General features: G+C 36.5%; 2 protein-coding genes across 11 annotated transcripts; one reads left to right on the forward strand and one right to left on the reverse strand.

Moving 5' to 3' along the window:
* The first annotated feature begins 4,510 nt into the window (after positions 1-4,510).
* Positions 4,511-53,530, forward strand: LOC145669550 (protein ABHD18). Of its 3 annotated transcripts, none has more exons than XM_081737744.1 (10): positions 4,511-5,139; positions 11,484-11,584; positions 20,585-20,669; positions 23,365-23,544; positions 27,813-27,925; positions 31,876-32,014; positions 39,532-39,621; positions 45,376-45,480; positions 48,191-48,984; positions 52,980-53,530. In XM_081737744.1, exons 2-10 carry the CDS (start codon positions 11,496-11,498, stop codon positions 53,029-53,031), a joined length of 1,647 nt encoding a protein of 548 aa, XP_081593870.1. In that variant the 5' UTR covers positions 4,511-5,139; positions 11,484-11,495; the 3' UTR covers positions 53,032-53,530. The 3 variants fall into 3 exon arrangements, with proteins under 3 accessions (XP_081593870.1, XP_081593872.1, XP_081593871.1); XM_081737746.1 differs by having other exon boundaries at positions 4,511-4,925; XM_081737745.1 differs by having other exon boundaries at positions 4,512-4,910.
* Positions 53,531-88,657: 35,127 nt separating this feature from the next.
* Positions 88,658-125,504, reverse strand: LOC145669551 (uncharacterized). Of its 8 annotated transcripts, none has more exons than XM_081737752.1 (3): positions 125,265-125,504; positions 119,602-120,242; positions 88,658-90,525 (listed from the first exon to the last, which is right to left on the reverse strand). In XM_081737752.1, the coding sequence occupies exons 2-3, from the start codon at positions 120,135-120,137 to the stop codon at positions 88,890-88,892; spliced, it is 2,172 nt and encodes a 723-aa protein (XP_081593878.1). In that variant the 5' UTR covers positions 120,138-120,242; positions 125,265-125,504; the 3' UTR covers positions 88,658-88,889. The 8 variants fall into 8 exon arrangements, with proteins under 8 accessions (XP_081593878.1, XP_081593879.1, XP_081593876.1 ...); XM_081737753.1 differs by lacking the exon at positions 125,265-125,504 and adding an exon at positions 124,995-125,202; XM_081737750.1 differs by lacking the exon at positions 125,265-125,504 and adding an exon at positions 124,864-125,202.
* Positions 125,505-144,179: the final 18,675 nt, after the last annotated feature.

Here is a 144,179-nt window from a genome sequence, read left to right on the forward strand (position 1 = left end):
TCCCGGGGTGCACAAATGTACCTATGTCTTATGATAGGGAATAGACCCCTATACATAACCATATAAGGTAATAGAACCTCATCCAAGAGGATAAATTGGGCCAAAAGAACAAACACGTGGTACAACGTATTGCTTACGTTTATATTTTGGCAATTTTGTAGCCCTAGAAGGGAACGAGGTGGACCACCCAAATTTATTATAATACATGTTAGGGTCCAATACTATAATACCAAATATATAAAATGAGCAATTTCCAAAATTTAAGGGGTGGGCCAAAGTACACCTCCCAAATTTTTAAAGGAGTGCACCAATATACCCATATCTTATGAAAGGTAATGGACCCCTATACATGACCATATAACTATATAGGATAATAACACCTCATCAAAGGGGATAAAATCGACCAAAAACCAAACACGTGGTACTACGTATTGCTTACGTTTATATTTTGGCAATTTTGTACCCCTAAAAGGGAACAAGGTGGACCATCCAAATTTATTATAATACATGTTAGGGTCCAGTACTATAATACCAAATATATAAAATGAGCAATTTCCAAAATTTAAGGGGTGGGCCAAAGTACACCTCCCAAATTTTTAAAGGAGTGCACAAATATACCCATATCTTATGAAAGGTAATGGACCCCTATACATGACCATATAACTATATAGGATAATAACACCTCATCAAAGGGGATAAAATCGACCAAAAACCAAACACGTGGTACTACGTATTGCTTACGTTTATATTTTGGCAATTTTGTACCCCTAGAAGGGAACGAGGTGGACCACCCAAATTTATCATAATACATATTAGGGTCCTGTACTATAATACCCAATGTTGAAATTGGTCAATTTCCAAAATTGAAGGGGTGGGCCAAGGTACTCCTCCCAAATTTTTCAAGGGGTGCATTAATATACCCATGTCTTATGAAAGGTAATGGACCCCTGTATACGCCTATATAACTATATAAGGTAATAACACCTCATCAAAGAGGATAAATTAGGTCAAAAACCCCCGAAATTTGACTTTTTGGCAATTTTTTACCCATGAAAGGGAACGACATAGACACCCAATACTGATAGAGGTACATACTATGGTCCTAGGCTACCATACCAAATTTTTAGATTTGGCAATTTCCAAAATTTAAGGGGGGTGGTCCTATGTACCCCTGCCAAAATTTAGGGGGTGGGCCATGGTACCCCTGCCAAAATTTAGAGGGGGTGGTCCTAAGTACCCCTAGGTCATTGACCCCGGCCAGGGACCATGGGTCCTGAGGCAGGGACCCAGGGGCCAAAAAGTGTCCTGAAGTGGGGCCAATACTACTAACATGCTTTGCACTTTTTCCGCAGCAGGAGAAATTGTATCCCCGATGGTCGTATATCTGTATGTAAGACATCTTCCAAACTTCCTTTGATCCAAACTATAGCCCAATCAAAAGCACACTCCAGACTGAATGACTTAGTGAGGGATCTAAGTTTGAGTAAGCAACAAGCTGAGTTGCTCGGATCGAGAGTTCAAGAATGGAATTTACTGGCTCCTACAACCAGAATTTCAATTTTCAGAAACCGACATGAACAATTTTTAGGTTACTATATAATGCAAAATTCCCTCTGTGCATGTACAAATATAGATGGTTTAATGGATGCACTAGGTTTCCAACACATCCCTGAAGAATGGAGGTTGTTTATCGACTCCTGTAAAACAAGCCTTAAGGCTGTTTTGCTACATAATGGGAACACTAAACCATCAATTCCAATGGCATATTCCGTAGAGATGAAGGAAACTTATGAAAGTTTGCCTGTGTTGTTAGCTGTGATACATTATAACAAGTACTGTTGGCAAATTTGTGGTGATTTAAAGGTCATTGCTATATTACTGGGGGTGCAGGGCAACGAGAAAGAAACATTAACATGCTTTGCACTTTTTCCGCAGCAGGAGAAATTGTATCCCCGATGGTCGTATATCTGTATGTAAGACATCATTCAAAGGACGTCATCAGTGCAGTTTCTTCAAAGATTTTCATAGGTAGGTCAGGTCAGATAGCGGCTGGATACGAAGTGAAACACTACGAATGGATAGCAAACGGCTTCCTAAAATGGATGAATGATCCCTCTATTAAGAAACCAGTCCTTCTGCTAATCGACGGCCACAAGACTTACTTGACAACGGAAGTCAACGAATTTTGTTCTAGCCATGCTATAGTACTCTACTGCCTTCCACCAAACAGCACATATATTCTTCAACCCTGCGACGTATCAGTGTTCAAATCGTTTTCGAGAGTTCTACATAGAAACTGAGTAAAATATTACACGTGTTATTTCTGCACCACTAATTAAAAGAGTGATATACAAGGTAGCAACACAATTAGAAATTAAAAACAAATTTAGAAGATGGGGTTTACACCCCTTCAACCCAGAGAAGACGAAGCATGTTTGGTGCTGCATTCCACTGAACCTTAAATGAATTTGGTGGTCCCTTTCTTGAAAAAACTATCACAAAATTACTTAATCTCAGCGACTATTGTTCGAAACTGCAAAGTGATACCTGAAAAACTAATGATGTAACATCTACAGATGGTATTAGTTTGGTAAAGTTATGCTTTAGCCTTCATACTGTAATTAAAAGCACATTAACCGAGTAGTGGTCGATGACTAAACAGTAGGCGGTCGAACATTGACAAAAAATGGTCGAACACTAAAAGAAATCAGTTACTGATGTGTCTCCGACTAATATTACATAAATTGTATAAGTTATCTAAGTTTTGGATAAAGTATAGATAAAATATAGTTTTAGGAACACATGTGAGCTACTTGCATCCTCCTAAGTTGTTCCATTGAGTGAAAAACGATTAAGGACCATAAGAAAATGAGTTAGGTGGTCGAGGACTGGCACATTTACCCCATGTGTCTAATGCATCAGATATATTCTATATGCTATTGTGGACCAGGCTCCATGTAGGAAAAAAAAATAGCTACTCTGAATAACTCCTGAGAGTACATACCTAAATTAAACAAGTTATCACTAACAGAAATACACAATTCTACACAGAAACTTTTTACCCTGTGTTAAGGAAATCATTTTATAATATATTAGCTTGAAAGATGCCTTCAACTTGCAACTAAACTCCCAGAGACGAGCCTTCGTACCTTCCCAAAAATGTGTGCAATTCCAACGAAAATAGCTTCGCTCCCTGAGAAGCATAGTCCGTAAACCTGTCTAGCGAACTGGTGAGGCTCAGACGGAACGGACTCCGAGTGTTTCCAATCTACTACTTTGTTACCGAAAAAACCGAAATGTTGAAGTATTATCTTTTTAAATAAGAAACCAAAGATAAAGAAAATATAAGGTAGAAAACAGGGTAAGCCCGGTCTGAGAGCCTCATAGTACGCTTCGCCACTCGTTATCTGTTTGAGAAAAATGCATTAAAAGTAAAAGTAATCCGTTACGCTATTATTATTAAATACCGAAAATATAGGCAGATCTAAACAACCATGGGAGTTTGTAAATTTCTATCATGTAACCCTGCCCCTAAAGAATCTCATGAAAAGCTTACTTTTAAAATTTGGTGCGGATACGTTGAATTATATGGTCTCTAGGCGATTTATATACTTAAGTTGAGTTGATTTTGAGTTTAACATCCCTTTCAGCAGCGAGACTAAATGAGACGGGACCTACTGTTTAACGTGGAATCTGAACCACATGAGCTCTCATCGTGAATCGAACCCGGGTCTCCCACACCAAGCGATGTATATACATCGGAGCGAACGAACGAACGAACGGATATTCAAAAATCATTCGTTCGGTATATGAGGACCATGAGGCGTGTAAATTCGTTGAAATGTCGAATTCGAATTTTTTTTCACGATCATTATACCTTTTTCTCTGACAACATCTACAGAGAGAAAACATATTCAACTTACAAATGATCTGAAGTGGTCTTGCATAGCGTAGTCAATAACACTCCCATCTCTGTCGCGAGCTATTCTGGGTTCGATTCTCGGTGGAGACACTTGATCGTAAAGGTGTAACTTCATCACACCAAATAAATACCAGGAAGATATCTAACATAATGGTCCCAAGTTGCTTTTTCCTTCCCCCTATCCAGAGAGTGCTCACCAAGGGACATCATCTCTCATATGTGAGGCTTAAAAGGCTATAGACGCTGGTAATGCTCAAAAATATGATTTCTTAAAAAAAAAAAAAAAAAAAAAAAAAAAAAAAAAAAAAGATTGAAATTCCAGATGCGCTTTGTTCAGATGGAAATATTTTGCGCAATGTTATTTCATTATTATTACCTCAATTTCCTTCTATTTTTTTCGTTTCATGTATAATTTTGTAACGCACATTCATAATTATCAATTCATAGTGGAAGCCATATCGCATGATCACGTGAGTAATATTTAATAATATAAGAAAATACGTGTCTTTTCACAAAGCTCTGATGGAGTTGCGCTGTAGTGCATTTTGCATGTCAACTGTTACTCTTTACGTCATTCCATGTGGATAGTACGATCGGAAATTCGCCAATTACAACTTCCCATTAAAATAGTAACCAATGGGTGGTTGCACTTCTATGAATGTTAGAATGAACTCGTGGAGAGGCTATTTGCATTCAACAATTGACAAAGTGAGGCAAAGGTCACAAAAATTGCTTGCCCGTGTTGATATTTTGGTAGGAATGCGGCATGGATTGGCGTTAACATGACATGGAAATACAACAACACAGTGTTTTGGAAAATGCTGTTTCTTTCAGTAAAATAGAAGCCGCCAAAATTTGCAGACGACGTACCCATGGATAAATTACGTCTCCGTTCATCATGTGGGCAGCAATACACGCACGACCCGGTGTGGAGTGACTAATTTTTAAACAATCCTAAGCTGTGTTCATTGAAATATATATTAACTAAGTGAGAAGTGTTATAGCAAGTATACCTTTATTTGTAGAGTGTATCTTATGCTCAAAAACAATCTAGCGTATTTGGTCATTGTATAGTTTTAGATTGCTAAGAAGGGTAGAGTAGTGCAAGGTGTATTGCTACAAGAATGACCGACCCTCGTGAATTAATTTTGATGATCTTGTTGTGCTAGACATTGTACAGTACAACAGTTATCAGCTACATCGAAATATTCGTTCAGGTACTGGACAATTTCCTTGATTCACAATTCTCTCGCACAAGTTAAATTATTTTGCATAAACAATGCTTTTTCTTTGATTGATAATTATATTATTCCATCTTGCTTTGTTAAAGTTTGTAGAGAACGGTATACACAGAATTTGGCTTAAGTTTAGAGACGCCCCTCCAGTTTCAAACCTACAAAAAAGCAATTGAAACATTAAACATTGTTAGGTTAGTTTAGTTTTAGGTTTGGTTAGCTTAGGTTACCCGGTAAGACTTTAATTAGACTAGAACGGTAACTGGAACCAGTTCTCATAGAAGCACAGAGGAAATAGAAGCTTCAATTATCACTGAAATTCAGTAATCTGTAGTTTTCAAAAATTTAATAGATTCTCTTCATTGTTATTATTTAATTCGGTAAAACTCAATGCGAAAATCACATCGAACGCACTGGTTAGTCACTCTATACGACTACCATGCTGCTAAATCACCGAAATCTTCCGCGTCTTGCAAATGGTGCCCGCTTCTACATATCTTTTCTCGTATTAAACATAATTTTCCTGCCAAATTTACTCACCTAAACAGCACATGAGAGCTCCAAATCGTCATTTCTTAGGTCATTTCTCCTGTAAATTTTCCTAATTTTTATAAAAAACGGAGGGGCAACTCTCTGCCAGCTCGAAAACGTTAGGTTAGAATAGGCTTTCGGGGCCTTCGTGCCGCAGACTAGGTTCAGTATTTTCAGGGTTAAAAACGTTAAGTATCAGGAAATTCATTGTCGCTACTTCAAAAGTGTTTCTCAAGAATTTCTCGGTGCATATTCAGTTTAAGGGGACTTTGTGTGTAAATACCGCGTCCGGAGATGTGCTATAAAACTACAGTGTAAAAACCACAAACCAGCCTGTGCTACGAAAAGTAGACTGCTATTTAACCGAGTCGGAACAGGAGCCAACTGGAGGGAGGGGGGTCGAGCAATACTGAAGGTATGCGTCCGAAGGGAGTTGGTGCATCAGCGACGGTGGGTATGCGCGTAAACAAGGATGTCGCTAGAAATACAAGGTTAGGTTAATTGTTCATTTAACACATTCACTGCAAATGCTTTCACGGTTTGTACAATTCCGACACTGCCTTGAGGAAACTATGGACCACTGTCTCATTTCTTGTAGAAGAATTTTTAATATAAAAATATTAGTGCCTGCTTTTGCCAATGACATCTCACGTCATCAACACGATGTTCACTTTTGAATGTGTAATTATTTTCCCATTTCTTTATTTTCAGTGTTTTCCTACATTTGCCATACTTTCGGCTCAATTTTAATAATCCTTGCTGTTTCACAAAACCTAATAACTTCTTCTTCATAAACATATGTTCTTATAAAGCTCGAAATCAAAATGTCACATCCATCATATGGAACTGTCGTCTTTCAATACGGAGAACTAATTTCCTCATTACACCCTAATGTCTGATGCCAGCATGCCTCCACTCGGCAAATGATACCAACAGCACGCTGCTCTTCACATCTCAAAATACCACAGTAAACTTGTTTGGTTAGCGTAAACTTGATAAATAATAATAAATTCACCATTTCTTTCCTTCGGTTTTCGGTTTACTATAATATAAGTAGTCGCAGCGGGGCTTAACGGAATTTGACCATAAAGTTTTATCAAAGGGTAAGATATCAAGACCCCAAACTCATATCGTTTAAGGACACGTGTGATTTTTGTGTAAATAAGGTTGTAAGTTTTAAAGGTTGGAAATTAAGGTTGGTTTAATGGGACAAGTTTTGTCGATAAATGGCAGTACAATCTTCGTCTCTCTTCCATGTGTTTTTTACCTTTCACGAAAATTTACAAATTTCAACGTAGAGACTTCAAATTTTTAGAGAAGGAACTTCATAATCTATTAAAGGGAACAATCCGTGCCGATTATTTATTTAAAATTTTTTCATTGTTGAAATGGATATCCAAACATTTAACAATGGAACTGTTTCAACAATGAAGAGAATTCTAAATAAAAAATCGGCACGAATTGTTCTCTTTAATAGGTTATGAAGTTCCTTCTCTCAAAATTTGAAGTCTCTACATTGAAATTTGTAAAAGAAATTGTAAATTTTCGTGAAAGGTAAAAAATACATGGGAGAGATACGAAGACTGTAGTGACATCTATCGGCAAAACTTGTCCCTTTATACTAACCTTAAGTCCCGATCCTCGTTCGCATATGCCAATTTTACTTTTGTACCAGTAGACCTGATTGTCTGTATTGAGGGACGGAAATCTGATGCGTAATGTAATGGTTGGTATTTCGAAATGTTACATTATGCGAATTGTATGTTTCGGGTGTTGTCTTCATCTTGTTGTCGCGCCACCAAAAACGATATGTTAAAAAATTCTGATATTCTCCAAACTTAATTTTTTGGTTAAATCCAGTGGCGCAAGCGGAGTTCGGGGCTTTAACTCCCTACCTTGAACGAGATATTATAGAAACATTTACTTTATTACGTTCTAGTTTATGAGTTTATTTGCTTGGGCTCTTCCGAGCTTAAGATAAGTAAAAACACATTAAGAACAAATAATAAAGAAACTAAGTCTACCTGATGGATAACAATAAGAAATGATATAAAATGCAGTACAGTACTGTATACATACTTTTGAGCCACCCTATATACATCATGCTTGTCTTGAAAGGTTTTGAGATTATGTGCTTGACCCCGGCCCCACCTTGATTAAATTCTTTATGCGCCACTAATTAGATCAGTAATGCCAGCTCCCAGTATACTTTTTATCTTTAGTACTGAAGCGAGGTATTAACGTATAGGCATTATTTCAAAATAGCCATCCAGATGCCTCTTTTGTGCAGGGCGCGTCCGTTACCAAGTAGTGTCTCAGTGTAACCCCACCTCATTCTGAGTTTTTTCTTTGGGGGGGCAACCCAAACCTCTGAAGCGTGTAGTCTTGGGTTCGACCTCCGGCGAAGTAAGTTTGTGGTGGATTTTCTTGGGGTCTTCCCTTTCCTTACACAATTTCATTCTACCAATTTTTCTAACATTCACTTGCCTAATGGGTATAACGTGTGACGTTAAACTGAAAGATTTCATTCTGATTCCCCTCCCCTCCCCCAGACAAAAATTAAGAAAAAAGGCTAATAACATACGTTAACCCATTGCATCATACAAACTTTCATACTCATTCAGTAATCTAGCAGTTCAAAGCTTTCCATTTTTTATATCTTTATTATAGTATTATTTCATTTGGGTTCATTTAAATATTAACACATTAGTATTTGAGTACTCATAGCAGTAATTCGACAATACTTTATGAATATCCGAGTTCCAGGTAACTGATTCCCCGTTTTAAGAGCTACTTCTGCAGCTCCATCAAACATCCGAGTTCCAGGTAACTTGATTCCCCGTTTTAAGAGCTACTTCTGCTGCTCCATCAAACATCCGAGTTCCAGGTAACTTGATTCCCCGTTTTAAGAGCTACTTCTGCAGCTCCATCAAACATCCGAGTTCCAGGTAACTTGATTCCCCGTTTTAAGAGCTACTTCTGCAGCTCCATCAAACATCCGAGTTCCAGGTAACTTGATTCCCCGTTTTAAGAGCTACTTCTGCAGCTCCATCAAACATCCGAGTTCCAGGTAACTTGATTCCCCGTTTTAAGAGCTACTTCTGCAGCTCCATCAAACATCGAGTTCCAGGTAACTTGATTCCCCGTTTTAAGAGCTACTTCTGCAGCTCCATCAAACATCCGAGTTTCAGGTAACTTGATTCCCCGTTTTAAGAGCTACTTCTGCAGCTCCATCAAACATCCGAGTTCCAGGTAACTTGATTCCCCGTTTTAAGAGCTACTTCTGCAGCTCCATCAAACGTATTTCCAAAGGCATTATGCCCACCTAAGATGTCTCTAGACAGGGTAAATCCTCCCTGAAGTAATTTCCCGCAGACTTGTTAAAGAAGGCATATTCCCTCTATATATGGGCTACCGTAGATAACCTAATGTTTTCATGAATTCGTTCATCCGAGCTATCGAAAATATGTCTGGCGCGGACTCATTGTACCCTAATTAAAGATCAAATTCGTGGTTTTCAGTAGCAACCTCTAGAATTGATTGCCACTCAAGGTAGGTAATAATTTTCCGCCTACAGACTGCATTTTATCTGCTACATGAATGCAATTGAATGATGTACACCAAATTAGACGTTAAAAAAAAAAAAATAATAATAAAATAAAATAAAATCGTGTACTAAATACAGGGTGGCCCAAAAGTAAGTATACAGTTCCGTACTGACCAGCTTACTGTATTATGTCATTTCTTATTGTTATCAAACAGGTAGACCTAGTTTCTTTATTATTTGTTCTTAACATCTTTTTACTGCTACTTTACTTATAACATCTCTTTACTTTACTTTACTGTACTTCCTTGGAACAGTCGAACCAAATAAATTCATAAACTAGAATGTTTTACTTAATCAATGCAAGGACCTACTTTCAGGCCACCCTGTGTATTAAACTTAACTTGGGTCTCCCCAAACATATATATAAGATTATTTATAATATATATATATATATATATATATATATATATATATATATATATATATATATATGTGTGTGTGTGTGTGTGTGTGTGTAGGATGAACCACTTAAAGTGACTCCTCCTGCTAAATTCTAAACTAATTGACAAAAATAGCTGAAAATTTATACCAAGTAAATATCAGTGGGAGTTTGACATACTCGACAATATCATCGGGTTAAAAGAGTTGCCATCTTAATGTAGAGTTTGATTTTTTCAAGTAACACTACGTAAGGTTAATACATACTTTAAATCTACATGTAAAACGAAACCTTAAAATACCATACTTTTCATTCAGTTGACAACTAACGATGTTAAAGTATCACAAATATCCAAATTTATGAGGGCTCTACAGCAGCAATAAAGCAACTGAAATAAACAAAGTGGTGCATTCTAAAGTAACTTAGTGTCGGATACTGTGATTATGATGGGGGCCGCGGTGGCTCAGTGGTAGAGCATTCACCTCTGGTGCTTGGGGTCCCGAGTTCGATCCCAGCCCTCGCCAAGTGAACTTTGTGATGGACAAACACCGTGTGCGTGGGTTTTCTCGGGCTTCTCACGTTTTCTTCCACTTTCTTCATTCCACCATTTCATTCATTACTCATCTATCACCGTCTCCTTTAGCCTAACCGGCATAAACGAGGGACGTAAAACTCAAAGATTTCATTTCATTTTTACTGTGATTATGATATGCATTTCGGGCATTTCGAATTTATTTTTTTTTTATACATGCTTTCTTTCGAAAAAAAATACTAAGATAAGTATCGTATCTAAGGAGTTAGATGATTTCCAACGGAAAAAACAATCATAATGACGTTTCCAGCAATTTGATGTCTCAAATCTTTTCGGAGATATATGATAAACATTAGTAGTGTGTGCAACATGGCTTAAAATGACAGATTTTAGGGACTGTTTTAAAATGGTTACCTTCTTTTGTATCAGCGTATAACGTTGCAGCGATAGTATTTAGTAGCTGTAATTACAATAATTTTAAGCAGTGTTGCAAACCTTACCTACCGTTATGAAAAGGTAAACGATAAGTTACATACAGTACATAAATAAGTAACTTATTTCCATCGAAACAAAAACTGTAAATAATGATTGGCAATGAGTAACATTGAAGCGCCACATAAGTTCAATGTTTTTTTTTTTTTTTTTTAATTCATTTATTTATTTTCTCGAGAACTGCTCATAAGAATTTTCCCTCACGTGTGGTATCTTGTTCAGCTCGATATGATGTATATCTTCCATTTGGAAAATATATATGAACACTGTAATTGGGCTGAATTACCTGTTGTGTCCTTAAACAAATAAATAAATAAATAAATAAATACTGCATCATTCCACCATTATCATTCATCTCATCATCATCGTAGAGTTGAGTTGATTTTGAGTTAAGCATCCCTTTCAGCAACGAGGCCATATAAGACATGAAGCTACTGATTAACGTGGAATCCGAACCACATTAGCTCCCGCCGGGAATCGAACCCGAATCTCCCACACCAAAGACCTCATAGTCTCCCTTAGCCTCGGTGCATAATAGTGGGACGTTAAACTAAAAAAAAAAAAAAAAATCACGGTGACATTGTATATTCTCAATACTGTCAATAATTTCCATGCATCGCATTGGAAATAATAAAAGCATAGGGTAAACTGTAAACATTTTCTTATAAGAGAATACCTTTATAAATTACAAGCATGTCTCATTTCATATCCTTAAAATAATTAGATAGTAACGGAAAATCGAGTTATTTTGTATATTAATCTCAGTTTCGCTTTCGTTCTTCCAGGTTTTCATCAAAATGCCCAGTCGTCTGGACCAGGTTTACCACAGCATATTGCTGTCCAAGTTCTTCGCCAAAGGTTGGGGAAAGCCGGATAATTTGAAAAGGTACCTGCTTTTTTCGTTTTTACTGTTTTTCTTTGTCCACATCAATCCTTGGACGTAAAACTGTACTCATTTGTTGAATATACAATATAGAAAGAAAATTACTCCTATCTATTCCACGAAGGTTACGTGAAGATCAATAAATTATAAAATACTTTGAGAAAGTGTTAAGTCACCTACAATTTCAGACTTTCCTGATCATTGTAAAATGTACATATCAGGAAAACGATCTCAGGAATTCGAGATTCAGCATGTTTCTGAAAAAGTACAAGTTTGAAATAGTACAAAAACAACCTAAAACAACTTTTCTTAAGCATTCTGTATTCTTGGAATGAAGCTCACATTAAATTAGGAACAGGTTAGCATAAAGAGAAAATGTCATGACACTATTACGAAATATATTCAGGAATTTAATGCAATGCACTATCTTTAAATATTTGAAAAGGAACAATTCTTGCTTCAGAGAAAGAATGAAAAAATAAGTAATTATCTCAAAAGCACACGGAACCGTCCGATTCTGTACATTTCGACAAGAAATTTATTGCCTTTCTTATCGAAGAGTTTTCTAGAAGACTAACGTTGTCTGTGGAACTACATCCCGTTGCATTATCTTCTTCTGAATATAATTACTTTTGTTTCATAAAATTAACCTTGTATCTAGATATCTTCTTCATGAGGTCGAACTGGTATTCTATATAGTTATCTAATAATAAATAAACACTGATCCCACTTATTTCACTTATGCGGTGCAGGAGATCCGAGTTCGAATCCTGATCCAGCTCGTATGGTTCGATTTACACGTTAAGCTGTAGATCCACATATATAGCCTCGCTACTGAAAGAGGAGGGGCCGCGGTGGCTCAGTGGTAGAGCGTTCACCTCTGGTGCTTGGGATCCCGGGTTCGATCCCAGCCCCCGCCAAGTGAACTTTGTGGTGGACAAACACCGTGTGCGTGGGTTTTCTCGGGGTTCTCCCGTTTCCTCCCACTTTCTTCATTCCACCATTTCATTCATTACTCATCATCACCGTCTCCTTTAGCCTAACCAGCATAACCGTGGGACGTAAAACTGATTTCATTTCATTTTTTTTCTATCCATCACGTCTCTGGAACTCACTAAAGAAACAATAAACACTTCTGACCAGAGTATATATACTTGTTTATTAAAAACTAAATTACAGTGTAACGGTTTCGACAACTTAACGTTGTCTTCATCAGAGTTAGTGTCTGATGAAGACAACGTTAAGTTGTCGAAACCGTTACACTGTAATTTAGTTTTTAATAAACAAGTGTATATACTCTGGTCAGAAGTGTTTATTATTTCTTTATTTCACTTATGCGGTGCAGGAGATCCGAGTTCGAATCCTGATGGAGCTCGTATGGTTCGATTTACACGTTAAGCTGTAGATCCAGATATATAGCCTCGCGACTGAAAGAGACACTAAACTCCACATCAGCGAACGTGTGTTATCGTTTTTATTGCACAGCAGACAAAAACGAAATTTCGTTATACAGCACATGTCCGTGGTATCTGATTTAAGAATTACAATTCGAACAGTCTCTTTATAGAATCTAAAGGTTTTAGCAACAAAAAGGAAATTAAAAGCACAGATAAAAATACTTTGTGTCTCATTAAGTAACACATTTCGAACATAGTTATAGTCGTTCCAACCTAAGTATGATAATCATTGAAGTAAAGGTTCAAATTTGGAATATACAAGTCAATACTCAACCACTCGTTATCAATGGGTGACAGATGGCAGCACCGGACGGCACACAGAACTAGCGGCAGCGGTGAGTGTGATTACCGTTTTTGATACTTATGATACTCATGAAATGGCGACGATACTCATTACAAGAACAGCGTGTAATCATTCGTTTTCTGCATTTCCGTGGTGAGACACCGCTTGAATGTCATCATGTCGAGTGAGACATGTGATGATGATTATGATGTCATGGATGTGTTCGTGGGTGCGACAGTTCAAAGAAGGCAGAACGTCGTATGACAACAAACCAAGACAATCTCGGCCTGACACAAGCCTGTCTGACGACGGTGTGCACATGTCCCAGGGAAATGCCAACTTTGGTGGCGATGTGTTCCACACTTATTCGGCAATCCCCCAAAACAACTTTCTCCACTCATTCGGTCATGTCGTCAGACCGGCTTGTGCGAGGCCGAGATTGTCTCGGTTTGTTATCACAGACGTTCTGCCTTCTTTGAACTGTCGTGCCCACGAACAGACATTAGACATATCCATGACATCATAATCATCATCACGTGTCCCACTCGACTGGCGATGAATTTCAAGCATTGTCATACCACGCGAATGGAGAAACCAAGGAGTATCGTAAGTACCAAAAACAGTCATCACTTTCATTGCTGTCGCTAGAGTTTTGTCTGCCCTACGGTGTTGCCATCTCTGTCACGCATTAACAACGAGTGCTCACGTATTTAAAAACAAACAGCACGTTCCTATCTGTTCCAGGTCCTGAGATAGAGATGTTATAACTTGAATGCACGTCGTTAAGTTGCAATTGTGTCACTTCCTTTCTACCAATTATGTTTATTAATACATTGAAACATTAATGTAACTGAAACAAGTGGAACTAAGAAGCAATGATTCTTTAATTACTATTGTTAGTCAGCTACATAGAAAATCATTTAATACTCATGAAGAGCAGTATATATGTACATTCACGTCCAAAATTATTGTCACATGTCTATAAATATGTTGTTGTAGGAACATAATTTGATAACGAATTCGCCCGGTATTTCTTATAATGTTAGTATGTGTATAATGGACAAAGACATGTATGTGGCAAATTTCATGTCAAAAGAGCAGTAAATAAGAACAATAAAACGAAAATAAAACTTTCTTGTCCATTTAGCAACATTTTGTTTCACTTATTCTAATTTTTATATTTATAATTATTTTCCTATGAAATTTACCAGAAATATACATTTCCCGATTATACACACAGTATCACTACTAAAAGTATCCTGCAAAATCATTATCAAATTATATTCTTACAAGAAGACAGTTATAGATATGCGACAGTCATTTTGGACATGAGTGTACCAAGTTAACTTTATGAAGAACTACTGGAAGTACAAGAAGTAATACTTCACTCGGAAGAAAATAATCAGCGGGGTATAAGTCCACAAAGTTACTTATCTGGAAATATTTGTATTAAGAAAGACAATACTTTCTTTTTAATACCGAAACGTGCATAACTGGACAGTTCTGGATGCTTTCGAGATAATTTCATATGAGTATTAAATACGCGTCCTATTAAATGAAGTGGATATTAATGACAAAATTGATCACAAGAGTGAAAAAACATGCACTGAGAACACTTGACTCAATTGGTTTAGGAAGCAAAAGAAAGTAAGACGCAAGAGGACGTGCTTCTCTTTTAAAAATTGGGTGTTCAGATTAGTAGATGTACTGGAATCGTTCACAAAAAAAACTGTTGTCCCTTACGTTGACACCAGCTTGAAGAGGATACCAGATTAGTGTCAAAAGTTTTCAGGCAACTGAGAGATAATATCAGAAAGGTAAGCAAATAACTATGGAAAATCATGGTATTTATCTAAATGAAGCATCATTATGGAATGAGACATACAATATTTTGACAGAGTGAAAAAAAAAAAAAAAAAAAAAAAAAAACAACGAAATTTATACTTTCATATTTCAAGTGTTTTCAAAATACTATTGCTTTTACTACTGAATATATGTAGCATGTTCCAACAAAAATGACGGATGTAATATAATAAATTAAAGTGCCTTAAAAAAAAAAAAAAAAAAAAAAAAAAAAAAAATTGCATCATTACAACGGGTAAAAATTTCCGATTTAAGAATCCCAAGTTTGATTTATACAAAGGTGTTTTTTGTTGAGTTAATACCGTGTGTGGTGTAGATTTTGGGCCGGCTGAATGATAAAACCGTACTTTTTTCGAGACGAGGATGAGAAATCCGTGACAGTTAATGAAGAATGGTACTGCATTATGGTTACCACTTTTTGTTTGTTTTGTTTGGACGCATTTGAATAGTATTTACATTGAACGCATGTAGTTTCAACAAGATTGTGCCACTATCTACACATTTCACGAAACTATTGCTTTCTGCAAGAGAAAATTTCCGGCCAAGTCCATTCTTGTAATGATAACTAGAATTAGTGAGCTAGGTCATATATTCATGTACCTTGCGATAGATTTTCTTGAGGGCTTCTGGAATTGGAAGTCTAGGCAAACGGAACAGTGTGCGAGAACTGAAGGAGAAAATTGAACCTGTTATCAGTTACATCGATGAAGAAATATGTGCAAATATGATCATAAATTTCCCTCGCGCCAAGTGAACTTTGTGGTGGACAAACACCGTATGCGTGGTTTTTCTCAGGATTCTCCAGTTTCCTCTCACTTTCTTCATTCCTCCATTTTATTCGTTTCTCATCATCACCATCTCCTTTAGCCTACATGACATAACCGTGGTATGTAAAGGTTTCATTTCATTATAATTTTCATTGGGAGAGTAATGTCGTGCTGAGCAAGTCGTAAGGTACAAATGCCGGATGTCATCCTGTTAAATCGAAGCTTTTACCTGCTGTAATGTAAAATATTAAAAATAAGTGCTGACCATGTATCCAGAAAGATTACTTGTTACATGATTTCGATCCTCTGTTGACCTTTACTAAGTAACTCCTCTCTTGCTGCTATTTCTTTTCTTAATTGTTCATCCACGTAGAGGACATTTTTGAAACATAAAAACTCAGAATCTGCCGAAAACCCAATAAATTTTTAGTGTTACTTTTAGATCTTCATACATCTTTACTTATGGGCATCTATCCTTGTAAATGGAATTTTGAGCTACCTGAATAGAACAAGTGTGTAGTTTTCGATACCTGGGTAGTATTATTAGTGATAATATGAAGTGTGAAGATGAAATAAAAGCAAGGATAGGAATAGCAAAAGAAGCCTTTAGAAGGAAGAAAATACTATTTTGTGGAACCTTGAATAAAGAGAAAAAGACTAGTAAAATGCTTCGTATGGAGTATTGTACCGTGTGGATCAGAAACATGGACAGTATGCAAAAAAATGATGAAAAACGACTCGAAGCTTTCGAAATGTGGGAGTGGAGAAGAATGGATAGAATTGGCTTTGTGAAGCGGAAAACGAATGTGAGGGTGTTAGAAGTGGTGGGAGAGAAAAGAACAATTTTAGATATTATTAAGAGGAAGAGAAACTGGTTGGGACATTGGCTAAGAAGAAACTATATTATAAGGGACGTGCTAGAGGGTATGGTGGCAGGAAACAGAGGGAAGGGGCGAAGAAGCTTACAGTTAATGGACGGTATCAAAACAGAAAAATCGTACCGTGAAGAGGTTAGCGGAAGACGAACATGGAAGCTTCTCAGCTGCGGCAAGTGACTTGCCTCCAAGTGGCAGAATACCTAACGATGATGAAATATGGAAAAAGTTACTTATGTTTCTTAGTGGCATACTTCTCTAAATAGGTTCTAAGAAGACTGATTTACCAAAACTAATTTATATATTTACCCTGTCCGTCCTGTAGACAGGAATCCCAAGAAATACTTTATCAATCATCATAAAATTTGGTGAGGAGAGTAACAAACGAAGATGTTTCACAACAGATAGAATTGAAGAGAACACCTTTACCAAGCATCCTTCATACGAAGACCAATTGGATTGGACACATCTTGCGAAGAAATTGTCTTCTTCATACCAACATAGAAGGAAAGATGGAAGGAAAGCGAGGAATAGGAAGAAAAAGAAGACAACTGATCGATGATTTGGAAAAATAGAAGAAAATATAAGGAGTTAAAAGAGGAAGCTGAAGATCGAGAAACATGGAAGAAACCTTTACAGACACAAACCTTAAAAAAAAATTAAAATAAATAATAACACTAATTAGTCCCAGAACGTGCCAACAGGTAGAATATTTAATAATAACAGAAGGTCAAAAGATAAAAATGGGCTCGTTTCTGTACCCCGATCTTCAAACCAGAAGGGACAAAAATTAATCATTCCTGGTTTTAAGGTTGATCGCTGTAGGTCAGAAACTGTAAGAGAGAGAGAGAGAGGGACAGAACCTATTTTCTGCAATGATTGAGTGTCCCAAAAATCTATTACACCTCTACTCTTATCTCTCTAGTAAAACCGGAAATGATACAAATCTACTGTACCTTCCGGTTTTAATATTGATCCGTATAATAAAAGTGATAACAGATAGCGAGAAGCAGTCGTTTGGAATCGATTTAGTGTTCTAAGAATAGGTACCATCAGTGGTGGCTTATTTAGGGGGTGGCTATTGAGATCAAGCCCCTCCCCCAGCCGAAATCAGTTTGTTATAAGCACAACTTCATTAAAATTTGTCGGCACAAAAAAGGAAACATGTAAGTGCTTATTCACATGTTGTGCAAACCCCTCCCCCCCAAAACAAAATCCTAAATACGCCACTGGGTACCATGTTCATTCTTAACAACCTATTCAAAGGATAAGTGATAGTAAGTCAACCACTTTCGTTTTTAACACAGATCGCCATAGAATGAAAACCATAATAGATAGTGAGAAGTGGTTTTCTGTAATGAACTAAGCATCCAAATAATACATTTAAGATCCTAATCTCTATTAAAACCGAAAGTGACAGAAGTAAACCAGAGATAGACAAGAGAAGCAATCTTTCGTAATCAATTAACCATTCCAGGAATATATTCCTTCTCCACTCGTCTCTCTTCTAAAACCGAAAGTGGTATGTATCTACTACCACTTGTGGTTTGATATATATATATATATATATATATATATATATATATATAAAGGTTAATATGTTTGTGACTTCGTGCCGCTTAAACCACCCGATCGATCTCAATCAAATTTTCAACATAGATGAAGTTCATTTCTTTGGTTCCACATTGACACTGCAACTTCGGGGGGGGGGGGGGGGCAGGAGGAGATATTTTAAAATGACCGATATCAGTGTCGAATCCATAGTTTTTGGGGTCGCTGAGATGAATAGTGACATTAACGATGTTGTTTAAATCCAAATTCAGCCCCGCAACTTGGGGGAGGGGGAGATATAAAAAATTATCGAAAATGACCTATATTAATGCCGAATCCACTAGTTTTCGGTATCGCTGAGACGAACAGTGACACTTCCGATGCCGTTTAAATCCAAATTCAGGCCTTTGTGTTCAAAATGAAACTTATTCTTCCCATGCGAAGAACGGGAATTCTGCTAGTAATTGATAAATAACACGCTAGAAACCGACCTCCTTCACATAGTGTGCACGTGACACTGTTACTTGTTCTGTACTATAAGTGACTTGAATCTAATTTTCAAGAATAGACGTCCACAAGTAAAGATGTGTGAGGATCTACAAACAGCATTAAAAATTATTGAGCTTTCAGCAGTTTCTGTGTTCTAATGTTTCAAGAATGTCCTCTATGTGGTTGAGTAATTTAGGAAAGAAATAGTAGCAAGAGGACTTACTGAGGAAGGTCCCAGGGAGTGTCGAAATCATACAAGAAGAAACAATAATCTTTCTGGATACATGGTTAGTGCTTATTTTTAATCTATAAATATGGACCCTATAGCGCTCATTGGTAAATATATATAAAAGAAATATTTGCTATTTTGTATATATATAGGGTGTTACAAAAATGTGTCATAATATTTTGAGAACAGGTTCCTCACATGAAAATAATGGGAAAAAAAGTTCATGTGACTGCTCAAAGATAGATAGTTTCGGAGTTATGAGGTGCGAAAAACGCGAAACAAGTGAACATTAAAAATTCATAGCTCCACTACTATGGGAGCTCTCATAGTCGAGTCAAGATATTACTGAGGAAGAGGTATTATAGGGAGCTAGCTTGTTTACCAGCGGAGGCTGAGGTAGAGGGGGAAATTTCAACATTTTTTTCTGCCTGACTCTTGCAACACTCCCTTACCCTCCTTCTATATGTCAGCGTTGCCAGGGTGTAGATAATTGCCACGTGAATTTATTGTGAAGAATTAGTGTAAGTTGGTTATTTGTTGAGTGTTGTTGTGATTGCGTTTTTTTTTTCTTTCTTTCTTGTTAATCATTTGACAATGGCTTCACAGCGTAAGAGAGGGCAAACTATACACAGCGAAGCTAGAGAAGTAATGCCAGACCGCTCCGCCACGCGGGTGGTTATAAAATATAGATGGTGAGTAATATGCAAAATGTGCCCAAATACGGTAACTGCTGATGCAAATTTGTAGATGACGAGTTAAAGAAAGAAAAAAAAAACTTTCGATAATGATTGCATAATTTGCATAAACTCTTTGAATTAAGTGAGTATTAGGTGAATTTTTTGACAACGCACTGACAACCCTGCACAGGACCGTCGAGTGACCGTTTCTTGCTGACGGGGGTGGGGCACCTGTTAATCAAATCTGAATTCCTCAGCCTCGCATTAAAGCGAGCTCCCTATAATGAGTGCTCCAGTACTTGCACATTATTTTATTAGAGAGGTAGGTGGAGACTGATCAAGTACTCTTAAACAGCCTCTCTAAAAATGATTGTGCAAGTATCGGAGGCTCTGAAAGATGGATATTTGGATAGTTCACATACTAGTTTCTTAGTGATGTTTTGACCCGACTACGATCGGTTCTATAGTAGTGGAATTATGCACCTTTAAAGTTCAATTTTTTTCACGTTTTTGGCACTCTATAACTACGAAACTAGCCTATGGACTTCCGATCAGAGGTCCATATGAACTTTTTTCTTAATTTTTATGTGAAGAATCTGTTCCCAAAAGATTGTGACAAATTTTTGTAACACCCTATACAGTATTTACTTAAGCGACCAAGTCTGTTACTTTTAATGGACGTCCTTTACATAAGCAATCTAAAGATTCACTTCAAAAATTGAGAAAATTACAAAAGATCTAGAAAAATAATATATTACATGTATGAAATGCGACTTGAAATATGCTTCTTTTTTATGTATTTTTTCTTCCAGATTGTTTGAGTTTAGGAAGTTTGTTTCCAATAGAGAGTCTTGCTACAAATTAGTATCGAAAGACCATCCAATTAAAATAGTAAAGGTGAGATTTCTATCTTCGATAATTTCTTTATCTACATACACAAAATCAGAGGCTTTACTTAATAATATTACTTACGTATGTAAAATGGTACACGATCTAATTTTAATTAAATATTTTTGAAGGTAATACTGTAAGGTAACTTTTTTTTTTTTTTTTTTTTTTTAAAGAAACGAAATATTCTAATTTCGTCGATTTAACATTTTAAAGGAAGATAATAGAGCTAATTTCTTCATTATAACAGTGCTGAGTATGGATCACTCCATTTAAAATCAACTAATTTTAGATTCAAACGTTGCTGACAAAATTTGTTATTTTTAAACTTTCGTACTATTAACCTTTGAACGACCATTGACGCAGCTGCTGCGTCGGGGTTTTAAACCTCAATAACCAAGCCCCTAATTAAGGTAGAAAGATGATTTTGGTATCAATATATTTCTTAAGGTGCAACTTTTCCTTCGGTGTGCATTGTATGTATGTAGAGGATATCACGACGGGGGAGGGGGAGGTAAAGACCGTGTTTTTTTAACATGTTTTTTCGGGGCCATTCCCCCCATTGGGGGTACACTCACATTCGTAAAAATTATATGTGAAGCAATGAAGTAGGCCGCCACTGGATAATATCCTGTATTTGTACTTCTTTCTTATATGGGGGAAATAGTGTGGGGATAAAGTTAGCCAATTTTTGGAGTTTCAGTTTTTCGACGTAAATTACATTTATTTTTACGACGAGCATCAATAGCTGAGCCCCTAATTAAGCTAGAAAGATGATTTGCTACCAATGTATTCCTGAGGGATGAAGCTTTCCGCCAGTATGCGTTTTATGTGTGTTGGGGGTTACTAGGACCGATGGGGGAGGGTGAAGTTCGTTTTTTTATTTTTTTCATCAGGTTTTGGAGGCATTCCTTCCCCCTCTGTGGTACACCCATAAAAATTGGTATTATATTGCAGCAGTGGGTACCATTTTTATATATTATTGTCACAAGTGTATGGCCTACACATAAACATCATTTTGTTAGCGTAGGGTAACTGCAAGGGTTGCCATGGCCCTGCAAAGTCAATTTTTCATATTTTTTAAAAATGATTTTTTGTTCCTTCTTCTACGAATATGGCGGGAATTACACGAATGTTACCTCGTTGGAATTTGTGGTCTGTAAGCTTTTCAACGGTGTATGAATTGTGACTGGGATAATTAGGAGGAGTCACCAGGACCCCCAACATGAGAGTCTACGATTTTGTTAAAATCCCTAGCGGGCGTCTGAAGGTTAAACTAACTAACTCTGGCCTATGGAACCCAGAGGTTCAATACCGCGTTCACAAAAGCTCTCCATTGACTTCTGTCCTTAGCCAACTGGATCCAGTTTTCACATTGCTATTTCTGCGAGATCCATCTTAACTGCGCGTAGCTCTTCCTAATGGTCTTTTTACGATTGAATTTCTAGTTCGGCATCCTGCACATACGCGCTCCGTATCGATATCTGTTACTACAGATCTACTATCTGTAAACTACAGATGTCATTACGAAAACATTCGACCGAGTTTACGTTTATTTGTAAGTAGTTAAAATGCCTCCGCCGATTTGCTTTTTCTTAGTGCTAAAGACGTGAAAGCTTCTGAAATTCATCATCAGATTAATGAAGTGTATGGAGAAAATATTATGAGCGATAATAGGTAACAACGAAATCGTAAAGCATCTTCTCATTTTTTTCGTCAACTTTCTGCACCAAGTCTTCAGCAATGATAGAAAGTCGCCCACTTCTTTCCTCATCATAAATATTCATGCGGCCATTTTTAAAAGCTCTAACCCATCCCGTATCAGTTCAATCGAAGCTTTTTTTAAAGGAATTTTTGGGCTGTGGAAACCCTGGTTAAAATTAAATCCTATGCAACTTAATGTCACACCTCCGAGTTACGATGCTGGACAAAATTGCTGGAATCTTCCTTATGAAAACCATTACAAAGCAGAAAGTGTGTTATAATTCATTATAAGTAGAAACCGGATGTTTAGGCATTAAAAAAGGCACGCAAATAGGCACTTAAAATTTAAAAAAATGGCAGTAAAGTATGCACTAAAATGTAACTCTAAATAATGAAGATAAATACTCAATGCAATTAAAATATAATAATTTCAAGTCATGGGTAATGTTCAAGAATATGGAAATATATCTGTTTGTTAATATCGCTTTTTACTGTGTATATATAAAAACAAAGCTTGACATGTATTCCATGTATGTTTCGTAAATACATTCTATACAGCACTTTGTGACTACACGTAAATGTAAAAATGTCATACACTTCATCAGTACACACAGCAGTCCAAAGTTTTAAAGCACTTATATTTCACTACAAACAGCACTTTCCCAATTAAGCCTTATTTTGAAGCAGATGCATAGAATAGGAAACATTAGGCATTAAAGCAATTATTTAAGCACGAATGGGCGAAATAGGCAAAATGAAATTGGCTTAAATTGAAACTATAATCCCCCATTAAAATTTAAAACGTTATTTTTTTATCATATCTTTAATATTAAAGAATAGGCATTTTGCCTAATATCTGGTCTCTAATTATAAGGATATGAGGTAAGACATTGCTGTCTTTTTAAATATAAAAATGTGCATCCTGTTGCGCCAATCTGTAAATTATGTAAATAACTATTTTGCCTTTGTATTTTTATGCTTCTTTTTTCTCTTCTTGTAGGAAGGGTCGTATTCTGATGCAAAAATAATGGAAGGTGAGTTTCTTTCGCCTTTCGCAACTCATCTTCCTGGATTATTACCACGAGAAGCAGAAACTGCCTACTTTCAAGTGCTTGTTCCCAATGAATGGCGCACTAAACTCCGTCCTATGTGTTTACATTTGGCTGGCACAGGCGATCATGTGAGTATCAGGTTTTTATTTCTGACTTTAAAATTTATTTTCACTACACTATGTGGCACAGTGGCAACTATTACATGTGAACTCTTAAAACAAAACCGAGGAGAGGAATTCTAGAAAACGCAGAAACGTGATTTCAGTTATTTTAAATGAGTTTATGTGCCGAGCAGGGATACATGTGATACTCTACTCCTATAAAAATATATATATATATATATATATATATATATATATATATATATATATATATATATATATATATATATATATATATATATATATATATATTCCTCTGTGCTCAGAATAATTACCGGTATTTCAATTTTTTTTTCTTATTCCATACTTTAGTGAAAGAAGGTATTCTGTCAAATTTCACGTTTCTAGCTGTAGTACAGAGTTTGTGCTGGGGATTGATGAGTGAGTGAATTTGTTCCTGTGTATAATCTCTCTCTCTCTCTCTCTCTCTATATATATATATATATATATATATATATATATATATATATATATATATATATATATGTGTTTATATATATATATATATATACAAGGTCTGTTTAATAAATGACTGGAAAAGTTGTATAAAAAATACAAAACTTCGACGAAGTTTGTGCTGCTTTGTTACTTTTTGGTGGAGTCCTAAAACTATTATCGGATGGGCTTGGCACGCCTGCCTTGCGAACGGGATGCTGGGAATCTGAAACAAGATGGCGGCATCCTTGTGGCTTTGTATCAGCGAGGAGCTGCGGAGTGTGGTTAGATTTCTGTTAGCTGGAGGCTTGAAACTAATCGAAACTAAGCTTCGGATGACAGTGCAATATGTTCATTTTTGCTGCAATATCACTCACCGTAATCCAGGGGCGGATCCAGGATGGACTTCTGGGGGGGGGGGTTGTAATATTGCTACTTAGAGATACTTTTAAGACCTCCAAACTCTGGGATGGGTTTTGTTTATATATATATATATATAATAAGAAAGTTTCCTCTTCTGCAGGTCTCCTCCCTGGATCCGCTCCTGCCGTAATCACTCACCGTATCAACTCTCACAATGTTGTTCTCCGTGACTGCACGTAGAGAGCGTTCTGGGCGTTGCGAATCTTCAACACTTGTTACAACCTGTTTGAGCTTAACTGCCCACTCGTACACTTGTTTGATTTAAACAACTTTCATCATATTGCACTGCCATCCGACGGTGAATTTCTATTGGTTTCAACCCTTCAACTAACAGAAATCTAATGACACTCCGCTGCTCAACGTTGGTGCAAACCTGCAAGAGTACCGTCGTGTTGTTTCTCTTGATTCGCGAGGCAGGCGTGCCAGACCCATGTGATTAATAGTTCGACACCACCAAAAAATAACAAAGAAGCATAAACTTTGTCGAAGTTTTGTATTTTTTGTACAATTTTTGCAGTTATTTATTGAATGGACTTTATATTTTTGTATATATATAATAGTAAATCCACTGACTGATTTACTAATTTACTCGTCAAGAGATCTCCGAAACTACTGTACATAGAACCCTGTAATTTTGTGAAAATGTTCCCCTTCCACTCTAGGATGTAAATAAGACGGGGCTTTGCGTAATACATGTCCTAAGGGGAATAGGGGACATGCATGATGTTTTCTTTTCCCGATATATATGAAAATGAAAGTCACTATGTTTGTAACTTAATAATTCTTGAACTGTCCGACCGATCTCGATCAAATTTTCAACATAGATGAGAATCGGGCCTGGGATGGTTTTTATTATTTCACTTTGATGATACAAGTGTAGGGAAGGGAGAGAGGAGAGAGATTTAAAAATGATCAAAAATGACCAATATAAGTGTCGAATCCATAGTATTTGGGGTCGCTGAGACACTTCCGATGCCGTTTAAAGCCAAATTCAGCCCCGCAACTTAGGGCAGGGTAAGATATATATATATATATATAAATGATCGAAAATGACCGATATTGGTGTCAAATCTATAGTTTTCGGAGTCGCTGAGACGAACAGTGACACTTCTGATGCCGTTCAAATCCAAATTCAACCCTTTATGTCTAAAATGAAACGTATTCTTCCCGTGCGATAAACGTGTATTCTGCTAGTTTTGTATAAACCCGGGTGTCTATCGGTCAGGGAAGTCCCCAAAAAGTCACAAAATCAGAAAAAGGTCATGAAAGTCAACGAAAAGTCACGAAATTTAGCTTTTGGGTCACGATATATAGATATATATATATCATCTGTACAGATACAAGTATAGACGGTAAAATTTTATTCTATAAGACGTCAAAATTCATCACCAAAAATATTTATGGTAGGCTTTAGACGCTGCCAAATCGCAAGCAAAGTAAATTTCCATCGCATGCCGGTCGCCACTTTGAGTTACCTCATATTGTTTTGAATTTGGTACATTGTCATGTATGTGTTCATTATCGCCGAAAACTGTTAAAAGTAACTTGTTTACATTTAAAATTTAGGAAACAAGTAAAACCCCACTTTCAGTGTGGTCAGCTTGCTGGAAAAAAGACTATTCGCTCACACACATACGTGTATAATTCTGAAAAGAACAACAAAGGATCCTATACAAAAGCAATCCCTTTTACTGCAGACAGAATAATTCGTTCATTGTTGATTTATCAACAAATGCAACACAGGTACTACGGATTAGTATTTTCAATTGTAATTGCATATCAATATGCAGTTCTCATTAGTTTCATATTATACCTTTTTCATTTAAATTGATTTTTAAACAACTCTGCACCTGTTGAGAATGTTTAGTAGATCTATTTTTTGTTGTTGTTCTTAACAGTATGTATAACTAACTAACTAACTCTATGGCTTATGGAATCCGGAGGTTCTATACCGCCTTTAAAAAAGCTCTTTACTGACTTCTATCCTTAGCCAACTGGGTCCAGTTTCTACTTTGTATTTCTTCTCTGCGAGATCCATCTTAATATTGTCCTCCCATCTGCGCCTACGTCTTCCTAAAAGTCGTTTCCGATTGGTCTTCCAGTCAAGACTTTGAAAGCGTTTCTACTTTCTTCCATCCTAGCTATATGACCTGTCCACCTAAGCCTCCTAGACTTGATGATAGGGCCGTACCGTTGAAAATCAGCGCCCGGGGCGAGAGTATACGACGGCGCCCCCATACATATATTCCAAGCAATTTTTCCCATCTTTTTTCCTTTTTTCTCCCGAATTTTTCGCCGCCCTTACTTCGGCGCACGGGGCCTCGCCCCCTCCCCTACTGCACGGCCCTGCTTGATGACCCTAACAATGTTTGGTAAACCGTGTAGTTCATCGTTATGAAGTTTCCGCCATTCCCCATTCCCGTTCCTCTTGGGTCCGAATATTCGTCTCAGGATCTTGTTCTCAAATGCTTTCAGTCTATGTTCTTCTCTCAGAGTATGCGACCATGTTTCGCAACCATACAGAACAACAGACATGGTTATCGTTTTATATATTTTAAGCTTCAAATTCCTCGACAGAATTCGCGACGACAAGAGATTTTGAACTGACTAATAACACGAATTCCCTGCGTTTAGTCGACATTTAATTTCTTCGTGAATATGATTTTCGTCCGTTAATATTGATCCTAGATATTTGAAAGTATCCACTTTATCAAAAGCATTATTTAATATTTTAACGTATCCATAATTTGCCGTATTACGGTCCTGACGCACTTCCATGTATTTAGTTTTCTCTGCATTTACTTCTAAACCCACGTCCCTGCAAGCGTTTAATAAGATCTCTGCATTTCTTTCTATTGTTCTCCTATCATCCCCTATTAAATATACATCATCAGCATATGCCATAACCTGATGAATACCGTTCAACTCGAGGCCCTGGTTGCTATCTTTGATTTTCCTTATAGCGTATTCCAGAACAAAGTTGAATAATAATGGCGACAACGCATCTCCTTGTTTGAGGCCATTTTCGACGTGAAAGCTCGTAGACAAAAAATTTCGTAGCCTGGCTTTACTTTGGGATTCATTTAAATATATCTTAATTAATCTAATTAGTTTTCTCGGTAACAGTGTGTATAAAAATAAAAATATGCTTATCAGAACAAAATTAAATAATAATTAAAAATATATCGGTATTACATTATAATTGTCTTTATTCCTTCCTCTTATCTTCGCGACCTTCATTGGGAGGGGGGAGCCTTGGCGTCCCCCAGGTTAAGAAACCCTGATCTACTGCATAACTGTTAAGTCTTAATTTTAAGAAGATACAAAATCAAATTTCTTGAAATAGATAACTAAAAGAAGTATGTATTTGTTTCTAGTATTTTTGGAGGAGGCGAACACTTATGGCAAAACCTTTACTTAAAGAGGCAGGAATAGGCTCCATAATTCTTGAAAATCCGTTCTATGGCTTGCGTAAACCAAAGGATCAAGTGTAAGTATTCTAGATACTACTTATCACACTGCTCTTTTGAGAAAAAGGTGTCGGTAGGTAACAAAAATTTGTTATTGCAGTATCGTTTACACTCTTAACGTGTTCTCCAATGTGCTTTCATCGTTACTGGATCTCTCTTCTTTCTTTTGATACCAACTGTAGACGACCGTGAAGTAGCTCTGATTTACATACAGGGTGTTTCAAATTGAATGTCGGGGTTTTAAAATCTTATAGTATTTATTACTTTTAACGTACAATTATAAAACACCAAATGAAGAGCACCTCAAACCGTTTTTGCAGCAAGTGTTCAATGTAAGCACTGTTCGTCACAAGTCATACATCGAGTCGATAGGTGAGTTATTCCCAAACTTTGACCAGTATGTTTGGAGTAATTGTTGCAACAACTGTTTCAATCCGCTTTGTTAAGTCGGGTAAGTGAGCTGGTAGCGAAGGGGCATACAGATGATGCTTTATAAATCTCCAAAAGTAAAACTTGCATGGCGTCAGATCTGATGAACGTGGAGGGACATAAACTTTCTGCCGAGATATGGCACTAAACACATTCAATTTAGGGAAGTCGCGTTGCAAGTGTACAGTCCGCAGCAAAAAAACCCTGCAATATGAGCATGTAAGTTTATTGTGAAACTACGCCTAATAGCGCAGGAAATCAACATAACGTCTAAGTGGCACGAATCACGACAGGAGAAACTTCGGCGTCCTCCTCTGCACACTTATTTTGGAGCAAGGGACTTCGTCGTTTTACAATAAACTTACATGCTCATGTTGCAGGTTTTTTGCTGCGGACTGTACCATTTCGTGGAGATTTGTTGACTTTCAGATGAAAATATTATGAGTGTTCAATCGCCACTCAGGTGAAAATGTCGATTCATCACTGAAGACGACAACACGATCCAGAAAATCTTAATCGTCATGCAGCAACTAGTTGCCATCTTTGCTACTTGCGCTTTCTAACAGCAGACAGAGGGAAGAGTGTATGCACTTGTGTGCGTACAAAACTGTTTGAGTTGCTCTTTCATCTGATGTATTAATTATAATTGTAAGTTAATTGTAATAAATACTACAGAGCCTTAAAACCCTGATGTTCATTTTGAAACACTCTCTATGTGCTAGAGTTAACTGTGTGAGAGGGTTCTACTGTTGTTCATGAGGACAACTGCGCAGACACTGTCTGTACAAGTAGAGGTGACCCAAATGTTACTGTAAGCCGAAAGAGTTGGTAAAATTCCAGTATTTTAAACTGAAAATCACCTATTTGGAACAACTTTTCTCTGTTATCTAATGTTTCGTATCTTGACTCATAATGGAGTTGGCTTATAGATTCGAACTTTTGGTACACCCGGTATATTTCGTCTCCATTCTAATCTCTCTAATTTCCGGCGGGAGCTCATGTGGTTCGGATTCCACGTTAAGCAGTACGTCCACGTCTCATATAGCCTCGCTGCTGAAAGGGACGCTAAACTAAAATCAACTCAACTCAACTAATCTCTCTACTAAAACCAGTAGTGGTAAAGGTTAACTTCCACTTGTGGTTTCAAGTAGTAGAAACTATCACGCCATACAAACAGACTCCTTCCCGTGTTGTACACGTGACACTGCTACTTTGTTTTAAATGTTCACTGATTGTCATTTCAGGAGAAGATGGGTCCACAAGTTGTGGATAATGAAAGATTCCAAAACTGGCATAGCATTGTTCTTATTTGCTATTGTTATTGTATGTGATGGTGAAGGAGGGCAGTTTCTCACAGTGTGCCCTGGGCGCTGTTGATGTCAAACACGGGCCTGCGAACCACCGTAGTAAATCGAACTCGGGCCTACGTGCATCAGAGGCACACGCGTTATACACTAGACCAGCAAAAAGGACTGGAACGTATTGATGGTATAACATCATATCTCGTTGTTATCTGTTTAACCCTTTGACTACCATTTTTTTTAAATGTGAACATTCTTTTATATATACGACTCCTTTAATGTGGGATATTCCTGACATCTGTACACAGTTTTGGAAACTAAACACAGTCTCCTGGTTCATCCGACCCAATGGGAGAACAACATGCATTTTTTTCTAGAATTTTCTAAAAAAAATGCATGTTGGCATTCGCTATTCGCATGGAACACATGTATCCCGTTGGTAATCAAAGGGTTAAACACTACCACTGCCTCTATATTTACTAACTCCCTGGCGTTAACAAATGACGAACGGTGGTAAGATTATTTAATTGATTGATATGTGATCCCACTCCACTTTTTACATTTCCAAACTGTACTATTCATAAGTGTCGGAAGTCTTATAGGACGGCTGTACTCCTTCCGTCTGTCTATCGACAGGTATCAGGTAGCTAAAACGGTGAGAGGTTTTTGTTAATCAGTCGATTCAACGTCCCAAGAGAATGTTGATTTCCTCCGCAAACCTTAAGTCATACCAGAAGTTCCGCTTAAATGCGTGCTGCAATGTATCAACACTACTTGTTTAGGCAAGTTCTAGAACCCTCCAGCTATTTGTTATGGGGTAAAGTCCATTTTCGACGTCACTGTCCTCTAGCTGTCTAAATCTGAACTAGGGATTCTGAAAAGAAAAATATAGAAATATTTTGAGTTAACTGAGTTTCCAACAATTTTTTTTTTTTTCAAAATATCCTTATAAGAATTATTACATGACGTGTTGAAATCAGGGACTGTTTTTGAGCTCACTCTGTATATATATAAACACTAGATTGTCCCAACATTGACATTCATGTGATATGACCACATTAATTTAAAACATGGCTTTTGGGTAGTGATATTCACCTCGTTGTAGGCATACTCACGAACAAGCTAGTGATGGATAAACCTGTAAGAAAAGGAAAGTAAATAAGACATTTGTTAGTACTTACAGTATACAGTAGGATTTTGTACGTACAGTATATTTGTAATTTTTCATGTTGAAATATATAAAAAGAATTAGGCTTCCATGTTAATTGGAGGCATGTAAATATTACGTAGCATTGATAGAATTTGTTATATAATCTCAATAATATCCATTGTGCTGTTGCAGCAAATAATGTGAAGAACTTATTGCAGAGTATGATTAAAGTTGATGATCTTGATGATGTTTACTCATTAAAGTAACCGAAATATTAATACTGTAATGACATTGTCCATACTGGAATACTAAGAAGGTTATGAATCAGGCTCGCAACCAGACAGAGGTTTGGGAGAGCCGTGAATATGTTAGGGAAGGGGCAAGTCATGAAAAATTCTCGTACAAATATCTAAACTGTGTTTTTTGAATTAATAATAGAATTTTGTATTGAGGTCTGGAGGGGACACGAAAAGTTTAGGGGGATCCAGCCTCCCTAACTCCCCTCTGGTTGCGGGCGTGTAATGAATATAATTAAATAACAAATATACCTTGCGTATATTTTTCTTGTTGCATAGAACAATCATTTCGGCATCTATAAGAATTCCTGGTCCTTTTTCAAGTCTACTTTACCTTGAAGACGAAGAACCTAGTTGTCACCTGTATGTCGATTTCTTTTTCCACATATTTTGAATTGTTACTATGTAAGTCAGTGCCAAAGTACTCAGAACATGTGGAAGAACAACTCAAGATATAGGTGACAGCGTGGTTCTTCATCTTGAAGGTAAAGTAGACTTGAAAATGCTATCATGGTAATTGTATAAAACAAAGAAAATACACGCAAGGTATGTCCATTATTTTTATTTTATTCATACATATGCGCGTATTATACAAGGTGAGAACCTTAACATGTTATACTAAGAAGGTTAGTTATTTCAACGTATATTGAATCTTAGTTTGATATAATTTTGAAAAAAATAATAAAATAAAAACTAAATACAATAGAAAAAACAAGCCAAGATTTTATATTTGTTTTCATTTAAAATTGGCTTTTTTTGCGCTTGATTTACATTAAAGATTTTTTTCCCCCAAGGCGTTCGAACTTGAATAATGTGTCCGACATCTTCGTGATGGGAGGATGCCTTATTCTGGAGTCTTTGGCGCTGTTTCATTGGTGCGAACGAATGGGACTGGGCCCTCTAGGCATAACAGGCATCTCAATGGGCGGACACGTAAGTATTTTTATTACATTTAATTAACGATTTTCATAGACTCTGGTTCGCACTTTTTTGTTTCAAGTGATAATTTCTCTGCGTAATTTCCAGACTACTAGTTAATTTTTAAAGATATTCTTCGTAACTTGTTCCTTTCGTCAACCAGATCCATGCCATCATAATTGATTTGAAAATGCAGTATTTGATATAATACCTACATACCTACAATGCAAACCATTTCAGTAAGTACTGTTTTCGAAGTACTAAATAACTAATTTCCTCGCGTACAAATTGCAGCTAGCCTAAGTGCAAGAATTAGTTACAATGCTGGAGCTCTGTTGCCGTTCTTTTAAACAAATTGTAAAATTTACAACTCAATACTAGTATCCTAGTTAATTATTTTGTTTGGCATCCGTGCTTTTTTAGGATCAGAACTGCATCGACTGGTTCCACCTACTTGAATGGATTGAATGGCAAATAATGTTAACCCAGCTACAGCAACAATGACTCATGCTTCAAGTACACATGCATGCAGTCCTTTGTACCGCGGGGTTTTCCTTCTTTGTGCAGTAAGTAACCTCAATATTTGGATCAACTCGATGATTTTGTTCGCGAAGAGTTTTGTCTGCTTCGCTGATGTGACTTCCCCATCCGCTGATGTGACTTATTATACTGTCCTGTTAAAGGAAAATTAGACCCCATAGTATTAAAAAAATAGATCACTGTTTAACACTCACTCAGATTAATTCATATCTGCCCACAACAAGTCGTGTAAAGCACGTCAGTTCACAAATATTAGTTTTTGTATGGTCACTTATGAATCCTGGATGTTATTATTGTGGTATAAGATTGAAATACATCAAAAACATTATTTGCACGAAAACATAATTTGTATGATTTTATTCACGTACAAATGTTTATTGCAATGTTTTGTAAGTAAAGTATAAAATAACATATACAGATTTTTAAGTTGTTACCTTTTTATTATAAAAAGAATGTTTTATATTTTTTTCTACAAAGTTTTTGTATTTTTTTAAATTTTTAAATGTTTTTAATGTAAATAAAGTACAAAGGTTTTTTTTAAAGTATAGGATGTGATCTCGGAATAAAAGGTATGTGGCCTTAGACGGGATTGGTTATACTCCGTAGCTGATAGCAACCTTAGGAGTAGATATTAAAGAATATTTGCGTAGCTCATAGCAGTCTCAGTAGATGGTTTTAAAGATTACACTTCGTAGCTTATAGCAGGCCCTGGAGTAGGTGTTAGAAGTAGTTTCTGTAGCTGATGAAGGCTTCGGGAGAAGGTTATATTAGATGAGCGACCAGAATAGGCTTAACAATTTCTTGGTTTTGTAGTCCTTTTTATAACCATCTTTTTGGAGAAGAACCTATGGTGTTTATGTACTTTTTTTGAATTATTTTTGTTTTTTTCTTGAAAGTATAGTTACTTGTTGTCTACCACTGTTTGTTTATAGTTGGAAATGTAACGTTATTTCTTCTGCTACGTTACATTTGCTGATTCGAAATGTATATATTGAATATTTATATAGTTTACGAGATCATCATGAATCAAACAACACAGTTATGCACTTTTAAATATATATATTACCTTTCTACATATATGGTATTTGTCATATTACAATGTTATACATTCATTCCTTTTAAGATGGCTCTTCGTTCTATCTATCTTTCTACATTATCATAAGAACGACATCAAACAGATAAACAAGTTGTCTTGGCAACGAAATTAAGAAATCTCTCGATATTGATACAAATATTTAAATTATTTCTTTCTATTTTTCTTCTTGTTCTTAAGTGTTTTTACCCTTAAAATGTTAACTTGTTCCCGTAAATGTTAACAATACTTAAAAAGTATATACAAAAATAGACACTATCGTTGTAGAAAAAATAATAAAACGTGTTTGTAGTGAAAATATGTGGCTTGCAGTATGTATGTGTACGTGGATTCTTACATTATATTTAGAATATATACAGTTTGTTCAAAAAATCTTGTCCAATCACCTTGCTTTAAAAGGCAATACTCTTGTAGCATACGCCAGAAATTCTAATACGTTGGTCCTAAATAAAGATCTCAATTGGTTGGAGAAAATCCACATTTGTTTGGTTTAATTCGAACTCTTAGTACGAATACAAGGCTTTGCAAGAAGTGGGTGGCCGGGGATTTTTTCAACAAAAGTGTACTGGTAGAACAAAAGAATTATATATTCTATATATAATCATTTTTACGTGAACAAAGAGTTAGACAAAGGGAAATTAATGTGTTTTATACGTGTTAGATCATAACACTAGGATTCACAAGTGACGATACAAAAACTGTTACTTATAAACTTTTTTTTTCTTCTTTCTTCAACTGTTGTTCTTTTCTGTTAGTAGACAGATATAAAACAGGCTAGGTGATAGTTAAACAATGATGTAATTAAGTTTCCTTTTTTATTTTTATTTTATTTATTTATTTATTTATTTATTTATTTATTTGGAGTTTCATTTTCCAAAAGTATGGAAAATTTTTAATTTTCCTTTTGTAGGACACTACAATAAGTCACATCAATGGATAGAAAAAAAATTAATTAGGTTTCCAGCCAACCAGATAGAACTGATCGCGAACAAGATTAACCTAACTGATGGAAATATTGAGGTTACTTAGTGCAGAGAAAAAAAAATCCGTGGTCCATTGTTCGTATGTAGTATGTATCCTATTGTTTCTAGTAGTAATTATATGCTAATGTGTTTTTGGATATACTTTTTTTTAATTAGCATGTATGAGCAGCGTACTCAATTTTTTAATTTTCCTTGGAGAAGACAATACAGGCTTATGCATGGAACAACATGGTAATTACGCAGAGAAATTTTTGTATTATTCTTAGCTTTGTGCAATATTTAAAAAAAAAAGTGCATGACTGATGAACACTGTTACGTGGTAAAACTTACCAAACTTGCCTTTACGTGGTAAAATTTACCGAACTTGCCTCTACGTAGTAAAACTTTCTAAACCTTCCTTTACAGGATAAAACTTACCAAACCTGCCTCTATAGGGTAAAATTGATCAACCTTACCCTTATGCAATAGAACTTACCAAACTTGCATTTACGTCAAAATTTATCAAACGTGGCTTTTCGTAGTAACACCAAACTTGCCTTTACGTAGTAAAAACTTTCCAAACCTATCTTTACGTAGTAAAAACTTTCCAAACCTGTCTTTACGCAGTAAAACCTTTCCAAATGTGCCTTTACAGGATAAAACCTACCAAACTTACCCTTGTGGGGAAGTACTTACCAAATTTGTTTTCACACCAAAATTTACCAGACCTGGCTTTATGTAGTAGCACTTACCAAACTTGTCTTTATGGGAAAAACTTACTAAACTTGCCCTTGGGGGGTACAACTTACCGAACTTGCCTTTACGTCAAAATTTACCAAACCTGGCTTTACATAGTAGCACTTACCAGACTTGCCTTTATGTAATGAAACTTTCCAAACCTGCCTTTACGTAATAAAAGTTTTCCAAACGTGCCTTTACGTACTAAAACTTTCCAAACTTACCTTTACGGGGAAATTTACCAAACCTGTCTTTACATGGTAACACTTATCAAACCTGCCTTCTTGTAAAAGCCATTTCCAATTTGATGCTCTGTGACGTATTGCTGTGCTTCTTCTTTCTCAGTAAACTACATGAAGAGAAGCAAAAAAGTAGACGAGATACCTGACGTTGATAAAGGCAGTGATGATAGGCGATGAAGAACATCGATGATGAAGTCGATGGTTTCGCAGATCCGTAAGTACTCGTACACTGCCAACCAACAACCCTTCGCCTCCCCGGTCTCTACCTATTTCTGTTTGTTCCGAATGGAAAAACGTCGGGCATCAGCCAGTTGGAAATGACATTCATTCCCACCGTTCAGACAAGAGAAATCAATTATTAGGGGCAGGAGTTTTTCGCAATTTGAAATTAAAAATTTCGTATTTTGTCGCATTTTGAGATATAAAATTTCGCATTTTGTCGCTAAATAAATTATTTTACAAGCTCTAATATACAAACTCTAATATAGGCCCAATATATGATAAACAATACTACTACTTAGGACAATGAAGTTATTATTTATGCAATTACTAACAACAAATTACTTCTTTCTTCTTTTGCAAGTCTTTTATAGGTAGGTACTTCATCAACCACACACGAAATGCAGGGTGGTCAACTTTTTCTATGCTTCAGCAACATATCGGTAGTCTCATTTATGAACTCAATCTTTTCTGCTTTTGCCTTCTGCACATTTGCAAAATCTTCCAATATAATTTGTCGCTCTGCACTGCTTGGTCCACATTCAACTCTGTCTTTGTTACGTTTATGTCCTGCCAACTTTATCTGCCTTATGCAGAGTCGTTTTGGCATATGATTAGCGTCATACTAAAGGCCTGACTACTGCAGGAAACATATGTTAATCGAACTCTTTAATATGCACTAATCATGCTTCAGAACGACTCTGCATAAGGCCGTATGTGTTTCGTAAGTATTTTTCTCCTTACATGGAATGCGTGAATTACAAAATTTTCACATTAAAGTTTGAATATCACTTACGTACGTACAAGCCTTCACTTGCGCGATCTTGTACCCTCCCCTTTTTATTCACCATTTTTAAAATTATAAACTCTTTTAGTGTACGTATTCCACAAAAACATGAAGTGAGGATTTCTGCTATTTTAACAGCATGCTGAATGTTCCACATTCGACAACTACCAGCTATGTACTTGAAACGGAAATAAGTTGTAATTAGCGTTGCAGCTGCAAAAGGAAAACGTTGCTTGGAAAATTGTACCTTTTATTTGTGTATTTCAACAACTTAATTCGACGTTTTGAGAAAATCTCAGTTTGTCGCGTTTTGTGGCATATTTCGCTCAAAATGTCAATTATCGCATTTTGTCGTGACTTCAAAGTACCTATTTTCTTACTCAATCTGATGTAGTTCGTTGAAAATCCAACTCTCCGCTTTGTCGGAAAACTTTCGCGATTTCGCATCTTGCGAAAAACTCCTGCCCCTACCAATTATTTAAAAGTTAGGCAAGTAATTATGTCATCGAAAAGTATCACTAAGGTTAACTCCACATACGCCAAGGGGTTACGCGTAACACTGCACACCAAGGGAGTGTTAAAAAATGTCCACCGAATAAATCATTATTTCCTGTTCCAGAAATCTCTATCTTGTCCCTTCAGTTGTTGTAGTTTATAGTTAGTACAAAATAGAAGAAGAATATTACATTTTCTGGGACAGAAAATAATTATTTATGTGGGGGACATTTTTTTAACCTTCCCTTGGTGTGCGGTGTTACACATAATCCTTTGATGTACGTATGATTCCACTTTTAATATCCTCACTCCGAAACCAGTAGGTGTTTTACGTTTAGATGTATCACGCTTCGCATCAGCTGTACCCGTAGCGACCCCAAGTGTCAGAATCTTCAACTGGAAATAACCTTATGCACATTATGATAACGTTACGCCAAGGAAGAGTACTTTATGTCATATTTCAGTCAAAAATTTTCTTGTACGCCTTATATCTGGAGAACTACATTTAATGTAGCCAAACTCAAACTATCACTTAACTCAGTATGATGTGCTCATTCTGTAGAAAATAACGAAAACTTGATTTAGGGGCCGTTCAAAAATATTGTAGCCCCTAATCCAAAAAGTAATTGTTGGCCAAGATCGCAGTTTTTTGATGGATTTTCTTAATCATTCCTAAAATTCTTGACCAATTCCTAACATTTTTGTTTTTTAAGTTTTTGGTTATTTTCTAAAAACTAAAAGTATTGAATGACAGAAAATAAAATTTACATTATTTTTGAATAAAACCTGAGTTATAACATAATACTAAAGAAAAGCCATAAAAATTCTTATCCTAATAAAAGTGTGGACAGTTTTTAACCTACATTGGTGTTACGTAAGGTTGAGGGGTTTGTTCGTTTGCTTCTTGAAGTTCAGCGTTCCTTTTCAGCAAGGAAGATATAGAAATGATTATCAGAATAGTGGAAACACTTCAGATGTCTTGGTTGGCAACAATCAAACGGCGATCCCAAGTTTGAGCTATTATTGCTGGTATGCTAGAACAAACTCCGTACTGCATGAAAATGTGTAGAACAGCAGTGTACAGAGAAGTGAGCAGACGGTGATAGTGTAAAATGAGTGAACTCTCTGATTTGCAACCAGGGCGAATTGTTGGTGCTGGTTTTTTTTAGTGCGAGTGCGAAGAAAGTAGAAAGTGTGTTGGGTGTGTCGCTAAATGGTAGTGATCAGCATGTAGGGAATCTAAAGTTAGTAATGACGTTCGTTGACGGAAGTATGTTCAAACCGGATATGGTAGAAATCAACCGTTTCCGGTTTTTTACTTGAAAGAGAGAAAGAAAGAAAAGAAAAAAGAAAAACAGAAAATGAGAACGAAAGATCACTATAGGGCACTGATCACCAAACCGTCTTTCGCGAGCTAGTTGGGGACATTTTCCGTAGATCGCGTTAACGCTTCGGTTGGCTAATTTTGATTGCTCTACTGAGCTGACGCTAACGACAGGGGTCGCTGACAACAATAACTACTTGTTTCTCCCGTACAACTGCCATTGTCAGACCCATCTCACAGTTGATTGTCTACGCGTGGGGTTGTGCACGTTAAGTTTATCGTGTGTATATTAGACGTTTGCTAACTTGTAAAGTTTGATTTCGTATTTACTAGAAATGTAAGTGTATAGGCAATAAATAAATGTAAGTGTTTTTAAAGAAGTTGGTAGTTCTGTTGGTTGATAGCTCACAGTAGGATTTAAAAATAATACGATGGCTCTGAAGCTTCATAAGTTTGGCAGGGGGCCGCAGTGGCTCAGTGGTAGAGTCTTCACCTCTGGTGCTTGGCGTCCCGGGTTCGATCCCAGACCCCGCCAAGTAAGCTTTGTGGTGGACAAACACCGCGTGCGTGGGTTTCCTCCCACTTTCTTCATTTCGTTCATTACTCATCATCACCGTCTCCTTTAGCCTAACCGGCATAAGCGTGGGACTTAAAACTCCCCAAAGTTTTCATTTCATTTTCATAAGTTTGGCGACCACTGCCATAGGGCAAGAACGGTAATAATGAGAAGTGGTTAAGCGTCCTAAGAATACATTGTTCTTAACGCTCTTCTAAAATCGGAAGTAATGGAAATTCATTACAATTTCTGGTTGAATCAGCGTTCTAAGAATAGAGTACCATTTCCTCCGTTAACTGTAGACAAACCGAAAGGATCCAATTCTGGTTTTAACACTGATTGCTATAGAGTAAAAATGATAATAGATAACAAGAAACTTTTTTTTTCACTCAATTTTGCATCCTAAGAATATACTCTCTCCCCTCTAATCTCTCTACTGAAGTCGGAAGTGGTTGAAATCTGCCATTTCCGGTTTCAATATTAATCCACAAAGTGTTACACTACAAATTATACTCCATAGTTTTTTTTTTATTAAGGTTTATTATATTTTTTGGAGCTTCTTTGTGAATATTTCAGATGGCGTCTTTGGCTGCTACGAACTGGCCGAAACCTTTAGTCCTTGTTCCTTGTTTATCCTGGACTACTGCTTCTAGTGTTTTTACTCAGGTTAGTACAACTGTGACATTCCACAAAGCTCTTTTCTTCTGCTATATTATTTTTGCTTGTGGTATAATTGTAACTACATACAACGTAATTGGGACTAATCAGTATTTTTTTTATAAATCAATCAAAAGGTTTCCTCGATTTTAAAGACGGTCATAATATTTCATAGTTTAGTGAAGTATGTGGACATAATCAAGCTTAAAATATATCGTAATGTAAGGAGAGAAGCGGTACACAGGTTTTTTCTCACCTTTTTATTATAAAATTTCTATTATATACAATATAACACAGAGTCACTGTGTTTCGAAAACCAATACAAAGTTCTCTGAGCGGTTTGGATAAAATAGATGTCTCAAAACTCAGGCAGCGAAGGGAGGGAAGTGTTTTCGCAGAACACCAGACAAGCTAGGTGGAATAGGTTTAAGATTTTTCAGTGCTCCGGGCAAGCAAAGGGAGATTGGTGTCCCGCAGAGCTCCAGGCAAGCTAAGCGGGTTAGAAAAAACACAAAGCTCCACGCAAACTAGGTGGTTGCAGTTAGGATTCTCTCAGAGCTCCAGGCAAGCTAAGAGAGTGGACCATTTCCCACAAAGCTCCAGGCAAGCTAGGTGGGCAGGAGGTTTCAGAGCTCCAGGCAAGCTAGGTGAGCAGAAGGCCTCAGAGCTCCAGGCAAGCTAGGTGGGCAGGAGGCCTCAGAGCTCCAGGCAAGCTATGTGGGCAGAAGGCCTCAGAGCTTCAGGCAAGATAGGTGGGCAGGAGGCCTCAGGGCTCCAGGCAAGATAGGTGGGCAGGAGGCCTCAGAGCTCCAGGCAAGATAGGTGGGCAGGAGGCCTCAGAGCTCCAGGCAGGCTAAGAAAGCAGGAGTGACCAGCCGAAATTGAAGTCCTTTTTAATAGCCAATTTTGGAAGCGGAGTCTGTGGAGGGGTTGTAGGGGTTCACTTCGTGGCTTTCGTGTCCTCATATTTCTTCGAAGACAGCATCCATCGACTGCTTGGTGACCCTTGTGCAGAACCACGTGGTATTGTTTGTAAATATGAGAGAATATTTCAATATACAAATTCACAAAAATAAATAACTTTCTTGCATAAAATATGCACAAGTAATCGAGTAATCGGTAGTGAGCTTCGTTTTGTCATTTCTAAAATTGCTTATGATGTCAGTGCTGGCAGAAATTCGACGTTAACGTGATAATTAATTTTACTGCAATAAAGCACGCATTTTCCAGATAACGTTAATGAGTACGTCATTACAAACGTCAGATAATTTCGTTTTTCTGAGTTGAATTTAGACAGAGAATGGGATAACGTACGTAATTTCATAAACAAATATTAAGTACTATTCTTGTAGGCATGTAATACTCTTGAGTTTTCTTCGTAATACGAATTTTGTTGCAAATACATATAATGAAGGAAAATTACAGTATTAATAGTGTTACAGTATTAATAGTTTATATCATAATATAAATTTAATTCTTTATTATTGCGAATTTTCTTTATACAGATTTTGGTTTTCTATAAAAAATTACAAAAATCAAATACACACACACACACACACACAGATATATATATATATATATATATATATATGAAAATTACGATTTGACAACTTTGCACACGTTTCGTAATTGTTGTTTGATGAATGTAAAAGATCACTTTTATACCTGCAAAATAACACTGTCATATACCTGCAAAATAAAAATAACGAATTTAGAATTTGGTGGTAATTATTATATTAAGTGCACTTTTCTCTGTAGCATAAATATATGGGGGAAGTATGGAGTTGTGAAGCCTCCACATAATAGGTTTTCAAAATACGTTATTTGTATATTAATTAACAAGTTCTACTGATGTTGATGCTATAAGCGTGCGAAGATCTTACTGCAAAGTATCTAAACTTCTATGTATGACGTTTACTCCATAGGATGGTAATCCAAAGAGAGCAAACATCACATTAGATAGTCGTAAATAGAATGTTTTGCCCGAGCGTTGACGATGAAACAAGCTATTACAAGTGATAGTTCCTTTCACCGCCAACTACACATAGGCAAAGATTCCAAATACAACCTTTAAATATGCTTACACGCTAAAGATTCAGCATCATATATTTCGAAAGATCATAAACACCACAAACAATAAGTAAAAATTATTTTCGGTACCACGCACATAAATTGATTACCACGAGTCATGAGGAGATAACATGCAAATCACAACCAATACGCACAAATGGACTTAAAATTTTAATAATTAACTATACTTACATCACTTGATATTAGGGAATTAAGATTACAATAGCAATATGTATCGATGCTTTTTATCTAGTGGAATATAAACTGATAGACGAATGTTAGAATTATATGATGATGTGATTGAGTTCTGCAGCAATATACGTGAGCTGTTACATCTCCCTCGTTTCGGCGCCAAGTAGTCCTGCCTACCGCCAATTCTCTCTAGTTCTCGCTGTTCGCGTGAGTTTCTCGTGCTGGATGACGTAACAGCGGACAGAGCTGTGATTGGCTAGAGAAGCACTGGCCAAGGTCAAGCCAATCGTCGGTATCCTCTGAGCGAGAAAACGCACAGAGAGAAACATAGTCTGCTTGCAAGTGACAACCCTTTTAAAATAAAAGAGAATTAAACTGCTTGAGCCGCATACAGCCAAAATAATGTACAAATGAGTTTATTACCTATGGTCCTTGTAATTGAATACTCGGTGAAGTATTCGAAATATCGGAAATTATTGCTGCTACCAGAAATACAAAAAACCTAGTAAAATTTTTATTTTGTAATACGTATTCTGTACGTTCCGTTAGTAAGTTCCACAACTTACATATGACCCAATTTAACAGTGAACCGTGTAGTCCATCACTAATTGATGTTACAAACTGTCCGCAGTTAACACCATGTTATATCACGGAGCGAGAGAACAAGCATAGAAGCAAGCTGGAGCGCTAGATATTTGTTGTAACAATGAGCGAAAAATGGGTCTACCTGACGAACTGAAGAAGTTCGGGCCACTACTTAGAGTGGTATTCATGAAAAAGATCACATATAACACTGCGCGTCACTGGAAAGAAATTTCTCGATAGATTTTGTGATGATTACTGACTTTTGCTGTAGAAGGAAGCTTGGAATCCGCAAGATTAAGAGAAAAAAATCAAAATCAGTGCTGCTCATTATCAGGACTATATTCTACCTTCAGTTGACACAGAAGAAAGACCAGCATTGTATAGCGACGACACCCATCGTGTGGATCTGCACCAGAACGAAGCTTCAAATCATATGACTAGAACATCGCTGATCTTGTACTAACGCAATGCAGCTGCAACTAGTATTCGTGCTATTTCGTTCGAGGATATTTCCATTAAGAACCCAAATGTTAGTCCTATGAATTACTGTGCTTTTGGACTTCTCAAACGGAGCCTTTCGTTACGTCGAGTTCGCACGATAAATGACCGTAAGAAAGCTTGTAAACAGAAGTGGGGCAATATACCCGTGGTATAGCTGCAACGAAGTCTGCTGCAGTAGAAATTGCGATGTTGCACAATGGTCCATACGGGTAGCCATCAAATAGCATCTGCAAAAGGCTGAGGGAGACCACAAATTCCTACCTTATTAGGCCCTCGACGAATTTATCGAGCAGAATCGATAGTGGTGGAATGTAAAGTAGTAGAATGTATGTTCCTTTCAACACCGAGGGTGTATGAGACGTGGACCTACTGATTAACGTGGAATCCGAACTACATGAGCTCCCACTGGGAATCGAACCCGGGTCTCCCACGTCAAAGGCGCGGACATTAACTACAAAATTAAAGTAGTAAGTAGTATGATACATGAGAGGACAGGACAATAACAAACACTGCCTATGTTTTCAAAATTACAGACGTTATGTACAGGGTTGGCTGGTTTAAATCAAGGTGGTTTAAACCAAAACACAAAAAATGTTCATAAAAGTGTAAGTGTTTGTAAAATCTTGATGAACACACATTTGTGGGTTATCACGTTTCACTCCCGTATATTATTCGTATTATATTCAGACCTAAATTCCCATTCATTACTCAAAAAGATAATACTACAAAAGCAACTTTTTTTTTTATAAGTTTATAAATGTTTATTTTGTGATTTTTTTGTCCCCCCATACTTATTATGTAATTGCAATCGAAGAAAAATTCTAAATATTGTTTCGTTTCAATGTTTACTATTGATAAAATACATCGAAAATGCCGTACTTTTTGTGTGGGGGGTGGGGGGGTCATACAGACCCCACGAGAGGCATTTAGTGAAATAAGTATCTTTGGTATCTATTTATGTATAAATGAGTCTGAGCCAAAGTGGACTCAAATAATTCGTATCTTTATTCACTTTTCTTATTGATATGCAGATTAAGTCGGTGTATTTCTTTAATTTGGACCAATAAAAGTCATTGTTAACTAACTTGAACTAACTTAGTTCTTCTGTACTCCGTAGTACTTTGAAATTATTCATATGTAATTCTGTGTAATGGTTTCACTTGTGCAACTGTTTATCTTTTTGTCCTTCTGAAATGACTCTTGACAGTTATATTAAGAAGCATGTAAAGATCAGTACAACGTATTTTTTTTTTTTTTTTTATCAGGATTCCTTTGTGAGTGAGTCGGCAGACGTATCGCATTTGTGGCCAATTAGTCCTGGTTCTGAGTTCAAATGGAGGACAATTTCTCTCGGATGTAACTCGAGAAGCGGTTTTTATTCCGCTTTACGCTTATGTGACCCCTTCCAGCATAACCCGGTTGTTGCATAATAACATCAAGGCAAAACAAACTTATTTATGTCCATATATGATATGAATATATAGAGCAAATTATTTAAACCATAAAAACCTGGTTTAAACAAAAAAAAAAAAACCTTTTTCTTTTGTTTTTTTTTTTTAATAAAAACCATGGTTTTTGCCAACCCTGGTTATGTATTCTCCCTTGAATCGTATGCATTTCTGACAATCAACCAACACGTCATCCATAACTTTTGCAAGTATTTCATTTGGTATCAAGTGAATTTCATTTTTTACAACATTTTTTAGATTCTACGATGTTTGATTTATTGACATAGATTTTAGACTTTAAATAGCCCTTAAAAAAAAAAAAAAAAAAAAAAAGGAGCAGTTAAGTTTGGCGAATGGGGAGGCCATTTATTGTCACCAAAGTAAGAAATCAGATGATTGGGAAATGTCTTTTGCAGTAACTGCCTTGTTTCAAGACCTGTGTGGCTTGTTGCAATGTCTTACTGAAAGAACATTCGTCTGCAATAGCAAGTTCTTGTGACAACTTTGGTGTAGATTTCTTTGGGCTGTTTGTGACAGATCTACGCCTACCCTTACGTTTAGCATCCATTACACTGCTTATGTTTCCATGAGATTCAACATATCGCAGAGTTGATTTCCGAGAAGGAGCTGCACGCACACCAAACCTAGCACGAAACCTTCTTTGAGCAGTGGTAACTGAGTAATTACTAGCGAAATAAAATTCCATTATTGCTGCTCGCTCTTCAGTACTCCACCTTTCTATGTTACACACCACTAAATTTTGCAAATGTTGCTTTTTATCTTAACTTAAAAAAAAATAAAATAAAATAATAATAATAATAATAATAATTAGTACCACAAAACTTGCAATGTAAATGTGGTCATTAATTAATTGTCACCCTGTATTTTATGATCAATTGTATTGTTATATGCATATATACGTAATATGGCAACACATTCATTTTATTTTTTTCTTTTAACTTTTCAGGGTGTCCTAAGTGGCTCAATTCAGTGGGATGTCTTAGAACATCAGTATTCCTCGGATGAAGTTTATAGAGATGAAATTCTAAAGATGGTCCATGTACGTGACGGGGTAGGTATGAAATATGATACGATCATATTTTGCTACGTACGTTGGAACATTTTGGATCTGATTCTTACATTGTATGTTAGGGTGTTATTTTTTCGACTTTCACAGCTCTTTGAGTCTCACTTCTAGAGTGGTTCCATATCAGAACAAAGTAACCCTTGGGAAAAATTAGCTGAATTGAATAATTAATTGTGTCCCAAGCGACTTCAGGTTTTGAATTTATTTACAGTATACAATAGGAGGCAAAGGTACCTTCTAAGTTTGGGACGGAAGCCCAACAGCTGCAGCATGCTTATTTGCGGAACGTTCTGGGGACTGCAAAATACTGTCTCACAGCCTCAATATACTCAGGCGTACGAGCATTTTTAGGTCGGCCAGATTTTTTTTTTTGATTTTTTTTTTTTTTTTTTTTTTTTTTTTTTTTTTTTTTTTTTTTCAACGCTGAATCTGTTGTTCGGAAATTCTTGACACGTTGCAAGTTAGTCTTCCGATCAGGAACATTCTCATTCCTTGAAACAGCGAACTTAAAGAGAAAAGCTCTTTGCACTGTAATCACAGAACTGTTTCGTTTGATAAACATTTCGATTGTGTACGCGCGAGGAACTCCTGATCAAACCATAATGACTACTGGAAACTGCAGAAGAGTAGTGAGCAAAATAGACGACTGTCATTTCTCTTGCCTCTCCACTGACAATGTTACAGAGAATCAAAAGTTGGGAAGTTTTATTTGGTATTATTGACAGTTGTACTGTCGATTATGACCTCATTTCAATACGTAACAGAATAAAATAATTCAGATCAAAACAAAGTGAATTATAAACTATTCTCAATACCATTGGGTGCTTTTTGAACAAATAAGTTTCCACCGTCAATACCTTAGCTTGGTTAGCTTTTAAAATTCGGAAGTTTTTATTTGGTCACGATGTACATGCAAGGGCGTAGCTTCAATGTGAGCTATGCAAGGGTGTAGCTTCAATGCGAGCTATGCAAGGGGGTAGCTTCAATGCGAGCTATGCAAGGGCGTAGCTTCAATGTGAGCTATGCAAGGGGGTAGCTTCAATGCGAGCTATGCAAGGGGTAGCTTCAATGCGAGCTATGCAAGGGCGTAGCTTCAATGCGAGCTATGCAAGGGCGTAGCTTCAATGCGAGCTATGCAAGGGTGTAGCTTCAATGCGAGCTATGCAAGGGTGTAGCTTCAATGCGGGCTATGCAAGGGTGTATCTTCAATGCGAGCTATGCAAGGGTGTAGCTTCAATGCGAGCTATGCAAGGGTGTAGCTTCAATGCGAGCTATGTAAGGGTGTAGCTTCAATGCGAGCTGCTTCAATTGCTTTTAATTTTTAATGATGTTTAGATGTTCAACATCAAGTTCATAAAGAAATGAAGACAGCGTAGCGTGTCTGGATTCTGAAACAACAGGCTATTCAACTCGAAAATCCTCTGCACACATTGACGTTGTGACTTTTTTTTTTTTTTTTTTTTTTCATTCATTTTCACGAACTAATGACTGTTGGCACATTCACTGGGGACTCAGCTGTTGATTGTTATGTTAACATATTACAAGCGACAGCTCCAGTCAATCTTTAGGGTTTACATTCGTGTGCACTCACTTCCCAGGGTTAACGAAGATTGGAATTATCAAAACCTTGACGGGATACTTGACTGTGATGTCGTACTTCATCTAAACTGTGAGGGCGCGATGTAAGGTCATTGGTATTTAGCCGCCTGCGACAAAAGAACAAATATAATACTAAGACGTATTGATTCAGGAGAATGTTAAGTTCATTCTACAGTGAAAGAAAAAATTGTTATTGATTTCTGTAATGTGTTTAAGCTTATTTTCGTTGACTGTAACACTGTCACAAAGTTACAGTCACAACTGTTGTGTTTTCGGGAGTCATTCTTATCTTAAAACTTGTCTGTTTACAAAATTGCCGTCATGGTTTAAGACTTTTCTGAGATCCGTGCTTTGTTACCTCAAAAAATAATATCTGTAAATAATTTCGTAATATCTGAGCTTAAGGGGTTGATGCGTATTGAGTAAAGTTTTTTTTTTATTACACAGATGCTCTTCAGTGGAATATAAGTTTTCATATAATTTCTTGGAAATCCATAATTCGCATACGAGTAATAAATTTTAATTTTTGCCTAATTGTACCCAAGTTTTTCAATTTCATGTCTCACTTTCCTGTCATTATTCTCACAAACCGTGTAATTAAATGAGCGTGTTACGAGCGTATTGCCAAGGACTTTCGTTGTGGAAACACAGCCGAATTTCAGCCAACGGAATACGTCCTTGGGTGACTTGTTCCTCGATCATAGTATAGTATAGACTTTTTGACCGTAAAATTGAAACATTTTGAACCGTGAAAACTTGAAAAAAGCCGCAGATTCGAATATTTAGTTTGAATAGGAACTCTGGTGTTATTGTTCAGTGTATTGTAACTTTAGAATCGTGCTTAGTTGTCCTGCTATTATTTGTTATTATGAAGTATTGCAATGTAGTATTAACGACAAATGAGAGGTGAAGTTGTAGGATTTCGGTGTTCTTCGTTCATCGAATGACTGAGAAAGGGGGACTTGAAAATATTTTTACAACATTGAACACTCAGTTACAGTATATCCAGTTACTTCTTAAAGCTAAGACTAATGTGTCAAACGTTTTCTCTATAATATCTGTAATTTTAAATATTTATGTATTGTTTCTGTTGTAGGATGCATTTCGAGCCGGACAGCATTTTGCAAAGACTTTCCCCCATAGTTTACAGAGAATATACGAAATCAATGCAAGTCGAAAACCGCAAGCATCTTTAATAGCAGAACCAAGTATTCAGTTGGGACCACCTTCGTCGTCACCGTCCAAAGCTGACGAAGCAAAAACTCTGGTGCCAACTCAGGACACAGGGCTCAGTGTGAAAGCTACTAATTTAGAAATAGATCTATATTCTTCTGTTCCTCCACACCAAAAGCGAGATTCGAAGGATAAGCGACTGCCATTTAGTCACACGAAATTCCCGTCAGTCGTAAATGAGTCATCAGTGCCTCAACAAACAGTGCAACAATTTGGCAAACAAGAAATAGGTAGTAGTTCCGTTGCATCTGTAATGTCAAACAATCAGGATACGGTGATGCAGGAAGAAAAGTCAATTCATGCTACTCCTAATAAAAAAAGGTCATTTTCCTTGGTTCACCTTAAAAACTCCAGTCTGTTGAACTTTACAAGGTCCAAACCGAAAGTGAAAGTCGAGAAAGAAACAGCCGAGGCACACGCTATTGCTCAGCGAGAGGCGATTCAGTTTATGCGGGGCATTATGGATGAATGTACCCATTTGCGTAACTTCTCTAAGCCAGTGGACACAAGTCTCGTTATTGCCGTTGCCGCAAAGGATGATGGATATGTTCCTCGTGAAGGTATTGATGATCTGCGGGACATTTGGCCAGGATCGGAGGTCAGATACTTGGATGGAGGACACGTTAGTGCTTATCTCTTGTATCATGGAACATTCAGGTAAGAGTATTAGTTCAGAATGCAAAGAACAAGGTGTCGTAATAAAAGACGTAAATTTAATGATCTTTTTACTAAAAGTTTCGAATGTTGATTTTTAGTTGATTACTTCGAACGGGTTACGTTTTAGGAAAAGGATAGGAAAGATATGGAAAGTAGAGAGATGAACAAATTTAGCCGTTTATATGAAAAATGTATATTAATCCTCTTGAAACCACGGAATTTTAAAAGTAAGTCACTGAATTCCCTTTATTACCTATAACAGGGCTTATAGCTAGTAACTTTTTTTTTAAAACTATGTTACTTTTTTTCAAGTTGGTCACTAAAAGGTACTTTTTCGTGTGATTTATGTTTTGCATTGGCAGTTTTCTAAGAAAAATATTATATAAATAAATGGAAAAAGGCAGAAACTTGTTATTCATTATTCTTCTGAAAGCTTCAGTACTTGCTACCACATGTGAAACAGTCAGCTTTATTCTCACTTCAGCTTTTATTCTTTCTAAACCACAGTGGATGATTGGTGGGTGCTTAAGCTCTCAAAGTGGGGTTGAGAACCCTTCTGTGTCTATGCTTTCTTCTATCATAATAGTCTCTTAGTTTTCTCTCGTAATAGTTAAGGCTCCGCTCAACGTTGTGTGGTTTATCATGTTCATCTTGTGTTATGCTTCTTGTATGTTCGTCTTAAGAGTAGGTGATGAATTTGAATATTTCATGGCTTTGAGAACTCTCAATGCTAAGTTAAATATAATGCCTGGGATAAAGAAATTCGGAAATACGCCAGAACTAGTTCCACTTACTCAGAAGCTTCTTACATCTGCTAAGTCTGCTTACCGTAACTACTAAAGCATACTTAGAAAACTTAAGAAAGGAGGAAGCTCAAAAAGAAGTAAAGAAGAAAAGATGAAACAAAACAACAAACAGAGAAAGAGGTGATGGAGAAATTGAGGAAGGAAAAAAGGGGCAAGATGAGATTTTGGTCAGTTTTTCGTGTGCTTTTGGTCACTTGTAGTCCCAGACACTATTCCTAATGAGAGTGCACAAAATTTAATTTCACAATCGTTCATTTTCATTAATCAGCCGTCTCTTTTAACCTGAAGAGGATAACCGTGGCACGATAAGCTAAATTTCATTCCAGTTTTCTATACAGTTCTTTTGAAATTGTAAGAATCATATGTAAGCGCGACACAGTTCTGTGAAATGAGTGAAATTTGCTGGTGTATCCGTATGTAGGAGTTTTGTGTAGTTCAAACGTGTAAGTTCCGTTCATCCTGTTATTCTTTTCAATCATTCTCCTCCCTCCTTTTCCTTATATAACTCATTGGATTGAAGTGATCAATGAAAAATCAGGTGTTGAAATCGTCAGGAGAAAGAGCAGATACTTCATTTAATTAAGAAGTTCTTATTATATGTAGTCAAGGTTGTTAAAATTACAACACCAATACCACATGAGTTTTGACAGCTAATGTTCACTTTTCATTCCCCAAGTGTTCAACATATACAGCACTTTCATGTGTAAAATGATGCAAAACTTAGCAGTACTTAACTGTGACTTTGTCATTCGAAATTCTAATACATACATCTAACATGAAGCAGTTATTTTCTGCTTTCAAAATCCAAGTAGAACAAAAATGAAATGTTGTTATGCGCTGCTGTAACACATTGATGATACTATTTGGTTAAAAAGTAATCTCGTACAAAAGGTTGTTTGATTTATCTGTGATCGAATTTAGAACGTTACTGCTATCTGGGAAATGACGTTAACAGTACGTCTACTGTCACAAACAGTAGTGTGTCTGAAGTTGTAGGTGGATGAGTGTCAGCAAGTGGCGCCTATATCAAACTGTTACTGGCGAGGATACACATTGTCCCTGTTGCATGCTTGTTTGTCCTACACACCCATAGTGAAGCCGTTGAGAAAGTAAGTTCACACTAATGCGCAAACTATTATGGTCTGTTACACGATCAGGAGTCCGTAATGAAAGAGTCGTCTACGAGAAGCAGTAGCAAGAGGGCTTCAAGGAAAATGACACTCACAGTACTGCCGGGAAAATACATCAAACAAACTTCCAAGCACTAGCAGTTCAATTTGGCGGTACTTTCAACAATAAACACTGCCATTCGTAAGCGACTGCGACTGAGTTTCGTTCGTAGGACCCGTGTAGTCCATCACATTGCGTGCGTGACATTGCAGAATGGAAAACGAATGGCAGGAAACTGTACGAAAAGCACCTGGCGCGGTTCAAATGGCAGACCGTAATAAACGAAGCATATATTTATGTTACTTCTGGTGATCACATTCAGGCGCTGACATACTGTGACAGCAATGCTAAGGGCCACTATAACTTAGTTCGCAATTGCCGGGGAAGTTTTCTGCGTCAGTTATTATTGTTTATTATTATTGTTATTATTGTTTATTATTATTATTATTGTCGGTTATTATTGTTTAAATAATGCGGCAATATAGTGGCGAGATTTTATTGAGAGGATGAATGTTACCACCTATTATTAACTTAATAAGTTATTGGATGGTATTTAAAAAACAAAAGACAAGTGTTTCTATTTTCCCTTTGCCAAAATGTAATGTTTTATTTACAGGTAATTACAGAAATTACCAAAAGTAACAGCGTTTTGTGAATGAAAAATACAACTTACATTAAACAGGATTTTAATTTAGTTCTCCGTCGTCCACCCATTCTTCGAGTTACAATTATTAGGAGTTTTTGTTCTGAGTCGTAATGTGAACTTTAATCTCCTCTGTTCTCTCGTGTGTCTTTGTATATTTGATAAATTGCATCATTTTGAACCCTGAGGTCCACTATAATTACTTTGATTTTTTTTCCTAATGGTAGTAAATGACACGAGAGGATACGTGATCATCCGAGACTAAAAATTCTTTTGTTACATTTAGATTGCCATTACCTAATATTCACATTTTTAAATTGCCACAAAATAACAATACAAAAATGATATTTGCAATTTCAGAATTTTTTTTCCTTTAACAGAGTAAAATTTTTCATTTTTCTAAAATAAAATATATACATGTATTTTTTTTAACTCTGTTCTTAGATTTTCATTACATTATGGAATTCAGTTATGCATGCAGGGAAATGGCTGATACGCAGGATTGATAAAAACGTGAAAGTAAACAGATGACACTTCAGGATTTCATTATGATACCTGGCTTTCGAATCGACATCCCTGAATTATATGGTCGGACGCCAACCGCGTGAAAATCCATATGGATAAGCTTTAAGTCATACTGCCAGACTCTGCATTACTTTTATCAGGATATGGAACGGGAATTAGGAAAAATGAGAAAATGAAATATTTCAGTTTTACGTCCGACGGATATGCTAAATAGGCTAAAGGAGACGATGATGAGAAATGAATGCAATGGTGGAATGAATAAATTGGGAGAAAACGGGAGAACCCCGAGAAAACCCACGAATATGGTGTTTGTCCACCACAAAGCCCACTTGGCGCGAGCTGGGGTCGAACCAGAGACCCCACGCACCAGAGGTAGACGCTTTACCACTGAGCCACCGTTTCCCCACGGGAATTAGAAATTTATGTCATTCCGTTTCAAGGCATTTTCCTAAAGAGCACTGATCCAAGTCCAATAGATTTTTGTGGCTTTGACCTTTAAAATAAGATCTTTAGAATCGGCGTTCGCTCTGGTCTTTGGAAAAACAGGAGGAGATGTGGGACCTAATTCTCACGCCAGAATTTGCTCCAGTGAAAACTTCGATGTCGGATGATAATCCATATTGCTGAAGAACACTATCAGTGTTGGCGGCGAGGTTTCTCGTAAGGTTGAGTATCCTTCAAAATTGATCCGATATAACCCGAACAACCTTCTGTATCTTTAAGAAAATTTCGATTTTTCTTTGTTGTGGTTGTAGTGTAAACTTGGTGGAATCTGGAATGGCTTTAATAAATTTTGAAATGACAGCTCAGTATGTATTAGAAACTAATCTCTGTTCTTGGAATTATTTCAGAACTGCTATTGTTGATGCCTTCAACAGGTTGACAACCAAATATCCCAGTTGATTGATAGAGAGGCCTCTAGACTACAGATTATACGGCGAACTTTCTGCAGACAATAGATAGTCAACACTATAGGGTAATTCATATCAGGATGTTATGTATAACTAATTCTGTGAGGGTCAATCAGAAAATAAACAAGAAAGCGCTGTAAATACATACATATATATGTGTATATATCAATACAATCTGTAACATAATCAGCCACCATTTAACTATTTTATATGTGCTGGTTCTCAGTTTTTTTGCTGTGATTATTACCCAGGGTACAGAAAAATAAACTTAAATGATTTTGTAAGTACAAAAAATATAATGAATTTCAGATGTTATATACAATATTTTATAGTCATTCTTTAGCGTATCATAGATTTTTGTGTACTAATTAATCAGTCTGATGAAGATAGATCAAATTGAGATATTTTTACTAATACAATTAAGGCCTGTTTGTATCATGAACTATGAAGTAATCTATCGACGTACTTTGTCGTAGACTTTTTTTTTAAAACGGAAAGTAATATTGATAATAATTTAAAACAAATAATAGATGCAACTCAGTTATGATTATGGGCGCTCATGTACGGAAAAAGATGGAGCCTAAATTTCCTCCCTACAACTTGCTTAGTACACACTTTGAACTGAAAGAATATCATTTTTACTTCCTATTGTGAATCAGCAGTTGTGCTTCTTTCCAGGATCGTGAAAAATCAGCGCACATGGTTGCAGTATTGTCGAAAAATTAGTGTGTTAGATTAAAAAAAGGAAAAGAATGAAAATTGGTCCAAAACAAAACATTTGAATGTACTAATTGTAGTGATGTAGTCTGGGTTTTGTAGATATGTAAATGTGTATTTTAAGAGTAATATTTATTTTGTAAACTCAGAGTTTTAGTGTGTTATAGAACCTTTTTTTGTAGATGGGCGCAAAAGATGTTTATAGATAATCATACTTTATGGCGAAAGATCCCTTTTTTGCCATGTGATTTTTCTATGTAATATTAAATTTCAGGATTAATATAACATGCAAGTTTTGGTACTTAAAAATTCTAAAGTTAATGTCCTAATTCACTGAAAGCTATAAGAACTGAACCTTTCCTGGTGTCGCGATGCATATAGTTGCTCTCGGACAAACAACCAGGTCTGTTGCACGTTATCCAACGTTTCGAGAACTGACAATGCTGTTCCGGTCATTAGGATACGGTGAAGAGAAGCAAACAAAAACAGTCCTTATATATTGTATGTGGTGGCATGGAAAGACAATGTAAACATTTGTCCTCTGGAAGATAATTATATGTACAATTTCACAGTTGTTCTCCCGTGGTTGGAATGTTGAAAATGTATGCGTGCAATTCAATATGAGTACGAGGTGTCTTGAATCATACATATATATATAAATCCACAAAACTTAAAGATGCCCTTTTGATCGTGGTTCACTTATAAACTTCCACATTTTTATCGTTACACTTTTCCACACTATTTGCACTATTTGAAGAGGGTAAAGAGGGGGAGTAGCAGCTCCAACGAATTACTTTCTAGGACGATGTTATTGTAGATGTGGATTCTTGATGATTTATAATATAGCCTTAAATTCATTTTCGTGTGCAGTTTTCAGCGTACACAATATTTTACAAGAGAGGATAACTAGTTGATGTTCCTTGTTAATGTAAATGCACACTGTTCGTTAAGAACGTAGTTTCTCAGGGTGGCTGATGCGTTGTTCTTTTAACGGAAAAATCCCAAAGGATTGACGGGTAGTTTGTTCAAATACTCAGAATGAGCAAACGCAATTGTACACATAAAACCTATAGAAACTAAGTAAAATATTTAATTCCAGCAATCCTGATTCTCTTATCGGAGCACTGCGTTTCGTGAAAGATTTGCTGATTTCAGTTTCTCAAGATGTAAATGTTGCTAACTAAATAAAAATATCCAAAAAAAAAAAATCACTAAATATTTATGAACATACATATAAGCATATAAGAATGCTTTAGTTCAAATAATATGTGGTTAGCAATAGTGTCGACTGTATGAAAGAATGCTTTGTTCATCAATTACGACGATTCAAGGAAATTTGTTTGTCCTTAATGTTCTCCAACATACAGAAAGTTTTTTTTTTTTTCTAGAGCAAAAAAATATATGAAAATGGAGTTTTCGTTAAATTGCCTTGTATAGTCGGGGACAAAAAGTATATATAACCAGGAAGCGGTTATAACAATTTAACTTTAGAATGAAGTAAAGCCTATATCGGACAGACTGGACCCACGATTGAAATTCGCCGCAAAGAACATTATAATTATATTAAACGGCGTCAAGTAGAAAAGTCGGGCTGGACAAAACATAGTATAACGAAAGGACGTAACATCTTGTTTCAAGAAACTACTTTGCTTGCCTGGTGTTCAGGCTATTGGGAAAGAAATATCAAGGAAAGAATAGTAATACTGGAATAAAGCAGCAGTCTTAATATGTATACTCATGTCCAAAATTATTGTCGCATGTCTATAAATGTTATTGTAGGAATATAATTTGATAATGAATTTGCCCGGTATTTCTTATAACGTTAGTACGTGTATAATCGGCAAAGACATGTATGTGGAAAATTTCATGTCAAAAGAGCAGTAAATAAGAACAATAAAACAAAAGTAAAACTTTCTTGTCTATTTAACAACATTTTGTTTTACTCAATCTAATTTTCGTATTTATAATGTGTTTCCTATGAAATTTACCACAAATATAACTTTTCCAATTATACACATAGTATCAATATTAAAAGTACCCTGCAAAATCATTCTCAGATTATATTCTTACAAGAAGATAGTTATAGATATGCGACAAGAATTTTGGACATGAGTGTACATTGACCTATAACTTTTTGAATGAATGAATTGTAAGTTTATCTTCTTCGCCTGAGGGCGACTCTGGCTCCTTTGTCCTTTGATGAATTTGGTTTCGTGTTGTTGGTAAGTAATTCTCTTTTGCATTGAGCGGAGTTGAGGCATTCTGACTTTGTACGGGTTAGGAGCCAAGGGTTATAGCATGAATTCAGCGTTTCGAATATCAGAGTTTAGTGATGGATTTGCAGGTTTATGGGTTTGTTGCTGGTTTGTGTCTGGAGATATTAAGTAGTTTTGTCTGCGGCGAAGTTTGGGGAGGGAGATTGGAATTTTTTAAAATTTAAGTAGGATTGTTGGTTTTTTAAATAGTGTTACGCTTTTCTTCATATTAATGTTATTTGCTGTTTTATTATTATTATTAATTTTTTTTGGTGTGTGTGTATAAGTGTGAATTTTGTAGCCAGAAACTTAGTGTATATGCCCTTAGTTATTGTTTAAGAGATACTACAGAAATGAAATGAATTCTTTAAGTTTAACGTCCCACGGTTATGCCGGTTAGGCTAAAGGAGACGGTGATAATGAAAAATGAGTGAAATGAAGAAAGTGGGAGGAAACGGGAGAACCCCGAGAAAACCCACGAGCACGGTGTTTGTCCACCACAAAGTCCACACGGCACGAGCTGGGATCGTACCAGGGACCCCAAGCACCGGAGGTGAACGCTCTACCACTGAGTTATTGACATTTATTGTTTTGAATGGTATAAAGTTACTTGTTTCTTGGAGAATGTTTGCGTGTCGTTATTTATAATTATGTCCTGTAAATTGTTATGGATGAAGGTCTTACATACGTCCCAATCAGCTATTTTGAAGTTCAGTATTTGTTTCAGGTTTCTTGTAACTTGAAAGTTGTTAAATTTTTGTGGTGATTCCGGGGTAGTCTGATGGAAGATCACTTTATTATTTTTACATCATCTTGTTCAGTACAAGACAAGGCGTGGTAAGATTTTTTTTTCTGGATTTGAATCATCTTCCCCTTGATGCCTCGCCGGTCTTGTTGGTCCTGGTAGCTTGATGTTCATGTAGCTATTTTGTGTTAAATATTGGAGTAAATGTTTCCCATTATCATTTGTCGTGACGTCACCAAGAAATCAATGTTGGCTTTTGAGGTCGGCCATCAAGGCGGGGGTTGGAGAGGAAAGCTAAGTAGCTTCAGAAGGGATGACAAAGCTGTATGGGGTCCCAGGGTTTATTGTATCAAGTTGCTATTATTACGGGTTTTGGGATGAATAGTTCTATTATTAACCCGCCGTGGCATGCGCCGCGGATACTCCGCGAAGAGAAATGTTTTAGTTTTCTTAGAATTGTTAAAGGAGTTTGTGCTATAAAATATACGTGGGCAATTGTCAAGAATATTGCAAAGAAAATATTAAACAATTTAGTATTGCTTGAAAACAAAATACACATTAAAATAAGATTAATAAATATTGCGGAGTGAGACTCCGCGCGCGTGCCGTAATGTTACAATTGTCGACGCGTGCTATTGATGGTTAAGGGAGTTAAGCTTCTGTGGATAAGTATTGCTGTACCTCCACTGGAATTTTGACGGTCATTGCGAATGCATTTACAGCCTGTGATGTAGAATGGAATTTTGTCATTGAGTTTTGTTTCGTTGACGACGGCGACATCTATTTTGTGGTCTTGCAGATAGGTGTGTGTATATCAGTAGTTTTGTCTCTTATCTCCTGTATATTGATCAATAGTAGCTTTAGCTGGTTTGCTCGTCTTTTGTTATTGATTTTCTTTTCATTGTTTTTATCCATGATGTTTGTTTGCTTCCTGTTTGTTGACCCTAATGTTTTTCTTTTTGAGGGTGTTCTTGCTCTGAATTATGTCAGCGTATGTAACCTATCTATGAAAGTTATGTCGTTAGTACGTTCTTGGAGGATTTCTTTGTTGGCCTTTATGATGACTGCTTCTAGATTTGCCTAAGGCAAGGCAAGACCATTTTAAGTAGTGTGGTGGCTCATGAGAAAATTTTGTATGTAGTGGCCTTGATTGTTTATTCTATGGAAACTATTAGGATTGGCTTGTTTATAGCTGTAATTTCGAGGCGGTTTTCTGCATCTGTTTCTTGTGTCGCTTTTCGTTGCGGCTGTGGTGAGTCTTCTGTTCGATGTGTCGTGGTGATTGATGGTTGAGGTCGTTCTGGGAAGGTGGTAGGGCCGGTCCTATGAACTTCTTTTTCACAGATTGCGCAGTAATTTTTTTGCATTCCTGTTTTGGGGATATATATATATATATATATATATATATATATATATATATATATATATATATATATAAGAGAACGTACAAAATCCTTTGTCCGCTCATCACGCTAATACGGCTGAACCAATTTCTTTCATTTTTGGGGGGTTATTAGGATTTGGACCCTAGATGGTTTTTATCATATCACTTTAATTTTTAATTACCAGTGTCTTGAGATAATTGACCATTCAAGTGTCCATAACGTACAAATCCTTTGTTATTAGTTCATCATAGGTAAAAATAAACGTATTTATATGCAACCCGCATGACCGTGTCACTCGGCGGGTTAACATAAATGACAGGCGATATACAGCGGAAAATAGCTTGAATCTTCTGTTTAAAATTTTTTAATTGATTTGCTTATTTTTACAGACACTTTTACAATATGCCAGCACCGGGATGACCGCAGCGAAGCGGGGCGGGTTAACATAAATGACAGGCGATATAATGTTAAGATTTACTGCAATCTTCTATGGTTTTTATCATATCACTTGAAAGCGAAAAAGTAAAAATTATCTAAGTAACAAAGTTTATTGCGTTCCGGGGTGACCGCAGCGAAGCGGGGTGAACGCTGCTAGTATATATATATATATATATAATATGTGTGTGTGGGGGGGGGTGGAGGATCTGTTTGTTGCTCTCACCACATTTGAAATATTTTCTTTCTGTTTTGCATTCCATTCCTGCCTTTGGCACACGGGAGAGGGTGTGCCTCGTTTTGTGAGGCATCGACGCGGTAACGCGCACAGTGTATGGTGATACCATTTGAGATTAACTCATTAATTTGCTGTGAATCGTGTGAAAATAATCTTTAGTAGTTGGTATAGTTTCGTTATTGTTTCTCATCCATATTAGTTAGGTAAAATTGATTTTGTGATTATTGAGGTCTTTTGTTATGCCCTCAATATCGGTGGCCCCATTCACGCCTTTTTTTTTTTTTTTTTTTTTTTTAAATCACACATGTGAATGTGGCTGGTTGTTTTCGGTAATTTCCTCGTCATGTGTCATCCATTTTGCATTGGCTCCATAGCGGCTTACGATAAATCGGCGTAAGAAATGTTTCAGTTGCGTTGTTGAATTTTAGTCTTGAGCCTTGAATGCTTTTCGTGTAAAATATAGTGTACTTTATATGAGACAGTTTCCCTGTTATTGTTTTTCTGGGTCTTGCTGGGTTTTCATATTGCTGGTCCGTTTTTGATGTTACAATGGTGTAGATATGTAGGTGGGTTAGTTGGCTTGTTGATGGAGTCGCTTGATTGATCTTCATTGGACTCGTCCTGCTTTGGTGTGGATGGAGTAGTGAAAAGTTTGACGGCTTGTTATTGCTTCTTGTTTTGTTTGTTTCTTTTATTGATCCTTTCATTAATCTTTGATTCCTCAGCCTCTGATTGAGATGGGAGACTTTGCGTGCTGTGGAGAGAGGAAAAGGAGATTGTTTAGAATCTTCATGCTTGTTTGGGTGAGAAGTGTGTTGTAAGTTAGAAGTTTTAGTGTGTTAGTTGTGTAAATATGCGTGTTCTTGTACGATAGTGGCCGTTCTGTGTATATATAAGGGTATGGATTCCTAAGAGTTGCTATTGTGAAGTCTCGTGCCACTTGAATCACTGATCGTTCGAGCTGCTCTAGACTTTCGGCCAAGCCTGTACATGAAGCAGGCCCAGTGCGAATCTTGATGCTTGGGAGGGTCGGAGCTTCTCAAAATAACAGACGGTACATGTAGTTGTCAGTTCGTCACACGTTAATGTCAGTATGCCCTAAAAAGAACCAGTGGTTTAGTAGATCGACGGTTTGCTCGTGCTTAAAATACAATATTTGATGGAAGACGGTACATTTTTTAGGGGAGGGGAGAAAGCCGATACAATATTTCCCTATGTGAATGCTAAAGATTTAGCTTTGGATACAAAAATATACTATATTAATAGATGTTAAATACAGAAGGAAGTCGAAAATACGAACTAATTGGGACAACAGGTAGTTCGGATTTTCAAATTGTTCGGATTTTCGAAAATGACCAAGAAAATGCCATTTAGGCTTAAATATACTGTATGGTATGCTCTTTTATCGATATAGTGGTTATACAGTACATACAGTAATTACAATACCGTATGGAAGGCTACTTATATTTAATGTTTCTGAAGAACGTGCTCGTAGACTAAATTACACTACTGTTGTAACTCACACTTAAAACTTAACTTGTATAGGCCTAAGGGAAAATAAAACTATGTATGACAAACAATTACATATAAATCAGCTTTTGTAAAAACACTGACTTCACACAACGCCGACGGACAACCTTATTATTTGTTTATCGCCAGCGCTAAGATAAAATGTAAAAAGCTTCTAGGGACAGCGTTCGCATTTTTGACGTTCGGATTATCTACGTCCTACTGTACGTATTTTAATTTATTCGCACGATATGGCAAGGGTTTCGAACTTAAGCTCGTGGAGAAACTGGAGATCAACAACTGTTGATCGGGTAAGGTATAGGTAAATAATAAAATCAACTGTATTTCTCATTGGAATAAAACCGAAACAATCAACCAGTGAGAGCCTGTCTATGAACAGACAACCGGCCAATTCGAACGAGGCCATAAATTGATAGCAGATTGGACGTCACCATCGATTCGTATTTTCTATTCCAGCACACATATATAAGGAATGTTTCTGTTCGGTTCTCTCATACTGTACCCTGATGATGGAAACAATGTTGTCAGTTTTCGAAGCATTGGACGATGTAAAATTCACTTGCTTGTTAACCCGAGAAGAATTACATAGATTGAGGAATGCTCAAATTTTGCTTGGTGCGCATATTAAGAACACAAAATGTTCCTTTTCTCTCTTATGGCAAAATTGTGAGTGTTCTTGCATACCGTGCGATAGACGCAAGTGCAATTCTAGGTGAGAGGATGTATGTTTTGTACCCATGCTTAGCTGTAGGTTTACATCTGACATAAGCGCTGAATAGGAACGTTCAGCTCCAAACGAAGGAATAAGTAGTTTTGGTTCGGAAGCTTGGTCTTGTTACTGAAATTAAGAGACGTATTTAAATAAGTTCAGTATCTACCGGTGATGAGAAATTAATTAAATAATGAAGTGAAGAAAATGGGAGGAAACGGAAGAATCCCGAAAAAACCACGCACACGGTATTTGTCCACCACAAAGTCCACTTGGCGCGATCTGGGATCGAATCAGAGACCCCGCACACCAGAGGTGGATGCTCTACTACTGAGCCACCGCGGCTCTAGGTTTTAGTAGAGAGATTACGTAGAGAGTGTCTAATCCTGACAATTGGGATGGAACAGAAAAATGTGCACAAACTCCGGGAGGTAATTCGTGACATGAAAGGACAAAAAAGTCCTCTTACATATTGTTGAAGTCTGCATCGTGTACGAGTGACGGGATGCCAACTTGGAATGGACAATCGAATCCTGACAACTGGAACGGAACAGAGAGATGTGCACAAACTATCTCTGTCTGCGCAACTCCTTAATGTACCATTTTGCTGATGTTCATAGCCACATTTAACTAGTTTTGATGTCACGAATCACTTCCAGCAGTTCGTGCAAGTATTTCTGTTCCGTTCCAATTGTCAGGATTCGATTGCCGATCCCAAGTTGGCACACCTGTCACTCGTACACGACGCGGAACTCGACAACACATAAGATGACTTTTTGTGTTGTTTTGATGTCACGAATCACTTCCCGGAGTTTGTGCACATCTTTAAGGTTCACCCTGTAGTGTACAGTCCGCAGCAAAAAAACCTGTAACATAAGCATGTAAGTTTATTGTGAAACGACGAAGTCTTTTGCTCCAAAATAAGTGTGTAGGGGAGGACGCCGAGGTTTCTACTGCGTGATTCGTGCCACTTAGACGTTATGTTGATTGCCGGGTTGTTAGGCATAGTTTCACAATAAACTTACATGCTCATGTTGCAGGTTTTTTGCTGCGGACTGTACAACGGGCCAAAGGCTCATATGAAATATAAAGTCAGTTTAGCAGCCAAACTTAATCAATTACACTGAAGAAGAAGCGAGTATGTATTGAAACTTATTGTGACTTTACGGATTATAGGTAAGATTTCTTTTTGTTTTGAATACTCTCTTCTTCTAAACGCAAATCTGGAGATTCCATATACGTAGCAGACCATATCAAAAGTAAATTAATAAGCATGCAAGAATTATAGAAACAAGTCGCCATATTCCAAGACAAATGTTCAACGTGCAGAATAATTAATAATGCATCTCTTGTGAGAAAGTACAGCTCACTAAACAGGGCAAATTGGGCAAGTGGACCAAGTGAATATATTTTTTACTGCATTTAAATCTATACTAGTCCCTTCTTGCAATATTGAGAAATATTTCAGTCAGTTATCTAATGTGTTTCATTCATACAAAATATACAATCATTTTGTAAATTCTCCAACTTTTTAAACGTTTTTTTAACCGTTTCATAAAATGACAACTGAGTAATTTTGTGATGTCGAATTTTCTTTTAAGGTTTCTAGGAAATACCGGATTGGATAGTTTTTTTTTTCAGTTGTATATATGATTCAAATTAGTTACTTTTGAAAGATTGTAAAGTAAATGATAATAATAATAATAATAATAATAATAATAATAATAATAATATGCAGCTAGGGATCGTCAGCACTGTAGCTCAATTTACTCCAAGGGGATGATCTTTGGCGTGGGAGGCCCGGGTTCGATTCCCGGCGGGAGCTCATGTAGTTCGGATTCCACGTTAATCAGTAGGTCCACGTCTCATATAGCCTCACTACTGAACGGGACGTTAAACTCAAAATCAACTCAACTCAACCAAGGAGATGATCAGGAAAATGGGCTGACATACTTAGTTTTAGAACTTATAGCTAAGACTAAACTTAATTGTATAGATTTCGAAATGAAACAAGAATATTGAAATGAAATCTTTTGAGTTTAACATCCCACGATTATGCCTGTTAGGCTAAGGGAGACGATGATTAAAGCAAGTCAATGATTATGGAAGAATTGGTGCAATGGGAATGTGGAAGGAAACGGGAGAACTCCGAGAAAACCCCACGGACGATATTCTCCACCATAAACTTACTTGACCGAGGCTCGAACCAGGAATTCCACGCACTAGAGGTAAACACTCTACCACTGAGCCACCATCCCCACAAGAATATTGAAAAATAGAAATTAACATTATAGAGGTAGGTAAAAGAGGGAGCGTGTGGGGGAAATTAGTGAAGAGGTTAGATTTCAAACAGAGTAGTTTGCTGTACACAGTGTTCTTGGAACAATCTAAGCGGTATGTGGTCCTGGTCGTGATACCGATGAAACTAATGGGTTTTGGATAAACGTTCGACGCACATGGTTCACCCTCGGTCTCATGCTAGTGAACCTTAAATAGGCGGACTGATCTGTCGACCCTCGCGTTTAGAATCTTCTCCGTTCCAACATCGTGGGTATTCGCTTCTGCCCTGATGGACCTAGAGGCGCTTCTGATGATAGTTCTTATCGTTCTGTTCTTGGTTGCTAAGTGTTTCCGCACTTCTTTCTCAAGGAACGTTATTCATGGGCTTTTACCAAGGCAGAAATTAATCAAAAAGTTGGTTATTGTGTCAGAGAGGGCAAAAACTTACTCGCATATGTAGGAATTGGACAAAGAACAACTCAATTTTTGCCTGTTGAACTTCGTTACGTAAGTTCTTAAGAGAATTTTACATAAGCTGTTGTATCTTTTTCAATGTCTGGCGGACTGATGACTAACAGGGTGTACCAAAAGTATAAAACAATGATTTGATAATCCAAGATATTTAATTCATATTTAACGTAAAACATGGAAATTAAGTCTTAAATCACAGTATTTGAACAGTGGTGTAAGAACAACTTCATTTTTTTTTTATATATATATAACTTGAAGACAGTGACAGAGGAATTGGAGGAAGCACAGGGAACAAAAAGGACCAAATAGACGAAGGATAACGATGAAAGAAATAAGTGAAAAGTAATGTTCCTTTAAGTCAATCCATTATAAGTTGTTCCTAATTTTTTGAAGTTCAGTCTTGTAATAATATCTTTTATCTGTTTTCGTCTCATACTTGACTTGCCAGATGGTACACAAGGAAGTGATTTGGGAAGGACGGAAATATACTGTATATGTAGAACGGTTTTCGATTCATTTTTACGATGCTTTTATTAGATTACGGACCACGGTGACTCACTGGTGGAGCGTTCATCTCTGGTCCCTGGTTCGATCCCAGTTTGTGTTGTGAACTTTGTGGTGGACAAACACCGTGTTCGTGGGTTTTCTCGGGGTTCTCTGGTTTCCTCACACTTTCTTCATTCCATCATTTCATTTATTTCTCATCATCATCATCTCCTTTAGCGTAGCCAGCTTAATTGTGGGACGTAAAACTGAAAAAAATCATTTTATTTTCTTATTAGGAGTACTTTTCTGTTTCGGCAACTTAAATTTTTGTGCACTTCTATACCAACTACAGCTCTGAAATTTTTGTACAAACAAGATGTCAATACAATATTTTTGCTTTAGCTTAATGCTTTACTGTGGAATTAAGTAAGTTATTAAAAATATTTTACAATGCGTGAATGCGCAGGCAACGTCAGTTAATTAAGCTTTATTTCAATAGATAGCAGAATGGTTTAGGTTCAAAAGTAAAGTAAATGGAGGTTAAACTAGTAGCGACTTAGCAGCCATTTTGGAGGTATCTAGGAATTGTTTCGGAATATTGATTGGTTAATCAGGATTCCGAAACAATTCTCAGATATCCCCAAAATCGCTGTTAATCATCTGTGCAAGCATTGTCTCTAATCCAGAATACAATGGTCAATGAACAATGAGTTGGCATTACTCGTACAACCCCATATACTTTATTCGAGAGGTTTCTGTGGCGCCTCTAACGGAAACGTTAGGAAGTAGGATATTGAATAATTCTTTTAGACTTAAAGACTACTTTTCATTTCAGAAATCACTGGTGGTCTACTTATCTTAATGCACAGCAGTAGTGTCCAATCATAATGCTGTTTTTTTATTTATTTATTTATTTATTTATGCCCTCCACTCTTTCTCCTCCTTCGCTCTCCAAAACAATAATGCATATTCAAGAATCTTAAGATGCACCATATTGACAAGCAACAATGTGTTTTCTTACAAAAGCTAAGATCCGATAAATAATAGTAGAACGCTTGCTTCTGGGGCATGGTGTCCTGGTTCAATTCCAGCTTCCGCCAAGTGCATTTTGTGGTGCACAAACACCGTGTGCGTGTTTTCACTGGTTCTCCGTTTTTCTCTCATTTTCTTCATTCCATCATTATGATCCATCTCGTTATCGCAGTCTCATAATCATGGAACGTTAGTTTTTTTTTCTTTCTTCGTGGCGTGTGGGATGAAATTAGAAACTGTGTTGCCTGCTAGAATGATTCCAGCCAATTTTAGCTGGTACTTCCTTCAAATAGTCACAGTGGCTCAATTTTATTGCGCTCACCTTTTATGCAAGAGGTTCCTGGTTCGACCACGTGAGTTTGTGCTGGACTTTTCTATGGATTTTTCGGATTCTCCCATTTTCCCTCTCATTCTTATCCTAGCAGTAATTTCATATTCTTTCACTTTCATTAGTCGTCCGTTCACTATACGCAAAGGACATAACCCAGAGACGAAATACTGAAAAATATTTCATTATCCGTTGAAACACCGTCTACAAAATCTCGACAATAAAGCCATGCGGAAAATACGCTTTAGCCTAAAGGTGGCCTTATTTCTTTCGTAATGTTAACGAGTCTTATTATATCTTGGTAGTTCAATTTTGAAACTTACTCTAGATTTGTGCTCTTATCGAGTTATTGATTTAAAAAGTCTTGTTTTTGTATTGTAAAATGTGTGTGGGTTTAAAATGTACATGTTCCTTACTGAATGTGTTTATAAATACAGTGAAACCTCTCTAAAGCGGACAGTCATGGGGAATCAAAAATTGTCCGCTATAGAGAGGTGTCCGTCTTAGAGAGGTTTCGATATTTTCTTACGTAAATTAGTAAACAAGGTGATGTGTAATTACAAACTACTGAAGGTAATTTATCAAACCGTTCTATGACTGTGGGCATGTCGACAAGTCGCTTTGAAAGAAATTTTGTGTCTAATCCGAAACTTCTCTAACCACTCGTTTGAGACCTTGAAATCTGAAACATCCATTTCTGTTGCTACCTCCAAATCCTTAGCTTTTAGCATCGACCCTAACACAGGATTTTTTTTTCATTCCGCACTCTACAAAACCATTCACTTGAACACCAACTTTGTTTAAAGCAATGAGACACTATTTTCATTGTCATTTTCACACCACAACTTTATTAACTTGTCTTGGTTTTATATTATTTCAGGTGCTTGTGTTTTACCGATACAAAAGTTTTCAGCTATCCTTCGCACACCTCAGTATTCTTCGAAAATTCAATCAATTCGATTTTAACATTAGCGCTTCTCGTGGCATTTCGAAACCTCACAACAACTTACACATTATTGCTTATTCGATGCAGAATGACTTAAAAAGATTTCCTTCTACAAACAGAGGCACTAAGACTATATGCGTATACGCGGACAAAAAATACCAAACATGTCTTCTGCTTGATTCCAGTGGAACAGTAGAATGACGTGTCATCATCCCAAATGGCAGGCAACTGTCATTCACTTTTGATTCTAAAACAGGTTGGGTGGAGTGGAATGCAAGCAAACGATATGAAAGTGTTGTTAAACAAAGACGATTCATCTCAGTTTCTGAACAGCCAGTTGACGAAGAAAAATGTTATTACAACGCTTCCTTGGTGATACATGTATGCATTGCTGAAAATGTACTTTTTCTGTACTTTTCAACTTGTTTCTAGAAAAAGTGTCCGTAAAATGGAGGTAAATAATACTTATAAAAGACAGAAAAGACTGTCCGTGTCCGTACTAGAGAGTGTCCGCCTTAGAGAGGTTTGTCAACATGGTTTTTCCTATTACAGTGTTTGGGGATTAGAAAATATGTCCGTTATGAGAGGTGTCCGCTTTACAGAGGTGTCCGTTAGTAGAGGTTTCACTTTATTTAGAAATGACCAAAATTAACAGTACCTGGTTAAAAGCGAAACTTGCCTATTTTTGTAGATCTAAAATTACTTTTACGAAGCCTATTACAAATTATTTGATTGTTTAACCCTTGACCGATTGCAAGAATTACACTTAGTTCATGTTGCAAGAATCGGAAGATAGCAATCATCAGCACGTACATCCAGGGCTGGATTAACCCATGTGGAGGCCCGGGGCTAATAAAAAATATATGGCCCCTGTTCACTTCGCCTAATACATTTCTGTAAAAGTACAGTAGGAAAACTAAGGGAATATGTTTCACATTTTATCTTATGATGTTATTGTATCTTGAATGATTCTTTTTAGACAGCCAACTGAGATTTTCATCTGAATGGAGGCCCGGGATTACAGCCCCCCTTAATCCAACCCTGTGTATACAGTAGTTTTCTTCATCGAGTTGAACTTATCTTTTCAGCAGTGTACCTTTCGTTATATTACCTCCATACTCTTTAGGAAGGATCTTAAAAGCTTTAGTGGGGGTATAGAAAGTTGACCTATTAGCCGCTTTCTCCCACTACATAGTAGTGAAACAAATATTTTCTCCGAAATTCGGTGTTGCCAACAAAATTCGAACTGGACGACAGCTCTCGGCGAGAATAGGGGTGTGAGCAAAAGCTGATCTTCTCCGTCACATGAATAAGAAATGGAATGTGTCTTTGGCGAAGAAAAAAGTAGTCTGGGTACTCTGAATGCTTGATGTTGCTTTGTTATTTGATACTTTCTTCTTCTATTGAGAAGGAACGACCCACATATGCAGGCAAGTTGGTCAATGTTTGTTCATTTCCCCCTTCTCTATATAGAAAGAAAGAAAGAACCCACATGTGTAAGTCATTAATCATAGTGTAACGCGGACCAAAACTATGGCAACGTTGTTGGACACACATTGAGTTACAATGTCGCTAGTAAGAGGGTAGACTGTTCGGACAGTTCCGATTACCACCCACTAAGGTTTTAAAGATCTTGCCTAAAGAGTAACTTCAAAATGTCACTTTGATTCATACCTATCTTTCTTGCAAATAATATTATTTATAACCTTCCTACTCGTTTGTTATACTGCCATTTTCTCTCTCTCTCTCTCTCTCTCTCTCTCTCTCTCTCTCCAAATCGACTGTCTTAACCATGTTGATAAAGCTATAGTCAGACTAATATCTGACATGTATACTCACTTCGTTATTTCAGCCATCTTAGTAGTGTATTCTTAAACATAGTGGGTTAAAGCATTTACCCTTGAGACAAATAAGTTAGGTTGCCATATAGCAGAAACTTTTCAAATTCCAGTATATTTTTTTTCTTATAGCTTAAGTATGAGTATTCTAGTAAAAAAAAAAATGCTGATTATGTATATAATCTTGTCATACATTAAACTCGTTCCCCTCTTTTTTTGTCGATGGGTATTTTGGTGACACTGTATCGTGGCGCAACAAATGTTGGGAAGCGCTAATAAATCTTAATTGAATCGTTGAGTTGCACAGTGTATATTTTTCTCGGAGAAGCACTCTACGATTGAATTTATGTAGCTTTATTATGCTTTGATACACTATCCGACTATGAAAAAAGTCTTTGAAGTAACGAGCATATGTGAGAGGTCTAAAAATTACATCGTACAATGTAAATTCACTCTGAAATCCAAGGGTCAGCTTTGAAAGTGCTCCCACTGTTTATATGTATATATAGAATATCCGAAAAATATTTTACAATGTGCGTACTTTTTTAATATGTACAGAATGTTCCAAATATACAAACTATGGACAATGAAATGCATTTTCCAACATTTTTTAGAATTGTCGTGTACAGTAAATGGCAACAATGTGAAACTAATTACATTTCTCAAATAGTGTTATTCTGGGAAAATGTTATAAAATCAGATTTTATATATAAGATTTTTGTTTAGGGACCTTAGTGTTTTATATATGAAAACTAGAACAATAATTTCAAGGTTACCATATGCATATAGGTCCTTCTCATTGTCTTTCCTTTCTTCCCTGTGAACAGCAGGGATTTTCGGAAAACTCGATTTCCATATCCCCCAAAATGCAAACGTGTTTAAAGAACAAAGACGACTTGGCGAGCACAGCTTGTCTAGAAACTGTTTAATGACATATTTTATTTTAAAATAGAGTATATGAAAGGCAATTGTTTGTTCCGAGAAAAAATTACATACATTAAAGTATGTTGTTGGAACTCTTTGGGGGCGGTCCCCTCAGCCCCCCTTCCCTACGTCACTGGTTGGAATTGATGTTCACCTAAGGACTATACTGCTGAGTGTTTAGTTGATTGGCCCAATTTGTTTTTTTTTTTTTTTTTTTTTTGTTTCTTTTACGGAACATGAAGCGTAAAGCTGTAATAAAAAAAAGTTACTATCCAACTTATTTAAAGTTTGTACTTGACTATATTATTTCTAATTATATCATAATAGCGTTTAACGAATAAAGAGGCACTTACGAATTGATATATCTCATACAGCTGAACAAGAGTGTAAAACTCATGAGTAGTTTACGAGAACAATAATTTCATTATGATAATTAGAAAGACGATTATATACAATTAGTTAATGAGAATTAGCCCAAAATTATGATTAACTCTTATATTTTGTATTTTTCTATTATATTTCTCAGGTTTAAGACTTACATTAATCGGTAGGTCACAACAAATTGAACAAACTAGAGATACTTGAAGGTGAATTGTAATAATTTTCGAGAAAAGAAAATTCTTATGTCGCTAGAAACTGGGTCGTTCTTTGCCAATCTTATGTGGTTGATAATTTTTATTTTGTTGGCATAATTTATTTCTACACTGTGTATAAGTGAAATCAATAGTTAGTTCATTCATCTCAACAACGAGGTATAAAATAGTGACTGATACACTTACAAGTTGTAAGGTTCAATTTTTTAAAATTCTTTTAGTACATATTTCAACTTTCCAGCTCCTCTCGATGTTCGTATTGTCTTTACCAAATTATTTTACAAAAGGGACAATACATTCGAAAAAAAAAATCGATCCTTGATGGAAACGAGACAATATTTGAAGTAATAAATAGGTAGATGAACTAAAAAGCTTGAATTCACAAACGTAGTTCTGTTAATTTTTATAAGCTGTTTTCATTTTTGGTTGAAAGGGCCTATTCGGTTGCAGACTTTGGGGAGATGGCCAAGGGCGCTGATCCTAGGGGGCCCCGGGCCCCACAAAGCTTATGTGGACCCCCCTATTGTATTTATGAATATACAATATTTGGCATAATTTGAATGCAATTTGCCTTAAAGTACCCATATATATATATACCTTCTGCATCTGAAGGCCCCCCCCAAAAAAATTACAGAGAAATCGGCGCCCTTGGAGATGGCTGAAATGTAAAAGAGGCTGTGTAGATTCTACATTCAAAAAACAAATTGTCCTAAAATGTATGGAACATAGTAAAATAAAATCACAAAATATGAACATTAAAGTCAATGGAAAATCAATGGGGAAAAAAATGTAGTCGTCCACGCATTTTAAAGACTCTAATAAGGGGATAGCTAATTGAAATCTGATTGCAAAGACATAATGAAGAGCTTAAAAACGATGTAGCCAATAGCACGTAAGGTAAATATGAATAAAACATTATCAAAAGTCAACTTGGTTGAGTAAAATCAATAATAATGATGATAAAGTATATGAATCTTCGAATTACCCAGCGCGCACCCCACGGAGGTTGCTTGCTTGAAAATATCTCGCATCTGGATTTGGAATCTCCACCCAGACAGCAATTTAAACTTGCTGCAAGTTGCCACAAACTTGCTGTCACAAGGTCAATTAGCTTGCCGCAAGCTATACTATGCAAGCCAATTAGCTCGCTGCAAGCTTCTGGCAAGCTAGCTAGTTACATCTGGGCAAGGCTTGGGGCAAGCTTGTCTTCACAAGTTAAACACAAGCCAATTATAAGCGTATTCTCATCAATGACAAGCTTTAATAAGCTTATTGCAAGCGAAACACACGCCAAACAATTTATATGGAAGCTTGCAGTAAGCAAATTTAGATAAAACAGTATGAAATCAGCATAATTTAACCGTGTGATAAAATCTATGCTAGAATATATTGTTCCCTCAACTTCCCAATTATTGAAGCAAATGCACAACCGTGAAAACACCCAAGTTTCCAAGCCGCTTCTGCAAAACATCAAAATAAGCATAATTCTTACGTTTTAGTTGTGACAAGCAACCCGCCGTTGCTTCTTGCAAATATCTAATATGTTGCTATATTAGCCACGAGTACTTGAAATTTCTACCTTTTTATATAAAAACGCAGAAAATGTTTATACTTTAAACACAGCGTTCAGATAAAGTTTATACTGTAAGTTAAATTTGAAGTTTATATTAAAATATCTCCAACAGTTCTGTATTCTTTTGCGAAATAAGTAGGCTCAAACCTGCTGCCATCTATGTTGACATTTATGCTTTATACATAATTACTACAATTTGTTATGCCTCATGGTTACTGAAATATGAAGAAATAAAGAACGACATTATGGGTACGTGGGACTAGAGTACTAGAGTGCTAGACGGCACAATTAAAAAAAAAATAAGTTTGTCCTTTATTCAAGCTGAATGCTAGTAAGACGCTAACAACGAGAACACTACCTTGTCGCCGAAAGTGAAGAGGTCAGCGTCACGTGGTTTTTGAGAACAACTGAAAATCGAACGCGCGCTGGCTTTTTACTTCAAACTAAAGAAAAGCGTCTCGCAAGTAAAGCGTGGTTTGCCCGCACTACAGCTTGCGCTAAGCAGATATAAGCTTTTGTGTATAAGCCAAAGCGAAATAAAATCAAATAAAAGCGGCAGGCAAGCAAACATGCTGTCTGGGCAGACTCGATTTAGCACGCAACGTGACTTTTGAGCTAAGCTCGTAACACAATCTGGTCCTTATGGCAAACCGGATAGGCGCTTTTTAACATTCACAAAAACATCATGATTAATTGCGCTCTTTGCAGACGTAGATTGTTCCTAAATATTGTTTTTTTCTTTGTCTTTCTTCTCCAAAGAATCTTATTGCTGTATATGCAAGTTGAGTTTTATGCTCTTTAGTTATGTAATTAATTTCGTAAAACTAATTTTAAAATGTAGCTTGTATTTTAACTTTAACTTTGTTACAGTGGTTTTCTTTGTAACAAATTTTTGATTTGCATATGCATGTATCTTCAACTTTCTTTTGTCTGGTTAGAAGTGCAGCATTTATAGAATATAACACAGAAAATAGTTTTATTTAGTCTTGGTTGTGGGATCAAATAAATACAGATGTATTTGACTGAAATTATCTTGTAGTTATTTAATAAGACCTTTCCCCTTCACGAAGAAATTAAATGTCGACTAAAAGCAGGGAATTCGTGTTATTATTCAGTTCAAAATCTCTTGTCGTCGCGAATTCTATCGAGGAATCTGAAGCTTAAAATATACAAAACGATAATCATGCCTGTTGTTCAGTATGGTTGCGAAACATGGTCGCTTACTCTGAGGGAAGAACATAGACTGAAAGTATTTGAGAACAAGATCCTGAGACGAATATTCGGACCCAAGAGGAACGGGAATGGGGAATGGCGGAAACTTCATAACGAGGAACTACATAATTTATATGGTCTACCCAACATTGTTAGGGTCATCAAGTTTAGGAGGCTTAGGTGGGCGGGTCATGCAGCTAGAATGGAAGAAAATAGAAACACTTTCAAAGTCTTGAATGGGAGACCAATCGGAAAACGACCATTAGGAAGACCTAGGCGCAGATGGGAAGACAATGTTAAGATGGATCTCGCAGAGATTGGAATACAAAGTAGAAACTGGATGCAGTTAGCTAAGGATAGAAATCAGTGGAGAGCTTTTGTGAACGCGGCATTGAACCTCCGGGTTCCATAGGCCATAGAGTTAGTTACTTAACCCCTTCAGCGTTACTAATTTACACTATGATGTAAAAGTATTTGAGAACAAGATTCTGAGACGAATATTCGGACCCAAGACGAACGGGAATGGAGAATGAACGACGAACTACATAATTTATAGGGTTTACCAAACATTGTTAGCGTAATCAAATCTAGGAGGCTCAAGTGGACAGCCAGAATGGAAGAAAGTAGGAACACTTGCAAAGTTTTAACTGGAAATCCAATCGGAAAACGACCATTAGGAAGACCAAGGCGCAGATGGGAGGATAATATTAAGATGGTTCTCGCAGAAATAGGAATACAAAGTAGGAACTGGATCCAGTTGGCTAAGGACAGAAGTCAATGGAGAGCTTTTGTGAACGCGGCATTGAACCTCCGGGTTCCATAGGCCATAGAGGTAGTTAGTTATGATGTAAAAATAGCGATGGAGCTTTTCAAGATGAGAAAGGTGTTCTGACTTCATACGTTCAGACTAAGATACTTCTTGTATTTGAAGTCGAATCGGTACCCCGTATCAAAAGCAAAATGGCAACGAAGTTGAAGAAATGTCTTGACAACGTAAAACTTACTAATTCTACAGCTTCTAGAATTGTACCTTACGTTACTGAACTCTACATCATTATGTTCTTCTGCTTACACTTTTATTTTCCGCCATCAACGTATAGCGACCATAATCCAATTATGTATACTTGCTGCATTCAAATGGCCCTCAACCGGCTTTCTTTGTACTGAATCACAACATTTATACAAACCACCTCCAAACGGGCTACAACTGACATGTAATAGTGTCGAAGTGATGCAGTTGTTCCCATCGCTAAACTTATATTCAAAATAGGTACATTGGGCCTTATGCAGTGTCTTTTTAACGTATGATTAGCGTCATACTAAAGGCCTGACTACTACAGGAAACGTTAGTCGAACTCTTTAGTATGACACTAATCACTCGTCTGAACGACTCTACATAATGCTGTTTCATGCATACGTCGAAGTTCGGAGAAGAAAAAAAAGAAATCAAATCTTTAAGTTTTACGTCCCACGGTTATTCCGGTTAAGCTAAAGGAGACGGTGATGAGGAATGAATAAGATGGTGAAATGAAGAAAGTGGGAGGAAAGGGAGAACCACGAGAAAACCCACGAGCACGGTGTTTGTTCACCACAAGGTCCACACAGCGCGAGCTGGGATCGAATCAGGGACCCCAAGCACCGGAGGTGAACGCTGTACCACTGAGCCACTGCGCAAGACTGCGAAATTCCTCTCTCACAAGTGCTTGTATGTATGTGTGTGTTTGTCGTCCACACCCCTCTTCGCATAGTCAGATTAGGCAATGGATTTGACTCAGTGTGGTTCTTCCCCCACCTCTGTAGTAGCTAAAGTGCGAACCAACGAACTATATTTTATAATTTGCATAGTTGCCAATTAATAGTTATTATTCATCTTAATGTTTGTGCAAGTGTAATCACTATACTCTTAATAACGCAAGAATTAATCTATTATTTCCTATGAGAGGAGCAACTGCTTAAAAACTAAATGTTTTAGTGGAAATATTTTCTCGTCAAGAAGTGTATTCTTACGCTCCTATTATCTGGGGAAAAGACCGTCACACGCGCAGGGAGCGGTGGGATTTTGATATGCAACAGTAACACTCACATGTGCCAACATCTCTCACTCAACCAAAAATACGTTAAGTAGTGGGATTTTTATCGCTACACAAGATGAACAAATACATACCTCGTACCACCCAAGTATATGAATTAACAATTTTTGTGTAACAAACACGGTACAAGCAGTGAAAACGTGCTCCAAGTGGTCTAAACCATTTAAAGTGTAATATAAACGTGAGTTAAACTAAAAATATGTCACGAAAATTAAGAGGTAACGAAACAAAAGTAATGAATGGAACCACGTAACCTACGCCTGAAAAGGATACCACTATGTTTTCAACTACTTCTTATTCAAGATGTGATTCAGCCAGGATCCTTTCCGTCATACCCACCGTACCGGCACCGTCGTACCCAAGGGTCTGAAAAATAATCGTAAAGTTCAGGAATTATGCCAATTCGGCATGTTTAACTGTTCAATATCTCCAATGGGCCTGGATAAAAAAAAACTGGGAATAGTTACTCCTTTAGTATACCATAAAACAGACAGAGTGTTTTGTGCTTTTGAGCAGAAGGGGTCAAAGTATTAAGGAATGGCGTCATGCTCTAGGAGGTTTTTTTTAAAAAAAAAATCAACTGGAAATTCGTTAGGCTCTCAAGCTCATTTCTTTCCTCTAGTTGTGATTCACTGTCTTATCACACCCACAACAGCACTGCTGAAGAATGCCGCTATCAGCAGAAGGCTACAAAAGTCAAAATGCACACTTGACAAAAAGTCCGTAAGTACTCATTCCTCTTGCTGCTTGGTATATCAACGATATTCAATCCTGTTCATTCTTGTTTTAACTGTCAACTCACGCAGGAGACTGTTGTCCTTTCGGTTGATCTACATTCTCCAGTCAATGTTTACATACAGTGAGTGAGTGAGTACTGATTCCTGGGTCTTTTTGCCACATGTAGCTTGGCATTGTCGTGCATGCACAACATACTCTTGCGATTAACCAACGCCGTATCCTTATGTAGTAATTTGCGGTACATTTTTTGCAACTACTAAGAGTATAGGTTAGTAGTAATGGTCTGACCAGGTGAAGAAAGTCGTAATACACTACTTGCCGACAATTTCACTATTCAACAAGTATAAACTTTCCCTGAGTTCAGAGGTGTTCTTGGTGTGAGGAGTAGGGTCACGTGACGACAACTAACGTTTGGTACTCTTGTGAAATGTTATAGAGAACCTACTTTTCGCGAGCACAGCGAGAAACACACGCGACCAAGTTGCTTCGATATCTTTATTTCTCTTCAACACTGAACAAGCTGACGCAACGTGCTTGTATATGTGTGCAACGTGCCTGTATTACTGAAAGTCGATGAGCAGACTAAATCCCAATTGCTTGGCAGGCATCAGCGTTATTTCGTTTCTACTCTGTGAGTGCATGACTTAAAGGGACGTCAAAAATGGTAATAACTTTTTAAGGAAATACGTATAACCACTATACCCTCTTCAGACCTGAAGGCGAATTTTGGTAGCTGGAGCTACCGTCGACTGTGAATTCATTGCTCTACACTGATGCTAGGAAACCTCCCCAGGTCCGAATGACATATATATTTTGTTATAAAATTACATGGCCAACGCATTTTGTCTTATCCCAAACAGTTATCGTCTAATATACATGGTTAAAGGAGCACTCTGATTGGCCAAATTAAAAAGATCTCAACGACTTATACCTTTACAAACGACGTTTCCTTCATCATCGCCGTGGCGAAGTCGGAAGAACACCCGCCCAGTAATCATAAGGTTTCTGGTTCGAGCCCCCTCCACGGCACTTTTTAAAAGTTTTTTTTAGACACCTTAATTTAAACAAATCACACATACAGGCGATTTAACGTATTTTGGGGGATTAATTTTGTGGTCCATTGGCGTTTTGTTGCGTCTCTGCCACTGGTGGACCGCTGGTGGTATAATTTTCAAAACGGAAGAGGGGCCACCGCGGATCGTCGCTGCGGGGCCGCCAATTTTTGGCGAGATATACGGCATGGGGTTGAGAATATCAATGTGTGTACGTGCGTACTTGTTATTTTCTTAGACATGACCCAGGTCTCCTTCATTAAAAGTGGAAACTGCTTTCTCAGCCTAACAGTACTATAGTGGGTTTTCTAGTGGTATCCCGTGTGCAATTTAATGGTAGAGTATTGTGGATGGTATTATTTTGTTCCTTATAAGATAGGGAATAAAAAAAGTGATGGTGGACGAGTAAGACCCGCGACTGGGGGGGGAGGAAGTGGGAAAATGATGAGTTATCACTCGCTTAACCCCTTATAACTTCGCTCCTAATCATTCGATTTTAATTTTCTTTTTCTTTTTTTTTTAAAAAAGGAAAGTACGTTCTATGTATTAGCATCTTTGCATCGTTAGCATCTTATGTTTGTTTTGTTATAATATGTTTGCATATTATGTTATTAGCATCTTTTACGTAAACCTAGCTGTTTTGGTTAAAATTATATATATATAAAATATTTTTCCTAAGAAAAATATTTCATTTGACAAAATAATTATTTTTGTATTATTTATTTATGCCAAATAGCTAAATTTATTTTAAAAAAGCGTAAAATACGAATATTTTTTATTTTCAAAATCATTGTTATATAAAAGATAAAGAAAAGAACATTACAAAAAATGTAATATTTCACTCAAGAGAAGCAATTAATATTTTAAAATTATCATTACACCTATTCCTACTATTTATTATATTATGTAATCCATATTAATATTAATTCTGTAGATGTTCATAAGTATTTTAGATATGTTTTAATTATCATGGAACAAGTACTCCACTCATGTGTTTTCATATATTAATTTACTGAAAAGTAAAGAATACTCTTCTGGTGTGTATCCACACGTTAGTCATCGGGACACTTCCAGAGTCCGAAGTTGTCTTTCTTACTTCAATCTTTATAACACAAATTCTTCTTAATATTCTAATATTCACTATACTACACTCTGACATCATATTCAGAACGCACTAAGAAAAAACAAGAAATGGTTAAAAGGGGGGAGGAAACACACAAACGCTTCCTGATTTTCGTTCCTTCACGTCACAGAGATTTTACGCTGTTCCACCGGTCGTCAGCAGGTCGAAAGACGGACGGACTAGTTCACGAAAAATAGAATAATAAATCACATAACCAAGCTATGACAGTGCTCAGTTCCTTCTTGTTTCACGAGAGAGTATTTGCTTCGCATTATCCTAGTAACAGATTCCCTATCTGCGTAGTCCGCTTCGAAGTACTCAACTCATAACCATGATTCAATTCATGGTTGAGAGCATGGGGTCCCTGATTCAATCCCAGCTCGCGCCAAGTGAATTTTGTGGTGGACAAACACCATGTGTGTGGGTTTCCTCGGGGTTCTCCAATTTCTTCCCACTTTCTTCATTTACCATTACATTCATTTCTCATCTTCACCGTCTCCTTTAGCTTAGCCGTCATAATCGTAGGACGTAAAACTCAAAGATTTTGTTTCATATTTTCATCGCTGAAAGAAGCTCTTTAGGACCACAAGGAATATCACACATTATTGGCTCGCATTACCCTTTCCCATTAACAGTCCAACCCCAGTCAGTCACTCTAGGTAATTCAGAATTCGCAATATGTGCTTTACGTCGTATTAGGGCTTGAAAATGTGCTCTTTTTATGGCCGGACGCAGAGTGTATTCTGTTGGAGACATGCATGATCCATCGACTTATGTTTTAGTCCTACGATTATGCCGGTAGGCAACGAAAGAAGGAAGTTATACATAGTATGAGAATTGTGTCCCGTAGGGCAGAGAACCGCACCGGGGTATGTCCAATAACGTATTAGTGAAGTAATGTACGCCGGACAACAATCAGCAAAATTAATAAACGGGGGGCTCACAGGAAATTCATAACTAGGCCAAAAACATCGTATCCATTGCTGTGTGAAGGATTCGTTAATAGCAACTGCAGTATAGAAATCGAGCATACCGGTAAACAGAGTTTGACATTTCAATCTGAGATTTACGAGACCCAACCCTCCCTGTGAACGAGGAAGATAGAGACCTGTACGTGGAATACCAAAATAGAAGTCACGCCAAATATTCCATAGGAATAAAGAGTCAAACCGCTTAGCGAATAATTCCGGTAATGGGAAAATTCGAGCCCGGTACCACAGTTTGGATGCAATGTAAATATTGATAAAGTGGATATGATGAATTAAATGAAGGCGACGGAAACGCTGGGAAAACAAAACCCAGGCGAATTTGTAACAACAACGGGGACCAAATCTCCTCGCAAAGGGGAGTAGGTTGTGACGTAAACGGGATACCTAGGTTCTTCAAGGAAGTGACGTGAGGTACACACGGCACCCCAGGCTCGTTAGCAGGTAAATGAAAACCATTGAACTACAATAGGTTAGTTTTCTGTACATTATACTGTAATCCGGAACAAATTGCGAAACGTTGCAACACTGCAAAAACCAGCGCCATAAGAACAGGATCCACTCCTATGATGGTAATGTCATCTGCATACCAAATATATTTTGACTCAAGAAACGGGAGGGTGCAGAGGGTGGCCAACTGTCTGAGTAAAGGATCTAATGCGAGTGCAAAGAGTGTCGTCGACAGAGAACATCCTTGTCTTAATCCACGTTTCAGCGGAATAAGAGGGGACAGGTGTCCGTTAATCTGGATGCGGAAATTGGCCGTGGTATATAAATTGTTAATTATTGTACGGAAGGTTAAAGGAAACCTCCAGGCTTCCAGTACCTGCAACAAAAAACCGTGATCTAAACTGTCGTGCGCTTTTTCTAAATCTACAGCTAATGCACCCGCGGACACCTGCCGAAAATGAAAATAAGAAAAAATATCGCGCAAAAAGCGAAGAGTATATGAAAGGTTATGCGTAGCATGGAGTACTGCCTGATAAGGACTAATGTAGTGACGGATGATTGGTCGAAGTCGGGCTGTAAGCATTTTTGTGAAAAGCTTAAGATCGACGGGCAATAAAGAAATAGGTCGATAGTCCTGAACATAATGCGCGGAGCGGGATTTCGGAATGAGGACTATGATGGCGGTATTACGACCCACTGCTTCGCCTCGTAACAAAGCATTGAATAAAGCGGTAAGAGAGGGACTGAGGTGAGACCAATATTGTTTATAAGACTGAATATTTAATCGGTCTTCTCCGGGGGCACTGCGGCCCTTTGTCTGCCTGAGGACTGCGTAAATTTCCTCCTCACTAATAGGATTGATGAATGTCTGACACTCATCATCCGTGAGATGGTGAGATAACGTGGACAAAAACTCCGGGGCATATGAATAGTCTATGGGACGCGCACGTGCAAAGTCTATATAGTAGCGCGTTTACTCTTGTAAAATCCGCGAACAATTAGTAGTGGTAGTACCATCTCCCAGAATGAGAGAGTGAATGGCAGTGGAACGCCGTTGTCGCAAAATCCAATCAACATGATAAATAGTTATAGTCTCAGCCGGAAAACGATGATAAAAGTCTTCCGACAAATACGCATTGATCGAAGTATGGGAGTAAATCGTTTTCAATCGTTGTTTGATACCGTTAATGCAAACCAGGTTTTCCAGAGAAGCGGAGCATTCCAAAATTCGCAGAGAGCTTGATATAAAAATTAGTACCGCTGAGTAGATTAGAGAGGGGTAGTACCGCTGCATGCTGCACCAATAAGGTAATCGACGCGAGAATCCGCTACAACCTGCGGGCGAGACATGATTTCAGTATTAATCTTCCAATAGGAAGGGCCCCGAGCCGATGGTAGCAAGAAAGGCATTTTAAAAGCTACTTCAATTGCGGTATGATCCGACAGCACCACTGCAATTGTATTTTGTTGTATCACCGCAGTGCATAAACTCTCTGAAATGTATGTTCGGTCGATTCTACTCTTCATCGTAATAGTGCAGTGGGTGAATACATGTTTTGAATTTGACACAACTAAAGCGTCTTTCAACTTTAGGGCACGAATAAGCTGCTACAAAATAGGACAAGGCGTGGTAGGCGTCAGATAATCTCGGGGATCAATAATTGCATTGAAATCTCCAATGCAATTGTACAATGAGGAATTCCCGGAAGAAGTAAGGAAGGAATGGCAGTTGTATAAAACTCATTCCTCTCTTTTGTACGTAAAAAACCAGAATGCCCGTATAAACCTATGAAACATATGGGCTGAATATAACAACGTATAGCCCTTCCTTCAGGTGCTAACACAACACGGTCATAACTGAGACCCTTTCGTACCAAATGGGGGCGCGGTGGCTCAGTGGTAGAGCGTTCACCTCTGGTGCTTGGGGTTCCGGGTTCGATCCCAGCCCCCGCCAAGTGAACTTTGTGGTGGACAAACACCGTGCTCGTGGGTTTTCTCGGGGTTCTCCCGTTTCCTCCCACTTTCTTCATTCCACCATTTCACTCATCTCTCATTATCACCGTCTCCTTTAGTCTAACCGGCATAACCGTGGGACGTAAAACTCAAAGATTTCATTTCCTTTCGTACCAAAATCGCGATCCCAGTCTCTTGATCGCTTTTAATAATAGCTTGGTAATCTGTAGGAAACTCCAACGATGTAAGGAGAGAACTTATTTGTTGTAGAAAGCAAACATCTGGTCGGGGGCTTTCGATAAACTGTTTTAGAAGGGCCCGATTATGATCGGAACTGATTCTATGAATATTGAGCGATACTAACTTAAATGAATTTACTGTTAACATTATAAAATCACTCAAAAGGAAAACAAAAACAAAAAGAAAAAAGTGCTTACAAAGGTGAAAGGATTTTTTTCCTATGAACACTAGTAAAGAGACGCATTTTGAAACATATAAATCAGTGTGAACTCTCCTTTTCGAACACAAAAAAAAAAAACACTGCCAGATACAACATCATAACACAATGTGAACGACACCCTGGAAAGCAGGTGTGAAGGTCAATAGCGTAAACACATCAGCCTCAGGGCAGTTCTGAGTCTGATATAGTCTGATGTTGTGATCGTAATTCGCGTGTTTCACCTTGGTCTATCCCTCGTGTAACCTCAAAGGCATATTGTTCCTTCTTTCTTGTAGACGTTCGAGTAACTTTCCTTCTTTTTTGTTGGGAAGAAACATTAGCTTGCACAGAAGTAACAGTATGTTCAGCTGAAAACGGGACATCATTGTCTTGTACTTCAGACGACGAACCAGTCAGCACTGTTAACACTTCCTTCTCAGACGGACGAGACAAGTTCCATGACATTCACAGTCGTATTCTGTAAAGGCGGAGGTCTCAGTTTCACTTCAGAATCTGCCATAACTAGGGCATTATTTGTTAGGGATGAATTCATTTGGGGGTTCGTACTAACACTGGAAACTCGTTGTTATCAGTCAATGAAGGCAACCCTGAGGAGCTCTGAGCGGGGGACCAGGGGCAGTGACAGAGAGTGAATGCAATTCAGAAGAGGGAAAAGAGCGGTGCACTTTGCCAATCTCCGTCATTTGTAAAGGCGTCTGGTCAAGGGCGGCTGTAGCTGGTTTTGTGTTCTTCAATGGGCACGTGGCAATCGTGTGAAAATTGCTTTGACATCTAAAAAAGTAATAGGCTGCCCTTCATAAGTTACACTCACCTTACAACCTTGCACTATGATACGAGACGGTATATGCTTATGTATTTCCATATGAACAATACGTACGCCATTGTCTATGCCAGGGGGCCACTCCATAGTTGTGGTTCCACTTTGCGCACTTTACCATAAGTTTTGAAATCCTCTTCTAGCAATGACACCGGTAATTCAAGAAGAAAGTCATATATACGCACCAACCGAATGAGGTCATCAGCGGAGACTATCCGGACTGTGCTTGTTTCCCCAGACATGTGCGTGAATTCTACAGACGAAGGAGCTGTTGCTGCGAAATGTTCATAGGATTGTAAATCTTTAAACTTCATATATATGCTATATGATTCCGCATGTAACTGGAGCGCACAAATGTTGTCGAAGATACGAGGAAACTTATTTTCCATCCACTGATATACTTGGCTAGCATTAGGTTTGACACTTCTATATCTTCGGTCAAATATAAATTGAAATTGTAAGTCCTTCTTATATTCCATAGTAGAACAAACTAGTTAACTGCAAAACACTGTACACACAGGGTGCTATTCACCAAGCACACAAAAGCACTAAACTTGGGAAAGAAGCACGAGTCTTTCCAGCTAACGTATAAATAGCGATATCAGGCACTCTAATGGGACCAACACTACTCACAATGTCAACAGCACGAAACCACGAGCTCAACTGACCTACCGCGTCACTTCGCCTTTTATCTCAACTTTTAGCTAGTTAAAATCGTTGCATGTAAGACTATACAAATACTATAATAAGACGTTCCTTATGAGTGTCACAATGACTTACTCGAGATTTCCTTGGTTTAACTCAAAAACAAGTTATATAGACCTTCGTCAATGAGGAAATATCACGAAACGTTCTTCAAGCTGAGACTACCTCATCGTTTTTAACTGCTCCCGATTTACATTACTACTATTCTTCCTCATCGTAACTTCTAATTTCCAAAGAAGAAAAGCCGGCAGCATTTACGCCGATCCCAAGAGTTTCAGTATTCGCGCACTACTCTAGCCAGCTGTTTGAAGTTGGTCATGTAAAATGTACAAAAAAATTGAGCAAGAGAACAGAACCTAACCAACCCCTGCGGGGCTGCTAACCCGTTCCTACTACTACTACTATTATTATTACTACTATGGATCCGTATAGTAAATCTGCAAGCTTATTTTAATGAAAAAAGTGTTATGAAAATTTTAAAAAATCCTTGGGCAAGGTTCGAACTTACGCCAAAAACTATTATCATTACTAGTGTTGCCCTAGTACGCTCGGCCACGAAGGCTGACAGCAGTTGGCCTTAATTTCCGCTATATGTAGGTCATGACTCTTGATGTCCTATCTGTATCGGCCAATAAGATCAGAGGATATCTAAAATTCTTGGAATCCGCGAAAATGCAATCCGGCAGACAGGCACGTAGCAAGGAATTCGTAATAGCGGGGATCCGTGACAAAATATTGAGGTTATCACACCAGGGGCTGGGTCATTCTAAACTATTTTACTGGTAAATATTTTGGTTCGTTTAACAAGGATTTTGTAATTAGGGGGCGTGACATGAAATATTGTGGTTATCCACAAAAGGCTCGATCAATCTAAACTATTTTACTGACAAATTACTCATATTGGTTTATTAGGACAATAAAATTAGGATATGTTAGCAAGTATTTTAGTAACAAACTATGAAGAAATCTCGAGCAAAAGAATATAAAAAAATTGAAAAAGCTATAGTCTTCCGAGGTCTTTCGAACTCGGTTCTTCTTGTCTTTTCTTCTTTTTCTTGTCTTCGTTTAATGCCGTTAAGAAAAGTAACAAGGTCTCTTTCGGCAGTGAAAACATCCTGCCGCGAAATGGATTAGTGTTCCCGCGAAATTGAAAACTTCTTTAACAAGTGGCACTGGAATCTATGTTACCAGGCTCATATTATTGGGGACTATTGGTATTACTTAAGTTCTGCCTGAGAATCTATCTGATCGTCATTTGTAGCCCGTAGGATTAGCATGGAGCTAGATGGAATTCTGAATGCTTCGTTACGATAATATCCATTTTTAACTTGACTCCCCCCTGTTTCCCCCACACAAAGCTCCTCATAAGAAAGAGTAACCAAACGCTTGCTCTAGCTTTATATTTTTAACACTGGTTCTTCTTTTTCTCGTTTCTTTTTGTTTCATCTTTCCTTAATGTTTTTTTCATTTCAAGTCTCGAAGGGGTACGGATCCCCGAACCCACCCCTTGGCTATGTGCCTGCGGCAGACATTATTTTCGCATTCTTTAAATTGCATCAACACGTGTAGAAAAAGAAAGTTCTATTTTTATCTTCCGTAACTACTAGTTTATTGTTTTATCTTTTGTTGAGAAATTTGTAGTAGATTGGCAAATTATAAAACTCGTATGGCAGAGACACGGGTTCGAATCCCGTCGTGGCAGCGACGTAACTTAGATTTTTCTGGGGAAGGGGCAAGCATTAATACGCGTATTAGCACCCCTAGAGAAAGTTTTCCTAATTCCTGGACCCCCTCTTTCCACCGTTCTCTTACTATTTATGGGCTCCCGGAGCCTGTGGGCCCTCCCGCACAGCAAGGTCTGCGGGGTCGTTAGTTATGCCTCTGGACCCGTTCCATATACAACAAATTAAGTAAGGGGACAATATGGACAAATCTGACAATATATATACGAATATATATTATTTCTAGGGCCCCTAATAGTAGACATTTTTTTACTGAAATGGGCCCACGACTCATTTTTACTTTTTGTGTGCTGTTCGGTTTATGTAATATAGTGAACCTGTTTGATGCTTCACTTATAATTTCATGTTCGTATCGTATATGGAGTAAGACAATTTTGTCTTAAAATGGGACCCCTCGAACGGCGGGGAGCTTCCCTGGGGGGAAGTGGCGGCTACAAGTTACGGCCCTGCGTCATGGTAATCATTTTTTCTTAATTGGAAGGTATCGTTTACGTAATTGATTTTGTAATTATGTTATTCCTTTATTATTATTATTATTATTATTATTATTATTATTGCAAAGACGAGGCTTGGCTACATATTTTATATTATATGAACTTTCTGATTGGATTTCAAGTCTTTTTGTTGAATAATCAACACACTCCACTTTAGGGGGTTTGAGGGAGGGAAATATCCTGTTGCTTTTCATTTATTTACTTTCACGTTACATCAAGCATAAATACTACATTTCACCTTTCTATATCTACGGGAAGTTCCCTAAAGGTTTTGATGATCATAAGAGAGTAAGTGAAGAAGTGATTAGCTCAATTAACTTTGCGTATTAACAACATTTAAAATATCAGGTTGTCGGAAAATCATGACGTATTTCGGTAAAATATGACAAATGATTATTTGTGGGTATGCTAGAGTTATTCGGATCATGCAATAATTGCCATGAATAGCTAAGATCTTGAGCGTTTTGTGTAGTATTGCTCTTTGTTTGCTTTGTTTTTCCAGATCTGATCTGAGATGGTGTGGGTCATTGAAAACTTGACCCACCACTTACCGTGACCACTCTAAGCCACTACCCACGCCATAAACCACTGACCCACCAAAACACATCGTCATCAACTCCGACACATGATCCATGGCCTCTTCTCTATCGACTAAAAAGTTTATACTTGTAATCAAACCAGGTTGTCAAATTCTGACTAATCGGAGTTTGAATTTCTACGGTCAATCGCTCAAGCACCGCTCTGTTACAATAACGATGAATTTGACCTTTACGATATAAAATGGTAGTGTTTGTCATGGCCAAACTTACGATGAATTTCAATTTAATTATCATGGTCAATTTCCTTGTTGAATTATCGATACTTTTCAGTGGAAAAACGAATGAAATTTGAAAGTCCCAAGTCAAGGTAAGTAGACCAACATACAGAAGCTTACATTACAAATTTATGTCTATTTTTCTCACAACTTCATGTGTTGATTGCCCTGTGCTCTAAGCGCTCCATATAATAAACAAGCTTCAGCAATTATTATAAACCGCCTGGTAAGCATATATGGATATATGAGGCGAAGCATTGAATTTTTTGTGTTGCGTTGATTTTGAGTTTAAGTTCCGTTTCAGCAGCGAGGCTATATGAGACGTGGACCTACCCCATGCCGTAAACGTCGCCACCACCTAGTGGCCCATTTGCGGGTAAACGTCGATCGTCAATATAGCGACGAGTCGAAGGATTGCCGCTAGTGTCCTACTGGCTCCTAGAGTGTCCCCTGTTAACGTTGCGAATTGTTTTATTTTAAAATCGAGAATCTCTGTATCATAGAAGAAAAGAAATTCGAAACAGATTACTGAAGCCAAACATGTTCAGTAATATAGAAAATACCGAATATATTTATTTTTGGCCAGTAAAATTTTCTTTTCAGCATACCAAACAGGAAAGTAAATTTTTAGATAAAATTGTGTTATGGGATCAAAAACAAATTGCATAATCCATAATACGAAAGCAGCCACTACTAATATTTAAAAATATTTTAGATTGTATATCTGAAGTTGTATATGAGGTGATACCGTATATATATATATATATATATATATATATATATATATATATATATATATATATATATATATATATAAGGGAAACACATTGTGTTAGAAACTCTTGTAACGTCATCAGTTCACACAAACCTGAACTGCAATAATAGAAAAAAGTTCAAAACAAAAGAATATAAGCATTATGTATTGAAACGAAACAAATACAGTAAATTTATGAAGCTATTCTACATTTCCGTATTTTTTAATACAAAATTCAAAGTTAGAAGAAAGAAATAGATTCTCCAAAAACTAGTAAGTACAAAAGCTTAAAAGTAAAAAAGCAGATAATTTTAGAAGGCTACAAATAAACAGATTTGATTAAATTTGTTACTGTCATAAAGCCATTATATCATATATACTAAAGGGCTTATAACATATAACGCTAGAATAAATAAAGCACAAAATACACAAACATAACGTTGGAATAATTTTACATTTAGTAAATAACAATGCTACTGATACAACTTGGCATTACATAAGTAGTCTTTAGTTGATTATTGCGTCTTTTCTACTAATACTTTTGAATTCACGTCAAACAACCTTTTTTTAAAGTCTTTCTTTAATTATTACTTTAATGTGCATTCTATAGTAAGACATCCTTCTTATATGTAAATTTTTCATTTTAAATAGATTAGTCTGAAGTTATACGGAACAAGTTTATACTTGAAATTTTGTATTTATAGAGATCTTCGTGTACGGTGAAATGTTGGAGATAACTTTTTACTAGCAATATTTTTTATATATATACACAAAAATTCCAACGGTTCTTTTTTGTAGATTGAAAAATTTGGTTTATCAGTTATAGAAATCCAGAATACTTTATTTTTTGCATAAGTAAAAAATTGAGTTATAAATTGTAAACTAACGAATACAAAGTTAACATTGGAGAAACAAACTCCGAATAAAGTACAAAGAGGATGTTATATTACAAAAGCAACACCAAACTACTACGTATACCCAAGTCATAAATATTAAGCAATTCTAAGCAAATATATATTTATATTGAACCAACCATCAACTGGGAAGATCTCAATCGATATTCAAGAAATAAAGTAACTACCAGCTAATGAATTTCTTGAAGTGGGAGCAAGATCAACATTTCCACTCTGCCGAAAAAAAAAGTTTTAGGTCATTATCGGAAATAATTATGTAACATTATATCAGTATGACAGCGAAAATTATTTAAATTGGAAAATGAGAACAGAAAACATTTTAAATATGTACTAATATAGCAATAACGTTTTTACCCACTGTATGCGTGATTGCTGTACTATGGTAATAAGTGTATGTTTTCCTATGTACTGGCAAGTTCTGTTGATTAGGAAGTCTGCATGTAAAACAAACTAAAGAGAAAGCTCTGCAATAATATTGTATTTCTGGCTGCTAATATCAATGTTCCTTATTCACAAGATTAACGAAAACTTATTACCATTAAAACTGACTTTTTAATTAAATCACAGTTATAGCAAAACAATATTCGTTAATTGTCCTGCGTTACGGAACAAGATCGCAACCATAATATTTTGAAATTGTACAGAAATGCTCAAGACGTTACACCTTTAAATATTGGTGGGCAGTAAATCTTTTTCCTCTACATAAAAATTTTGCACGTACCCTACATATGAAAGATTTTCAAACCCTATGTGCTAAAGTACAGCTTGTTGAATTTCATTGTTCCAAGACTTATTTCACACACATTAGAAGTATAATAAAGAAAAGTCCTTAAGGTTTAAATTTGAAGTTTATTAAAAATCTAACGTTTCTTAGAACTTACTACAAAATGTACTTTCTAAATGATAAGCCCTATAAATTACTTCACAAAATCTTATATTTCACTCATGCCTTCTCATTACTTGAAATAATTGGAACTTTTTCCCTGTGTACTATTAAGTGGCAGCTCAAAATGACAAGCAAGTGGTGTTCCGCATTCGCAATAATTATACAGACTTCTACTTTAATGTTTAAGAAGATGTATCCGTAAACTAGATTTATCAGAAAATCTTTTCCCACACTTTTCGCAAATATGAGGCTTAACACCTGTGTGTAAAAAGATATGATTTGCCAAACCGCTTTTAGATTTGAAATTTTTCCCACATTCGCCACAAAGAAAAGATCTGCCACGTGTATGTGTCAACAAATGAGACCGCACATTTGTTTTTGTACGGAAACATTTACCACACTCTTTACAAGCATGAAGCTTTTCCTGTGAATGTGTTGAGAGATGAGTTGTTAAATTAGACTTTAGAGAGAATTTTTTATTACACTCCCTGCAGATATGTTCTCTTTCAGGAAAATGTGATACCATATGTTTTGCTACTACGGATCTCGAATAAAAAGTCTCTCCACATTCATCGCAAGTATAAGATTTCTCACCAGTGTGTGTAAGTATGTGTTCCTGTAAAACATGACTTTTAACGAAACCTTTTCCACACTCGCTGCAGGTATAAGGTTTTACAGCTGAGTGTATTAGGAGGTGATTTCTTAGAGCATATTTATCCTTGAATGATTTTCCACATTCTTTGCAAGTATGAATTCTATCATTATGAGTTAAGGAATGGCATTCTAAAGAGTCTTTTGTATAGAATACTTTCCCGCATGATTTACATGGATAAGGATTCTCACGTGTATGAATTAAGTTGTGACGTTGTAAAGTATATTTGAAACTATACCCTTTCCCACACTGCTTGCAAATGTAGGGCTTTTGTTCTGCATGTGTCAAATAATGACGATTTAAAACTGATTTCTTATAGAATCCTTTTCCACACGCATTGCAAATGTAAGACTTTTCAGCCTTGTGCAGTAAGGTATGATTTCTTAAACTACTCCTATTTTTAAGTTTTTTCCCACACTCTTTGCAGATATGAGGTATTTCATCACTGTGTTTTAACATATGAACTATTAAATTGGATTTGGTATAGAATTTTCTTCTACATTTCTCGCAGCAATGAACCTTCTCACCGGTATGTTTAGAAACATGAAATCCTAACAAGTATTTCGAAGAGAAACCTTCTCCACATTCGTTGCAAATATGAGGCTTTTTATGACTCAAAATATGATAATTTAAACCCGATTTTTGACGGAAAGATTTTCCACACTCTTTGCAAGTATGAAGCCCTTTGGTTGCATGTGTAATTACATGATTTCTTAGAGATGATTTATGATAAAACCTTCTACCACAGTCGTTGCATTTATGTGGTTTTTCAGGAGCATGTATTAACGTGTGACATGCCAAATAGTATCTATTATAAAAAGTTTTACCACACACGTTGCATATATAATGCTTTTCACCTGTATGTGTCTGAATGTGATACTTCAAACCTGATTTTTCACGGTATCTTTTTTCACACACACTGCACATGAACGGTTTTTCAACTGTATTTTTTAATATTTGTTTCGCTAAAGTTGACTTCGTTGCTAATCGATTTCCAGGTTCCAAACAAGTAATACTTTCTTCGCTGATGTTATTTTGAGAGCAACTGTTTGAATGGGTTTTCCGAATGAAGCTGCTGTCTTCTTGTTGGTAAGTATTAGGGCCTATATAATTACTTAAAGCTACTTTCTTTCGTGAAATAACAGCCATTCCGTTAAATCTGAAATGGAAATAAAAACATCAAGTGACTTGAACGCGCATGCTTCTGGTTTATGTACCATTATATTTAGGTATTGAGGTTTCATTGAGCAGGATATGCATTAATTGCTTGTGATTCTATTAGCTTATAAGCGAATTTCGAACTGTAGTCAAGAAAGCCACACCTTAGGTAAAACATAAGAACTATGATTTCTTTTTACTACTTCTCTTTTCCAGTTATTTGGGATGTTATGAAGAATTATTTTCTGTTTTATTTACTTTAATTTCTAAAACCTTACCTAGAATTTCTAAAAGTGATAAATCTCTTCAGACTGTTCCGTTACTACATTCCTATGGATGCTCTTCTCAAAAAGGCGTATAAAGTTTATCATAGACAACAGACAAACAAGCAACCAAGGAGAACAAATTAAACAATGTATGATATAAAACTTCTTAATCCTTGGAATAACACATAAAGCTTACCAACTACTATATATCTATACTGGAATCAGCCAACGGCAAATTTAACATCAGAAAGAAAGATTCATATAAATTCATTTAAGAAGATTCAGGATATTCGCTGCCTTCAATGTTAACACGATCACGTTTCAATGTTAAGACCAAAAAGACCGACGATCAAACAAAACCACTTCTAACGATACAAACACCGAGCAAGAGAGAGAGGTAGTTCGTTAATGTTATAGAAAGGAAATAATCAATTTAATGCATCGTGCCAAGGACAGCACAAATCCCTTTTCTTAACTATATTAGTATAAAAATCTCTGATGTAGAATTGCTAACTATTGATTGAATTTGTAACCACTACTGGGAATTTAATTCCTTCCATTTAAAATACTTTCAGTTCGATTTCATGTTCAGCATGGTTGTTAAATAATGACATCTAGAACCTCTGGAAACGTACTTCGTTACTTTAAATCATAAGTACAACTTCACAACACCAGCAGAAAAAATTCATGATGGATATTACCTTTTGATATTACCAAAGGAAAATGTCCTGAGCGTACCAAGAAATAGAGCACCAACCCAACTTCAGTAATAACCACTTTAAATAAGATCTGAAGACGACATTTCTCAATTTGCATCAGGTTATATTTCAAAAAAAGAGGCAATAGCTCTTTTACTAATTAAAGATTATATATATTTAGATGTAAAAGTCCAGGAAATCAAGTTATAAATTTTTCATTACCGCCATCGTCTATGACCATATTAAACAAACAGTAATGAAGCACTAAATCAGTAATTGCTAAAACTTAAATGAATGACTTTGTATCGCTCCCATCGTCACCGAAAACATCGGACAAAAGTCTCTTTAAAAACTCCGAAATTGCCGGATGACTCGTGCATTGTAATCTGACCTATTACTTTAACTTCGACGGAAACATCCCCCCATCGAACTAAGGCGACATTCCATAATTCAACCAATGAATCCTTCCTTGTAACTTTACCTAATCCCTGCCACATACAAGAACCATGGAAAACTTGACTGATACTCGAATTCGACGATGAGGTGGCTAAGTTATCATATTGTAAGGAATGAAGTTTCAACCGAGTCTAATAATGTGAACGAATAAGATTATTGTTAGATTATTCCGTCAAAGAATATCCGTTAAATATTTTTCTTATAACATCGTAGGTTAAAGAAATGAATATCGGGGCGAATTTTGAAAGAAATTATTTATATAATATTAAGCAATTGAAGAAAAACCTAACAAGGCTAAATTTGACAGTGAGCCACAGAAGACAAGGAAAGAACTCAATTAGGTTATGTCATCAGTACAAACTTCTCCAATGGCGAATATCATCAACAATCATAGGGAAGTAATCTCCAAAAGATAAGAAATCATTATATTGATATGTCTATTAGAAACTATAGAGTATGTTATTGATTCGGTCTTTAGAAATATCAATATCAATAACTTAAGAATGTAGGAGATATAGTTGAATTGTTCCAAATTTACTATATTGAATATATTATTGTTTGTAAAATAGCAATTCTCTTTATGCTTTCCTTTATTTACTTAAATATTGTGATCTAGTTTGAGATGATTCGATATGAACGTATTTAGAAATTTAGAATGTAATAATTGGAGACGTAACGTAAAAAATGAAATGAAATTTTTAGACCTTATACAGAGTCGTTCTGACGTGTGAATACTGCCATACTAAAGAGTTCGAATAACATATTTCTTGCAGTAGTCAGGCCTTTAGTATGACACTAATCATACGTCAAAACAACGCTGCATAAGACCCTTTATGTTTTACGTCTCACAAATTTACCGGCTAGGTTTAAGAAGAGGGTGATGATAAGAAATCAATGAAATAGTGGAATGAAGAAAGTAGGAGGAAACGGGAGAACCCCGAGAAAACCACGCAAACGGTGTTTGTCCAGCACAAAGTTCACTTCACGCAAGCTGGGATCGAAACAAGAACCCCATGCACCAGAGGTGAAAACCATACTGTTGAGCCACTGCGCCCCGAAGTAACATTGTAATATAGAGCAGTATTGCGAGAGAGAATTTATCATATATAACGATTGGGTCATTCAGATGCTCATAGACTTTAACAGACAACTGCGCAGCTTTGTACGTAATATACTCATTCGAAGTTTCAGAAAACAGGGGTGGTAATACAGAAGTATTTGCCCTTGTACACACACCGTCTCAAGTAACTGCAGGTTGGAGTTATAAGAAATAGCTCTTTCCTCCAGAATTGATTCAGTATACTCCTAAAGGTTAGACAACCAACATGACAGTACAAACATGTATCAAAACAGCCTGCCAGCATATTCCTCTATTTGGAGCAAGAAAGAACTAATAGTTGGTCATCATTTAGAGAACCAACAGATATATATGAGAAGAAATTGCATTAAGTTCTGAGATAAAACTAATGAAAAGAAAAGGAAAATAATAAGCGTAATATGGACATTATACAGGAATCGTTACTATACAGTGCTACAAAACTTGTTTTGTTACACACACACACACACACACGAACAGAAAGAGAGAAAGAACGTATGGAAGACGCCGAAAGAGGGAAAAAGGGGAGAAAAGAAAGAGAGGAAAGAAAAATAGCGGAAGACATGGGAATAAGTGAAATTTTAACAACTAAGAATACACTGCGTTTCTCTCCCTTGCGCCCCTCTCGGTCTTGCGTTTTTTCAACCTTTATGAGATAAATTTCTTTCAGTAGCAATCGCGAAAATCATTTGCAGCACATACTAGAAGAAAATTGAAAATACATGGGAGAATCGAACCAAGAAACTTGAGAATGAGTGACACAGACGCTGCTTACTTAGCTATAAGACCACAACTACTGTTTTGTTAAATCGTCGATTAAATTCGCTACGTCAGCGAGTTCCCCCTGGCTGCATTTGAAATTTGAATTTTATTTACGGCGTTTATGCATTTGTGGCTTAGGAATCCTCGTTCCATAAAAAACATTTGATCAAGATCAACCGTGACTTAATCCACAATCTTGAGTAATTACTCTTACACCACTATATGTATCTGTTTATGATTATGAAACCATAAGTCATCCGAAGCTTTGTGGCAACCACCGAAAAGCGTGGAGTATATTAATACTTATTTGCGTATATCGCCATTGTAGACTGTTCCCATAATGTCCATCGACTTCGATTTTGCAAAGTTTGAGAGATAAATTTAACTTTTTATTTTGTCACCAATTTGAAGGCGTACTATTACACTTCCATTAAGAAACCCATATACATCATTTAACGAATCAGTCATTATGGAACAATTTCATGTGCTGGTTCAGCAGTGGTACCAATCTTTGAAAGTTTCATTTAAAACTTTTTTTAATTGTTCTGAGTAATTGTGTGTTCAGTATAGTTCCCTCTCTTCTTTTTAGCTCCCGGCATAAGCATGCGGGCACTACCAAGTATACTTCTGTGTGCACACATGTTACTGTGTAGAGAGGGAATTGTATGAAGTATTTATTAGTATCACGTACTGGAGTTTATAATATCATAATATTAGAACGTATGTACGTCCAGCCGTTACTCCGCACGATAACTTCTGAACGAATGATTTTTTTTTCAAATCCCATTTTATGCAATAGATAAATAGAATTATTATCTCGAGGGAGTCCGTTAACGGAGGTCATTCGCCAAACAAAAATTATTTCCGGTTTCAAAATTGATCACAATTGAGGAAAAACGGTTATAGTTACTGAAACGGGGTTTTTCGGCAATCGATTAAACATTTCAACCATAATTCTGATCTTTATCCTTAACACTCTAGTAACACCGGAAATGGTAGAAATGAGTTATTTCCGGTTTTGAAGTTGATCACTCTAGAGCAAAAACAGTTATAAACAGTAAGAAACAGTTTTCGGCAATCGATAAAGCGTTTTAAGGAAAACTTTCATCTTCATTCTTAAGATCCTAGCAAAACCAGAAGTGATAGAAATTAACTATAACTTCTGGCTTTAAATTAATCAACACAGAGCAAAAACTATACGAGATAGGGAGAAGCTGTTTTGGGGAATTAATTTATCGTTGTGGAAACAACTATCGTTTTCTCTCCTAAACTTGTAATCAAACCAAAAGTGGCAAAACCCATGGTAATAGCTAACGAGAAGCGGTTTTCTGTGATCAATTATGTCCCAAAAATATGTTCTATTGTAACGGTGGAGGGTATGAGTGGTTAAAATATGAAACAAAATTTTAATAACCTCCCGTTATCCGGAATCTTGGTAGCAGGAGCGCACGCTCCGAAAACAAAGTGTATCAAGAAATACTGAACTCAAATAAAAATACCAATATTAATACTGCAGGGTGCGGCACGTAAACCGGCCCGTAAAGTGAACACATAAAATGAAATGTAATGTATTGAATATGATTAACTACAACACATAAATAAAATGTTGACTCAATCTCCTGGTTGAGTTTCGAGGACTTCTTGGCATTATCTCCTCCACCTGCATCTTTAATTCAGGTGTGCAGACAGATGGTCGTCTGTTCCTGGGAGCATTTTGAACCGATCCTGTACGCCGCCATTTTTCAATCAATTCCTGAATGGTGCTTTTTGCTGGCACAGAACGTCCTGGAAATTTCTCCCGAAAGAAATTCTTTGTTTCCACAAAAGATCCAGTGAGAATGAACCCTTCAACAATGGCAACACGCTCGGGTATCGAATACGGCATTATCACACACTGACACTCAACCGGCTTAACACAACGAGGCCTTTTTCTCAACTGGTTTCGACAAGTTTCACTGGCTGCGGCTGCACGTGACTGCTGCATGTCACGTAAGTCGACACGACCTCGACACGCCATCTCTTGGTAGTAAGGCAGATTATTTAAGTGTTGCCAAAAACACAATATACGAAAATATTACGACGGGCCGGTTTTACGTGCCGCAACCTGTACAACACTCTTGGGTCGTAATCGACAACTTACCATTTAAGCCTTCAATATAAATCTCCACACTGTTGTGATTCACGAAGTTGTCAGACGTAGCGTGGACGTAGAGAGATGATACAACCTAGACTCAGAATTTTCAGAATATACTTGCGTAAGCTTGTTATTGAAAACCATATGTATTATTTGCTGTATTTGTTTCTATAATACCACATTCTATCACAAAATCGTATTCATATACACAACAGATAATGCCCACCACAAATGAACAATATTTTGACGCAAACAGTCGCTTCAATAATGATTTGATAACGTCATTGACTTTAATTATTGATTCCGTTCAACACAAAACTGAGATTGACAAATACTCAAAAGAAACAAGATATATAGAACAATGAAACATAGAAAATACTATATACAACAAAAATAATAATACATGCAATAAGGTTTCTCTACTATATTAATATGTCTTTTTCAGTATAAATGAAAGTCCAGACGACAGTTAGCAAATTATATTATTTTATATGTCTAGAAAGAATTGTTTTAGAGAAGCTTGATCTCTTATTTATTTTTATATTTATTATTTATTTATTATTTTTAATTATTTCCTTTTTACTGATGCACTGAACTATTATACTTGCCACTTTGGTATGATTCTTTCTATCTTCAGTCCTGTCTCAGCCAGAACAGATGATTCACTAGTGTAATACTAAAGGCGGATTTTCATGCCCGCGTTAGAACGGAAGCATCACATGTAGCGTATTCATCGTAAATTATTTTCGTTTTCATACATCCGTGCGTTTATTGCGCCAAATTACTACACGCTAGCTAATGCGCATGCGTAAAATAGAAAGTTTGTGACTTCAGTTTGTGATAATGGATTCCCGAAGGAGAGCTATCGTTTTAGCTGGAATATATTATATTTCAAAACGCCGCCGTCAGAGGTATGTTAGGAAAATGTGGTGGGTTCACCCCATTTTCCAGCTTCGACGAGAATACGGAATATACAGGAACCTTTTCTTTGAATTAAAATCCGATCCGGATAAATTTTATAAAACAAATAAAAATATTTATAAATCATACTAAAGCATGTTTCAAATTACATTGCTTTTATTTTATATAGGGATTGATAATTTGTACATACCAGTTATTGTATGAACTATCTATTGTTCCCGGTAATACAACTAATTAATTACACAAATATAAAAGTACTAACCATCGATACCAATATTTTCAGCAATTTGATGGCATGTTTTTGTCCTTAATACTGCATCCTTGTATTTCGGATACTTAAGGTTTTCCAAATTTTGTTTTCTCTTACTTGTTCTACGAGCAGTTCTTCAAACGTTGTTCTTACCTCCGCCATGTTAGTCAGTGAATACAATAGTGTACGCGCGCTACTTCCGTCAGAATTGAACAAATTTCTACTCTGACGCGAGTGTAGCGCGCCATCTCCGATGCGTGATTTCATTGGCTGTTTAGCACAATCGCTCGCAACTCACGGAGGTAAAGGACACATGAAAATCCGCCTTAATTTGAATTCAAAGTGACTAACTAACTGACACTTGATGCTCGCGACTGGCAAACTTTTATTTAGGTTGAATTCAACTTAGTCATGATACTTCAAACATTCTTCACAGATAAATATGTTAGTTAGCACAGTTTTCAGGAATAATAGAGTTATGTAACGATGTTATATTACTATTGTAGTTGTTAGATATTTTTATAGCTATAAATTGAAGTTATATTCCGCTATTATATAGGCCTATATCAAATATAGATTGGTTTTGATACAATCGTTTTTTATGCATATTTGTTGCAAACTTGAGCTTATAACTGAAAGAATTCAAGACAAAGTAATACGTTCATATTGTGCGCTCATTATATACATGATGTTCTATATTTACTGATCCTCTAGAGCGTATACAAGTTATTAACTTCCATTAATATTGACTGGCGCAAGAACCTTTATATTTAATTTTTGTAGCACTGATATGCAGTATTCAATAAAATAAATTAGGCTATGAGTGAAGTATTTGATATGAATATTATTATATCGCTTTACATAAATATTGTATCAATATTTTAGATTTACTTTTTATATGCACATATGTTTCTACGGTTATATCAAAAGAATTCTATAACGTTACAAGTGCAAAGCCTGCTTTAGTGTGTCGAATACCGTATACACATATCACTTGTTTTAATCCTTTTTGTTGACGTTAGTGCGTGAATTCACGTTAAATTCAATTGCTTAAATATATATTTTTTTTTTACTATGACGCATGCAAACAAACTATATAATCCAAGTGTTTTAAATATGACGATCTTCAATAGTAATAAGCGATGTTTCCTTGCAGTGTCTTGCTTCTTCACGAATACGTCTTACTTGTTATCTTCGGGCACATTCAGTTTTCTTACCTTGACCGGCAGGTTAAAACAAAACGTCCTTAAACGCTTCTTATTCATTATTCTTTTAGAATCACTTAAAAATTATTCTTCATCGCTGCATCTTTCTTTTATTATTCTCTTTCTGCCTGCCCACCTGCTGTCTAGTCACAATGCTGCGGCTGGTCATCTGTTGTCAATGTTGCCAGTAAAGTTTAGACAGCTAAGGTGGAGTTCAGAAGGTTACTGAGCGAAGCGCTCAGTCACACCGCTCGAAGTGAGCGAAATGCAAAACTCGCGAAAACAACGGGTACACAAATGCTGATAGGGCGGCGTGTCATAACACACTATGTCGACTCTAACCTTTCTACTAACACGACAAGTGGCAGAAATCCTTCACTTCCGGTTCTTCTAACATTGAGTGTTATAGAATGGATAAGAAAAGGGGTTTTATATAATTCATTAAGTCACCCATAAGTATATTCCATGTCGACAGTAATCACTCAATTCAAACAGAAAGTGAAAGAAACATACTATAACTTCCGGTTTCCTTATTAATTGAGAACATAATTTGTGATCCTCTTTACAGTTTTTACTAGAGTTTATTTTTCAATAAATACTGGCGGGATCTATACCAAATTTGGTGAGCAAGTAGCCCATTGCCTAAGGAATAAAGGCTTGTATATTCTGTGATCAATAAAATGTTAGAAAATATGAGAAAGGGCTTTGAAGAATATGGGATGAAAATAAATGTTAGAAAGACAAAAGCCATGGTGATTGGAACGAAGGGGTCTTTGTCAAATATAAAAGTAGGAGGGGAGAAAATAGAACAAGTGAATAGTTTTCGATACCTGGGTAGTGTTCGTAGTAATGACATGAAATGCGAACGTGAAATAAAAGCAAGGATAGGAATGGCGAAAGAAGCCTTTAAAAGAAAGAAAAGTCTGTTTTGTGGGACCTTGAACAAAGAGTTGAGAAAAAGACTCATAAAATGCTTCGTGTGGAGTGTTGTACTGTATGGGGCGGAAACGTGGACTTACGTAAAGGTGACGAAAAAAAGTATCATGAGGGACGTCCTAGAGGGTATGGTGGCGGGAGAGGGAGGGGGCGAAAGAGACTACAATTAATGGATGATATTAAAACAGAAAGATCATACGCGAAGACGAAAAGGTTAGCGGAGGACCGTGGAGCATGGAAGCTTCTCAGCTGCGGCAAGTGACCTGCCAATAAATGCAGAATACCTATGATGATGATTCTGTGATCAAGCTCGGCCAAGAACAAGATCCACTCGGATTGCATTTGATATCTTATTTTTCAATAACTACTTAATTAGCTCGTTGCATAACGAAAAAATCACTGTACTTGGTGGGCGACCAAAGAGTTGTTAGCTCACGAGGAAGGTCCATAAACCGTGAGAGTTGAATTTTGATGAAAATTTGTGACAATATTCAGTTCGAGTTGCTAAGTAACATAGTAATAGTCACACGATGCGCAAATGCTTCGTTGAGCTGCTACACAGACGCCATCTTGAAATCCAGTAGGCAATGTCCAAAAATACCCTTTTGGCACAAAAATGAAAAAGCTTTTGATAGATCTGACTTCAGTATTGTAAATGAAGGTAGAGCATCTATATGTGAGAATACTTCCAGTGCATGATCGCCATTTTGAAAGGCGCCATATTGAATCGCGGTCAAATATGATAAATGGTAAGGAGGTCATATGGGGTATCAAATAGCACTGGAATTTACTCCTGAATCCATTTCCGAAACCAAAGTTTACATATCTGTTTTCACTTCAGAGTTAAGAGCTTTCTCGCTCATAGGAACATTCTGTGCAAGTAAAATTTGTTATGAAATGCAGTCTTGCGAGCACTCGCAAAATTTTAACTAATGCAGTAGTAGTCACTTGATCTACAATAGCCACTATACCAATCAGATCTTGAGACTAGTAAGAGAAATCGTTAATTAAATTGAAATTCCTGTAGTGAAAAATGGAATAGCAGCACTGTAACGAATTATACCTATTTCAAAGTGTGCCATATATATGAGTCTGTGTTGCGATTATGCATAGCATTTAAATCCTGTAATATAAGTTAGGTGTAACGGCACATATGACTTTACAAGAATATGTCTTGAAGTTATTAGAAAATTAATAGAAAAAATATTAGAAAAATAATATAAATTGATGCACATAAGCAGATATTAACCTACTAACCTTTTGCTCTTCAGTTCTGATGATGGAGATCCAAAACGAAGTGATTAGCACACAGTATCGTGGAGCAATACAAACGCTTAACAAATGCACTTTCGTCACAATCTTCATGACCACAGACACTATTTTCTACTAGTCTCCAGAACAGAGCTGGATTTAGGTTTGGTGGGGCCCTAAACTACTGAAGATAGTGGGGCCCTTTATGTGTCCAGATGAACGTAGGACCTTATATACAGAAATGAAGAAACCAGTGATATTTTACGAAGCACACTAGCAGAAGCGACCCCATTACTTACATCATAGGGGCCTACACAAACGAAGTACTGTTGCTATATGTAGATGTTACTTTATTTATTGTTTTTCTCATATTTTGAAAATGTAAATTCATTTTTTTTCCTTGAAGGTTTTGGGTCACCAAGAGTATGGGGCCCTAAGCTATAGCTTGTTTGGCTTATACGTAAATCCGGCACTGCTCCAGAACATTTGGAAATGAACCAACTATTGCTCCTGTGACATACCCACATTTCTGCCATGCATATGCAAGCATGCCCTTTAGGACTGGCGCACAAAATTGATGATACACAACAGAATGCATTTTCATTTTCATTATGAAAATTCTGCCATATAACTTGTACACCGAACAAGTGAACACCTGCTACAATTAGTTATTTATCACAGTTTTGATATGAAAACTAGTCTTGCCCTTATTATAAGCAAGTGTTTTGTCGTTAAAGGTGGAAAGTTGCAGATATTTATTATTTAATATTGAAGGGAAAAGCAAGAAAGAGGCTTGTTTTATGGATTGCAACTTGGTATTGAATCTTATAATCTTTATTGCCATCTATTCTTAGCAAGTGTGTATGCATTCTCTTATCACTAATACTGTAGCAGAACAGACACAAGAAAAGTGAATTCTAAGTTTCCAGGTGTATCTTCTTCTAAGAATGAGCTGTGAACTGAATTTAAATCCCCTTAATTGTTCAATGCGTCAGCAATAAATCGATTGTATTTAGACGAACTGGCAATAAATAAATTAGAGTATTTAACTTCGTAATATGCACGGTAAATTATGAGTTGTCAAGTATAAGTATTGGAAAAGAACACAATATTCTGCAACGATGATGGTCTTTGCCTAAGGTTTCAAGATTGGAGAAGAAAATTTAACACACTATAACGGACCACGTACAATTGCCTAAAATAGATTTTTGGTTTGATTCAGTCCAACGTCCCACACTTATGCCTGCTACGCTAAAGGAGACGTGGACCTACTGATTATAGTGGAATCCGAACCATTTAGGTCGTTCAACTAATATTCACCAGTTTATATCATTTTTCTAATATATATCCGAACAATCCCTTTGGTATTCTCTGCTCGTCAGTACTATTAGGCATGTGTTTCATCGACCAGCAAGCAGTCTATTCCATCGCACTTTGAAATAGGTATAATTTGTAGCATGCTGCTATTTCATTTTTCACTACAGGAATTTAAATTTAAGTAATGATTTCTCTTACTAGTATCAAGATCTGATTGGTATAGTGGCTATTGTACTGCATTAACTACTACATTAGTTAAAAGCCTGCAATTGCTCGCACGACCGTGTTTCATAACACAAGTCTAACTCACACAGTTTTTATATGTTCCTGTGGGTAAGAGAGCTCTTAACGCTGAAGTGAAAACAGATATGTAAACTTTGGTTGCGGAAATGGATTCAGGAGTGAATTCCAGTGCTACTTGATACCTCACTTGTCCCCCTTGCCATTTATCATATTTGACCGCGATTCAATATGGCGCCTTTCAAAATGGCGATCATGCACTGGAAGTACTCCCACATATAGATGCTCTACCTTCATTTACAATACTGAAGTCAGATCTATCAAAAGCTTTTTCATTTTTGTGCCAAAAGGGTATTTTTGGACATTGCCTACTGGATTTCAAGATGGCGTCTGTGTAGCAGCTCAACGAAGCATTTGCGCATCGAGTGACTATTACTACGTTACTTAGCAACTCGAACTGAATCTTGTCACAAATTTTCATCAAAATTCAACTCTCACGGTTTATGGACCTTCCTCGTCAGCTTGACTTGTATGTAGTACTTTATTTGTCTGTAACTACTCGCCGCATCTAAACCAAATCAGGTGATTGCGTAACATATAATTTAAGGAATAACGATCGTTATCATTGGTCGCCGAGTTCAGCTTATATTTGAATTTTTTTCTTTATAACTACTCGCCGAATCGGAACTAAATTCTGTAGTCGGCAGTCCACAATCTAATTAATTAAGATCGCTATATTTGCTGGTCAAGCTCGGTTAAGTTCTGGGGGCCAGCCGGAAAATATGTCGTCTATCTTCCATCAATTCCTTATGGTTTCTAATCGTTTCATCACCATTTCATTTTGTTTGCAGTCGATAACGATTTCAAGCTGATTATACCTTTCATAAGTAGCTACCTACGATGTTCTCAATAGCGTACATTAGGTTTTCCTGACATGAATTCTTTTCAAGGTACAGCTGTTAAAAAAATCTCTGAACCAACGAATTCATATCAATATGCATTTCATTCAAGGGTGGAGCGATGGGGGGCATAGGAAGACATTGCCCCGCAACTTTTTGACTAAAAAACAAAAATGTTATTTATAAGATCCTTCTGGTTTGTCCTAACCGTGCCCCGCAGCAGATAAAAGTTCTCTTAGCAACCAATTCCTAACTCCGCCTATGATTTCATTGTCTTACACATATAAACTTTTCATAAGAAATTTTACGCAGGTGTTATGTTTTATTCAGTCATGTTAACACACAGTGCAAGTAGGGCCTATTATTTTAACCTTAAATTGCAAAATAACTTTTGAAAGTCGATTCGTGTTAGCCCAAACTGACAATGAAACTATGGTATTTATAGTTATTATGGCGCTTTAAGACGTCATTCTTTTATATTTTCCACAATATAAGAATTGTTGGTAGCTTTTGCTAAATTTTTAAAATCATTTTTAAAGTGTAGTTATTGTAGTATGCATGGCCGCCTGCAGTGTGGGCAAGAGGGTCAATTACATCACCTATATTTCCGAAAAGTGTTCAATTCCTCAAAATACATGTCAAAACTTGTTAGATTGGCTTCTTGATACACTCTTGTATATAATAGATTAATACGAAATTCTATAGTATTATAGATATTTACTATATTTAATATATACACAGTGGTTTTCGGCAATGGGGAAACTAAAACGCAATTTTAGGGTTTCTTTTCACAACTTTAAAATTTTCAGGGAGTCCGGAGGTCCTCAGTGTTTGATAATGTGATGACTGGAAACGTAATTTCAGGTTTTATTTTAACAATTTTTCAAAGTTTCGGGGGTCGCCAAAACAAGTAGTATTACGACTATGTTCTTTTCAGACATGATATACTAATATTGCTAGTTGTAGATTTACATATCTATAATTTTATATTGAAATGTATCTCATATATGTTTACTTCATTGACTTTCACGCAATATTTAAGCGCACATTTTGATTGCCATCCAGTCTGATTGCAAAATCTCTATTAAATTTTTGAAATGAAATAAAAAATTATATTGACGTCCCAGGATTTGCACTTAGGAGATGTATAATTAATGAAAGGAAGTGATTATGAAATTAAATTGTGAGTGCTCTCCCACCGGGAATCGGGCTCGAGACAGTGTACACCACAGGCGCACGCGCTAAGCACTAGACCAACAGGGAGAGCGCAATATATATATATATATATATATATATATATATATATATATATTGGTTCTACAGGCCGGCCCTGTATACAATAGATATATATCCTTAATATTACGTTAAGTATTTACTGTAATTATTCACAAATAAATGTACAGATTTGTATTTTGTATATTTCCTTTTAATTACGTCTGTATTTTTCTTAATTTGTTATGAAATTGTAAATAATGTAGTATAGTGAAATTATCTTCAATTTCACGATAAATTCAACGAAATATTTCTCTATCATACACTAATACTCAAGCCTGTAATCAAATATTCTGAATCTTTATACAAAAATATTCTTCTAAACGGTCTACTGCAGCAAACACCTGTGCTCTAATCATTGAAATCTTCAAATAGTGGTCCTAATGGTTGACCTACCGTCCTACAAATATAATACAAACTATGTCGGATAAGACAACTCTAGTATCCCAGATGCATTGTAAATTTAAATACATCTATACCTGACAATGTGAGCGTTGTGTGTATATAGTACCTCCCATTGTATGGATCCCTGTCTACAACTTCAATTAAACCTAAGGCATATACTCTACCAAGAATGTTATATTCTAAGCCATAACAGAATCATATTCTCATACAGTTCATGAGATAATGTTTTACGCCAACAAAAACAAGCCATACGGTATAAAATTTTCTTGTCAAGTCGCAACAAATGGTATAAAGTTTTCCAAACATTAAGCGATTTATTACCTAACACCCTTCTGACAAACAATACTAAATGTCCGTGACGAAAACGAGATATACAAGGTATCAAACGTTAATATTGCAATCTCCTGAGAACAAATACCTCATCTATCCGTTCACCATCCCAATCTTCTAGCAGATTAATTTAAATGTTATCCTGTAAGACAATATATGCATACAACAAAAAAATCAAGACGAAGCTTCTAGAAAAATTCGAGATGATATGTCATAAACAATAAGTGTACACATCCGTGTACGTAATAATTTACCAATGAGATTATTCAGGTGAATACAATCTATATCCTGATGTCAATGTTACACGTAGCGCATTAATATGATTTAAAAACTTCGACAAATATTTTATAAGAGATGAGACAAGACAAAACAAAATTCGAGACAAGTCTTTTAACATTTTACGGTAATACGAAATAATAAAGGATAGCAAACAATCAAATAATCGCATAAAAATAGGAGCCCTCATCCAATTAAGAAAGGTCACGATGTTCGTATCAATAATGTACAATTTGTATGTATATGGTATTCTAAGACAAGCCAATAACAAGCGGTGTCCACGAAACAAGACGAAACTCAAACAATTGAAAGCATATCCTATTAAGAAATGTTACAATATTCTTATTATTATGTAACTATATGTTACTGTATGATATTCTAAGACATGTCAGTATCAGGCGGTAACACTGTTGCCCATGAGACGAGACGAAACCGTTCCTAAGCGAAGTCTTTACCCGACTACGGCAGGTCCCATAGTATTGGAGCAATGGACCTTCAATTTTCATTTTTTCATATTTTCGGCTCTGCCTATAAACCCGAAATAACGCATTTCTTCACTCAGGTTGGTCTATAATTTTTGTCTTATCTTGGTGTCAGGAATCATTTCCCAAACATGTAGGTGTTTTCAAACACCCTGTATAAAGGTAGGTAAATTGAAATTTTATGTTTGTTGCTCACATGATGAATAAGTATTGGGCTAATTCACGAACTGATGATGTTGATGAATTCACCAGATATACTGAGAAATCTATATTCTTATAACACCGAAAAATCTATTCTTATAGATGTAAACGTACACTAGTGTTGAATAATCATATCATTAACGATAACTTTCTAGGAATATAGACTGATTTTCCTTCTACTGAAGAACAATGTGTCCTTACAGGACAGAAGTTTTCAAATATGTAAGTACATAGTATACACGAAGTCTCAGAAATCATAGGGATTATTTGCAACTAAACGGCGAAACTACAACGATAAGACTTCAACTCATGATGGGGAGATGTATCAGGAAAATACGATGGATGAGAGAACGACTTCATATTGTAACACTTGCAGACTCTTTATATATCTTTTGTTTGATATTTGACTTTCGGTTGATATTTTAATAAGGTCATCTTGCATTTATTTATTTAGGGGTTATTATAGACAAAAGTATAGACTATTTTCAGTACCGATGAAATATATGATGAATTAGCCACACCACGATTATGATATATACAATAATAGTTGATTTGAAGGTTTTGAAATTACACTAAGAAATGTTTGTGATTAGACTATTGTTTTAATTATTTTATACAGTGGCGGTGTGAGGACGGGACGAGCGATGCCTCCGCCTCGGGCCCCACTTCGTGGGCACCCTGGAAGGTAGGTAAAAAAACTACTAAAGAAAGTTGTTAGCATGAGCAGTACAAGGGCCGTCAAGATTTATAATCCACCTCTCCCTAAAAGTAAACGCAATTAATTGTCAATCAGTTTTACACCAAATAACGGATAAAACAACAGAAATATCTGTGTTATAAAATTAATCACCAGAAATAAAACAAGTTATAGCTAAAGGCCCCACTCTCTTGGAGACCCGCAAAGATATTTAAAGAAAAAACTGAATATAGATTAAAAATAAATAAATAAAAGTTTCATTAACTTGGGGAGCCTACAGAAATTTAAAGGAAAAAGCTGAATATAGGGGAAAATATATAACGTAAACCTTACACGCTCTTGGGGTCCTAAAGAAAAAATCTGTCAAAATTTGATTCAGTTATGAAGGTACATATTGATTCAATAAGCACTAACACGGAAGGACAAAGACGATTATCTTACAATTTACATGAGGTTTAGGACGAACTGATTAACTTTCTTGGAGAAAAGTTCGATAGCACATATTTGAAAGCGTGAGAAGAGCAAAATACTTCAGCATTGTATTTGATTCAACTTCTGATTGTTCTCATGTGGAGCAGTTGTCACAAATCATTCAACTTGTTGACATATAACGTAATTCTGTTCAAGTTTGGGAAGCATTTATTGATTTCATCTCTGTCGAAGGAAAGACTGCTGAGAGTATTTCTGCTGAAATACTGAAGAAACTTCAACGCGATAAATTTGATATTTCATGATTGCAGAAGCCAGTCTTATGATAATCAGGCTACAATGGCCGGTCAATATTCTGGTGTTCAAACTTTGATACGGAATATAAATCTTTTTGCCATTTTCGTTCCTTTAACAATCAGTCATTGAAACTTGTTGGTGTACACACTGCGTACGTTGTTCTGGCCATCATTTTCTTTAGAGCAATTGGACGTTTGTTTGCATTCTCTTCTAGATCTACTCACTGATGGAATGTGCTGCTAAAGTACGTAAAATTTGGTCTGAAACGTGGAAGTGACACTAGATAGAGTCCAAAAGCAGAAGTTGTGAAGGCACTTTCTAGTCAATTGGATGAAATTATTGATGTGTTGGAAGAACTGCGTGAAACGCTTGATACTTGAGAAGATTCTGGTCTTCTTGCAAGCGTCCAGTAATTTAACATCATCACTTTACTGTATTTCTGGTCTGAAGTTCCCCCATATATTGATCGGATCCAAAAATGCCTTAACCTTAGGATATGAATTTCAATCAGGCTCTGATTCAGTTACAGAGCCTGGTTGACACTATTCATACCTGGTGAACTGAGCTGGGCGGGGAAATCATATCCGCAATAAAGGAAGTTGCAGACAATGGAACATAACTGTGGGTACATGCAATAGATGTGTGCTTGGAGAAGATGCAAAGGATGAACCTCTGATTCCGCAGGCTGAAATGAAGCGCATTATCGATGAAATCCTAGATGAGATAAGACAACAAATGTATGGCAGTTTTACTCAGATGCGTGACTGAACGACAGATTTGGATTCCTGTGTTCTATCGCTAACTTTGTGCAGCAGCTAGATGATAAGGGTAAAGAAAGACTAAAAGCATGTTGCTCTGATTTGGCTTTGTTCTACCCGATAATCCATTCAATAAGGTGTGCTCAGAAAGCTAAAGAACAGCTTGACTTTTCCCCACAAGTCATGCTGAAATATGTATCTTCAATGGGGATTGAAGTTGACAAAATTTTGGCAACCGCTCTTCAAATTTTGATAAAACTGTCCGTATCAGTCTCATCATGTGAAAGGTCTTTCAACAAAATGAAGCTGATAAAATCTTCCTTGCGCTACACAATGAGTCACGAAAGACTCTCAAATCTGGCCATTCTTTCTACGGAAAATGAAATAGCATCTATTTTGGATTTCGACAATATAGTTGGGACTTTCGCAGCTACCAAAACAAGGAAAGCAGCATACTGAATGCTGGTGGAACACAAGCTACTAAGGCAGTGGAACTATCGTCGAAAGTAGTTCCATGTTTCACCTGAAGATAATAAAAATACAAAAGTACCAAAAGAATAATTAAATTCCGTCAAGATCTGTTAATTGACTGGTGAAGGGTGGTAAAAAAACGTAGTATGATACAACCCGCAGTAGAATCCTCTGCTCACATATATAAAAGATGATATATCACCAATTATTCAATATATTCAATCTTTTTGTTATATTTTAATATTAAGTGTGTTAGGAAGTAGTAATGGAAACAGTCATAAGTGACAGAATATAAACATGGCTGAATTATTAAACACAAAATAATATAATCATACGAGGGTCACTACGAAAGTTTTGAGATTCGCATTGTTGTGGCACAGTATCTGAATTCCAACAATTGCGTTCGGTAGTAGTATCCAGAGCGAAGAAAGTTTCAACTCGCCTCGCTTATCGGCGTGGCCATATCGCCTTCACTTGTTTATTGATGGGAGCAGTATTCGGCTGTCTAGAATGGAGCTCGAAAGGGAACATTTTAGGGCAATGATCCTTTACGATTTCAAAAGTGGTTTGAACGAGACACAAAGCCTTGACCGTTTACAGGGGGCAATTGGGGACCTTGCTCCTTCCCGTGCTACAATTTTTCGGGGGTTTGGTGAATTCAGAAGAGGCCGGACATCACTTAAAAATGAAGAAAGAGCTGGACGTCCGGCAACAGCTGTGTCAGATGAAAACATTGCCGCTGTGGAACAAATGATTCGAGAAAATCCTCGAACAACTTTCAAGAACATTGAATCTACAGTGAACATTGGATCGCCAGCAGTAACAAAAATTCTTCATGATCATCTTCGGCTCAGGAAGGTTTCATCTCGTTGGGTGCCTCACACTTTGACTGAACAGCAGAAGCGCATGCGTGTAGAATGGTGTGAAGAAATGCTTGCAAGATTTGATGGAGGCAATTCTCGACGCGTCTCTGACATTGTTACTGGTGATGAGACTTGGATCTATCAATTTGACCCTGAAAATAAACGCCAGTCTACAGTTTGGATCTTTCCAGACGAAAATCCACCCACGAAAGTTAAGCGACCGCGAAGTGTGGGGAAGAAGATGGTCGCAACTTTCTTTTCCAAATCTGGCCATGTTGCAACTGTCCCACTTGAAGAACAAAGGACTGTTACTGCTGAGTAGTACACCACTGTTTGCCTAACTAAAGTGTTCCAGAAGCTTCGGGAACGGCGTCCAAGAACTGAATTGCGTGGGATCCTGCTTCATCATGACAATGCGTTCGCACACACGGCCAACATCACAATTCAGTTTTTAGAATCTACAGAGGTCAAACTTATAACTGATCCGCCGTATAGCTCTGACCTGGCCCTGTGTGATTTTTTCTGTTCCCCAGGATCAAAGATCGCATGCGTGGGAAGAGACTTTGCTGCCCTAAAGAAGCTGTAGTGGCTTACGAGAATGAATTTTCAAAACTTGAAGAAAAAGACTGGCAACACTGCTTGCAAAAGTGGCTTTCAAGGATGCAAAAGTGTGTACAGTGTAATGGTAAATACTTTGAGAAAATGTAAGTGTTAAATTGATGTTAAGTATGTGAGTTATTTCACATCTCAAAACTTTCCTAGTGACCCTCGTAAAACAAGTATGAAATCTGGAAACAATAGTAAAAAAAGACAAGCAGGAGAAAAACATTCTAGTGTTTAACTATTCATTGATATTTCGGTAAAAGCAGAGGACAAAATAGATTTATATTATCACTGGAGAGAAACCTAACAAAAAACAAGTGAAGACGACACGCAGGAGAGAAATCTATTCTAGCCATTGTTTACTAATAGTTCGGTAAAAAAAATGATGTTTAAGTATCGTGTTTGATCACTGGAGACAAACAATGTTAAAGTGAGTGGACCTCATTATAGGAGAAAATTCTAATCAAATAAAACTCATATAGCGTAAACTCAGACAGGTGAGAAACCATGAATAAACTTAACCATATGAGAAACTGCATACGGAGAAACACCAAAGGCATGAACCGAACAAGAAAATTTTAGAAAACATAAGCTTAAAATCAGACATCGCTCGGTTATATAATTACATGCATTGTTTTCAATATCAGCTCATTGTTACATTTTGTGCGTAAATTTGTCTCTAAATGTATTAGGAGCATTACTCCCACTATTCCATCTAATTACAGTACGCGTTTAAACTAGGATAGTATAGGTGTAGGATAAATTCTGGATACTTTGTTGTAACGTTTTGTTTGTTCTTAAGGTTATGTGATTTCTGTCATGGATTGTAGTTTCCGTTACACTAGTATCCCTAATCCTTTTTCTATCGTGTCCTTTGTTTAATAATGAATGCAATGTTAGCTCTGGTCAGTTTAACCCTTTAAGTGGCAAAATTCCCTGCAAGTTCCAACGCAAATATATCGTTTTATTTAGTTTCTTAGTATCATACCATGATCTTATAGCGTGCTACTTTGCCTGGGTAAGAAGCATTATGTACGCTGTAGAAAAAATCAAGTGGTTATTTAAGTAACCACTATCCATTCAGGCATGCATCGAGAACTTATGAAAGAGTGGGTGATAGTGAGTGGTTAGAAATATAACCAGTATCACTTAAAGGATTCTTGCAGGCGATTCTGAGCATTAAAAAGATATACAAGGATGCTGAATACCACTCCCATTTATTTAATACATTACAGATTAAGATTGTTTAAACACACACACCAACGGGAAAGGGTGGAGAAATAAACAGAAAGAATGATTATGGAAATTAAAGTCAAAAATAGCAGTGTGTAAATCATGATTGTTCGAGAAGGGACCAAGATTTACTTCACAGGTTCTGGGCCCCGGTTTGCCTTACACCGCCACTGATTTTATGAATGTCCTGAAAAAGTACTTTAATTAAAGGTATCAACGCAATGTAGGATTATTTCATGGGTTTCAGTATATACAGAAAATTACGCAATCATTAGATCAATTGGCATCCAATGCATCCTATATATCACTTTTGAAACCATATTTTACATTAACAATTGCATAGACATGTCTTCCTTTATGGTTATACGTTTATTTTTCGCAAAATATAAGCTTTATGATATACTTTTCAATCATTTTTTGAACACAATAGTGACTAATGTTCTAAAACGAACTCTATTGTGACATTTGGATTAAGTTGATAAAATAATGCTAATCTATTTTATTATTTTGTCCTTCATGATTTATTACCACTCTCAATATTGTTTCCGGATTCCTATGTAAAAAGAAAATTGATTTTTCAACAAATCGAGCTTTGAGTGTTAGGTAATTACAACTTGTTTGCTGTTTACGATTAGAATTTCTAACCTTATTCGTGTATTTCTAGTCTATATTATTGCAATATAGGATAAATAAGTTTCTTCTTACACGTTAAACTGCATATTTTGATTCATATCATTGTATACCACAACGAAGTCGCAGGGATATCCTACTTAGAACATGAGAACATTATTCATCTTGTTGGAAATACAGCTAATTATTTTTCCATTACTATTAGAAATATATCGTGCATATACATAACCACAAACTATTTGCAAAAGCTCGATTAATATTTATCGAACAATTAGTACTACTTTTCAATACACATATCATTTTCTCATAGCGAATATTTTGTATTTTTTTATGATTATTAAGTAAATTATGTTTGTGTTTTGCATCAACATTAACTAACTGCATCGTATATGTTTATTCGTTTGATATTTAGCTTGGATTGCGTCAGTTTGATATATGCACATCTTTCACTTTGAATTTTATTTTAGTGGCAAAGTAATAGTACAAACTTACAATCACATAGATCGTGTTGATTACTTTTATTTACTTTTGTCATAATGCTGCTGGGAATAAATAGTATATAACTTGATATTTGCGTTGTGGTGTTTTATAAGCGATTACATTGACTTTGATGAATACTTTAATAAGCTCATTATTTCATGGTTAATGTAACTAATATACACTTATTTACCTTAAACATATATACACCAATTACAGTCAGGATAGAATTGGATGGCTATACATTTCATCAGAAAAATATACTCCTAATAATGTTCGATGTCATTTAGATAAAATCACAGCTTTCATTCACTTTTAACTTGTTTGATATTAAAGGGTATGTCAAATTACTATTAGCTTAAACAAAAATATAATCTTCCAGGTTATCGACCCATGACTATACCCTCTACATTAAGAGAAGGATGCCTAATCCAACTGAATGAAGATTTAAAAAGTTGAAAGAATCAGCATGTGGGAGGAACGGAGCACAAGAAAATCATACCGACATGCTGGTGTCCACCACACATTATTTAGCCACGGACAGAATTAAGGACCTTGCACAAGGGATGGATAGAGTACACAAACGCGTCACTGTGCCAGCCTCCTAACAGCTTAGACAATTAAAATAGTTCATCAGGTACAACATGCTTTTTCCCATATGGTATTGGTACACTTCTTAGTGGATATTGCTGATATGATGCTAATTCACCATACACATTAGTTGCATGCTACAAGTGTGTTTTTTTTCTGAATGTTATTTAGTACACTCACAAACGATGACATAAGCATGGACGTTATTTTAAGGTGGATCACTAGGGAGTTCTCGGTGCAATGCTAAACGGAGCTTGAATACTGCAGCATTGCCAGATAGTGTCGAATGTTTACTGATACCAGATAATAAAGTGAGTAATCATGGATCATGCTTTGATACTTACTGGAGAACGTAGTTTTCGACCCTTACCGCGACTCTGCTTCCCGAACTGCAACGCTAGAATTCAGGGATTTTCTTATTATCACTACAGTAAACTACAAATTGAGCAACAACGTATTATGGAGTTCTGCGCAATATATTTTCTTAAATGTAAATTAATATACAAATAAAATATGAAACAACGAAAAACGGTCAAACAATACACCTATTTTGCGATAAGATTGTTACCTTAAAATACTTTACACATATAAATGTACATTGCATAAAATGGGACACTTCTAGTAATATCTACCAGCAAGTGCATCTTGTGTGCTCATTGCAAAACGAATCAAATATTTTCTTTTATTTGTTACATTTTTCGATATCACGAGATACAACCAAATGAATCAGTGTCTTGTGTCCTAGCTGAAACAAAATCTTAAAGTGCCATATTTATATGGAACTTATCATTGCACAGTAGTTAAGGGAATGAGCTAAAATATGTATTGACTTCCAGGTGGTGATCCACCTCAAGATAGTTGAAAATTTTCCCGATAGAAAATGTTGAGTTGTTGATTTTAACGTCCCGTTCAGCAGCGAGGCTATATGAGACATGGACCTACTGATTAACGGGGAATCCGAACCACATGAGCTCCCGCCGGGATAGAAAATGTTAATTATAGTGATTACAGAGATACAAAACATGAAAATTCACGAACAACCAAACAATGTAAAACAACAGAAATTAGGATTCTTTTATTGTATCGCACCGTGTCAAATTTAAACTATCAACTTTCAAAAATCATATTACATACTATTTGTACAAATTATTATTATAAAATTATTTTTTTATATTATATATGTTATATACTTAAAATGGTATCTTCGTTGATGAAAACATTTCAAGAACTAATATTTATTGTGCATATTGTGATGCCGTTCAGAACAGTCTTGACCGCCTAAAATTAATTATATCAGCTCTAATGATGGAAGGAAATCCCTTGCCGATAAGATCTATACTGCTGTCTCCATTGTACAGGGAGTCTATAAAGTCCTGCAGGAAAGTAAAACTATAACTTGGAACCTACGTAATGTATTAACGAATACCTTTTGCTGTGCTTACAGAAAGGTTAAAAGTTTTGTTTCAGCTAGTTAAGGTTCGTCGCCAAACCTCCAATTGTGCACCATTGACGTCCAAACACTTGCCAGTCTTTTTGGGAAACCAAGAATTGCGTGTTGGCCGTGCTCGTCTGGAAGGTAAAAATCACATGTTATTTTGTTCTTGAAATCATCCAGATTAGCTGGCTTCTGCGAATACACCTTTGTCTTCACGTGTCCCCACAGTCAATAATCACAAGGCGACAATCTTGTGATCTTGCAAGCCAAGGTGTGGGTCCTCTTCGGCCAATCCATTAGATTCTTCATTAAGAAACTGCCGAATTTGAAGGGCATAGTGCGGTGGTGTCCCATCCTGTTGCATGTGGACCTCATTATTAGACGCCATCTTAAGTCACGTGATTACCAGCGCACTCATCGAGTATTGTGCCTGGCATCGAGCATTGTGGCAATGGCAAAAGACAAATTAAAACGGAAATCAAATGGTGTTCCGCACTCGTGATAAGCATACGAATTCCTACTTCAATGTTTCAGAAGATGAATCCTTAAACTTGATAAATCAGAAAATCTTTTCTCACACTTCTCGCAAATATGAGGCGTAACACCCGCATGTAAAAAGATATAATTTGCCAAATCCAATTAAGATTTGAATTTTTTCCACATTCGTTGCAACTAAAAGACTTGTCAACTATGTGTCCACAAATGACACGTTTTTTATAAATACCACACTCCTTACAACCGTGAGTCTTTTCCTTTGAATGTGCTAAGAGATAAGCAAATAACTAGCATTTTAGAGTAAATCCCTATGAAACTCTCTGCAAATGTATCGTCTTTCAGAACAATGTGATAAAATATGGTGTGCTACTGTCGAACTTAAATAAAACCTTTTACCACATTTATCGCAAGTGTAAGATTTCTCGCCGGTGTGTAAGCATATGATGTTGTAAATAAATTTTTAGCGAAACCTTTCCCGCACACACCATAGTTATGAGGTTTCTCAGATGAATGCCTTATGTAGTGATTTCTTAAAGTATATTTGTCCTTGAGCCCCTTTCCACATTCTTTTCAAGAACGGATTCTATCATAATGGACTAAGGAGTGCAGTTCTTTTTCGGATTTTATTTATAATACTTTCCCGTATTATTTATATCGATAAGGTTCTCACCTGTATGTATTAACTTATGGCTGTTTACAGTAAAATTGCAACTGTGCCCCTTTTCACACTCCTTGCAAGCGTATGGCTTTTCATCTGCATGTGTTAAAGAATGAACATTTAAAACTAATTCCTTATAAAACCATTTACCTTAAACAGCACAAATGTAAGACTTTTCAATCGTCTGTATTAAAGAATGTCCTTTTAAACTATATTTATCTTTCAGTTCTTACATACAATCTTTGCAGGTATGTAAACCTTCATCAAGATGTTTTAAAGTATGACACGCTAAATTGGATTTTGTATAAAATTTTCTCCATTTGTGGCAACGATGAAGCTTCTCTCCGGTATGTGTAGCAATATGATATTGTAAAAGGTATTTCGAAGAAAAGCGCTTTCCACATTCATTGCAAGTAACAGGTTTTTGTCTCAAAATATGATAACCTAAACGGAATTCGGATCAAAAAGTTTCCCACACTCTTTGCACATAAAAGGACTTTTCGTTGCGTTTGTACTTAAATGATTTAAATTTGTTTTGTAATAAAATCCTTTTCCACAGTACCTGCAATTATGTGTTTTTTCAGGAGCATTTATTATCGTATATGCCAAACTGAATGTATTATCTCTTAACACATTTCCTACAACTATGAAGCTTTTCACTAGTGTATGTGAAAATGTGATATTTCAAACCTGATATTCCACAGTATCTTTTTCCATACACTTTGCATATATGAGGTTTATAACTGCATTTTTCTGTATTTGTTTGGCCACAGTTGATTTTCTAGCTAATTGATTTACAAGTTCGGAACAAGTAAGACTTTCTTCGCTGATGTCAGTTTGAGTGCAGCTTTTTACATGGGTTTTCATCGCGAAACTTTTGTCGTGTTGTTGGTAAGTATGAGGACATATATTTACTAAAAGCTATTTTCTTTAGTGAAGTAACTGGCACCCCGTTAAATCTGAAATGGAAATTAAATAAAAATGTCAAGTAACTTGAAAGCTGCATGCCTGTGGTTTACGTACTACTATTGTATATTGTGGTTTCGTTGAACGAAATAGCCATTAATTTCTCATGACCTTATTAGCTTATATGCGAATTTCGAATCATCGTCAAAAGCCAATCCTTAGGTAAAACACGAGAATTATATTTTTTCATTATTTTTTTTTTCAAATTATTTGGGATGTCATGCAGAATTATTTTTAGTTTTATTTACTTTAGTTTCTAAACCCTTACTTGGAATTTCTAAAAATGATAAACCTGCTCATATATTCTGATCGACGCCGTTCTCTCACAGGAGGTATTCAGTTTAACAAGGACAACACACAAAGCCACCAAGGAGAACAAAGAAATAAAGATACGGTATAAAACTTCTTATTCTTTGAAACAACACATCTGTTATTCATTTAACGAAATTCAAGCTATTCGCTGCCTTTAATGTGAATAACACGATCACGTTTCAATGTTACCACCAAAGAAAACCGACGATCAAAGAAAATCTTTCCTAGAGATACAAATACAGAGCAAAAGAGAGGTATTTTGTTTATACTATACAAAGGAAACAACTAATTTTGTGCATACCACACTTTCGCTTTTCTTAACTATTTTAGTGTAAGATTTCTCTGATGTGAATTTTCTAACAATTGATTGAATGCGTAACTACTACTGGGAATTAATTTCTTCCATTTGAAATGCTGTCAGTTCGATTTCATGTTCACTGTGGTTGTTGAATAATGACATCTACCTACCTCTAAAAATGCACTTAGTTATTTTAAATCATGAATACAACTACACACCAGCAAAAGAATCAAGACGACATTACCTCTTTAGATTCCTAAAGGAAAATGTCCTGAATCTAAATTGTGTATATACCCAAGAAATCGAGCAACCTCACAAGCAATCGAGCACCCATTCAACCTCAGTAACAACCGCAATAAATAAAATTTTAAGACGACAATTCGCAACCTGCATCGGGTTATAACTGAAGTAAAGGACAAGTGCTCTTTGGCTAATTAAATTTATATATCTATAGATGTAAATAGGGCCTAAACCGTAAACAGAGTTGTTCTTTCAGGGACGACTTCTAACCCCCAAATTGTGATCTCAAGGGAGTGTACTTGAGCCCCTGTTATTTGTCCTATATATCAATTATCTCTACTCGCACCTAGCTCATCTTAATGGCTTTCTGCTTTTTCCTGACGATTGTAAGTTATACAGAGAAATATCGTGTGTCTATGATACAACTGCAATACAGGAAGACATAAATTACCTTATAAGCTGGTGTGAAATGTAGCACTTGAAACTTAATAGTAAGAAATGTGATAGTATTGCCATTACTATGGAAAAGTCTCCTATTCCATCCACATACCATATCAATGATTCGCCTATTACATATTCTGCTAGTCACGATGATCTTGTTGTCATCTTTCATTCAAAACTCACATTCTCTGACCACATCTACTCAATACTTAAGAATTCAATGCAAATACTAGGGCTTCTTTATCGATTTACTGAACTACGCACTGTTTCATCATTAGGAACTTTCTATAAAACTTTAATAGCGCCTAAGATCGAATACTGCTCCAGATATGGGCCATGGCAGTATCTACACATCTCTCCAAAATTGATTCTATTCTCAATTTTTTTACTACTTTACTGTAGTACATTTTCTTGTTCCCGCACTTTGAATATCATCTAAGAAGGAACTCTTGCGACATCTTAATATCCAGACTTCGCGAGTACGCACAAATATATCTGACCTGAAATTTCTTCATAAAACAGTTAAAGCAAACTTAAAAACGGAAACATTACTTCAGAAACTATATTTACGTGTCCCTTCCCGCATAACCCGGAAAACGCACCTATTTCATCTTGCCCGCCTTAGGTTAGCAATTATAGAGAGGTCTCGTTTTACAGAATACCGAACAGTTATAATCAAGTAAAAACTGATGTAGACACTTTTTTTCGAGCTACTCGATGTTTGAGTTTTGACTGAATATTACTTTTACACCCCTTTTTGACTTTTATGTTGTTGTTATTATTACTGTCTTGTTTTTTTCTTTCTTTTGTTAACATTTCCCTGTGTAAAATGCAAAGTTATGTTGTATCTGGAAATTTGTTAAATAAGTCCTGCAAATGAAATTATAATTTTTATGCCCCCCCCCCCTCCTCGTTTATGTCCACATTAAACACACAGCAACAAAGTACTAAACCAGTAATAGCTCAAATTTATATGAACGTCTTTGTACCACTCCTGTCGCCACCAAATAACTCTTCTAAAGAATATCGGACAAAACGTCTCGTAAAAAGTTCTGAAACTGTCCAGTGGCTCGTACATTGTAATCTGACCTATTATTTTAATTTCGATGCACACATGCCTCCGTCGATCTCAGACGACATTCCACAATTGAACAGATGGACCCTTGTAACTTTAAGTTAAATCCCTACCATATATACGAAACGTGGAAGACGTGAATGATGCTCGAATTCGACGATGAGGTGGCAAAATTATCACATTGTAAGAGATGAAGTTTCAACAGTGTCTCACAATGCGAACGAATAAGGTTATTGTTAGATTATTCCGCCAGACAATATCCGTTAAACATATTCGTTATACCATCATTCGTTCAAATAATTATCGAGGCAATTTTTTAAGGGAATTATTTATACAATATGAAGTAATTGAAAAGAAAAACTAACATATTCAAGCTAAATAAAAAGTGGACAGCAGAAGACAAGTAAAGAACTCAATTGGAGTATATCAATAGTACTAACTTCTCCAATGCTGAATATCATCAGCACTCATAGGGAAGTAATTTCCAAAAGTAATCATAATATTGGTATGTCCATTAGAAAATGCAAGTATGGTACTGAGTACGGTCTTTATAAACATCTGTAACCATAACTTAGGAATGTAAGAGATAAAGCTGAATTGTCCCAAATTATATATACTTGAATATATCGTTTATAAAAGTAGAAAATACAAGTTCTGAGACAAATATCTATAACAAAAACTAAATTAAGAAATGAAGGCATGCTAACGCACCTCTGTTCTTGAGCGCTGCCACCTTCTAGACAATGACCCTCTTCAATTTCGTCTTCGTTCTGCTCTCCAATTGTGTCACACATCTGGCTGCTTGACTCTTCCGTGGTGCATGTAAAATCGGTGAGTTGTGGCTTCGTGTTACTATAGAGACATTTAATATTTATGTGTATATCAGACACTGATAAACGCTTCACCAAACATACTGTTTTAGATGTTAGTTTCCAGTCAACTATTGATTTTATATCAGATACTGATAAACGCTTGACCAAACATACTGCTTTTGATGTTAGTTTCCAATCGGCTATAGATTCATGCTCATTATCTTTTAAAGCAACATCAAGCTTAGGCTTTAAAATTTCTCTTAACAAGAAGAAATTACTATTACTATTTTTCTCGGTTTGAATGTCTTTTTGTTCCTTACAATCCAAATTTCGCACAAATGATGATGTAACATGATTTTTATATTCAAACTCATTGGTGTTACTATCACGTAGCTTGTATTTACATTTTTCGGAAAATTTATTTTCATTCTTCATTTCAAATTCAGTAAAAGCAAAGCTGTGGTAATCAAAAGCTATCTCGTTGACGCTTATGTCGGGGTTTAGACCTTCGGCACTCAGGATCGAGAGAAATGAATACTTCTGAAAACAGGAAAAACTATTATTTAATTTTACATAACAATATATATATTAAAGGACGCAAGACCTAAACCTATCTAGAATAACTGAAATATCATCGAGAAGAAGGTTTAACGAAATAAATCTTACTTTATGGAAAAGCATACTTATTTGCCTGAATCACGTACTATTCTAATACATCCTTGAATCTATTCTTTTAGATATAGATCAATATATATCAAACAACACTCAAAGAAACTATTTTGATTAATGGAATTCTAATAGTTGAACGAGTGGCTGGCATGGAATAGAAAAGTAAATAATGCTGACCATAAACAAACTTCTTTTACAAAATAAAATGAGAACCTGTTTACTAAAGTTGGTGACACACTTTACAATTCTTCCTTTTACGGAAGAGCTCCTTAAACTTGTGATTTTTATAGGTCGCGAAGGGCATACTAACAGGATTAAATAAATATATATATATATATATACTGGAGTCTAAATTCCTCTGTTTTTTGTATAGAATTTTGGCATTAATACATCACACAACAATAAATAATCACTGTTTATCTTTTTATTCATCACAGTTTTGTCTTTATAGTTAGTGATATTCTACTGATATAATGGAAATTCAATTATAATAATTCCTAATAAAAATAGCTATTGTCTACACCGCGTCGGTCATACAAATAAATGCTTGTGTGACGTATTTCTTTTGTATATGAATGATGAGTGAAAACGAGTTTAAATTTGAAGTTGAAACAAATCTAACTTCTAAAACAAATCTTTAACTAAACAATGTATAAAGGAAGTGCATTTCACATTACTATTTGTACAGTCCGCAGCAAAATACCTGCCACATGAGCATGTAAGTTTATTGTGAAACTACGCCTAACAGCACAGAGAATCAACATAACGTCTAAGTGGCACGAATCACGCCAGGGAAAACCTCGCCGTCCTTCCTTGCACACTTTTGAAGCAAAAGACTTCGTCGTTTCACAAAAAACTTACATGCTCATGTTGCAGGGTTTTTTTTCTGCGAACTGTACATGCAGTACAAATTATTTCATTGAATCAAACGTCAAAGGAAAAAGTGGAATAACTATTTCTAAAATGCAGGAAATGCTTTGTTAAGATATTTGAAACCTTATGCAGGAATATTTATATGGTTTAGTTTGCCTTCCCATGTCATTTGTATGTCAATAAATTGAAGGCAAAATTTATATGCATCCGAGAACATCAGAACCACTGGTTAACTTCCGCAAGTAATACCCTTACACACCCAAGTCAAAGCAGATATACACTGTAATAATAGTAAACTTAATTTGTGAATTTCGATATATTTAGGAAAAAATTAAATAAGAGATGGGCAGCAGCTTAAAAAATGCAAAATTACGTAAAATTTACAGGAAAGAAAAAGTGTATTGAATGCTTTTTACGAAATTCGTGCTAACAAAAAAAAAAATGGTAATGTAGGATTCTCAAGTATTAGAAACTGCAAGTTGTTAGTACTACTTTTAGTGGAGGCATCCTGACGTCAGACAACATAGTAATGAGGAGATTAATTGTAAGCATTCAAAGATGGTAGTTGCATCTGACGGATGTAACATTTCGGTGGTGAGTATTATAATAACCTGTGTTAGCGAAATAATTATATATACGTATTGTAGGGTGGCATGTATACTGAAATTGAGCAGAAAGTGAGGCAAATGTAGGAAGGAATTGAAAATAAAGAAAAGGAGAAACGGTTACATTTTCATTGAATTGATGTACATTATTTGAAAAAGACGGTAGTGAAAGGTACTTTTTTCCAGGAAACAAAGCTGTTGTGTTTTACAGAATCAGGGCCATGGATTTCTGAATTTGAGAACACAGTGTAGAAGTTGTGGAAGGAAGTGAAAATCAAATCATATCGAATGGTGAATCGGTGCATTGGATGTAGTGAAAGAGGAATAGCCAAATCTTAATTTTGACTAGAACATTCACAGGAACCTAAACTACTTTCATTGAAGTACTGTATGTTTCAGATGTAAAGCATCACGGGCAGTAGCCAATGACGCGAGATATTTCGCGCGGTGTAGATAGATTGCGGACTCCCCTTTCCCTTCTCGCTCTTCCTCCAGTTGAGATTATGACACATACATTGGCAACATTATTCACAATGTAAATATACTATTCCAACAAATTCATAAATTTTTACTGTGTATCCTAGAAGTACTGTAAATATAGCAACTAAATTACTTACCTGTTAACTTTCCCAGTGGAAATGCTAAACATTCGTCTTAAACCCTAATTTTACTATCGTCTATGTTAGATAATATTTCGTCATTCTCTGAATCTGAGTCTTGTAAATATATTATTATGGGTTCCAAAAATTGTAAACACTAAAAATAATTCTTCGAGCTTGACTTCGTAGCATTTTTTAAAAAGAAAACTGCCCACTTGTACTCACTCGGTTTACTTAAAGACTTATCAACTATAATTTTGGAGAACAAACGAACTACCACGAAAGAAAGCAACCCAGACACTGATGAATTCTGTTTATGCTAGAAGAGAAGTTACGTTCCTACACAACTAGCCCCTTTGTTTCCTTATGTTTTCATAACAAACAACACTTTTGGGCTTGGTGTAGGTGTCATGAAAGCAATCCGTCTGATTTCTAAGCAACTCGATAAGCTCGAGTTTGTTTTGGGCTACGACAATTTATAACACTATTCAGATGCCTGATGCTTTTGAATCCCTTTTAGAGGAGAAAAGGGGGCCTATGTTTAGCAGAAGGGGTCCAGTTTTTTTCTCTAAAAAATGTTACTATTTTGGTAATTTCTGCTCACATTCGGTTAGTTTAGGATAGAGTTGGTTAGTTTAAGTTAGGTTAGGCTAGTTTAGGTTACGTTAGGTTAGTTTAGTTTATGTTATATTAGTGTAGGAGTCCCGCATAATTTTCCAAAAAATGATAGAATTTCGCTTATTTCTACTAATATTACGTTAGTTTAGGTTAGTTCAGGTTAGCTTACGTTAGTTTATGTTAGGTTAGCTAAGATTTGGTTACGTTATGTTACGTCTAAGTACTTGCATCACTCATTTCTCCTGTAAATTTTGTGTTTTTTACGTGCTTCTGGACCCCTTGTACTAAACATACTCCGAAAAGGGAATAAAAGTCGCACATAATAAGGTACTGAACGGAAAGAAAACACAAAGAAAAAAGAAAACTACTGTGTTTCTTCTGTCAAATAAAAACGAACTTCCCATACTTTGTTGAATATATGAATCAGGTTGCAAAGGGGTGTAGCCACGGGGGAAAAGGGAACCCTATCTTTCCAAACTATTTCCATACGGTTTTACCAAACAGGAAATTTATAGATAAAATATGATGTGAATCATTTTTTGTGAAGGAATGAGAGTGTGAATATATGTAATTATTGTCAGTGCACAGCATATTGAGATGAATTTTAAGTGATAGTGAAAGTATTGCACGTGTGTGCTTTTCCATTATCCTCGTTTATGCATATTTCTCCCGCCGCTGATGCGCCTGCTCCCTACGGACGCATCGCCTTGGCTGCGCTCCTGCCCTGACTCGGTTAGATAGCATTCGTGAATTTTAGTGGCCACCTAACACAAGTTGGTTCGTGTTTTATGCAGTGTACTATTTATGCCATACGTCCACACTATTTATACAGAGCCCTCCTGAAGTCAACATGCAAGTAGTAATGGAGTTCCTTATTTAGTACATGTTATGCTAAAAGAAATACAATGCTTTAATCTAACCTGAATATGTAAGAAATGTGTCAAAATTTGGTAGAACCAGGCCCGTATTTAGGAAAGTACTACCGGTATTCTGTACTTGAGCACAGGACGGCAAAATTTTGGAATATTTTTTTAAGATTCACAATAAAGTAAGGAGTATGTTTAGTACAAGGGGTCCAGAAGCACGTAAAAAACACAAAATTTACAGGAGAAATGAATAATGCAAGTAGTTAGACGTAGCATAATGTAACCAAATCTAACCTAACCTAACATAAACTAACCTGAAGTAACCTAAACTAACCTAATATTAGTAGAAAAAAGACAAATTCTATCATTTTTTGGAAAATTATGCGGGACCCCTACAAAACATAAACTAAACTATCCTAACCTACCCTAAACTAACCGAGTGTGAACAGAAGTTACCAAAATTGTAACTTTTTTTAGAAAAAAGAACTGGACCCCTTCTGCTAAACATAGGCCTAAAGTAATATTTAAAACTAGCAACCCGCAGAGTTCTGGGCAAGCGCGAGAAAATATGTTAATGTGTTTAATTCACTCTAGTTACAGTAGTTATTTATTAGCTACCTTATCTGATTATTTTTAAGAAGTCATCCTCTCCCACCCCCAGGGGTGAGGATGAACTTGAACATCTTGAAAACTGATACCATTAAATTCAGTGACCCCAAAAACTATGAATTGAACTCGTTATATTTGTCGTTTACGGGAGGGGGCGGCAAATTATTTAAATCACAGGGGCGCACAATATATAAATGCGGGCCTGGGTAGAACCGTCTGCTCGAGTAATGGGGAGGTGGCAGCTGTGGATAAAACCCACAAAATATGTTATCAACGTTATATTACAACTTACCTGTTCTTACTTACAATTACCTTATCTTACCTACAATTATCCCTGTTTTATTTCTTGCCTTTACTATTCACTATTAATCACAAATAAAATATTTATTTTCATGCTTCTTTTTGCTCTTTCCTACTATTCATTAATATAGTATTATTGCGCAAAATTAGTACCGTTGAACTGTTAAGTGTTGCAAACTATACAGTATTCATTAATGACTAAACTAATGCGGCCGATTAAATATGTTTCCCAAAGGTTGAGGTTAAATTTACATTGAAGTTTCACCCCCTAAACGTGATGCAATGTCACATGGTATTTAGTCCACTTTGCACGAACTTTATTGATTAAAAAAAAAAAAAAATAGGTGCAGTTACGGATCCATACTATAAGTAGTAGTAGGAGTAAAGTCTTTCCAGCTTAGAACAAAGCAGACGTAAACATACCGAAATGTATTACTCCGCGGCTCACACGTACTTCGGCAGCGAGAGACGTGAACAGCAAGATCGTCTGCTAGCTTACTACCATCGCATAATTTACAAAGTGTAAGTTTACGTTGGTTGGTAAATAATTAACGCACTGACACTAACTACTGCTATGCTGGAAATATGTATTTTCTCAAATCGTTATATAAACGAGATTGCCTCTGTTCCTGTTGTCCTCTTTTGTGTTTTATAACACGAGACTCGTCGTCGCCATGGAACTCTGCATTCTACAATTTCAAATGAGCAGGGTCGGCGCGGGAACACATACGCATGCGCAGTAAATACTATATGTCCAAGCAGTGGCGGCGATTGGACGTTAAAAGTGGGGGGCAAGACTTGAGGGAAGGTTGTATAACTAATAGGATACTATCTCTTTGGTTAAAATACCGTATATCATATTTCATTTTTTATTAAGTAAATTGACAAGAGCAACGCAAGTAGATACTAGCCCTTTGTACTCTTAAATAACAAAGGTGTAAGAAGAAATTTGATTCCTTGCTCACGAACATCTTAAAATTCAAAGCGGCTGATTAATATATTGAATCCTTGTAAGAAGTGAAAGTATACTGGAATTCTTGTGTTCCAATAGGTTAATTTTGGGTTTATTTTCCGTGGCAATTAAAACGCAATTTCTGCAGCTTTCTTAACTCTACGGGAGGATAACCATCACGTACTCACGCAACGGCGAATGCTATATGGCACCATTTTATTCTATGAACCAGTAATACATACAAAAAGCTTACATTTCCAAATGAAACTATACATTAATTGGTTACAAAAAAGTGGGGGGCAACTTCCCCCTTTGTACCCCCTAATCGCCGCCCATGTGTCCAAGTACGGGTATGGTTGAAATAAATCTACATCTGTTGTTAAATATTATATATATATTGAGTTTCTTAACACAAAATGCAGGATAAATTCAGACATCTTTATTCGAAATTACTATTTTAGTAGGGATTATATTGCGGTAGGATACTAGTGTTGTGTGACCAACTACCAATCACTGGTCATCGACCGACTGGTAGTCAGGTGGGTTTGTTTACATATATTTTTTTCTAAGGCTGGAAAGAGAATAGTTGTAGGAACGGGTTAAAAGCCCCGCAGGGGTTCGTTGGGAACTGTTCTCGACATAAAATGATTGCAGCGCCGTGGTGTGTTAAAAGGAAATGAAATACCTGTATTTTGTACCAAGTATCCTTGCTCTTTGTTTTGTGTGGGAAATTGAATTGTAGTAAAGAAAACTGAGTTTGAGTAGGGATGCTATTATGCTGATTGAAAAATATGAGGAACATCTTTGTTTGTTCAAAGTTAAAAGTCATTTATATCATAATAAGCATATGCGACAAAGGGCTTTAGAAGAAATAGTGACTGAAATCTCTGTTTTTAGTTTCGGAGTCATAATTGCGCTCTTTTCCAATGATATGTTTGTTACGTCACAACAGGATACTTATCAAAATGCTACCGTGTGAAAGAACCATATACTTCTGATGCCATAGAATATTATACGACATTTTTGGCAGCACATCTGCTACGATAAATGCTTCCGTCCAAACTAGCCAAATTATGGTGATATAGCAAGACACAGATGACGTGATGTGTGAACTCCAGTTTCAGTGGCGGCGCTAGGATCAACTAAGCGGTCACGACACTTTCCACTTTCTGTTTGACAAGTCGCTGTTGCCACCCGTGTCAAATTAGACAACCACCAAAACTAAAACGACCAGAACATATCTCAAAATAATGGGCTATTTATGGGTTAATTAGTTGCTCTAATCCCAATTTTTGGGCTTCTAACGTTTAGCGATAAATCGGAATCAAAATGAGTGAGTCTAGCTTGATATAAAGCTAGAAGCCCCCCTCCATACGATTACAATGGTCCGGTCGAAAAAATTCAAATGCCAGAATTATGGGCTAATTAGTTGCTCTAATCCAAATTTTTGGGCTCCTACTGTTTATCAGGAAATCGGAATCAAAATGGGCGAGTCTAGCTTAACATCAAGGTAGAACCCTCCGTTTGCTCAGGATAGTCCGGTCGACAAAATCCAAATACCAGAATAATGGGCTATTTATTGGCTAAAGAAATGGAAGTCGGAAGGCGCTAAATCCGTACTGTACGGAAGATGTGGTGAGATAGTTCCGCCAAATTCTAGAATGAGTTGCGTTGGTCGCAAAACTGGTGTGGTGTTTGGCGTTATCATGTTGTGTATTAAAGTTGGTTTTCTTCTCTGGCCTTACCCTCGAAATTCGGTATTTCAGCTTCGTCAGTGTCGTCTTGTAGTGTTCTTAAGTGACAGTTGCTCCAAACACCATGATATCCACAAGAATCACACCCTGACTATCCCAGAAGATTGTGCTCATCACTTTGCCTGCAGACGGTTGTGTCTTGAATTTCTTCTTTGAGGAAGAATTCGCATGTCGCCATTCCGTGGACTGTCTTTTGGATTCCAGCTAGTAGTGCTAACAGCACATGTCATCTCCGGTGACGCAGCTATAAAGAAATTTTTCTCCTTCAGCCTCCTAGTGGTCCAGCACTTCCCGACACATTTCTATTCGCTGCGTTTTGTGATCTTCTGTAAGTATTGGGGCACCCATCGCGCACAGACTTTGCCGTAGCCAAAATGTTCCAGCATTTTTTCCAAGCCCTTACAACCGACATTCAGCTGTGTACATAATTCTCTGGTCTTTATCTGACGATCACCACAGATGATTTGATCAAGACGCTCTTCATTGCGAGGGATGACAGATGTGTAGGGTCGGCCGGGACGTGGCTTGTCATGAACATCCTTTTCCCCATCTTGAAAATGTCATACCCATCGCCTAGCATTGCTCACGTCTGTTGTATCATCTTCATAAACCTTTACCAAGTGTCGATGGATGTCAATCGTCACAATTCATTCAGCAGTGAGGAATTCAATCACACATCATTGTTTTATATGTGCGTCTATATCAGACTGTTTGGAACACTCGTATGCTGGCACCAACTACTGCAGAACAACGGAACTACCTTCAAATAGAAAAGTTCAAGCATTAGTACTACACCAACGACATCTGGCACAGATATACACAGTCAACACAAAAAATAGGAGGCATTACTTTCGGAATGAGCCTCGTAATGTAACTCAAACTATGCATATCAATGAACAAATAATAATCAGAAATAATATCTTTAAACTGGTCTTGTTTTCTTTCTACACCATGGCTACAGAAAAGGCAGTACTCACTTTACTTTCCACTTTTAATTAGTTTAATAAAAATTTTCCCAACACGCTTGTGGGACACAAATCTTTACAGGTTGTAAAGAAAGTTATTGCGGTTTTCGTTACTTCTATTTTCAGTTATGTATTTTCAACTCAAGTGTCATTATAATATTGTGCCTATATATATATATATATATATATATATATATATATATATATATATATATATATATATATATATATATATATAAGTTTAAAGCGCGTATTTTTGCTCTATCTATTCATTGTATTGGTTTTGTTTTAAATACTTTTTTCCACTTTTTCTGCACTTCAAAGATAGCATGGACAAGAGGCAAATTCGCACGATTTTCTTGTTCCAGTTCAAGCTAGGCCGAAAAGCTGCCCAGACAGCTCGTGATATCAACGATGCGTTTGACCCAGGAACCACTAACGAACGTACGCATAATGGTGGTTCAAGAAATTACGCAGTGGTGACGAGAGTCTGGAAGATGACGAACGCAGTGGTCTACTGTCCACTGTTGACAACGACCAACTGAGAGCCTTAGTCGAAGCCAATCCCCGCACAACTGTTCGAGAGCTTGCTGAAGACTTGGGTATAACACTTATGACAATTTCCACCCACCTGCAAGAGATTGGGAAGTCAAAAAACACGATAAATGGATGCCACACGAATTGGCTGAAAATCATCGAAATCGTCGTTTTGAGGTATCATCTTCTCTTCTCCTGCGGAACCAGAACGACCCGTTACTCGAAACGATTGTTACGTGTGATGAGAAGTGGATCCTTTACCACAATCGGCGACGTTCGTCGCAGTGGTTGGACGTCGGCGAAGCTCCTCATCAGTTCCCGAACCCGAAACTTCACCCACAAATGATCATGGTCACTTTTTGGTGGTCTGCAGCAGGTCTCATCCATCACAGCTTCCTGAATCCGGGCGAAACGATTACGGCGGAAAAGCACTGCCAACAAATCGACATAATGACCAGAAGCTCCGACGTATGTGCCCGGCATTAGTCAACAGAAAGGGACCAATTATGCTCCACTACAACACTCGTCCGCGTGTTGCACAACAGACGCTGCAAAAGTTGAACGCATTGGGATACGAAACTCTGCCTCATCCACCGCACTCGCCGGACCTCTCGCGAAACGACTACCACTTTTTCAAGCATCTCGACACCTTCCTCCGCAAGAAATATTTCAATCAAAAGCCGAGACGATGCAGAAGCGGCCTTCAACGACTTCGTCTCATTCAGAACACCAGAATTCTGTGCTACCGGCATTAACACACTTTTTTCTCGTTGGCAAAAATGTATTGATTGTCATGGTTATTTCGATTAATAAAGGTTTGTTTGAGCTGAGATATGCTCTTTTGTAGTTGAAAGTTAAAAACCGCAAGAACTTTCTTTACAACCTCCAATTATATATATATATATATATATATATATATATATATATATATATATATATATATATATATATATATATATATATATATATATATATATATATATAAAATTGGAGGTACGGGGAGGAAATGGAATTTAACGACTCACGATTATTAACCGAGGCTAACGGAGACGGTGTTAATAAGAAACGAATGAAATGGTGGAATCAATAAATTGGGAGGAAACGGGAGAACCCCGATCAAACGAGCTGGGATCGAACCAGGCATTACTGGGAATGCGCACGAGACAAGATTTGTGGCTATCTCGTCTCGAAAATGTGCTGTAAAAGTGATGTCTCGACTCAAAAAATGAATATTTTTCTATTGGAAGAGCCGTATCTCGACTCGAATTTTGTCAGAAAAATCCTGTCTCGACTCGTTTCGTGCGCATCCCTAGGCATTACACGCGCAAGAGGTAAACGCTCTACCACTGTGCCACTGCTGCCCCCAGCAACGGTGAACAGGCATTTCCTTTTAAAAAATATTTTAAAAAAATAGTAAGATATTTCACTACATAAATTCTGTATACATACTACTTACTCCCAAACATAAAGAACATAAACACGTGAAAAGAGAATTCATGGATTTGCTAGTAGAGATATATATTTACATTTGCGGAGAATGCAAATAAATCAATTTTCAGTTAAAACACATCGATGTTTTCTCACTGCAACTTTGAAATTACCATCCCACGTTATCTAAATATCAATACCAATCTTGCATGAGATGTCTTGCTAACGACAGAAGAATAGAAATCAACAATAGAGCAACTAATTAGCACACAAATAACCCATAATTCCGACATTTGAGTTATTATGATCGGAGTATTATAGACCTAGCTATAGAAGTTAAGCCAAATCCCACAATTTGGTAAAGAATTCCTGCTAAACGGTAGCAGCCCAAAAATCGGAATTAGAGCACCAATTAGCCCATCGTTTGAACTTTTTCCATTAGAGCTTTCTAACCTTATGGGGGGTTCTAGCTTGATGTCAAGCTAGACTCGCCCATTTCGATCAAGATTTCCCGCTAAATGATAGGAGCCCAAAAATTGGGATTAGAGCAACTAATTAGCCCATAATTCTGGCATTTGAATTTTTTCGATCGGACCATTTTAACCATATGGGGGGTTCTAGCTTGATATCAAGCTAGACTCGCCCATTTTGATTCCGATTTCCCGCTAAACGTTAGGAACCCAAAAATTGGGATTAGAGTAACTAATTAACCCATAAATAGCCCATTATTTTATTTTGAGATATATTCCGGTTGTTTTAGTATTGGTGGTTGGTCTAACTTGACACGGGTGCTGTTGCCACGTCCTCACCCTACCCCTCTTCCCCGTCCCTTCCCTCTTCATTTTACCTAAACGTCAAAAAGTAGAAGGACGAAAGAGTCTTTTTACTTAGAATCATTTAATACTATTTTATAATATTCATAGACCCTACTCATACTCATTTAATACTCAGGATCAGACTAGCGCATGTCCGTTAGTATCTAGCTTCCATGTAGGCATTTGTAGTATATGAGTTTTTTTACTCTTTTTATATACCGGCACGTTTAGGTATGGTTTCTGCTGTTCTATTATTATAATTGATTTAAACTCTATTGCACTTCGTTAAACGGAAGATAAAAGACTACGAAAGACTTACTATATAATGATGCAATGGACTAGGCTTCTTCCATCTATTTATTTTATATCACGACCCCCTTTTATCACACCTTCATGCCTGCGTGCCTCACAATTAATTTCCTGTTTATAAGGTGTTTATTATTATTATTATTATTATTATTATTATTATTATTATTATTATTATTATTATTATTATTATTATTATTATTATTGCTGTTCATCGCTTACAGTTGTAAGTTCTATTTGTATTTTTCTTGTATTTAAATCTGCAAATTTTAACGAGTTTTATTCCTTTGTTATTCCAATATTGTTTTTAAAACGATTCTCGTAATTCCACAATATGCTTTTTTTTTTTATTATTTGGAAACAAGTGTACAAATAAAAAAAAATAAAAGAAGTTCAAAATATTTCTTTAGAAATATTTTTCTGCTACTAGACCTAATTACATTTATCATTTACATCTTCCTTCGGACCCTCATATCGGGCGCTGGTGGCTCAGTAGTAAGCCAGCAGCAATAGCCGAATGGTCTCGGGCGTTCAGCTTCGGATCATGAGGCGCAATCCACTGGGGGTTAGAATCCCTCTGAAGAGCATGGTCGGACTTTTAACTGTCCCGGACCTTTCTGTGTTCGTGTTCCTGTCGTGTTTGGATTACACAGAAATTGTACGAACTGTCCATGGCGAACAGTACTAGGTTGGGACGAACTTTTAAAGCATCCTGAATAGTGAGAGATACGGAGACGCACTTTAATCAAGCATCCCATTAAAATATGTTCAGAAAGAGGTTTTATATCGATTTGCAACCTTCTCGCAATAACCCCTCTCAACTCTGATTGTTTTTGGCTAACTGCAGAGCATTGCAAATCAGAAAACTTTTTGTAATTGCAATCACTATATTGGATCCGCCATTTTGAATTTCGTAATTTTAGCTTTGGATTCTGAATAAGTTGTCCTACCCCCTCCCCCTGGCAGTATGTTTTCTTCTACATTTAAATAATTGTTTTCTGTCTATACTTGGAGACCAGCTCTAACGTTCAAGGGGTGATTTCTACCCTTAAACCCGCACCATTGCCGAAATAAAAAAAAAAAAATACGTGTCTATTATTTTTCGATGTTCTACAAGTATGCAAAGTTTCATTCAAATCGGTGAGTTACACTTCCGTAAGTTTCCTTTTAAAAAACGCATTGTTAGATACCCACGAATTATAATAGAAAAAGCCAACCATAACTTTTGTGCAGGTTTGTCAAACACATTAGGAGAAATCAGTTTCTTTTTAATATTCACTTAATGTCTTCTAATGTGTTTGAATAACCTAGCGAGGAAGTTGTAGCTGACCTTTTCCGATATAAATCATGAATAACAAAAGCAATGTGTTTTCTAAATACGAATGTTGGTTATTGTGTGTTAGTCAAACTCTTCATACGACGACAATCACACGTAAAAACGTCTCTAAATAAGGCTGTTTGTGTTTTCTGATGTTTTACTTGCTGACATGCCCGCCGACTACTGTAACGTATGCTCTTACATCTTTGTTATTATTCTTACATAAGTATGTTTCAAATTCAATTTATTACATTGTAATTTTTCTTTAATTTTTTGCTGGTAAATATGTCATAATGGAATGTATGAACTTTTGCTCCTTGGTGTACTTGGAATTTCTATCTATCTACGTAAGGTTCTATTGTATTGCCCTCTGGTGGGAATTTTTAAAGTTCATACGTTCCATCTTGACCAAGGATGTTATAAAATAGATGATCTGCCCATATTACAAAATCGTGAAGTCCTGCCCACTCCACGCCACTAAGATCGCAATGTTTCCAACCAACAAACATGACGGAAACGAGAGCAACCAATCAGAGGTGCCGGCTGAGACGATGCTCGGTTGTTTTTCGGCTTCATTGAGTTCATATGATGAACATACGTATGGCAGATCCTCTATTTTATAACATCCTTGATCTTGGCATATTTACCAGAAAAGAAATTAAAGAAAAATTACACTGTAATAGATTGAATTTGAAACAGACTTAAGTAAGAATAATAGCGTAAAGATGGAAGATCATACGTTACACTACATAGATGCTCCTGGGCTCCAGCATCCGCACTAATAATCTTGTGTTTTCACCGCAACCCCAAAATTTTTAGTTTGATAGAAGCAAAATAAAATAAATATTTCTCACTTGCCATTATTAAAAAATAATAAACAATTAAAACATTGAGATGGAAGTTGTTAGAAGTTGTTTCTAACCTGTAAGACATAATTGTTTGTTTCAAATGTGTTTGTGGAAAGGCAACCAAGTAACACACTTAAGTTTGTCACTTTATGTTCAGAACAAAATCCTTGCAAGTTCTCTCTGCAATACCATTAAAATTATTTGGTTTTATGAAGAAGTTTTTTTTTATTATTATTATTTAACTTGTAAGAAATGTGATATTTTCCTTTGGTAACGTGTTGATAATATCATGGCCTCTTGCAATCATTATGCATCATGTCAGTTGTTTATAGTATACACTTAGTGTTTCATATGTTGAGAATATACATTACAGAAATTTATCCTTAAGATTGGACCCAAGTTTGAACCCGTTTCTCTGCGTTTAAGTCAGCCGTATTACCAACTGAGCTAGGATAACCCCAACTTATTCTGATAGTACCGGTATATTTTACTTTATCACAGCACAGCCCTTTATGACAGTATTCATAGAAGATTTTAACTAATTAGGAAAGCAATCAAAAAATATCAAGACTTCCCTGAAAATATGTAACACGTTGATTATTGATATGCACCCATATAAATTTTGGGAAGTCGGTGCTGTTGCTTGCTGATAGTCGCCATGTTGCTTTCACGCCATTGTAAACTTCATCCAAAATGGTAGTAAGAAATAATAAAATATAGTATATATTTACAAATTCCTTTCTAACTCCTTTTCAATTTGCGCATAGTTTGTATTACAAAACTAAACAAATACAGTATTACTTATCTATCCATGGTCAAGGAAATAAAAAAAAGAGAGAGAGAGAGAGAGAGAAATTTCGCACAGACACGTTTTTAAAATATTTTAAGAAACATTGTACCGGTAAACGCCTAAATTACGTACGTGCTAGTCTGCAGTTAACTGTTCTCAACTTCAAGGTCGTTGAGTAAATTACGTCAGATCTGTCTGTTGTATCATTAAATACATTAGACAGAGAGTTTATCTTTGCAAGGTATGGCTGGAAGGGAATCAAACAAGAAATTGCACAAAGTAATTAATCACATTTCTTAAATAATAAAAAAAAAAACATGACATTAATTGAGGTTTCATTTCTTCCTTTATTATTAATTCTCCAAGAATGCAGTCTCTTTAAGAAAGCACTTTTACTTAAGTAGATTAGAATGTAGCCTAATATAGATAGTGCGATAGGTATGAAATGCAGATCAGGATCTAGGATTTAGATTTCTGGGCTTTCGGCATATCTAAGGCGATTTAGCTCGTCACCTATGAGGGATGACGTCCCTCAGCGAGCACACTGTCCGGGGAAAGGGGAGGAAGAAAGCAACCTGAGACCTATAAGTTAGGTACCACCTCGGCATTTGCCTAGTGTGAATAAGAAAAACCCAGGAAAACCTCATTCAGGATAGCTAGCCTTAAAAAAAGCTTTTCACACTTTTTCGACCGAGTGCCCCTACCGGGAATCAAACCCGAGACCGTTAGCGACTGAAGGCAAGAGCGTTTGCGACTGCGCTAAGCAGGGCTACGTATGAAATGCAGAAAAATCTCAAATGTATAGATCAGTAGTTATCCACCTAATTCCTATCACGACCCCCATTTCATCACATTCCTCTTGCCACCCTTATAATTTCTGGTTTGTAATAAGCTTGTGTAGGATTTTTAACACACCTATTGCGGAGATCTCACGATATCCATCTATTTCTATAATATAGTAGAATCCATTTCTTGTATATAGTGGATACAGTAACTTCCCCAAAAGTAAATTATTAAAACCAAATTTGGTCACTTTATTCATATGACAAATATCGAATCCAATCCATCATACTGTTCCATAATGGAGGTCGTTTGAAAATTTTAGAACTTCATAACTCCGTTAATTTTGGGTCATATGATAAAAAAATAAATTGGCTTAGAAGTTTGGTTTTAAAAAATCTTGGGCAATTGTTAAAAAAATATTATTTTAAATGACTTCAAAATGTACATCACGAAGATTGAACTGAACATTGCACACTACTGAAATCATATTATGCTCAGGTATCTCATTAGCTTTCAATATGCAGGTATTGTTGCATTCATATTTTTCTGGTATTTCAATGTGCAGTTCTATTAGTTTCATATCGTACCTCTTTCATTTAAATTGATTTTCAACTATGCACCTGTTGAAAATGTTCAGTAGACCTAATTTTTGTTGTTCTTAACAGTATGTATAAAAATATTCCTATCAGAACAAAATTCAAAATAATATTTAAAAATATTTCCGGTATTAGATTCTAATTATATTTATCTCCTTCGCTTATCTTCGCGATCCCCATGAAACCTTCTCGCAACACTGAGGTTGAGAAACCCTGGTATAGATCTTTACACGCCTCGCACTTTTTTCACATTAAATTGCATATAATGTGGATGTCCGTGAATATTACTCAATATAAATTGCTTCTGAAATCAGATGAATCTTAATAATATTGGAATAGTAATTGCATAGAGCAGTGGTTTCCAACCGATCTATCGCGACATATTGATGTGTCGCGCAGTCCCATACGGTGTATCGCGAAATTTTAGAGTTTATAAATCATTAAACATTCAATTATAAATTAAAAACGATTTTAAGGTAGATTGTACAGTCCGCAGCAAAAAAACTGCAACATTAGCATGTAAGTTTATTGTGAAACGACCAAGTCTTTTGCTCCAAATAACTGTGCAGGGGAGGACACCGAGGTTTCTCCTGGCGTGATTCGTATCACTTAGACGTTAAGTTGATTCCCTGGGCTGTTAGGCGTAGTTTCGCAATAAACTTACATGCTCATGTTGCAGGGTTTTTTTTTCTGCGGACTGTGCCACTCAACGTTCCCAGCGGCAGCAATGATATTCAGCACTGCATTATGGTCTCTATTTTATAGAAACTTGGGGCCGCGTTGGGTCAGTGGTAGAGCGTTCACCTCTGGTCCTTGGGGTCCCGGGTTCGATCCCAGCCCCCGCCAAGTGAACTTTGTGCTGGACGAACACCGTGTGCGTGGGTTTTCTCGGGATTCTCCCGTTTCCTCCCACTTTCTTCATTCCACTATTTCCTTCATTTGTCATAATCATCGTCTCCTGTAGCCTAGCCGCCATAATCGTGCAACGTAAAACTTAAAGATGTCGTTTTTTGTTCTGGATTTTAAGAAAAGAAGAAGAAAGAAATAGCACTATTATGCACGGTATTATTATTTTACGAAATTTAGGGCCACATTCCGGGTATCTGTCTTCGCAAAATTCTACGTAGGCCTACAACAAAATAGTCATTATAACTGCTATGCCGCTTATCGCACATTAAGCATTGCCTTGACGCAAACCGTAACAGAATGTGACTGGTGGTTGATCAACATAGAGAACAGCGTAAATGTTTACAAGGAAGCAGCTTAACATTGTTTAGAAGAAAACCCATTCTACAGGGTAACTATAAAATCTTAAAACCAACTTTAAAAAAAAAAAAATACGTATGAGCTGTGATGTTATGTAGATTCCGTAGCAGCATATTTGGTAGTTACTACATAGCTTAGTGATCGGTACAATTGAGAATTAGTAAAATAATTTGCTATCAGTTATCCAACAACTTTGATGTCCTACTCGAAATCGCAATTTCACTTTTTTCATAAAGGTCACGTTGGTCATCGAGTTTTGTTGGCAAATGATTGGTAAAGTGGCCAATTACAACCCAGAGCCAACGTTGGTGGTTGCGTAGCCTATCGTTTCCAACTATTCGTACTTTTATTTTAAGGGCATTGTTTGCGCGAAGCACTATAATATACTGTTAATTCCCTTATCTTTACTATAAGAAGGAAACCTTGGAAAAGTTTGTGATCCGAGGAACGAAAATTGAAAAACACGTTTTAAGGAAGAATGTAGCTAAGGTTGTTAGCACACTCTTCGCAGCAATAATATATGTTTCATATCATGTAATCTTACATAAGGGAAGTACAGTGCATAGCAAAATGGCATACGTTTTCCTAACGTATTTTAATTGACAATGACTGCAAACAGTGTACTAATGCATTACGCTACTTGCTCATCTGATCCGTATACAGAGTGTTTCAAAACAACACCGATAACGTTTGGGAGGCGATTCCTGACACAAAGATGAGACAAAAAGTATAGACCAACTTGGGTGCACAAATGCTTCCTTTCGGAGTTATGGGCTGTCGAAATCATGAAAAATTGAACTTTAAAGGTCCATAGCTCCAAAACTTTGGGAGTTTGGCTACGGGCATATAATTTGAAGTACTCACCAACTATCTCTATAAAAATTGTTGCGGAAGTACCGAAGGATTCTGAAACATGGATATTTAGATAGGGCACATGGTAGTTCCTAAGTGAAATCTTGACCAGACTATGCTAGGTCCCATAGTTTTGGAGCTATGGATCTTTAAAGTTCAATTTTTCATGATTTTGGCAGCCTATAACTCCGAAAGGAAGCATTTGTGCACCCAAGTTGGTCTATTCTTTTTGTGTTTTCTTGGTGTCAGGAATCACCTCCCAAATGTTTCGATGTTGTTTTGAAACACTCTGTAAATCTCCAGCCGGTGTGTTTACGATTCATCATATACGACAGACAAATGTATGTGTATAAATGATTGTAGACTATTTAACCGCCGCCCTTTCCGTTGATTTCTATAAGAAAAGCAGTTTTCGGTTATTATTCCTCAATTCGTCGATTATTATGACTCAAGCGATTTCAGATTATACTTTTCAGCAAGCCTTGCCACAGTTGGTCTTGAGCACCATGCAAAAATTTGATGAAGGTCCGTTAAGATGTTCAAAGAGAAGCAACGCCAGTAATGTGTTTGTATTTCTCAGAGACAATGGAACTCCGTTCGCCTCAACAGGATGATAGAAATAAAATCCTTCGAGATACGAGGAAAAGTGAAGAGAATGGATGTCGGAATGTTTAAATGGAAAATGCACAAATTGAAAGCAACAGAGGTCGTATGACTCTCCTGCATGTAAAATATCACAAGTATCCTGCCTTTTGGTTAAACTCGACTCTTAGTAGGTCAAAAATTCAAAAATTGAATGGGCTTGTTAAAAGGGATTATGTGCAATGTATTCAAATGGATCATAGGCCTATATTCCTTTTAACAGTGACTAATTTAAGTGTATTTTATATGAGATGTTCTAATCATCAGTGGAGATTTCCTTCAGAACAAAGGCACCGATCCTGGGGGCCCGGGCCCCCCGAGCTCATGTGGGGCCCCCCTAGTGTATTTATGAATATACAATATTTGGCACAATTTGAATGCAATTTGTCTTAACATCCTCATATATATACCTTCTGCGTCTGAGTGGGCCCCCCAAATTTACAGGGAAATCGGCAGCCTTGCTTCAGAACAATCGTTAATACACTGTTTACTGACCAAAAATCGCCCTAAACCGCGTAACAAACACTGTAATGCAATTATATTAAGATGCTTAAGTAAGGAGATTTGTTTAGTCAGCCACTGAGAAATGTATGACTCTCGATAATTTACTGTAGGAGCTTTACCAATATATTCATACTTTAGAAATAACAACTGGAAATTGAAATCTTTCTTTGGTTAATATATATAGTGTAATTGACAAAATAGTAACTTGTCACCGATTGTGTGTCAGGCTTCAAGTTTGATTAGTGTTGGTCTTAAAATCCTCTTTCAAAAGTAAATGCTGCTAGTTACTCAAACTGCCAACAGAGTGCATCAGTATGTATTACATTGGTTTCGTTAGCTGATGTCTTACTGAAATCCACAGCTAATATCGTCGGATGAGAACAAAAGGAACATAACTCCAAGAATGGAATTTTTGTATGCTTGGATTATGAACATAATTCTGAAAGCCCCATTTTGTGTTATTTCAGTGTTGTTGAAGCTCACTTTGTCATTGACTTGTCTGCTATGCTATCTTATATGAAAAATGTCTGTACAGAAATGGGGCACCATTCCGTAGCGTTTTGCGTTAATACAACGCAAAATTTGAGTTTGTTTACAATAATCGACATAGCCTAAATGATTATTGTTATTCAGTTTATTATAAATTTTCTTGAAATAAGTAGTTTACTGTATTCAATAGTTCAATTGTATCAACATAGAATCCAATTCATTGTGAAATTGATGTTATTTACCATAGAAACTGACGTCTAAAGAAAATGAATATATAAATAAGTATTATATAAAATGAGAAAGGAAATAAATGAAGCATTACATACAAATAATCTAGACTATATACAGTTTTTATCTATATTATAAAACTAGCATAAATTACTCGCTTCACTCTGTTAAATTAAGAAATAATAGTAATATCTTTCGTTAATCAGTCACTTTTTACTGTTACTAAAGCGCTCTTCGATATCAGTCATTTTCGAATCTTAATAACACACTGCTTATCCCTCCTCATGTTGCGGGACACGGCATCGGAAGTGTCATTGTTAATCTCAGCGAACCCCAAAACTATGGATTCGACACTAATATTCGTTATTTTCGATCATTTTTAAACTCCCCCCCCCCTTTAAGTGACACCGTCAAAGTGATATGAATAAATCCATCTCAGGTTTTAAACTTCATCTAGGTTGTAAATTTGATCGAGATGGGTCCGCTGGTTCAAGAGTTTTTATGATATACATATATATATCCCCCTCCCCCAAGTTCTATCAGTGAAGTTATATTAAAAAAAAAAAAAAACATCTGAGACCCGCACCTCATCTATGTTAAAAATTTGATCGAAACTGATTGTTTGGTTCAAGAGTTATTAAGTTTTATTTATTTTTTAACTCCTCTTCCCCCTCCCCTAAGTTCTGTTGTCAAAGTAAATAGATAAATACCATTCCAGACCCGAACCTCACCTATGTTGAAACTTTGAGATCGGTTAGGTGGTTCAAGAGTTATCAAGTTTTATTTTTTTTTATGATTACCCCTCCCCTAAGTTCTACTGTCAAGGTGAATAGCTAAAAACAATCTCAGGCCAGAGCCGCATCTACGTAAAAATTTTCATCGAGATCGGTCGGTCGGTTCAAGAGATTAAGAGTCACAAACATAGTCAATTCCAACTTTATAGTTTGTAGTTCTTGGTAGATTCCTTTATTGATAGGACCTGGACATACGTTATTCCAAAACACAAACCGATTTATGTAAAATCGTTTTGACGTATGATTAAAGTCATACTAAAGGCCTGAGTATTGCAGAAAACATATGTTAGTCGAACTGTTTAGTGTGACACTAATCACGCTCCCAAACGACTCTGCATAAGGCCTTTTTTTTTTTTTTTTTTTTAAGGGAGTGACTAAATTCAGGGATTTGTGTCCTCTATCAGGATCGCTTTCCTTGCGTTTTCATTCATAGAACGAGATATCTATGTACTGCTGCGTAATATCAACCTCAATACACTTATTTTGCAATGGGTTCTTTCCTATGGAGGAATCTTGATGGGGCAATGGACACTCCTGTTCACTTATTCGGTTGGATTCTGATAAGCAATAATATTGACTTATTTGGAAATATTGACTATCGTACTTTTTCATAAGTAATAAAGAAGGCAAAACATTATGAGAGGTAACGGGAATAGAGAAGAGGTTGGAGTCAATGTCTCTTCCAGAATGAAGCTTTGCTCTCTGGAGTACCCTTTCCCCCCTCCGGAACAAAGATTTTTTTTTTAGTTTAACGTCTTGTGGGGACGCTGATAATAATAAATGAAATGGTGGAATGAAGAAAGTAGAAGTAAACAGGAGAACCCATGCCCACAGTCTTTTTGTTTAACACAAATCCCTCTTAGCACGAACTGGGATTGAGGCAGGAACCCCAAGCACCAGAAGTGATCACTCTACCCAGGCCCGTATCCATGGGGGTGCCGGGCGCCCCTAAATTTTTACTAGTCTCCTAAAATGTTCATGGTAGGCTTGCAAATGAACTAAAATATGGCGATGACTATAATATGTAATATGATTGGATCGGGTCTCCCCTAAATTCTACTGCCCCTCCTCCTACATTTTGGGACTGGCTACGGCCCATCTACCATATTGGGACTGTACCATTGGCTGACCATCACAACCATCAAAGAAATTAAATTGTGATTACTCACACTCTTTTGCAAGTCACGTCTTTTACGATTAGTGTCCCGTTTCAATTTCTTCCCTTTTCAACCTTTATTTATTTATTTTATTTATTTATTTATTTATTTATTTTAAGAAAACCTAGTTACAGCCACCTACGAAACAAAAGATAAAATTAAATTTGTAGTTTTACGTCCCTTTACTTTGAAGGAAGTGGTTGATGAATGCAAGTGACTTATTATTCAATATTGGTGGAATGAGAATGTGGAAGAAAACGTAAGAGCAGGGTTGCCTACCTGACAAAGGTTGAGACTGCCTCGTCTCGAAAAGTTTTATCTCGTCTCGGAAAGTTTATGTTTAGGTTGTAACAGCTGTCTCGTTTCCTGGGCAACCTTAGTAAAGATACTGGAATCATTGTGGCTTAAAGGCCACCTATAAAATGTTGATTTTTTTTTATAATACTTTGTTCAAGTGGGATATTAAAACCTGAAAATACCCCATTTGAAAAAAAAAAAAATGAAATGAAAGCTTTCAGTTTAACGTCCCACGATCATGCCCGTTAATGAGGTCCCTGGTTCGATCCCAGCTCGCGCCAAGTAAATTTTGTGGTGGACAAACACCGTGTATGTAGGTTTTCTCGGTTTCGTATGACGTAAAACTTAGATTTCATGTCATTTTCTTCTTCTTATAAAGGCTTTCTAGTTTTATCATTTTTTTCTGAAAATATAGGTGGAATTATTTTACAATTACTTTAGTGATTTTCGGCTGCAGAATAATATCCATTCAATACTACATAGACGTAGTGGCTTGTAGTATTAGATGCCCTAACAAAAATCTTTGTGTGCGCGCCTGAGTCTTATTTTCGTGTAGTTACTTTGTCACTGGCGAGGCTATATATATTGGCAATATTGAAATCCGAATTGTCAAGAATATTATAAATTAATGCAATAAAACCTAAAGTATCTTGCACCAGTGGGTGCTTGTGCCTGTATATTGTATGACTACATGCAGCACCCCCTGTGTTTTCTAATAAGAATATTTAGTTTCGTAATAAAATAAAGGAATAACAATCATGCAGATTTCTTGAATTCAAGAATCACAACAATGATTCATTAATCAAGTAAACTTAAAGGAGTCTGAGTATTCAAATAACAAGAAATCAAATAATCAAAATACTAATGAGTTTTGCTTTGAAAGCAATTATCAGTGAGGTGTTGCAGGAGACCACCATGAAGAAATTACTTCTTCAGAGACTTAGAGTCGAAGAAAAGGTTTAAAACTTACATTTCAAATTCGGAGGTCTCTTTCTAATCTCGACGTACTATAAACTGAAGGGATCTTATGCAGAGTCGTTCTGACACGTGATTAGTGCCATACTAAAAAGTTTGACTAACATATGCTTCCTGCAGTAGTCAGGCCTTTAGTATGACGCTAATCATTCGTCAAAACAATTCTGCATAAGGTCCAAAGATTATATGCCCTTTAGGCTAAAGAAAACGGATGATTAAGGCAAGTGAATGATGGTGGGAGAATTGGTTAACTGAAATTATGGGCGGAAACGGGAGTACATTGAGAAAAGTCACGGACACGATGTTGTCCACCACAAACTTACTTGGCCAGAGATTGGACCAGGGAACCCACGCACCAGAGGTAAGCGCTCTACCACTAAGCCACCGTGCCCCCTAATCCCCGTTTGAGTACGCCACTGGTGAGTATTATTGATTTTCTAAATATTTCTTATACGACAGGAGCCCTATTGACCTCCCAACATCCGCACCTGGTCTGAATATATAAGTCAATGGGGAAAAAATAATTTCAAGTGTGCCCTACGGGTTAAAAGGAAAAATATGTGCATTGCCTCCACCCCTTGTCAATAAGTTGCTGATACAGTTATCTTAACAAACTAACAGTAATAATAAAAAAATAAAAGTTGTTGCTGAAAAAAATAAAAAAGAAAGACTGACGCATATAGACTTGCAGTTGTTCGCCGATGGGTTGGCAAATTGCCTTGACAAGGTCGGCTCCACGATTAGGTAAAAGCCCGACGTGAAGGCAACGCGCTACGGACGGATCTCGCTACACAGTTTGCCTCAGGTAAGGGCGGGGTAATTTGTGCAACTGCATAATGTTGCCACTGTGTCTTTCTCCTTTTATTTTTATTAATATTCCTTCGCATTCTAAAATGTTAGGCCAGTTTTAGACGAAAGCATTTATCGTAGCATTTCTCGTAGCTGATGTGCTACCAAAAATCTCGTATAATATTCTATGGCATGAAAAGTATATTGTGCTTTTACATGGTAGCATTTTGATAAGCATTTTGTCGTGACGTAG

The sequence above is a fragment of the Thermobia domestica genome, chromosome 14 (genome assembly GCF_964235325.1).
Source record: "Thermobia domestica chromosome 14, izTheDome1.hap1.1, whole genome shotgun sequence".
NCBI lineage: Eukaryota > Metazoa > Arthropoda > Insecta > Zygentoma > Lepismatidae > Thermobia > Thermobia domestica.

Bases quoted from the DNA above. Each gene is read 5' to 3' on its own strand.
- LOC145669550 (XM_081737744.1), top strand. From the start codon at position 11,496: ATGCCCAGTCGTCTGGACCAGGTTTACCACAGCATATTGCTGTCCAAG. The intron at 39,622-45,375 runs GTTAGTACAACT...TTAACTTTTCAG, and splicing joins CTTCTAGTGTTTTTACTCAG to GGTGTCCTAAGTGGCTCAAT. The intron at 45,481-48,190 runs GTAGGTATGAAA...TTTCTGTTGTAG, and splicing joins TGGTCCATGTACGTGACGGG to GATGCATTTCGAGCCGGACA.
- LOC145669551 (XM_081737752.1), bottom strand. From the start codon at position 120,137: ATGAAGAATGAAAATAAATTTTCCGAAAAATGTAAATACAAGCTACGT. The intron at 90,526-119,601 runs GTGCGTTAGCAT...TTTCCATTTCAG, and splicing joins GGCAGCGCTCAAGAACAGAG to ATTTAACGGAATGGCTGTTA.